At 41.3% G+C, this 144179-nt stretch overlaps 1 protein-coding gene across 4 annotated transcripts; it reads right to left on the reverse strand.

Moving 5' to 3' along the window:
- Positions 1-21397: 21397 nt before the first annotated feature.
- GRAMD2B (GRAM domain containing 2B) lies at positions 21398-105739 on the reverse strand. 4 transcript variants are annotated; one of them, XM_052642760.1, is made up of 16 exons: positions 105565-105739; positions 59436-59555; positions 58369-58461; positions 56410-56521; positions 54102-54168; positions 53079-53182; positions 49148-49243; positions 47220-47291; positions 47027-47107; positions 44193-44304; positions 43398-43520; positions 42717-42807; positions 39741-39845; positions 35783-35876; positions 31444-31521; positions 21398-21502 (listed from the first exon to the last, which is right to left on the reverse strand). In XM_052642760.1, the coding sequence occupies exons 1-15, from the start codon at positions 105645-105647 to the stop codon at positions 31480-31482; spliced, it is 1395 nt and encodes a 464-aa protein (XP_052498720.1). In that variant the 5' UTR covers positions 105648-105739; the 3' UTR covers positions 21398-21502; positions 31444-31479. The 4 variants fall into 4 exon arrangements, with proteins under 4 accessions (XP_052498720.1, XP_052498721.1, XP_052498719.1 ...); XM_052642761.1 differs by lacking the exon at positions 21398-21502 and having other exon boundaries at positions 31287-31521; positions 42717-42804; XM_052642759.1 differs by lacking the exon at positions 21398-21502 and having other exon boundaries at positions 31287-31521.
- Positions 105740-144179: the final 38440 nt, after the last annotated feature.

The following is a 144179-nucleotide window of genomic DNA, read 5'->3' on the forward strand; positions in this document are numbered from 1 at the left end:
GTGTTACCATGTTCTCCTCCAGGGGATCTTCCCGACCCAAGGATCGAACCTGGGTCTCCTGCATTGCAGGCAGATTCTTTACTGACTGAACTATAAGGGAAGCCTCTTTTCTTCATGAATTTATTTCATAAATATGCTTACCAAAGTGGAGCATGTCCCCTCTTACCCTTTGTATTAGAAATGTAAATAACAAATCAGTACATTAAGTATTGATCTATTGATTTGTCCTATGATGCTGAAAGTAGCTACGCATCTCTGACTGGCAGCAAAGCAAAAAGTCTAGTATGCCCACCCTGGTAGTTTTTGCTCTTAAGTATAAGAGAGTGCAACCAATCACTTGCTTGTTCATTTTTTTTTTAAGATTTTTCCCCCCTATTATGTTTATGTCATTGGAAGCAACTTTTGCTTCCTGGTGTCCTTTATAAGATTTGAATTTCTTTATTGCCTAGTCTAATTTAGCTCACATGAGTAAGAACTTCTTGACAATGACACGTTTCCTTATCTTTTAAACTAGTTCTTTCCTACATACACCTAGTTGTCTAAGCTGTGTTTCACTTACCTTAACCGTAAAGGAACAAGGAAATTCTGTCTCTTTTCAAGCAATGGTGACTGTGGTGACGTGCAGACAGTGGGGAGGAGGCAGTCTGGGAGCTATGCCTCTAGATAACAGGTTTGTGAGACATGGCTGTATGAGAAAAGGCTTTCCCTTCAGTTTTCAGTTTATAATATATATATATATATATATTTTTCCCTCTAGGAATTCCCATTAAGCTTAGACAGTCATGAAGTTGGGAATTTCATCAATCTGATTGGAGTCATGGGACATTAAAATAAGCACTTTTAGCTCTGCGTGCCCCATGCCCTGAAAGCAGATTGGGTCATCAGGTTGGCCTGGTGGAAATTTTTGTTCTTAATCTCTCTTTTGTCCATTCAGTCCATAGGCTCCAGAGCCACAGAAGCTGAGAGGATGGAGGAAAAAGTTCTTCTCCAATAGGAAAGAGGTTGGCACATAGGACAGACTTTCTAGAAAGAGGTGGGTAAGACGGGTGTGACCGGCCCGGAGTGAGGCAGGGGGTGTGTGCTGGGAACATGGTGCACACTTTCATGAGACTAGGAAGAGAGCTAGAATTCTGACCCACGGGGATATTAGTTATAGATGTAGTTTTAAAAGCAAAAATGGAAGAAGTCTGTGTCCCTCATCATTTGTAACTTACTCTTAAATTATCGATACCTGCGGTTTGGGTCCAGAGCCTTTTTGCTGCGGCGGGGTCCTTACCTGCCTGTTTCTTGCTCTGTCACTGCCTTTGTAACCTAGGGAATTAGACTAGCTCTTCCTACCAATGTAACAGGAAAACTGCCCCTTACCTGTATATGGAGCTGTGAGGGTTGTTTCCCTGGAACTGAGTAAAAATTCACAAGTGGGCCTTTTCCTGAGGGGAAAAGATCCTTTTTTGCTATTGGCCTGTCTCCTGCCTTCTCTGAAGCCCAAATAGAGGATAAAATTGAATTTGTACACAGTGTTAATACTATTAGTTAAATTGTAACACCCTGTATTGTCTATTGTCTACTTTTATTTTCTTCAGAATTTCACATAACATAACTTGATATTTAGTCAGAGGAATACTCTGATTTCTCTGAGAAATTAATATGCCCCTCTGCCTTTCAGGTGGTAGATCAGTGGGGCATTTGGGGAGATACGGTGTTTGCTTTGCATCACTATCCTCTTTTGGGTCATCATCACTGTTCTCAGTTGAAAATCACCAAAAGGGAGACAGGCACTATGGTGTGTGCCCATCTGACATGAGTTACTTTCAGAGTTTCAATGCTGAGAATCTCAGTATCCAGTCCTGACTAGTCAAACTTCATAGTGAAAGAGACAATGTTTTAAGAGGCATGTATGGCAAAAATGATTGGCATAGTCTGGGTGGTACTTGATGGCAGTCTTACTCAAAACAAAAGCAAACAGAAAGCCAAGGAATTTTTTTTTTTTTTTTTGCAGATGGGCAATTTCTCAGGGTTTAACAGGGTGTTAGAAAAGGGAGATTCTTTCCACGTTTGTCTGTGTGTTGGAAAGCTTAGCTTGGTGGATGGTGAGAAAAGGACACCTCCACATTCTCACACACCCAGTCTGAGGGAAAAACCACCCACAATCCCCACCCAGCTGAAATTTCCCACTTGTCCACTTTTTGGTGAAACCCGAGATCTGAGATGTGCCAGCTGCTTCCAGCTGTAGTCTCAGGAGCCCAGTGCATTCTGGGATTGGTGTGTTCGTGGGGATGGATGGTGGGTGGCCTCATACATTGCAAATTCATACCAGACTCAGATTTAGAGGATTTGGGACCATTATTCTTGGCAGTTATTTTCCATCATAAGGAAAACAAATCAAATTAATACAAATAGGTTTTTGCTTTTAATGGATTTTCTTTATATAAAAGTTAAAGTTCCTGGTTGTCTGTCACATGCAGAGGGAGTAAGACCCTTGAAATGTATTTTATGAAGCAATCTGAGGCCCAGAAAGAAGACAAAAGACCTGCCATTTGTATGATTCTGAGTCCAGGGACACTGTGATTCCCAAATGAGCGCCCTTGGGTGCAAAATTTGAATGGATGGATGGATGGAAGCCAGAGCGTGGATGTTCTCCACTGAATGGCTTCCAGGAGGAGACTTTACTTAGTTTGGGATAACTTTTCACTGGTCCTCAAAATCTTGAACAATTTAATAGGTTTACTCCCAGGTGACTATAAAGAAATGGGAAGTTTGGGCCCCTGGAGCTCCTGGGTGTGAGGCATGAATGAGGAGCGGCTTTGGATCCTTCTGTCTTTATGTCCAGGGCACTGGGTGCTGGCTGCAATCCTGGCCACAGAGGGAATTAGACGAGGGTCCCGGGCTGCTGTGGAGGCCAGGGGTGCCTGCACTGACCTCCAGAGCTGGAGCCAGACAGCAAATGGCCGGTGGACTTGGTTCAGCCTGAGATGTGATGAAAGGCCCTGGGGAGCCCTTGTGCAGCTTTCGTTTCCAGGGCTTTCAGTTCTGTATTCCCCTTTCCGTAAAGAAGAATTTTCTAGAAATGTTTACTTGTAGGAAAGAAACTTAGGATACTGAGACATGTTGCCAAGTCTACTAAGAAAATCTTCACCCAGTGATACAGGACTGTTTACCTGGTTTCTTGTTCAGAATTTGGCCTTGCTAGGTGCTAGAGAATGGAAACATACATCAGGTATTCTAAGATTTGAGGGACCTAAGGAAATAGAGTTGATTGATGTTGTGCTATTAAAAAGAATAGTGACCAGACACAGAGAATGATTTGTGGTTGTCAAGGGCTGGGGGTGGGATGGAAAAAAAACAAGAAATAGTGATCATTTCAGTTATTCCACATCATGGGCTCAGGAGTCATTCTGGATGTATGATTTTTATTTTAGTTTTTTAGACTGCTCTATAGTTATCTAGGCTTGAGAAATGCTGTCCTAATTTTGGCGGTTTATGAATGTAGTAACTGTGCTTTGATGGGCATCTACTGAAACTATTATAGAGTGCCTTTTCTTGAATGCTGTATTCCCAGTGAAGCACATGCAGTTGTTTGTTAAAGACAATGTTGTGAATTTTAAACAGTTTCTGAAGGTATGAAAAATGTAGGCTTAGACAGGAGACAGCCTGTAGCATAGTGCTCAGCAGCATGGCTTCTGAAACCAGAGCATCAGAGCCTTGGTTCCTCTACTAACTAGCTCTGACTTTTCAGAAGTTACTTAACTTCTCTGTGACTCAGTTTCACTACTTATCCAATAGGGTGGGAGACGTGGTGGTCACTCAGATGTGCTTCGCAGACCTCTGGCTTCAGGAAACATGACTGACAAAGGGCACCAGCTGCTCTATTCTGACATCCATCACCAAGGTGCACTGAGGCCAGGCCCCCACGGCTGCTCCTAGCCCACTGCACATGGTAGAATGTGAAGACAGACCCAATCATGGACCGCTTGGAGCTCCTTTCTTTGCCCCTTTGGCCTAAGGACTTCTTGATGGCTTTGCCTAACCCACCTTTCATGATGTTTTCAGCCAACCTTCTCTCTGTCTCCTCCCTGGGCTTAGACTTACAATAAGGTCTGAGGGCTCTCCTGGCCTGGTCTGGCTCCCAGCCTTCCCTGCAAGGTGACAGTGGGAACTGGTTGCCCACAGGCTGTATTCTGGTGTCGGCACTCACAGGGCTGGTAGAAGCCTGAGTGACCCATTTGGAGAGGCAGATCCTCTCAGATGGATGCCTCTGCTCTCTTTTTTACTAAGTGGATGCTGCCTGGCTCCCTAACCCATCCTGTTTTCTCCTTTTCAACAGCCATTTCTTGTTTCCTTTGCTCTTTTTCTCCAATCATCTTTTATTTCCTCACTGTTTTATGACATTTATACAAAGGGCCAGGCCTGGTCATCAGAAAACCAGAATTTTGCCTCTGACAACCTCCAGAAGTTGTGTGTTCAGTTATTCTTTGGGCTGTTTTGCTTTTTAATTGTTTGGTTAACTTTTGCCTTTTTATTACTGTTTATTGCTTTCTTTTATTTGGAACTATCAGAGTATGAGATGCTCTGGTTGCTTGAGAGTTCTGGAGGGTTGAAATCTGGATAAATGAGGTGATGTAAATGAATTCTGTAGGAGTGGAAACTAATGGAGCAAATGAACAATTACATTGAAATCTGGGAGGTGTAGAAACGTTTTTAAGCTCAAAAATGCCCCGGATGCTTGGAATAGAATCTGGGTGTTTAAATCTTAATGTGTTAGGACTAGATTCATATGAGATATTTGATACCAGTAATACATGAATTGATTTACATTACTGTCAAGGCTGTATATCGTCATCCAGCTTGTTTAACTTATATGCAGAGTACTTCATGAGAAAGGCTGGTCTGGATGAAGCACAAGCTGGAATCAAGATTGTGGGGAGAAATATCAATAACCTTAGATATGCAGATGACATCACCCTTATGGCAGAAAGTGAAGAGGAACTAAAAAGCCTCTTGATGAAAGTGAAAGAGGAGAGTGAAAATTTTGGCTTAAAGCTCAACATTCAGAAAACGAAGATCATGGCATCCGGTCCCATCACTTCATGGGAAATAGATGGGGAAACAATGGAAACAATGACAGACTTTATTTTTTTGGCTCCAAAATCACTGCAGATGGTGATTGCAGCCATGAAATGAAAAGGCACTTGCTTCTTGAAAGAAAAGCTATGACCAACCTAGACAGCATATTAAAAAGCATACTTTGCCAATAAAGGTCCGTCTAGTCAAAGTTAAGGTTTTTCCAGTGGTCATGTATGGATGTGAGAGTTGGACTGTAAAGAAAGCTGAGCACTGAAGAATTGATGCTTTTGAACTGTGGTGTTGGAGAAGACTCTTGAGAATCCCTTGGACTGCAAGGAGATCCAACCAGTCCATCCTAAAGGAGATCAATCCTGGGTATTCATTGGAAGGACTGATGTTGAAGCTGAAACTCCAAAACTTTGGCCACCTGATGCAAAGAACTGACTCATTGGGAAAGACTCTGATACTGGGAGGGATTGGGGGCAGGAGAAGAAGGGGATGACAGAGGATGAGATTGTTGGATGGCATCACTGACTTGATGGACGTAAGTTTGGGTGAACTTCGGGAGTTGGTGATGGACAGGGAGGCCCAGGGTGTTGCAGTCTATGGGGTCGCAAAGAGTCAGACATGACTGAGCAACTGAACTGAACTGAACTGAAAGTCCAAAGAATAGTAATTTCACATTATTATGTGGACTTCAATTAGTTCTTATCAAAGATACTTTTGTAATGAATTTGTTCCCCCCTTAATAGCAGCCTTGTATGTGCATTAAACTTCTTTATAATGATAAGTTACTATGGCAACACCATAGTCACAAATACTCGCCATACAATTGAACTTAAACTTCAGGTCTCAGTAAAATCGAAGGATGATTGCACTAAATGAATTTTGAAAGGTTAATGGGCCCAACATTTTGCCCTTAAGCAAAGGAGAGTTGTTCCCACAAGATCAAAATCAAACTTCTTTCAGAATTTCTGGTTAAAGTTTGCGTAACGTGAGGCAAAATGTAAATTCTTAAGCTACTGCTATATTTAACAAAAAATGCAAACAGTTATTTAAAGAATGTCTGTATTAATCTTGTTCATATAATAGCTGGTTTGTGACATGTGACATCACATTTATATCAATGAAATGTGATATAACATGAAGTCTACAATAATTTTAATTTTGAGAGTCTTTGGGATTAGTTTTTTTTTTTTCCACCCTATTGGTTAGGAGAGTTTTCAAAGCACTGCGGTGTGGATTTAGGACAAGCTTATGAGGCAGTGTGTGGTAGGAAGAGGCTGGGATTTTTGAATCAGAGCATCTGGGTTCAAGTGTATTCCCCTGCCATTTAGTCCCTTAGTAAAGTCATTTAGTTTCTCAGAATTTAGCTTCCTCAACTGTAAAATTTTAATATTGATATGGGAATAAATTCTTTTTTGGCCAGATTTTTCTGTGGCTTAAAGGCATATTATATATCAAAAAAGAGCTTTGTAACAAGTTCCTGTTACTATTTGTGTGAGAAAGACAATGTTCATATAATTTGTGACTCATAAGGAGAAACCTCATATGTTCTTAATTGCATTCCATGATGAGATACTCAGTTCCAACACAAGTGATCCTTAATTAAGTAAAAATAATCATGAAGGGGGAATTTTGCATATAATATCCCTGGAAGGTGAGGCTCAGATTCTCTTCCCAGATTCTCTTGCCCATTATTTCATTGAATGCTCCCAATAAACATGCAGAATTGTGAGTCACTATCTCCATTGTAGGCAATGTGATGAATGCCAAAACGACAGGGAACTTTGCCAAACCTTAGTGTTAGTAAGTCACTGGAAAAAAAAAATTGAATGTAGCAATTTGGGTTCCAGAATCTATGGTCTCAACACTTGCTAACTACTTTTGAGCTCATAAGTCACTAGATTTAGAAATTGGTATATCACTTCTTCCAGAACTCCTGGGAATATCAAGAATATCTCTGTCCTTTGGCTGGGCCAAAAATAGAAAATTCTTCTTATTGTTGTTCTACTAGATGAATGTCACAAATTTCCATGGACTTGACTTCACATTGTAGGGGAGGAAATGCTTTTCCTCCACCCTCTTATGTTCAGTCTGTGAGACCTACAAATTAAATTGATAAATGGCGGTTTCACAGGAGAAAATCTGTACAGATTTTACTGATATAAATAATTTTATGTGTATGAAGAACTTCGCAGAAAAGAAGTGAAAACCCCAAAGAAGCAGTTACATAGTTGGGGTCTTATATACATAGATGAATAGGAGAAAGGGAGGGAGAGAAAAGGCACTTAGGGGAAAACAAATGAAGTTTTGGAAAGGTAAATGGTCTCACTTAGGAGACCGAGTGGAAAAATGCTAGTCGTCCAACGATGTCTGTTTGGGTGTGATTGAATTAGAGTTCTTCTCAGGGAGTGGACTTATGACAATTGAGTTCTGTTGGGAGCCTCTGCTTTTTTGGTAGGTAAGAGATTTCATGGACTCAAAAGCCTTCAGCACAAAGTAACACTATGTCCAAATGGGATAGCATATTGTGATCCTTTTTAGTACATTTGACTGAGAATGAAGTTCTTAAGTTACCTAATAAATGTGATATTTAGACTTACTGTCATCTGTTGCAAATGTAAAGGAACTCATGGTTCACAACTAGCATGCATTTGGATTTAACCACTTTACTCTAAGTGAGAAGACTAGATTCTCAAACCCATCAGCAGAAATTTTAATTCAGGAGATCTGACGGGGTTTCAGGATCTGCCTCCCTGGGATGCTGAGGTTAGCATTGACCTTGTAGTTTTGGTGCGAGGGCCGTGCTTTTATTTTTTATTTATTTATTTATTTTTAAGCTATTGGTCTCTGAACTTTATTTTTTTATATGTATATATATTTAACTTTACAATACTGTATTGGTTTTGCCATACATTGACATGAATCCGCCACGGGTGTACATGAGTTCCCAATCCTGAACCCCCCTCCCACCATCCTTCCCATATCATCTCTCTGGGTCATCCCAGTGCACCAGCCCCGAGCATCCTGTATCCTGCATCGAACCTAGACTGGCAATTAGTTTCTTACATGATAGTATACATGTTTCAAATTCCATTGTGAGTTTATCCCAGAGAAATGCAGAGTTGCTAAATAGAATGGCCCAATAATCAAAGAATTCCTCCTCAGACTGGGCCTGTGGTCACAGAATCAGATTGAGAAGAGAGGCAGATAAGAACACTTCTGTTGCAGCAGGCCTGTGCTTTTTCCAGTGCCAGAGTAAGTTAGGAGAGCTTGAAGGTAGATGAAACCTAAGTACCTGGAAAAATGAGCTGCTTGAGCTGAGTGTTTCAAACTCAGGCAGCGTTTGCGTCCTAGCTGTTCAGACTAGTCTCACCAGGGAATTGCAGTGTCTGGTTGTACAGTCTGGTGCCAAGTTTCAGTAAATAAGTAATACTATTAAATGTGAAATATAATGTTCATGGGATCCTAAATGCTTAATGAAAATCAAATTCATGAAAGAAAAAACTAACTTCTATGCTTGCTTACTTCCTGAAACCAAGGTCTAGATAGTATTGCACACTAGCTAAGTCATGTCCAACTCTTTGCGACCCCGTGGATGACAGGCTACTCTGTCCTTCTTTATCCCCTGGAGTTTGCTCAAACTCATGTCCACTGAGTTGTTGACGCCATCCAACCATCTCATCCTCTGTTGCCCCCTTCTCCTCCTGCTCTCAATCTTTCCCAGCATCAGAATCTTTTCCAGTGAGTCGGCTCTTTGTATCAAGTGGCCAAAGTGTTGGAGCTTCAGCTTCTGCGTCAGTCCTTCCAGTGAATATTCAGAGTTGGTTTCCTTTAGGATTGATTGGTTTGATCTCCTTGCTGTCCCAGGGATTCTCAACAGTCTTCTCCAGCACCACAATTGAAAAGCAGCAGTTCTTTGGCACTCAGCCTTCTTTATGGTCCAACTTTCACATCCATACATGACTAAAAACTATTATGCGTGTGTGTGTGTGTGTGCCTAGTTGCTCAACGTGTCCAACTCTTTGCGACCCCCTGGACTATACAGTCCATGGAATTCTCCAGGCCAGAATACAGGAGTGGAAAAAAAGGAATATCCTTTTCCTTCTCCAGGGGATCTTCCCATCCCAGGGATTGAGCCCAGGTCTCCTGCATTGCAGGCGGATTCTTTACCAGCTGAGCCACAAGGGAAGCCCTAGCTTTGACTATATGAACCTTTGTTGGCAAAGTAATGTCTCTGTTTTGTTTTTTTTTTTCAGAAATGATTTTATTTGGGTAACTGACTGAAGGAGTCTTGTTTGTAACCAAGATGAAATTCACAGTATGTTGTTATACTCACACTTAAAAAAATATATCTCTATGTATAGGAATTTGCAAATTGATATAAACATACATTTCTTCGAAGTACAATTCTCCCTTTCTCTCTGGAGGAAAAAGATTAGAGCCATCCAAGCAAGGCAACCCCTTCAAAGTAACTTGAACACAAACGATGTAGGTTATCTCTGCTTTTTAATATGCTGTCTAGGTTTGTCATAGCTTTGCTTTCAAGGAGCAAGTATCTTTTCATTTCATGGCTGCAGTCACGGTCTGCAGTGATTTTGGAGCCCAAGAAAATAAAATCTGCTGTTGTTTTCACTTTTCCCCCATCATATAGGTGTGTATTAATAAAAATGTCCACATGACTAGCTCCCAGATTTGAAAGGAAACTGAATGGTCTAAAGCAAATCTCCTTGGTCAGTTCTAGGTGCTTGGCATCCAGAAAATTATTTAACCTCACTGGCTCATGTAGTCTTTGTGACATTGGAAGCAAAGAATGTGAGTGATTTATTTTGTTCTTTGTAAACATTTATTAACATTTATCCAAAGGCCAGGAAGTCTTTCATATGTAAAAACCTGATGGTACTGGAATGAAAGAAGCTTTAGCACAATGAAGGAAACTATAAGCATGGTGAAAAGACAGCCTTCAGAATGGGAGGAAATAATAGCAAATGAAGCAATTGATAAAGAACTAATCTCAAAAATATGCAAGCAGCTCCTGCAGCTCACTTCCAGAAAAATAAATGACCCAATCAAAAAAAAATGGGCCAAAGAACTAAATAGACATTTCTTCAAAGAAGACATATAGATGGGTAACAAACACATGAAAAGATGCTCAACATCACTCATTATCAGAGAAATGCAAATCAAAACCACAGTGAGGTACCATCTCACATCAGTCAGAATGGCTGCTATCAAAAAGTCTACAAGCAATAAATGCTGGAGAGGGTGTGGAGAAAAGGGAACCCTCTTACACTGTTGGTGGGAATGCAAACTAGTACAGCCACTATGGAGAACAGTGTGGAAATTCCTGAAAAAACTGGAAATAGAACTGCCTTATGACCCAGCAATCCCACTGCTGGGCATACACACCTAGGAAACTAGAATTGAAAGAGACACGTGTACCCCAGTGTTCATCACAGCACTGTTTATAATAGCCAGGACATGGAAGCAACCTAGATGTCCATCAGCAGATGAATGGACAAGAAAGCTGTGGTACATATACACAATGGAATGTTACTCAGCCATTAAAAAGAATGCATTTGAATTAGTTCTGATGATGTGGATGAAACTGGAGCCTATTATACAGAGTGAAATAAGTCAGAAAGAAAAACACCAATACAGTATACTAACACATATATATGGAATTTAGAGAGATGGTAACTATGACCCTGTATGCGAGACAGCAAAAGAGACACAGATGTATAGAACAGTCTTTTGGACTCTATGGGAGAAGGCGAGGGTGGAATGATCTGAGAGAATAGCATTGAAACATGTATATTATATGTGAAACAGATCGCCAGTCCAGGCTTGATGCATGAGGCAGGGTGCTCAGGGCTGGTGGACTGGGATGACCCAGAGGGATGGGATGGGGCGGGAGGTGGGAAGGGAGTTCAAGATAGGGAACACATGTACACCCATGGCTGATTCATGTCAATGTATGGCAAAAACCACTACAATATTGTAAAGTAATTAGCCTCCAATTAAAATTAAGAAAAATAGAAATAGATACAGTCTTCTCTTTTTCCAGGAAGACCACGTTCTTGTTTCTATATGTTGGGGCTTCCCTGGTGGCTCAGATGCTAAAGAATCCACCTGCAATGTGGGAGACTTGTATCAAACCAGGATTTGATCCCTAGGTTGAGAAAATCCCCTGGACGAGGCTATGAAAACCCACTCCAGTATTCTTGCCTGGAGAATCCCCATGGACAGAGGAGCCTGGCGGGCTACAGTCCATGCGGTCGCAAAGAGTTGGACCCAACTGTGTAACTAAGCAAAGCACACCTCACTAGCAGACGTGGTCATAGGGAATATTTGCTTGGAGCAGAACCAGACAGAAAGCTGACAACCTTTCACACAGGTCTATTCAGGCCACTAAGGTTACTCACTGCTGAAAAGGCTGCCCTGTAAGTGCCATCATCTTATTACAGTTTTTATGTCATTTTATAGCTTCAGGGGCTTTTCAGGTGTCCTTATTTCATATTCATCACCACTTCCCCAGATGACATTTAGCAAACTTTAAAAAAAAATTGAAGGATAATTGACCTACAACACTATGTTAGTTCCAGGTGCACAACATAGTGATTCAGTATTTCTATGCGTTATAAAATGATCACCGTCATAAGTCTAGTTACCACCTGTCACCCCACAGAGTTACTACAAAATGACTGTATACCTGTGCTGGGTGTTACATCTCCATGACTCATTTATTTTATAACTGGAAATTTATGCTTCACCTATTTCATTTTTCCCCATCTCCCTCCTCTCTGGAAACCACTCGTTTGTTCTTGTATCTATGTCTGTTACTGTTTTGCTGTGCTGTTCATTTATTTTGTTTTTAGAGTCCACATATAAGTGAAATCATATGGTATTTCGCTTTCTCTGCCTGACTTATTTCACTTAGCTTAATACCCTCTAGGTTCATACATGTTGTTGCAAATGGTAAGGTTTCATTCTTTTTTTTTTTTTTAATGACAATATTCCAGTGTATCTGTGTGTATACCATCTTTTTTATCCATTCGTCTATCAATGGGCACTCAGGTTGCTTCCGTATCTTGGCTAGTAAATAAAGCTGCAGTGGGGCATGTATTTCTTTTTTAGAGTTTTTGTTTTCTCTGGAAAAATACCCAGGAGTGGAATTGCTGGGTTGTGTGGTAGTTCTAATTTTTTCCAGAAACTCCATATTGTTTTCTATAGTGGCTGCCCCAATTTACATTCCCACTAACAGGGTGTGAGTCATTGTGGTGCCCGGGCCTAGTTGCCCCATGGCATGTGGAATCTTCCTGGACCAAGGATCGAACCTGTGTCCTCTGCACTGGCAGGTGGATTTTTCACAGCTAGACCACCAGGGAAGTCCAAGTAACAGTATTCTTAAACTCTATTTGGCTTTTCGTTTTAGTTTCAAACTCTCTGTTAAACTTCTCACTGTATTCATTCATTCTTCTCCCGAGTTTATTGAGTATCTTTATGATCATTACCTTGATCTCTTCATTATAATTGCTTTTCTTTGTTCTTTTTCTGGAGCTTTTTCTTATTCCTTTGTTTGGAATATTCCTTTGTCATCTCATTTTGCCTAATTCTCTGTTTTTATTTTTCTGTGTTAGGTGGATCGGTTATGCTTCCTAACACTAGAGAAGTGGCTTTACATAGAAGATATCCTATGGGACCCAGCAGCACTCCCTTCTGGTTACAAGATTTATGTGCTCTAGTTGCCCCATTCTAAATCCAGCTTGAACATCTGGAAGTTCATGGTTCACATACTATTGAAGCCCGGCTTGCAGAATTTTGAGGATTTCTTTGCTAGCGTGTGAGATGAGTGTAATTGTGTGGTAGTTTGAACATTCTTTGGTGTTGCTTGTCGTTGGGACTGGAATGAGAACTGATCTTTTCAAGTCCTGTGGCCACTGCTGAGTTTTCCAAACTTGCTGGCATGTTGAGTGCAGCACTTTAACAGCATCATCTTTTAGGATTTGAAATAGCTCAGCTGGAGTTCCATCACCTCTACTAGCTTTGTTCGTAGTGATGCTTCCTAAGGCCCACTTGACTTTGCATTCCAGGATGTTTGGCTCTAGGTGAGTGACAACACCATCATGGTTATCTGGGTCAAGAAGATCTTTTTTGTATAGTTCTTCTGTGTTTTCTTGCCGCCTTCTTAATATCTTCACTTCTGTTAGGTCCATACCATTTCTGTCCTTTATTGTGCCCATCTTGGCATGAAATGTTCCCTTGGTATCTCTAATTTTCTTGAAGAGCTCTGTAGTACTTTTTCCCATTCTATTATTTTCCTCTATTTCTTTGCATTGTTTACTTAAGAAGGCTTTCTTATCTCTCCTTGTTATTCTCTGAAACTCTGCATTCAGTTGGGTATATTTTTCCCTTTCTTCTTTGCCTTTCACTTCTCTTCTTTTCTCAGCTATTTGTAGGGCCTCCTCAGACAACCATTTTACCTTTTTGCATTTCCTTTTCTTGGGGATGGTCTTGATTACTGCCTCCTGTACAATGTCATGAACCCCTGTCCATAGTTCTTCATGTACTCTGTCTATCAGATCTAATCCCTTGAATATATTTGTCACTTCCACTGTATAATCAAGGGGTTTGATTTAGGTCATGCCTGCATTTTCTAGTGGTTTTCCCTTCTTTTTTTCAATTTAAGTCTGAATTTTGCAATAAGGAGTATTTTGCAAGCTGGATTTAGAAAGGGCAGAGGAACCAAAGATCAAATTGCCAACATCTGTTGGATCATCGAAAAAGCAAGAGAATTCTAGAAAAACATCTACTTCTGCTTTATTGAGTAGGCCAAAGCCTTTGACTGCGTGGATCACAACAAACTGTGGAAAATTCTTAAAGAGATGGGAATAGCAGACCACCTTACCTGCCTCCTGAGAAATCTGTATGCAGGTCAAATAGGAACAGTTAGAACTGGACGTGGAACAACAGACTGGTTCCAAATCAGGAAAGGAGTTCATTAAGACTGTATATTGTCACCCTGCTTATTTAACTTACATGCAGAGTACATCATGTGAAATGCTGGGCTGGATGAAGCACAAGCTGGAATCAAGATTGCTGGGAGAAATCTCAATAACCTCAGATATGCAGGTGACACCACTCTTAAGGCAGAAAGCGAAGAACTAAAGAACCTCTTGTTGAAAGTGAAAGAGGAGAGTGAAAATGTTGGCTTAAAACTCAACATTCAGAAAACCAAGATCGTGGCTTCCGACCCCATCACTTCATGGCAAATAAATGGGGAAACAATGGAAACGGTGAGAGACTTTATTTTGGGGGGGCTCCAAAATCACTGCAGATGGTGAATGCAGGTATAAAATGAAAAGACGCTTGCTTCTTGGAAGAAAAGTTATGACCAACCTAGACAGCATATTAAAAAGCAGAGACATTACTTTGCCAACCAAGGTCTGTTTAGTCAAAGCTATGGTTTTTCCAGTAGTCATGTATGGATGTGAAAGTTGGACTATTAAGAAGCCTGAGCGCTAAAGAATTGATGCTTTTGAACTACGGTTTTGGAGAAGACTCTTGAGAGTTCCTTGGACTGCAAGGAGATCCAACCAGTCCATCCTAAAGGAAATCAGTCCTGAATATTCATTGAAAGGACCGATGCTGAAGCTGAAACCCCAAAACTTTGACCACCTGATGTGAAGAACTGATTCATTTAAAAAGACCCAGATGCTTGGAAAGATTGAGGGCAGGTGGGAGGAGAAGGGGATGACAGAGGATGAGATGGTTGGATGGCATCACTGACTCAATGGACATGAGTTTGAGTAAGCTCCCACAGTTGGTGATCGACAGGGAAGCCTGGTGTGCTGCAGTCCATGGGGTCACAAAGCGTCAGACACGACTGAGTGACTGAAATGAACTGAACTGAACTGAGTGCTGCCCCTGCGTGGGCTGTATGGGCCCATCTGCTGTGGTGTGGCTGACTACTGTTGACCCACGGGTAGGTAGGGCTGGGCCCTGGTCTGTTGGCTGCCAGGCCCTGCCTCATACATAAGCTGCTGGTCTGCTGTTGGGTAGGGTAAGGTCATGGCTTTGCTGGCTGCACATCCCAGGGAACCCTGGGGCTGGGGCTGGCCTATTGGTGGACAGGGCTGGGTTCAGAGGTAAGGGGGCTATGCAGTCTAGGGTTTTCAGGACTGGTTCTGACCCAGTTGGTGGGCAGGTAAGCCCTGACGGTAACCGGTTGGAGAGAGGACTCCAAAATGGCACTTTGCAGGACCAGTGTCCTTGTGGTAGAACAAGCTTCTCAAATGGCTGCTCTTAGTATTTATGTCCCAAGGGGAATCCCATTTGCCTCCTGCCACTCTGGGAGGCTCAGAAGGGGTCTGATCAGGCTCCTTTCAGATTACTGCCTCTGTGTTAGGTCTCTGAGCATAGGAGATATTCATGTGAGCCCTTAAGAGTGGAGCTCAATTCCTACAACCCTCTGACTCTCCCAAAACATCTGGCCTTCAAAGCCAGATGATCTGGGGACTTATCTTCCTATTGCAGGACTCTGAGCTGGGGGGCCCAAGGTAGGGCTCAAACCCTCTTTTGAGAAAATCTCTGCAATTGGGATTACCCTCCTGTTTGTGGGTTGCCTGGCTAGGGATGTGGACCTTGACTGTACCTCATCTCTACCCTTCCTGCCCGTCTCATTGTGGTTCCCTCCTTATGTCTTTGGTTGCACAGAATCTTTTCTGCTGGTCTTCAGGTTGTTTTCACCAGAAGTTGCTCTGTAAATAGTTGTAATTTTACTGTCCACATGGGAGGAAGTGAACCTAGGGTCTTCCCATTCTGCTATCTTCATCTGAAGCTAGCAAACTTTTAACTTTCATTTAGGCTCCATGCAGAAATGGAAGAGTCTAGTTCTGATTGGAGCCAGGCATGTTCTTTCCTTCCCTGACTAAACCCTTCTTCTAGAGACTACAACTTGACATAGGTGGATTCCCACTCAATTTAATTATCTGTCCCTCAAATGGAGAAATGAATCAATTGCTCAGAAAGGTTTACAGTTGCTTCTTAGGCCAAATTCATCTCATTTTTGGATACTGGTTTTCATATTATTTGTTCTTTGAAACTAATATTGAAAGTACAAGGGAAAAGATCAGGAGTCTTAAGGAAGCTCAGTCCCCTCAAAAAGCCCATAGACTGTGTTATTTTTTTATATATATAAAACTCTATTTTTAAATAAAGTGTTAAATAAATCCATTTGGGCAGTAAGATCATAAGTCGCAAGCCTACAAAACAGACTTGCCTTAAGTTGAATTTCACGTTCACATTAAAGAAAACAGTGTTGGAGGAAAGCATCAATATCATATACTATTCATTGTTCATACGGAAGGATGTAAAAATCCACTCGAAAACCTCTCTTAAGGATTCCTAAGAGTTAAACAACAATGACAACAAAGGATGTGTATGGTGACCCAGAGCTTATTTGCTTCTTTTATTAAGATTGCTAGTCAGATTCTGCTCATGGGGAGGAATTTGAGCCCAGATGGAGACTGAGACTGTGTTTATTCCCCCTGTTTTTTATCAACAAAATTAATCACTTTTATTTAAAAGAAACATTACAAATAAATATGCAAAATTAAATTTCATGATTAAATACACAAAAAGTAACATGAAATCCACATGCAAACTTAGTTGGTTACATGACAGTAAAAGAACTGGCAAAACTGAGAACTTACTGCTGCAGGTTTTAAATGTTTGCAACCTAAAATCAAAACCATAGAATTAAGTTTTTTAAGGGAATTTAAGAAAATTAAATATACCTTAAGTAGTACTAAGAAAATAGAGCTCACGCCTATTTTAGTTACCAAAGGTAACTAAATTTTGGGGGAGATGCAAGTGGAAATCACCCAGTATTTCATTTCTAGTATCTCTTTCTCCTTGTTATTTAGTTTTCTTTACTCCAGGATGGCTTCAGGATTTACACAGCATTGTATTCTGTTCAGCAGCCACTCGGCTTTGATTGTGCAATCAGTACTCTGCCTTCATTTTCCTTCTGACAGTAAACTCTACCTCTCTGGAGTAACTGTGTGGCAAACAAATTGGGTCACATATGCTTGTCTGCAAAGCCAACAGCGTATCACAATCCTCCATGCAACGTTATACAGATCAAGCGTGTCAGAGCCCCAGCATTATCATGTAGCTGTTGTCCTTATTTCTTTGTTGAGCAAGAAATGGTTTAATTTCCCCATGGGCAGCTTTAACCCTTGAATGGAAATTTGCCACAGTCTTGAAAATGAGGAAGTGTGCCGTGGAAGAGGTGCAGCTGGCTCATTCACCGCTCTTCTCTCCTGAGGTAGCCAGCAGAGCCATGCAAAGCCAAGCAATCTGGAAAATTTTTTCATACTTCCCTGACAGCTGACCATCTCGGCTTGACTGCCCAACTAGGCATCCACTTAATAAGCAGCGTTTTAACAAGTCCAGTGTTGGTGGCGAGGCAGACCGGAAACTGATTATCTCTGTTGTTTGAAAGGGCGACCCTAAGGGCTAGAGTCCTTGTTTAATCTATTGTAAAACAGCACATTCAGATGTTAATCTTTAAATAGGGAATGAATATTGATTGTCATGAAGTTTTGTTCTAGATTCAACCACACAAAGTTCCCTTCACCAGGGGTGTTCCATCTGAGTGCCTAACCCGGCAACAACCTTTGATATAACGTTATTCCTCTGTGGACCAGCCATCAACTTGGTGGCAAGACTGTTGCTTGGGACCTCTTCCAGGGTGGAGGGGAAAGATTTCTCTTTGGAACAGATACGTGTTCTCGATATGGATCTGCCTTCCTTGTCCGTGTTTCTGCCTTACTCACCATCATGGTGACTTCACTGCATGCCACATTGCTTCTGATCAAGAACTCATTTCACGATACAGAATTTCAGCAGAGGGCTAGTGCCCACAGAATCCACTGGTTTTTTCTTTTTCTTTTTTTTTGCCACACACTCCATCACTCAGAAGCTGCTGGCTTAATAAGATAGAGCATGGCCTCGTAAAGGGCCTGTTAGGCTACTGGTGAGAAGAGACACCCTGAAAGCATAGGGTTCTATCTTCCAGGATGAAGAAAGAAACCAACATATGCGTGCCTCTCCTATAGGCACAGGCCCGAGAGTCAAGGTTGGAGTTAAGTGTATCTCCTTTCAATATTTTTCAAAACGAGTTAATTTTTTAAATTTTTTTTGCTGCACTGAGGCTCCATTGCTGTGTGTGGACACTCTAGCTGCAGTGAGCTGTGGCTACTCCTTGGTGTAGTGCTCAGGCTCCTCACTGCAGTGGCCTCTGTTCTTGAGGAGCACAGGCTCCAGGGCACATGGGCTCAGTGGTTGCCTGGCTTAGTTGCCATGCAGCATGTGGTTCCCGGACTAGGGGCTGAACCCATGTCCCCTGCACTCGCAGGCAGATTCCTAATCACTGGACCCCCAGGGGAGTCTTCCTTTCACTATTACTATTTAATAATAATCTACTTGTGGGGATTCTTGCCCCCCAACCCTGCAATTTTGAACTCTCCTGGTTTGGAGCAGACAAATGTTTGTCCTAATGGACAAATGTTTTTTATTGAATTGGAAGCTAAGACTGCCAAATATCTATTTTGGTTTGTTCATGCCATTGAGCCAATACACAACCACCACCACTACCAACAAAAGGTGGTGGGGAGAAGAAGAGAGAGAGAGAAAGGCTCTGGGAATTCAGACCCTTCAGGAATAAAGATTTGAGTCACCTTGCCAGGTAAAGAATTCTGATCAGCTGAGGTTCTTTCTGAGGTCAAAGAAAAGATGTAAAGGGTAGTGGAAGATGGAAGAAGATTATAAATTTGTTTTTTGTGATTAGTTACAAAAATGAAGGCTATTGCAGCTATGTGTATTATCTTGTTTCCTGTATGTGTGTGTTTGTATGGTTTGTATTAATATTTGTTTATAATAACAGTTTTTTCTTTTTCCTACCCCTTAATATTCTACACTGTTTTGTTGGAAGCTAACTTTACAATTTAGTCACTAGAGAGCAGAATATTCAGATGGCACTTGGACCAAATTTGAGGGATAATGAAAAATACTTTTATTTATTTTAAATTAAAACTCTTTGGGGAGATTTGAATTCTTTATTTTTCTCATCCTTGGTCCAGTAACATACAGAAATGTCTCCTGGGGTTACGAGACTTGGGGATAGGGGCAGATACCAGGGAGAGAGAAGGAGGTGGCTGGCGGTGCTAGAGCCCTGGGGAAGGAGCCACTCCTTCCTGGGGGCGGGGGTGGGGGGGTGGGGGGTGGAGTTGGGACAGGTGCAGGTGTGGGATTGCCTCCGCTGCTTCAGGAAGCTGGCTGCCTTCTTCACACCCTGCCTGAGACCAGAGGATGGGGCACTGGGATCTCCCTGAATCAGCGTGTGCATGCCATGCTGGTAACCCGGCAGAGCTGCAGGCTTGCCTTCTCCTTCTGCAGCCCTGGGTGAGAAGCTCTGAAGCTTAGCTCAGATCAGCAGGGGTGGGCCTTTCCTTCTTTTCCTCTCCCTGACCTCCTGTTTCCCAAGACCCCGATTTAGCCTGTATGACTCTGTCCACATTGATGCCAACTCACTGATGCGGGCAGGCGTGAGGCCTGCATCTTCTTCCTTGGAAAAGCGGTCCAAGAGGGCAAGTTCAGCCTCACTGAGGGGGCCTCGGCAGGGGCAGCGGATGCCTCCTCGATGCTCCCACAGTTAAAGGTGGGCAGAGCTGGATAGTGAGGGTGTGGGGTGGAACTTTCAACACCTCAAGGCCCCTCCTCTTCTGCAGCCCTCTTTGAGAGTTGCTGGTGCAACCAGGACTCAACAAGGACCAGAGCCCAGGCTCATCAAGGGGATGGTGTGGGGATCAGAGAAGGTGGCAGGATGCACAGGTCCCTGGACACTTCAGAGGACTGTCACCTCCCCACCCCAGAAGAACTCATTGAGTTGGGAGCTGTCACTGAGCACAGACACGTGCACTGTGGAGCATATCGAGTTCTTAGCCCATTTCTGAGGCACCTCAACCACTCAGGCTTTGAACCACCAAACGCCCGTGCATGGGGCGGGGCAGGGCTGGGAGGGGGAAGTGAGGAACTCATGGAGGACGGGGAGGAGGTTGGGCGGAGGAGGTAGTCTGGTCTCCAAGTAGCTTGTGGAAGGTGCTGGATCACAGAAGTGGATACAACCAGCGTCAGGACTTTGCATCTCATCATTTTCAGGTAAGGATGAGACTGCCTTCCTTTGCATGAAGTAGAGTTGCATCGTGTTAGAGACAAAGTTGTGTTTCTTATGTGAGAGTTCAAGTGTCTATAGAAGGGATGTGTATGGATGCTGCATAGCCCAAGGGGTGCCTCATAGCCATTATTAAGGGATTCTTTCTTAGCTTAAGGCCCTTCCTTCGCACTCTGCTTTGTGCTGCTAAAGTTGCAACTTCTCAAACCATATTTCTGTTTTGCCAGCTGCTCCCTGTTAGATTCTGCTAACATAGGTCTCTAGGGAGAGCCTGTGAGGCTGGACAGGAAGAAGGGATTGTGCCTCGTTCCGGTTTCTTAACTTCTTCCTGTTACAGTGCTGCTGCTGCTGCTAAGTCACTTCAGTCGTGTCCGACTCTGTGCGACCCCATAGACAGCAGCCCACCAGGCTCCCCCGTCCCTGGGATTCTCCAGGCAAGAACACTGGAGTGGGTTGCCATTTCCTTCTCCAATGCATGAAAGTGAAAAGTGAAAGTGAAGTCGCTCAGTCGTGTCCGACTCATGGCAACCCCATGGACTGCAGCCTACCAGGCTCATGTTGTCTTATTCTCGTGGCTTTGGCTTGGCACTGGCAATTTGTTCTGGAGCAGCAGGTGGATCCGGTTTGCAGTTTATCCAGCATTTGCAGAACCAGCCTCATTATGCCCCCTCTGACACATTACTGCCCCCTGATGTGCCCCTTCTGCAGAAGGCTGAATTTCAGCTCCACCGGGCCTGTCCCCAGCTTCTAAGCTCAGATAGTTTCAGCCACCTGACTCTTGTTCCCTCCAAACCTGGGTTTGCTATTTCCACGCTGTCTTTGTGTTCTGATTTTCTTTACTGTCACTGTTACTGAACCAAACTTGGGTCCACTTGCCTGCTGCAGTAAAGTCAGTCTACTGATGAACCAGGTCATGATGAAGGAAAGTGCAGCTTTTATTGCACCAAGCAAGCAGTCCAGGCAACTAATACTTAAAAGGCCCAAATTCCCTAAAGCCTTTCAGGGAAAGGATTTTAAAGACGGTGAAGGAGGCGGTCGTGAGGTGTGTGATCAGCTCACGGACATTCTTTTGATTGGCTGGTGGTGAGGTAATTGAGAGTCAACAGCATCAACCTTCTGGTTCCAACGGGTTGGGATTCTACTGTGCTTGTGGGCAGCATACAGTTAACTTCTTCCACTTGGTGCTGGTTTCAGGATCTGCAAAACAGCTCAGAGGACATGACTCAGAATTTTATCTGTAGCCCTTGAGGAGGAACAAAAGGTCCTTGACTTTGTTTAATGGCTTAACTTTTATTTCATCTTGCTTGACTGTTTTCCCTTTCTTCTGCATTTTCTCAGTTCTCCAATTAAATTTACTCTTTGGAACTCAGGGAATGCCTACGAGGTTAAGGTTTTTCTACAGACAAGAGACAGGCAGAGGACATGGGGAGGTTGGAGTTTGTTCTGAGAAGGCTTCATAGGACCCTGCTCGGTTACATCATCAAGTTAACAATTCTTTTGAAGTATAATGGATTTACAATGTGTTAATTTCTGTTGTACAGCAAAGTGGTTGTTATACATGTATATAATTCTTTTTTTAAAATATTCTCTTCCATTATGGTTTATCATAGAACACTGAATATAACTCTCTGTGCTATACAGTAGCATGTTGGTTTTTATCCATTCCATACATAATAGCTTGCATCCACTAACCCCAACCTCCCACTCCATCCCTCCCCCTACCTCCTCCCTCTTGGCAACCGCTAGGCTCTTCTCTATATCTGTAATTCTGTTTTTGTTTCACAGATAGGTTCATTGTGTATCATATTTTGTGATATTGTGATATCGTGTGGTATTTGTCTTTCTTTTTCTGACTTCACTTAGTATGATACTCTTTTTTTTTTCTAAGTATGATACTCTTTAGTTGCATCCTTGTTGCTGCAAGTGGCATTATCTCATTCTTTTTTATGGCTCAGTAGTAGTCCATTGTGTATATGCACCCCATCTTCTTTATCCATTCATCTGTTGATGGCCACCTCATGCGAAGAGCTGACTCATTGGAAAAGACTCTGATGCTGGGAGGGATTGGGGGCAGGAGGAGAAGGGGATGACCGAGGATGAGATGGCTGGATGGCATCACCGACTCGATGGACGTGAGTCTGAATGGACTCTGGGAGATGGTAATGGACAGGGAGGCCTGGCGTGCTGCGATTCATGGGGTCGCAAAGAGTCGGACACGACTGAGTGACTGAACTGAACTGAACTGTTGATGGACGTTTAGGTTGTTTCCATGTTTTGACTATGAACATAGGAGTGCATGTATCATTTTGAATTACAGTTTTGTCTGGATATATGCCTAGGAGTGGGACTGCTGGATTATATGGTAACTCTATTTTACAGGCACCTCCATGCTGTTTTCCATAGCTGTTGTACCAACTTACATTCCCAGCAACAGTGTTGAAGAGTTCCCTTTGCTCCACATCCTCTCTAGCATTTATTTGTAGAATTCTTAACGACGGCCATCCTGACTGGTGTGAGCTGGTACCTCACTGTAGCATTCATTTGCATTTCTCTAATACTCAGCAATACTGAACATCTTTTCATGTGCCTTCTGACCATTTTTATTTCTTTTTGGAGAAATGCCTATTTAGATCTTCTGCTCATTTTTGAATTGGGATGTTTGTTGTTGTTGTTGAGTTGTATAAGCTGTTTGTATATTTTGGAAATTAAGCCCTTGTCAGTCACATCATTTGCAAATATTTCCTCCTGTTCTGTGTTTTCATTTTGTTTATAGTTTCCCTTGCTGTGCAAAAGCTGGTAAGTTTGATTAGGTCCCATTTGCTTATTTTTTGTTTTTATTTCTATTGCCTTGGGAGACAACCTAAGAAAACATTGCCACAATTTACATCAGGACTGTTTTGCTTATGATCTCTTCTAGGAGTTTTATGGTATCGTGCTTATGTTCAAATCTTTAAGCCATTTTGAGTTTATTTTTGTATATGGTGTGGGGGTGTGTTCAAGTTAACAGTTCTTTCTACCTATTTCACAGTACTTGAGATCAAATTTCTCTGGTTTGGGAATTCTATTTCCACTCAAGACGGAGTAACATAGCTAGATTTGCTGTCTGTGTGTCCAAAGTTCAGCAACAACTGAAGTAAAATCAGTGACCCACTGAAGTGGTAATTAGTAGAAGTTGATTGTGCACACACCAAAAAGACAGCCCATGAACTGGGAGCACTCAAACCAAACATGGGATGAGGCTCATGCTACGAGGCTCAGGGGTATATTGTTATGGAGCAGCTTACATAGTGGAAAGACAGTAACTGTTTAATTTTCAGTTATTGGTTATCATATTAGGCTTTTCCTAACCGATAGGGAAAATTGGTCAGGATATATACCTCATATGAACCTTGGGAAACACTTCAAGTTTTGGTTATGATTTCCAGAAGCATGAAGAAGAAATGACCCAGGTCAACTGAGTCTTATAAAATAAACTACATTGAATTTCTCTTTTATGTCCAAACTGGTTTTGTCTGCTCAGGGAATTTTCAAAGAATCTCCATTTGATTTTGATTTTACCATCCCAATGAATGAAGAAAATCCAGAAAAAATGTATAAACAATGGTTTTCAAGATGCTGGAGATTGGGTACTGAAGGACAGTTAATTCTGAGAGAAGAGAAACAATGGAGGTGAGATTGCTCCAGCTGACTTCCTGGAGAGAATGTTCAGGCTGCAGGAAGGGAACCTAGGCAGAATGAGGGTTGCAGAAATGGAGGTAGGAGAAAAACCCAGGTGGCTAGAGTTGGCAGAGCAGAGCATTGGAAAGGAGAGAAGCTTTCTTTGAGAGACATAAAGAGAATGAAAAGACAAGCCAGTCTGGGAGAAAATATTTGCAAATCACATGGGTGATGAAGAACTTTTATCTAGAATATATAATGAACCCTCAAAACTTAAGTAAACATCCCAATTAAAAAAATGGATAGAAGACTTCTTATCAAAGAAGGTATACAAATAATGTCAAATGGCACATGAAAAAATACTCAGCATCAGTAATCACTAAGGAAGTGCAAATTAGAGCAACAGTGAAATACCATAACACAGTAGAAAGTCTAAAACTGCTATAGTAGAAAGTCTACGATTTCAAAGACTGATCATGCCAAATGCTGGTGAAGATGCACAGGGGCTGGCACTCACGCCTTGCTGATGCTGATGTTCAGCGGCACATTTGGGAGAAAGTTTGACACTTTCTTAACAAGTTAATCATATACCTGCCATATGACCCAGCCATTCCCTCCTAGGTGTTTCCCCAAAAGAAGTGAATGGGTATATCTACACAGAGGCTTTATAGAAATGTTCTTAGCAGCTTTATTTGTAATAAATAAAAGTTAGAAACAACCTGCATGTTTATCCACAGGCTGATGAGCAAACAATTTGTGTTATATATATATTTCATTATATGTATATTATATACATATATCTCAAAAATATATGTATTACCTACATATCTCAAAGAGAGGTGTATATATATGTATTTCATTATATGTATACATATACATATTCACACATGCAGTGAAATAGTATTAAGTAATAAGATATATATGCTATTTCACTTATACATACAGTGAAATACTATTAAATAATACAAGGAAATGAGTTACTGAAACATGCAAAAAGTAGATAAATCTTACAAGGATTACTTTGAATAAAAGAATCCAGACAAAAAAGTACAGACTCTAGGGTTCCACTTATATAAAATTCTAGAAAAGACAGTAATATATAGAGACAGAAAGCAGATCTGTGGTTGCCTGGGGAGGAGGCTGTGGAGAGGGGCATAGAGAGTGCTCCCAGAGAAGTTACTTGTGGGGGTGATAGATATGTTTCTTGATTCTGTGATGGTTTCACAGGTATATACTTAAAACATGTACTTTAAACATGTATAGTTTACTATATACATACATTATATCTCAATAAAGATGTTAAAAACTGGAAACACTATTTACAATAGCTAGGACATGGAAGCAACCTAGATGTCTATCGACAGATGAATGGATAAAGAAGCTGTGGTACATACACGCAATGGAATGCTATTCAGCCATAAAATGGAACACATTTGAGTCAGTTCTAAGGAGGTGGATGGACCTAGAGCCTTTTATACGAGTGAAGTAAGTCATAGGAAAACAAATATTGTATATTAGTACATACATGTGGAGTCTAGAAGGATGGTACTGATGAACCTGTTCGCAACGCAGCAGTAGAGATGCAGACAGAGAGAACAGACTTTCAGACAAGGGTGGAGAAGTGGGAGAGAGTGAGATGAACGGAGTAGCGTGGAGGCATCCACGCTAACATATGTAATCAACAGCCAATGAGGATTTGCTGTATGACTCAGGGAACTCAAACTGGGGCTCTGTAAGAACCTGGAGTGGTGGGAATGGGCGGGAGGTGGGAGGAAGGTTCAAGAGGGAGGGGACATATGTACACCTATGGTTAATTCATGTTGATGTATGACAGAAATCAAACCAATATTATAAAGCAATCATCAATCAATTAAAAATAAATATTAAAAAATTGAAGTACTGTTAGGATGCTGCTGGTTAGACAGAACTGCACAAACATTCCTTTGGCAGCCAGCAAAACTGTTATTCTCCTGCTTCTACTGCCTTGAAGGCATCTGGCTAAGGTCACTTTCATCCAGGGGCAAGCAATCCCTAGTGCTAGGTCCTGGGGAAGATTTCTGTGAGTCCCTACTGTGGCCCATGGATGTGCAGACAAAAAGGAAGAGTTCACAGTCATAATCTTTGTATGGAGAAAGGCTGAAGGGGCAATGGGATCATTGCCTGGCCAGGACCAAGAATGAGGGAGGGCAAGAGCCTATACTGCTTGGGTCCAGAGATTACTGGCTATTCACAATTCCACCACTGGAATAAAACAAGTATTCTCATTACTCTGTATTTCCTTCCAGGGATTTGTCCACAAAGCTGAATGTTTTTATGTAGAAGTTGCCATATAATTTTGCACTCAGCTGTTTTCACTGAACATTATAACAGCGAATATATCTTGGTGGCTTTTAAAAAAATTCTTTGAGGAAGAATTCTTCTCTGTTTTCTACAGGAGACAGAATTAAGACCTAGAACAGCCATATAGGAGATTAAAAACAGACACTGAAAAAGAATTTTGCCTTAGCAAGAGAAACTAAAACCAAAATTTTTTCTTTTTTAAAAATTGAGGTACAATTGACATATCCCATATATTAGTTTCAGGTATACGACACAGTGATTCGATACTTGTATATATTGCTAGATGATCACCACAATAAGTCTAGTTAACATCAGTCACCATACAGAGTTGATTTTTTTCTTGTGATGAGAATTTAAGATCTACTCTAGCAACTTATAATTATGCCATACAGTATTATTAACTATAGTCACCGTGCTGTATGTATATTACATCCCTATGACTTATATCGTAACTGAAAGTTTGTACCTTTTGATCCCCTTCACCCATTTCAACCACCACTTCCACCCCACCGACTCTGGCAACCAGAAAACTGTTCTCTGCATCTATGAGCTTGGTTTTATTTTCAGTATTTTTTAGATTCTGCATATATATGAGATCATAGATATTTTTCTTTGATTTACATAACTTAGCATAAGGCCCTCAAGATCCATCCATAATGTCATAAAGGGCAAGATTTCATTCTTTTTATGGGTGTGTGTGTGTACACACACCACATATACTACATTTTATCCATTTACCTTATATAGACACTTAGGTTGTTTCCATATTTTGGCTACTGTAAATTATTCTGCAGTGAACATGGGGGTGAACATGTCTTTTTGAATTTGTGTTTTCATCTTCTTAATATAAATACCAAGAAGCGGTATTGTTGGATTCTATGGTAGTCCTATTTTTAAGTTTTTGAGGAACCTCCATACTGGTTGCATCAACTTACACTCCCAGCATCAGTACACAAGGGTTGGTTCTCTTTCCTCCAAACTCACCAGCATTTATTATTTCTCATCTTTTTGATAACAGACATTCTAACAGATATGAAGTGATATCTTATTATAGTTTTGATTTGCATTTTCTTGTTTAGTGACATTCAGCATCTTTTTATGTGCCTATTGGCCATCTGTATGTCTTCCTTAGAAAAATGTCAATTTAGACAATAACTGTTTTCAATCCATTTTTGAGTGAACTTTTGTGTATAAGATAGAGGTGTAATTTCACTCTCTTGCATATAGTTGTCTTGTTTTCCGCTCACAATTTATTGAAGATACTGTCCTTTTCCCATTGAATCTTCTTGACTCCTTTGTCATAATTGGCCATATATGTGTGAATTTACTTCTGGGCTCTCTATTCTGTTCCATTGATCTATGTTTTTATGCCAGTATCATACTGTTTTGATTATTGTAGCTTTGTAATTTAATCTGAAACCAGGGGGTGTGGTGCCTCAATTTTTGTTCCTCTCTTGGTTGCTTTGTTTGGCTATTTGGAGTCTTTTGTAGTTCCATACAAATTTTAGGATTGTTATTTTTGTGAAAAATGCTATTGGAATTTTGATAGGGATTGCATTGAATCTGTACATTGTTTAGAGCAAGGCTTAGCATCTGGAAAAAACAAAAGTGCTGGAAATACTAGTGGTCAAAGACGCTCCATTTAATGTCTTTGATTTTGTTTTGTAAAGTCAAGAACTGGTAATATCATTATTAGCAAGGACAGGCTTAAAAGAAGTGCATGAGAAGTATTATATCACTGAGCTCCTTTGTAAGACGATCAGGTTATGGATCCCAAATGTCAGTATTAACTGTTACAGATGAATAGAATTCTGACTTTAAAACAATGCTTGAGAGCAGAATTCACTGGGCTGTCTACAACATGTTAGTGTCCATGTTATAGGTATCCATCCATCCTTTAGATCACCAGAAACAGATAAACAAGGAAAGTATCATCCGAATTGAAATTTTAGGATACATAAATCAAAACAGCACACAATACAATTAACATATAGGTTGGAAAAATTTCAGTCTGACTCTATGAATTTATAAATTAGGGTGAGTTGTGGAATGGAAGGAAAAACCATTAAATAATGTGTCTGGTAGGGAATTCTCTGGCAATCCAGTGATTAGGACTCTGTGCTTCCACTGCAGGGGGCCTGGGTTCAATCCCTGGTCAGGGAACAAAGATCCCTTAAGCTTCATAGCACAGCACCACCCCCTCAAAAAAACGTGTCTGGTAGAAAACAAATTTATGGTTACAAGGGAAAAGGGATTGGTGAGGAATAAATTAGCAGTTTGGGATTAGCATATATAAACTACTGTATATGAAACAGACAAACAACAGGGTCCTACTATATAGTACAGGGAACTATACTCAGTATCTTGTAATAGCCTAGAGTGGAAAAGAATATGGAAAAGGGTGTGTGTGTGTGTGTGTATATATATATATATATATATATATATATCTGAATCACTTTGCTGTACACCAGAAATAAACACATGATAAATCAGTTATACTTCAATTAAAAAGGAGAGACAGGAATGCATTTATTGTTTGAAAAGATTGCTCTTTCTGCATCTGTATGTATGTGTACAAATAATTTTTATTTTCTAAATAAATTAGGCTTAATACATAAAAAAGTGTGTCAGGGATGGTTTTAAAGAATTACATATGTGAGTAGCTGGGAAATGCCTTGGAGTATTGGGTATATTTAGGAAAATATCTTCAATATTCACAGAGCTTGAGAGATCCAATAATCATGTCTACTTTCCATATGTAAGACTGGCAATTTCTATTCACCTAAATAGTGTTTTTAATCACAGATTCTCTATGTAAGTCTGTTTGAAGATAGGTTCATTTGCGTCATATTTTAGATTCCACATGTAAATGATATCATATGGTATTTTTCTTCTTCTGAGTTACTTCATTTAGTATGATAATCTCCAGTTGCATCCATGTTGTACAAACAGCATCATTTTTCATGGCTGAGTAGCAGTCTTTATCTGTTCATCTGTAGATGGATGTTTAGGTTGTTTCCATGTCTTGGCTATTGTGAGTGGTGCTGCTAAGAACACAGGGGTGCATGTACCTTTTTGGATTAGAGTTTTGTCTGGATATATGCCCAGGAGAGATTTCTGGATCATATGGTAGCTCTAGTGTTTTGAGGACTCTCCATATTGTTTTCCATAGTGACTGCACCAATCTTCATTCCCACCAACAGTGTAGGAGAGTTCTCTTATCTCTACATTATCTCCATAATGCTTACCTTTTAAAATGCTATTTTCTATGCCAATTTTTGACAGTGCCACTCTAAACAGTGATATAATTTAAGCGCTACTATTCAGTAGATACCACTAATGTTCTGCCCTTGAGGCTTCAAAGAATATTCTTGTATGTACATTTTTGAGGAAATCTCTTATTGCTTTGGGATAAATTCCTGGATAGCCTTACTAATTTAGTGAAATAACTTTTAAAGGCTCCTCACACAGTTGCAAAATTTCTATCCAGAGGTGGCTGACACTCTTGAATCTTTAATGGTTTTAACTATAAAACACTGACGTAGAACTTTGATAACGCCGGACTGTCAGATATGCAAACATTTTAAGAAAAAATGAATACGGTTCCTACTAAAAGAGTATACTTCTTGCCCTACAAGGCCATCAGCTTTAGAAAGATCATCACATTTAATTCTCACAATGACACTTTCCCTTGGTACTTTTATCCTCATCAAAACGGGGGAAAATAACCAAATATCTTGCTTATAGTCACATAATTCAAAAATGAGGACCCAGGAATCATGCATTGATGTTCTGATAACAAAGTTCATTTTCTTTCCCCATATTGTTGTAACACAAGAACTTAAATCAATTTTTTTGCAAGTGAATACTAGGGAGGAAAGGAGTATGGGTGAGTTGGAAGTAGTAGAGAGAGATGAGAAGCAGTTAAAAGCAGTTAAAAAGTCTTAGCTACAAGAATTCAGACTGACAAAAGACAGTGTTAGCAAGGTATTTAAACCAATGAGTATTTATTAAAAGCCAGGGGTGCACCAGGCACAATTCCTGTCCAGTAGGCTAACAAACACAAATGATGTAACCAATTCACTTATTAGCTTATCTGATTAAACAAAATACATTTCATAGAAATGATTATAAAATGCATTATAGACAGACAGAATATCTTTTATATTAACAAATCTTAGGGTGCCTAAATAATTATTAATAAAAACCAGCCAACCCATATGGTAAATAGAAGTTAGCAAACCACCAGTTATATATTTTAGTCAGCAAAAGAGAAAAGCATGCTATCATCATGCTGATGGGTTTCGCCATTAATTATAGACATCCTGTTTCGAAACAAACACAGTCCACCTACAATCTTAAAAATGCAGTATCTTCCATCCAGTATCAAATCACTATTATATTTTTTGGTTTAAAGATTAGTTTTGGTTTCAAAGTCTTAGTTTAAACTTAGTACTTTAGTCTTAAGTCTCACAGATTCTTGACATGGGGTGGGTGAGAATCAATCCTGTTAAGTATTAATGAGAGGAACAAAACAAAACATTAAATGGGATAGTTTAATCAGCTTTGCCTGATTTTCTTGCCAATAGGTGGCTGAGAAGTTAAGATACACACGTAACTTAAACCAGAACATAACATCAGAAAGGGAAAAAACCCCAAAACTCAAATGTTACTTGTTTGAAGCAAGTTTGTCCATCAGAGTTTTTTTTTTGCCCTTTTGGAAAGTCATGGCAAATTCTTTAAGGGACCATATCGAGTTGGTTGGCACATGATATATCCCTTCTGTTGAAGGCTGGTTAAGGCAGGGGTGGATACATGAGAGAAAAGGCTGATGGGCAGGGCTGAAAAGGCTGGAGTGGAATATATTTGCTGACAGTCACAATAATCTGCTGAACCACAATCATCCAAGTGTCCGCCGGGCCCTTCTGGAGACCTCCAGAGACGGGTCTGTTTTCTTCAGGCAGCAGCACTGAAAACTTCCTCAGAGAGTCGAGGTCAACTTTTATTGCACAGGAACCAGAATTATTCCCCATTCCCCCCTTTCCTGAGCCTGAGACCTCCAAGGGCAAGAGAGGCTGCCCGCCTGCTAGCTCCTCTGGCCAGCAGGGAGCACTCCACCAGAACACCCCGGGAGCACCTACTTGAAGGGAAGTGCGAGGTATGGCGTGGCTCGAGCTTCAGTCACCATTCTCAAGCAGCTTTTGTAAGTTGTTTTGTATCTTGAAATAATAGAGAGAAAAGCTCCTGTTATTCCATAGAGTGGAGTATACAGTAATGGCGTATTTGCTATGGTTCATATAATGCTTGAGATTAATCTCTTCTACCTTGAATTAAAAGCTACACATGGGTTAAATTTAGATCAGGCAAATAAATGCATTATCATGGCACAAAACTGTTTGACAGTCCACTTCAAAATGAAAAAAGGGCAAAAAATGAAAGAATGGCACAAAGATAACAATGTCAGTAGAGACTAAGGGAAATAGAACAAAAACCTTGGCAACACCAGGTGTGACCCAAATGCATTCAGAGGCAATGGGAAACTGTCCTTGACAAAGCCCATGTGATGGTCTGAATCGGACAAACACCACAATATAACATTTCCCAGAAGACAGAATTTCACAGGACATTGACGATCTGTGGATCTCAAGCCCACAGGATAGTGTTGGGCATTGAAAATGGGTTTGGTAAATGTTTGGGTAAATGAATTTGAAAGAATCCAGAGCAGGGTGTTTTTAAGGATCAATACTGTGAAGGGAATAGGGAACTCTCTGTAGAACAAGAGAAAGAGAACATAGTCTTCATTTGCAAGAATATTCTGTGATGTCCTACTGGTATCCACAGAGTAAATGGAGAGGAAGAGGTCGAAAAAGTATGTGCCAGGAACTTCATGTATGCTCACCTTAACCACACACATGTTCACACACAGAGGCAGGTTTTCTACGGGAAGGTAAGGGCCTGAGGCACTATATAACAAGACTAGTCACACAGTAGGTGGCACAGTAGGGAAAAGAACAGATATCTGACTCCATAAAAAAGTTTATGCTTTTTCTTCTGCACTGCTGCTGCTTCTAAGTCACTTCAGTCATGTCTGACTCTGTGCGACCCCATAGATGGCAGCCCACCAGGCTCTTCCATCCCTGGGATTCTCCAGGCAAGAACACTGGACTGGGTTGCCTTTTCCTTCTCCAATGCATGCATGCATGCTAACTCGGTTCAGTCGTGTCCGACTTTGTGCGACCCTACAGACAGCAGCCCACAAGGCTCCTCTGTCCACAGGACTCTCCAGGCAAGAATACTGGAGTGGGTACTGCTCTGACATTAATGTCACTTCCAGTGCTAAGAAAATAGGTATTTACTTCTTTACCTGTAGAGGGCACTGCCTTCATTCCCCATATTATTACTTCACATCTTCCCTACCTATCCCATCGGATCAAAGATAAATGGACAAGCAGGAGTGGGAAGGGAGAAAAAGAAATGATAAAAAAAACAAAAAACTGATATACAAAATATTTAAAATGCCTACAAAGACAAAAACCCCAAAAGTAAAACAAAGGAGATAAATGGGCAGTTTACAAAAGGAAATCCATAAGAAGAATATATATGAAATGATGTTCAACCACAGTATTAATCAGGAAAATGTAAATATAAACCATGAGATCTGACTTCACACTCAGTCTAGGAGGTGGGAGGGGGCCAGAATGGCCTAAGATGGTCTACATTAGAGAATCTGAGGAGACATTTGAAGATAGACTAATTAGTGAACAAAGTCTTGTGCAAGCAAAAAAAGAGGAAGGAGTTAAAATATCCTTCAATTTCCCATAAGAAATGACTGAAAGGGCAGTGATGCCATGAACAGAAATGGGTAAGATATAAGCGGGCAGATCAGGAGGCAGAGACATGACCAGTCCCTATAGGAGAATAAAAGAGAGCTGCTGGTGTTGAGTAGAAACAGCTGAGACGTGGCTTCTACCTCCCCATAGCTGCTCCACCTCCGCCATGCACTGCTGTGTCATCACCAGCCTGCCTCTGGGGAGGGCGGGGCTGGAGGGTACAGCCTGAGTAACAAGCACACAGGTGTGCCCTGGTGACTGTTTTTATGCCAAGACTCCTATGAGCAATGTGTGCAACTAAGTCAACACATGCATTTTGACCCTAAATCCCCTCTTTCCCGCTTCTGCTTTGGGACACAGGTTTATGTTGGCACCCTAGCTGAGAGGCTGGGTTCTGTGCAAGACGTGACCAGCTGTCTCTCCTGCTTTCCTGTCCCTCATTACAGAAAGTGTTGTCCCTGCCAGGATCCACAGGAGAATGGGAAGAAATGCACAAGAGGGTGGCTGGGTTCTGCATGCTTCCCAGTCCAAAGAACATCACCATGTGCCAGCATGAACAAAAGAGAAAATTACCTCTCCATTCTCCAGGTCAGCATGGAAGTCAAACATGTCTAAAGTGAAAGTCACTCAGTCATGTCCAACTCTTTGCGATATAGTCCATGGAATTCTCCAGGCCAGAATTTTGGAGTGGGTAGCTTTTCCCTTGTCCAAGGGATCTTCCCAACCCAGGGATCAAACCCAGGTCTTCTGCATTGCAGGCAGATTCTTAACCAGCTGAACCACAGGGGAAGCCCAAGAATACTGGAGTGGGTAGCCTATTGCTTCTCCAGCAGATCTTCCCAACCCAGGAATTGAACTGGGGTCTCCTGCATTGCAGGCAGATTCTTTACCAACTGAGCTACCAGGGAAGCTCTAAACATGTCTAAGCATTTCATCAAAGAAATTTTATCTTCAATTCTAGCAACTAATGTTTTAGAAAGGAAAACAGTTCTGGTTGCTACTCCATACCTTCTCTAGCTTGATTATGCATCGCAAAGAGAAAATGTCTGAGTCTGCCCACTGATACAGTGGTTCAGTGGGAATTATCTGTCATGCCTTGGTTTAGAATAGAAACCTGTGGTCTCCTTTGCTCTCCATACTTAAGTGGTTAAGTGCTAGATACCATTTGGTATCACAGGCCAAACTTAATTTGACTTGTCTGTGTTTTATGTTTCTTCCCAAGTAAGCATAACTGTACTATTATGGAAATCCACCAAATACCAAGCATTTGTGGCAGCAATTAGAACTGTATAATTCACTAAACCTTTCCTGAGATAAGGATCAAAACAAAGCATCAGATGGGAAGGGACAGACATGGTGAAAGGAGAGATAAGAAATGTTAACAAGGTTTAACTTCAGGGTATTTCTGGCTCCCTACCATCTTCTCCTGGTTGCCTCACTCTTCAGTGACCTTATCCCCAAGCAGAAGGTTGACTTTTGGGGAGCAGTAAAGCAGAGGGCTTCTCAGGACAAATGTGGGAGTCAGACCTGGCTCAAATTCTAGCTCTGTCAACTTTCTGGCTCTGCCTCCTTGAGTAAGTTAACTTGAAACTTTGATCATTTTGTCAGATGGAAATAATGACATCTACAGAGACTGAATGCAAACATTTTATGAATGGTGACAACCAGCCTGGGTGGAGCTGGGGCTCCACCTCTCTGGTCAGGACACTCCCCCTACAGTGTCCCTCCCTGGAGCTCCATGTCAGATATCACTTATCCTTGGGGCCTAGGACAAGAGAATAATTTCTAACCAAGGAGGAAAACCACAAAATCTACTATTAATAATAAGGAAAATGAACTGAAACCTATTTCTTTGTGGAAAATCCTTTGGTGAGATTTAGCCATTTCAATGGCCTGTTGCACACCCATGTGTGTGTAACCCCTGCCCTACGGTGGTAGGGGGCCTATAGTACCAACATAAACCTGTGTCCCAAAGCAGAGGCAGGAAAGAGAGGATTCAGGGTCAAAATGCATGTGTTGACGTTATAGTCATAAGCTGCACACATTGTTCATAGGAATCTTAGCATAAAAACTGTCACCAGGCAATAAGACCAACCTAGACAGCATATTAAAAAGCAGAGACATTACTTTGCCAACAAAGGTCTGTCTAGTCAAGGTTATGGTTTTTCCAGTAGTCATGTATGGATGTGAGAGTTGGACTGTGAAGAAAGCTGAACATCGAAGAATTGATGCTTTTGAACTGTGGTGTTGGAGAAGACTCTTGAGAATCCCTTGGACTGCAAGGAGATCCAACCAGTCCATTCTGAAGGAAATCAGTCCTGAATATTCATTGGAAGGACTGATTCTGAAGCTGAAACTCCAATACTTTAGCCACCTGATGCGAAGAGCTGACTCATTTGAAAAGACTCTGATGCTGGGAAAGATTGAGGGTGAGAGGAGAAGGGGACGACAGAGGATAAGATGGTTGGATGGCATCACTGACTCAATGGACATGAGTTTGAGTAAGCTCTGGGAGTTGATTATGCACACAGTGGCCTGGCGTGCTGCCGTCCATGGGGTCGCAAAGTGTTGGATATGACTGAGTGACTGAACAGACTGACTGAGGCAGTAAGTACAGTGACTGCCCCAACACAGGAAAGAAAGCACTCACCTTTTCTAATCGCATTATGTTAGCTGTAAGCTCTTGACACAGGGCCTCCACATTTAACTGTACTTGTGACCCCAGGCCAGATGGTGCTGTCTGTCTGTAAGAACCAAGAGAAAAATTACTGTGGGCAGGAATGGCAAAGAAACAAGTGGAATGAACACATTTTAAATTTATTTGAACAGAAAACTAGGTTATAATAGAAGACAGTGTGCATTTAACCTGCAAACATCAGAAAGGCCTTGAAGTACTGCACAACTCCAGACTAGATGTTTAGGAGACTAATTCTACAAAGATCAGCTGGAAATCTCTTAAGCTATTTTTGTCTAAGTGGCTGTGTTGTACCTTGGCTTCCAAACAAGAATCAATTATTCTCAAGCATGTGGTTTCTTAGACTCCTTTTATTAACTGCTGATACCTTCTCTCTGTCCATGATGGCATGCATTTTTAAGGAGTATTGCTTTTCTCAGTCATATTCGTACTGTTTATGGGAGAAGCAATCATTTACACTAGAACTTTCATAATGTTTGGGCTTCCCTGGTGGTTCAAACAGTAAAGAATCTGCCTGCAATGCAACAGATCCAGGTTCAATCCCTGGGTCGGGAAGATCCCCTGGAGAAGGGCATGGCAACCCACTCCAGTGTTCTTGCCTGAAGAATTCCATGGACAGAGGAGCCTGTCTTTAATCAAATTTGTGTTGATGTATGTGACTTCTGTATTTCCTTCCTTGAGACCTGCCATATAAATGTAATTGCCCTTGTCAGTAATATAACTGATGTATTCACTATTAACCACTCGAGTATTAAAGAAATGGGCTCTTACTCTGGGGTCCACTGGGGTCCTATACCAGCTAACACTGTAGGACATTTAGAGATATGTATACATTTTCCTGGAGAACTGCTCAAAAACCACCGATCAGATTTTCATGTTAAGGTCAAGCACCATGGTTTGTTCTCCTCTGTTTCTTGGTTGTAATTTAATTTAAGCTGTGAAGTTTTTTTTTTTTTTTTTAAGTATAGTTCAAACCTCAACATGAATCAGCCATAGGCATACATATATCCCCCTCCCTCCCATCTCCCTCCCCACCCCACCCCTCTAGGCTGATACAGAGCCCCTGTTTGAGTTTCCTGAGCCATAAAGCAAATTCCCGTTGGCTACCTATTTACATATGGTAATATGTTTCCATGTGACTCTTTCCATACATCTCACCCTCTCCTCCCCTCTCCCCATGTCCATCAGTCTATCCTCTGTGTCTGTTTCTCTATTGCTGCCCTGTAAATAAATTTTTCAGTACCATTTTTCTAGATTCTGTATATATGTATAGAATATGATATTTATCTTTATCTTTCTGACTTCTCTGTATAATGGGCTCTAGGTTCATCCACCTCATTAGAACTGACTCAAATGCATTCCTTTTTATGGCTGAGTAATATTCCATTGTGTATGTGTACCACAATTCTTTACCTATTCATCTGTTGATGGACATCTATGTTGCTTTCATGTTCTAGCTATTGTAAATAGTGCTGCAATGAACAATGGGATACATGTGTCTTTTTCAATTTTGGTTTGCTCAGGGTATATGCCTAGGAGTGGGGATGCTGGGTCACATAGTGGTTTTATTCCTAGTGTTTTAAGGAATCGCCATACCGTCTTCCATAATGGCTGTATCAACTTACATTCCCACCAACAATGAAAGAATGTTCCCTCTTCTCCACACCCTCACCACCATTTATTATTTGTAGACTTTTTGATGATGGCCATTCTGACTGGTGTGAAGTGATAGCTCATTGTAGTTTTGATTTACATTTCTCTAATAATGTGTGATGTTGAGGATCTTTTCATATGCTTGTTATAAGCTGTGAAGTTTTTAGATGGCATTAACTGGTCTAGTTTATTTTACACAGGATCCATTTTTGAGCCATAGATACTTGGTAACTTATTGATGATTATCTAAATGTTAAGAAAGCAAACATGTTTTTCATTGAGCAGAGGTGAAATAGTTTTTTCTTTAACCTTGATCCATAGTGTCAAAGTCTTATATCCCAGGAAGGAAACTGAGTTTAAATCTTTAAAAAAAATTTATTTGGCTGCACTGGGTCTTAGTTGCAGCATGTGGGATCTAGTTTCTTGACTAGGGACTGAATCTGGTCCCCTGCATTGGGAGTGTGGAGTGTTAGCCACTGGACCAGCAGGGAAGTACCTGGCGAAATCTTTTGGTCTCTAAACGAGGGATCTGAGACTCAAGGTACTGACTTATCCACATGAAATTCTGACAGTCCACAGGCTGTGAACCCACTAACAAAGCTAGTACAATGTATATATTAAAAAAAATGGTTCTCTACCAATGAAAGCAGATTACAAGTGTGGATTTAGCTACCTGGGCAGCATGGATGGATGACCTTGGATGAAGAAAGATACAGAGGAAATTCAGGTTCTGTTCAATTACTCTATTAACAGACTTTCCCATTATAGATGTTCCCTGACCTTATGTCATATGTGACCTCTGTGATTTTCCTTTTAAATGATTGTTTTTCAGATTGTTACCTCCTCTTGGGTTGACTAAATAGTAGAATAAATATTCCATTTGACGTTCATTAATAGAATTTCCCCCTCATTGTCACCAAGTTAATTAAATGATAACAGGACAGGAGGTACATTTCCCTAATAAAATCACTTATATCACTTATATGACAGTGAACTAATACTAATAGTTTACAGTAATGTAGAGTCACCTCCTAGCTCTAGGTGTATTATTAACATTCTGAACAACATGGGAGAGAGTAAGGGCAGGGTATAAATCTATCCCAAACCATTCATTAGACTTCTTATTATTGGTTCAAATGTATGTTTATGATACAAAAATAATCTGTGTAACAGCATACACATAAGCCATAGAACAAAACTTTTAGGTCACTGTTAAGAGTGTCAAGAAAGGCCCCAGAATGGTATAGCATAATAGTTCTTGAAGTGTAGACCCCAGACCAGCAGCAGAAGCTTGGAGAATGGGCCTTACAGTCTATTTTAATAAGCTGTCCAGATGATTCTGATACACAATGAAAATATACTGACTCAGCTATTCCTTACATGCAAGGAACCACTGGTAGACTAAGTTTCTATGGTCATATAGACCTGAATCCTGATTCTGTTGTTTTTTTTTCTTTTTTTACAAACTATTTCTCTGAGTCTCAATTTTCTCATCTGTAAAGGAGGGAATAACATCTATCTTTTAGGGTTATGGTGAAGATATAATGAGAGAACGTTGTTGGTGTGTGAAAGTGTCTATTGCAACAGTGTCTCTAGCACATGGTACATACTCTACAAAGAAATATCTCTACTTTTAAAACTTCAGCTAGCAGTATGCTTTTATTTTGGTTTTTAGGGAATGTGTCAAAATCCTCCTGTAAATGGGTTTATAGGAAAGACCGCTATGTCAATAGATTTAATTAGTTGGGGCCTATTAAAAATACTGTGGTAGAAAATCTTTACAGACACATTCAGCTAATTACTGGTCACATGGATCTTCATGGTGGTCAAGAGCTTTATAAATAAGTGAGTTCCTATAAAGAGCTATAAATGATGAAATGTGCTAAGTTACTTGAATTGTTTCTTTTTTATGAATGACTTGACTCACTGCCATTTTACAAAGATAAACTTGAATATTTTAATAAATGGGCCAAGGTCACAATGGAGCTTAGGAGAAGAGAACAAGATAATGTAAAATTAGGCTTGTTTCTTGCCTTCTTGCTGGCAACACTATAGCAACTCAAAAACATGCAGAGTCAGGTCATTCATTTTTTTCTCCAGGGCCCACCTACCTCTTTATTTTCTACATGTACACTTAGCAAAACGTCTCATACATAATGTACCCTCAATTAATGCTTGCCAGAAGGATGCCATGCTCAGGTCAAACATTATACCAATGTGAAAGGCAAGCAGAAGACAGCACTGGAGGGAACTGACTTACTCAGTCTGATGGGTGTCCACAATGGAGGTTAGTGACCCCAGCTGCTCCTCCAGAGTATTAATTCTGTATCTCATGTAGAAGGTCGAGATGATCAGTGCACAGACACTGGAAAGGGATAAAAGAGAAATCATCAATAGGTTAATGACCAGGGCCTGATTGATGTTCCTAAAGCAATAAATATGAACTCTGTACCTTTGAGGCAAGGTATTTACCAAAATAACTTGGCTACAGAGACTTTAAAAAGGTCTTTTTTTTTTTAACAGACTGATGCTTGCACCAAACTTTATAACTAAGATATTAAATTCTCTGCTGCTGCTGCTAAGTCACTTCAGTCATGTCCAATCTGTGTGACCCCATAGACAGCAGCCCACCAGGCTCCCCTGTCCCTGGGATTCTCCAGGCAAGAACACTGGAGTGGGTTGCCATTTCCTTCTCCAATGTATGAAAGTGAAAAGTGAAAGTGAAGTCACTCAGTCATGTCCGACCTTCAGTGACCCCATGGACTGTAGCCTTCCAGGCTCCTCTGTCCATGGGATTTTCCAGGCAAGAGTACTGGAGTGGGGTGCCATTGCCTTCTCTGATTAAATTCTCTAGACCCTCAATTTACAAATAATGGCCATTTAGGAGTCTTACTCAAAGCCAGCCAATGTAGATTGTCAAGCTGGGGCTCCTCCTCTCACCAGATACTGTCGGAAGTCCTGGCCAGTGAGTATCTGGTTTTGTGACTCACAAATTCCCTGCTTTATCTGAAAACCAAACCGAGCACATCCTCCTCGGTTGTGAGGAACAGCCTAGAACTGGGTCAGGCTATTTTCAGAAGAACTGGTTACACAGAGTGGAAGCTGAGGGGGCAGTTAAAACAAGTCAATGCCTAAGTTTTATTGAAGGGGATTACTTTTCTAAAAATTGAAGTACAGTTGATTTACAGTGTTGTTAATTACTGCTGTACAGCAAGCTGATTGTTATACATATATTTATATTTTTAGAAACAGCCTTTAATACTATTTTTTAATATTCTTTAAAAATATTTTTGATTTTTTAAACACTCTTTTCTATTATCCTGTGGTTTATCATAGGATATTGAATATAGTTCTGTCCCATACAGTAGGACTTTGTTGTTTCTCCTATACAATTATATTTTATAACTGTATATAATTTGCATCTGCTAACCCCAACCTCCCACTTCATCCCCCCACCCTCTCTCTCTTGGAAGCTACCAGTCTGTTCTCTGTGTCCATGGTGCTGCTGCTGCTGCTAAGTCGCCTCGGTCGTGTCCGACTCTGTGCGACCCCATAGATGGCAGCCCACCAGGCTCTCCCGTCCCTGGGATTCCCCAGGCAAGAAGACTGGAGTGGGTTGCCATTTCTTTCTCCAATGCAGGAAAGTGAAAAGTGAAAGTGAAGTTGCTCAGTCGTGTCTGGCTCTGTGCGACCCCATAGACTGCAACCCACCAGGCTCCTCCATCCATGGGGTTTTCCAGGCAAGAGTACTGGAGTGGGGTGCCATTGCCTTCTCCCTGTGTCCATGAGTCTGTTTCTATTTCACAGATAGGTTCGTTCGTGTCGTATTTTAGATTCTGCATTTAAATGATAGCAGAATGATATTTGTCTTTCTGGCTTACTTAGTATGATCATCTCTAGTTCCATCCATGTTGCTGCAAATGGCATTATTTCATTCTTTTTTATGGCTGAGAATCATTCCATTGCATATATATATATATATATACCCACACCATATCTTTATACATTCACCTGTTGATGGACATTTAGGTTGCTTCCATGTCCTGGCTATGTGAATAGTGCTACTATGAACATGGGAGTGCATGTGTCTTTTTGAATTATAGTTTCGTCTGGAGATATGCCCACGAATGGGACTGCTGGATCACATGGTAGTTCTCTTTTTAGTTTTCTGAGGAAACTCCATACTGTTTTCCACAGTGGTTACACCAGTTTACATTCCCACCAACAGTGTAGCAGGGCTCCCTTTCTTCACACTCTCCAGCATTTCTGGGCTTTTTAACAATGGCCATCCTGACTGCTGTGAGGTGGCACCTCACTGTAGTTTTGCATTGCAATTTTCTAATAATTAGCAGTGCTGAACACCTTTTCATGTGCCTCTTGGCCATATGTAGCTGTTCTTTCGAGAACTATCTATTTAGGTCTTCTGCCTCTTTACCAACTGGTTGTGTTTTTGTTGTTGTTGGGTTGGATGAACTGTTTGCATATTTTGGAAATTAAGCCCTTGTTGGTCACATCATTTGTAAATACTTTTGCCCAATCTGTGGGTTTTAATTTTGTTTACAGTTTCCTTTGCTGTGCAAAAGCTTGTAAAACTTTTGACTAGGTCCTATTTGTTTATTTTTGTTATTATTTCTATTGCCTTGGGAGACTGACCTAAGTAAACATTGCTAAGGATGTTTTGCCCATGTTTTATTCTAGGAGTTTTATGGTGTCATGTTTTATGTTTAAGTCTTTAAGCTATTTTGAGTTTTGTTTTGTGTATGGTGAGATGGTGTGTTCTAACTTCATTGATTTACTTGTAGCTGTCCAATTTTAAGGGGATGACATTTTAAAGTTGTTTTCATTTCTAACCAGAGGACATTAGATAGACAAGAAAATAAACAAGAACAAAGATGCGTCATATTTCAGGCAACAATTTCTCTACTAAGAGTATCTACTCAGAACTTAGTCCTGTTGGATCTGGCATATTTTGCTCTTCTTTCTTCCCTTCTCCACTATTTATTTAAATAAAAAAGGGTGAATATGAAAATGTGACCTAAGTTTAAGGAAAAAATGTTGAAGTAGGAGATGAAAATTGCCCCTGGAAAGATCTGGGTCACATTAGAGGCATTAGAGATTCATGGCTCTTGACAACGTGAAGAGATTTTTCCTTTAGTGAAATGAATCATTTTCTTAAGTCATTCATTAACAGTAAAATATAAGTCTTAAGTCATTCACAGTAAATACATTTACTTACACAACTGCATAGAATATAAGAATATGGTGGAGAGTTGGACATTTCTCAGACTTTACTCTGGGTATGAGTCCAGTGGTTTCTGACTGACCTGCTGAATGGAAAACAAAATATATGTTTTAAAGTGATAACATATCTCCTTCATGCAGCAATATCCCTATAGGGAACAAGTACTTGAGAGACAGAATTATTTCCAGGCAGTAGGAATCAGACAAAATACTATCTGAAGCCTTCCAGTTTTCATTTCAATCAGTGGTTACAATTCCTTCCCACATGTTTCATTCAATACATATTTGTTGAGAGCCTTCTCTGTGCCAAGGCTTGGGATACAGTGAGTGACTGGTGAACAATACAGACCCCAGCCCTGATCTCCTACCGGGACAACCGGTGACCAGTTATGATAAGAATCAGTAAATAATAATTAAATAATTTAGTTTTATGGGTAATTTTTGAATCACAGTCTCAATGTATTCAGAAAGAAGCTATTCATCTTTGCATCCCTTACAGTACAGCACAGAACTGGGTACTGTCTGTTGAGTGAATACATGAACTAATATGCAAAGACCCACAGCAGGAAGGGAGGAGAGGCAACAGGAAAGGCAGTCATAAAGTGAAACATGAGGACTTTTAAAGTTACAAGCAGATGCCCCTACTACCCGCCTGCCATCATAATCCACTCCTTACCATGCCCAGGGAGACTCTTGGCTTTTCCCTCAGGTACCCTGTTCACAAGGGGATCTGCCCGAGTTGGTTTTGCTTCTCCCTTGGAGACATTCAGAACTGTCTGGGATTCTGTCACATGGAAATCTACCAAGATGAAACAGGGCTGGGTAAGTTTTCCCTCCAGTACATTTACACACATAGGATCAACCACAAAGCAAATCAATCCCTGAATACATACATAATGGTCGGGAATATAAATGGATCTTCTCACAAGCTGGTTGAGTGGTTTGGGGATGAAATCCAATGTTTAAGCAAATAAGAAATAAAACGATACAAAGGCTGTTTGTCCTTATCCCACTGACTCATGGGGATCATTCGGCCATAATAATTAACAATATTATAAAGAAGAGGTAAGAAAGTATTGCATTTTTCTGTCTTTCGACCACTCCAATATTATGTCTACTTAAGAGATGATTTTCCCCCCCGCCCCACACCACACAGCTTGTAGGATTTTGGTTCCCCAACCAGGGATTGAACCTGGGCCCTCTGCAGTGAAACTGTGAAGCCTTAACCACTGGACCCTCAGGGCATTCTCAGAGACATTTGTTACATGCATATAAAGGGAAATGGGTTTTTACCACATAGGCAATTCCTTTCCCTTGAACTTTCAAACTACCCTTTGTTTAGAGTCCTGTTTTAACTGTAAGCGCAGAAGATGTGTTGTTTATTGGTTGGTTTTGTTTTTTTGTTTTTGGTTGAGGTAAGGATGTTCTGTGGAGAATTAAGTTTCAATAAAGATACAAAAATCTCCCAGACCTCGAGAGTTCTCAGATTCAGGGGTCTGAGAGCCAGAACTGCTGTATCCTTCCATGTCTTGCCTTCTTTCCCGCACCACTCCATCCAGATCTGAGAATTCATCATTGAAATCCTGAAGGGAGATAATGAAATGCAAAGAGGCCCATTATCCTTTACTCAACATGTAGGCCTTTCACTTAGACCTGACCTATAAAATACAAATAAGGAAGGATTACCCCATAACAGATCAGAGTATCTGGTTACTGATTTTCTGGGCAGTCAGAATTCTGTTAACACACAGTGGACAACTTGTTTGAAACAACAAATGTCTAGGGAAAAAACTGGAATGCTGATGACAGAATAGCTTCCAGGTAAAGCTGGAGAAGTCTCATTTGCATTTTGTAATGAGAAAAAGTGACTGAAATACATATATATAGCAAAAAAGTAGCTAGAAGGTTCTAAATGTATGTTCTAAATGCAGAGTCCTTTGGAAGGCAAGGAGATCAAACCAGTCAATCCCTTAAGGAAATCAACCCTGAATACTGACTGGAAGGACTGATGCTGATGCTTCAATATTCTGGTCACCTGATATGAAGTGCTGACTCAACAGGAAAGACCCTGATGCTGGGAAAGATTGAGGGCAGGAGGAGAAGGAGATGACAGAGGATGAGATGGTTGGATGCCATCATCAACACAATGGACATGAGTTTGAGCAAATTCCTGGAGATGGTGAAGGACAGGGAAGCCTGGTGTGCTGCAGTCCGTGGGGTCACAAAAGAGTCAAATGTGACTTACTGAACAACAGCAAATGCAGAGAAAGGTTTTTTCAAATTACAGTTTTAACAGAGGTATTGGAAACAGAAAAGGGAAAATGGCTTAAGCAAACTGGACACTGAGGGAAAGTTTTAGCTTTTTTCTTCCCTCAAACAAATCAAAACAGGGTCAGTAACATACTTCTAAATGACAGAAGGGTTATACAGAAGTGTGGAGTTGGGAAACAGTGGGATGTTTTTGCTGTGTACCCTACTTGTTCCCCAAAGTGCTTAAGAAATGAAGAGATAAGAGGCATCACTAAAATGTGCCAGTGAAAGTACAATTAAGCGATTAGGCAAAGGTACAGTTAGGTGAGCTTTTCACAATTTATTTAGTGACCAAGTGAAGAAAAGGAAACATGGCCTGCAAGCATATTACCAACATTTCACCTTCAATTAGCTGTCTCTTGATCATTTCAATAGCCATTGGAACTTCATGCAAGAATTTATAGGGGAAAGAAAATTAAACAATTCAAATCTTCTCAATTTAATAAGTATTAATGGAATGCCTACCATAGATTAGGCAGTATGCAAAGCTCCCATACATATGATTTCATGACTGCATTTAATCTTCACAGCCATGTAAGGAGCTTGGCATTTTACCAGATGAAGAAGCTGAGTCAGAGTAATTAAAAGAGCTTGCCTGATGGCATAGCTCAGCTGGCTGGAACCGAGATCTGAAACCAGGTTTGATGGATTCCAAATCGTAAGTGTGTTATCCTATTTCTCACTGTTTTTTTAAGGTAGATTTTTTTTTTTAATTGAGATAAAATTCACTGGTTTAAGTATACAATGTAGTGGTTTTCAGAATAATTACATTATTGTACAACCATCACCCCTGCCTTATTTCATGATATGCCCATCTCCCAACCAAAAGAAACTCTTTATCCATTATCAGTCATTCCAATTTCTCCCTCCTTTCATCCTCTGGTGACCACTAGTGCATTTTCTGTCCCCATGAATTCGTCTATTCTGAACATTTCATATAGATGAATCATACAATATGTGGCCTTTTGTGTCTGCCTTCTTCCCCTTAGCAAAATGTGTTCAAGATTTATCCATGTTGAATTATGTATTGATAGTTCTTCCTTTTATGGTCAAATGATATTTCACTATATAGATATATTACATTTTATTTATCCATTTATCAGCTGATGGGTATTGGGGTTGCTTCTACTTTTGGGCTGTGATGTATAATGCAGCTATGAACATTCTGGTTTTTGTGTGAACATGTTTTCAATCCCAGTACTTTTTAACAGCTCTGAAAAAAAGATAAAGATGTGTAGATGTTGAAACTCTGGGCTCATCCCACTTCACCAAATGTATTAAAACATTTAACAATCATCAATTTGGGAATAACCATTTGAACAATATGGCTGGGACTTCTTGGGCTTATATTATACCATCTCAGGTATAAATCTTATACAAATGGGGGGAGCTATTTCCCATTAGAGATTTACTCTATATTAAAAAAGTCTAAGGGAATCCAAGAATCTCTCTGCCTTTCACCTGGGCATTACAGCTTTCTTCTTCCGCAATTATTTCTAGTTATTCCTCTTCCACAGTTATTTCTGGGTATCCCTCAACATCTACTAAGCTGTAAAATCTTTGAAGGTAAGAACTAGTTTTGATTTTTCCTGGTGTCTTTATGGGTATACTATGCTAACATGGTGCCTTCAACGCAGAAAACGTTCAGTGACTTGTGGGACTGAATCATGCCCTCCCCAAATAAATTGGTGAATCCCTCTAAACAACACTGATAAATCCATCCAGATTTGAGGAATACCTTTGTGGACCTGTGACTGGCCAAGTCAGCCAACTAACATGTTTCTTTTCTTTTGCAGGATGGCTCTTCAATTACCTGAATAAGTTTATGACCTCCTATGGTCCTCTCTCCTTCAGGACATAAATGCCCTCCTCAACTCTGCCTCAGACGCCATGGTCCTAAGTTCCTCCCACACCCTGGTCATGGTGTAAGGAGAAGTGCCATTGTGGGACAGTCTCACTTTCTTCTGCATTTTGATCATTTTGTAGGCAACTCACCAGAGGCAGAGATGAAGGACGGTCTGCCCGGAAACTGTTTTCAAGAGAAGATGGACTGGGACTATTGCCAATACCTGTATTCTGAAATTATTGAAACAAAATTATTTTTACAAAGTGGAAAAACCAGATCAACTCCCAAACTAAGAAATACAGAAGAGAGACAGCAATTGAGGCTCAGAGATGTCATACTCACTTCTAAGTGTCCACACACCGATTTCAGTAGTTTGTAAGTTGAATCTCTGGAGAGTAAGGAGACAAATATGTACTGAAAAACAAAATCATAATTATTAACAGATACTGCTTGACTAGGAGTAAGAGTTAAAAATTTTATCTATCTATATTTTTTCAAACAATGTAGCCTATATTCTATGCAGAGTCTATACTCTCATTCCGCTCACCCACACATTGAGTTTTTATTCCATTCCTAGAATAAAGTGAGTATGTTCTCCCACAATAGCAACAAAACTCTCAAACCCAACTTAAATAATAGAGAAACGTATAGCAAAAGGAAAGCTCTGATACCCTAACCTTGGTGCCCCAGACAAGCTTGGTCAGAAAGAGGCCTGAACAGCACAGAAAGGCCCGTGGTGTTTTTGCCAAGTCCTCTTTTAAGTCCCTCTCCCTCCCCTCCCCACCTCCTTTTGAGAAGGTATTTAACCGTTCCCAAGGGTCTGCTGTCTCTGCTCTGACCTAGATTGCCATTGAAAATTTCCCAGCCGCTCTAACAGGCTCATTTTTTTTCAAGCCACTTCCAGATTCTTTCTTGTACAAATACGGAGATTTCTCCTAGTGGACGCTTATAAGCAAGTTATGAGAAAGAAGTAAAGTCAGAGCTAGGCAAGTCATTTGAGAGACAAATAACATAAGGAAAAGTGATTTTACCATCAACCATATGTTCACAATAAAAAGGCTCACTCTTTTTCCATCTGTTCGAATCACACAATCTTTTTACACTCACTTTCCAAAGTTTGTGACTACCCTCTCTTGCTCACCCATGAGAGAACTTGATATACTTTCCAAGCAAATACTGTATTCCAAAGTAGTTAACATTATGGGTTCTGGCAGCAGATGGACCGAGTTGCAAATTCTGGCTCCTTTACTTACCAAGTGGGTGACACTGAGCAAATTGATTACTTAATGCCTCTTAGTTTCTGTTTTCTTAACAGTCCCTACCCCTCATAGTATGGCAGTGTGGAATAAATGTGTACATACAAGGAAAGTATCTTGTGTACATCTGGCAAGAAGTACCTGATGCTTGCTAGCCATTAGTATTAAAAACAAACCAAAAACTCACAATAGGTATCAGCATATTTCCTAGCTCATCTGAATAGCTTCTTTTACTCTTCCCTTCTCTTTCCTTCCCTCTTTAAGTTATTCAGTCGGGTTAGAAATTAGCTTTTATGCTTTCATAAAAACAGTAGGGAAAAGATAAAAAAAAAGTTTCAAGTGAAAAATGAGTAACCAAACCATTCTACTATCTCTCTCTTGCCAAGATGAAAGAAACACTGCAAACATTTCAGGTTGTCCATGCCTGGGGTAGCCCAAGGCCAATGACAACTCCAGAACTTCTATATCCAAGAGGGGTAGTTAAGGCAACCTGGAAGCAGAGAGGGCCTAGATTGGGCCTGAAGCTGCACCTGAATAGCAGACCCCACTTTCATGTTTTCATGTTGGCTCTGGAGAGGCACCAATGGAGGTTACAGGGAGACTGGCCACCCCCACCTCAGGGACTCCTCCTATCACCCTGCCTCACCCTGTAAGCAAGGCAGTGGTAGTGTTTTAAATAAAAATAAAGAAATGAAATATATCCCTTTAGCCTGACCTGACCTGATAGATGTTAGGCAAAGGGAAGTTGGGAAAGAATTTTAATTTTTTGGACCTTGGTCAAGTAAGTATAATGAAGTCAGCCGGAAATTCAAAATAGGCAATGATTAGAATAAATCACCTTGTCAGGGGAAACCACACTAAACAAATGTCTGAAGGCTGTGATTTTAAAAATTAGTCTTCTAGAGTAACTCCCAATTCACGGTATTTATGGTTCAGGGTCTTGGTACTTGGCAAGAGGCCCCTAAGGCAATAAGACCCAGAGCAGGACAAAGCAGGGTGCCCATGCGTACTCACCCTGTCTGTGACTGTCGCTATAATCAGGGCGTTTGGCACCAGGAGGGCAGTTTTGGTTTTCTTTATCAAGGTTACTGAGAAAGCTGGAATCGAGATCTGAAACAGAATCACTGAGTTAACATGGGTTCAGGCTTCACAGAGCAGCATTGCAAATCTTCCCGTTAAAGGAAAAAGAAAAGATAAAGCCAACAGCCGGCTCTTCAGTCTCCATGAAGAAAAGGGAATCTTAAAGAGTGGCATGGGTGTGTCACCGAGGTCTCAACCTGGTGTTTGCAAAGCAGGAGGATAAGTGTGGATCATTGAGTCTGTTGAGGGGTTTGGTGGGAAACCTTTATCTTTAGACATGGGAACAGAATGCAAAATGTACAGTCATTTTAAAGGTGATCCTAAGACCCTAAAGAAGTTACGTGCTTGTGGTTACCCACTCTGAGCTCATCTCCAACCACCCTGCTCTCCTCTGTCCTTGGGGGAAAAGGCTGAAAGCACTGGTGTAGCAGACCCATTTGGGGACAGGAATCCTGGGACCTGAATTCTCAGTTCTGTTACTATCTACATGACCTATCCAATCTCATAAGCTGTCCTTTCTTGGCCTCAGTTCCCTGACTTACAGAGACAGTCTTACCTACTTCCCAGGATTTTCTGTGAATTAAATGAGATAATAGACGGAAAATACCTAGCACTCAATAAAAATGTCATTCATCTGTCTCTTAAAAAAGAGGATGGGTGAAATAAAAGAACTCTTAAGTTCTTTTCTGATTCAAACAATAAGAAATAACGACAATTACAGCAGCTACCATTACAATACCTATTCACTAGATGACAGTTTCATTTAATTACGACATTCCTATAATATAGATATTCTAAGAGATGAGGATGTTTGTTTAGAGAGGTATGTGACTTTCACCAGGGCTTTCCTGGTGGCTCAGATGGTAAAGAATCTGCCTGCAATGCAGGAGACCTGGGTTCAATCCCTGGGTCAGGAATCTCCTGGAGAAGGGAATGTCTACCCACTCTAGCATTCTTGTCTGGAGATTTCCATGGGCAGAGGAGTCTGGTGGGCTACAGTCCATGCGGTCTCAAAGAGTAGGACATGACTGAATGACTAACACACATGACTTTCTCAGGGTCATAAATAAGTTACAAAGATAGAATCTGAACCAATCTGATCCAAAATAGGGGTTCTTTTTTATACAATGTACTCCAAGAATGCCACAAATACCACAAATAATAGATGTTCCTCATATTTTAATCAAACCTGGTTGATTTTTATGAGATCAACCAGGTTTGATCTCAAAGGAAAATGGATCATATCACTTTGATCCCCGAAAACAGAGGCACCCACAAGGGCCTGAATTCGCCCACGGGTGCACACACTTATGTGAACATACATTTTGTAAAAATGCTTTATAGATTCTGAAAGAAATCAACAAGGTCAGTTATGGGGGAGGAGGGCCTTATGCTAGTACTTCCAGCTTGAATGACCAAAACTGAACTTGTAGTTTCCTTAAGCTTAAATTTAGGATATTTCTGTTCATACTGAGGCTTACAAGATGGAGTTGTTCTACTGCCCCTGATGGGAAGATTATGAAGAAAGAGGGGCTGATCTAAATTAGACACTAGAGGAAAGAAAGCTATTTCATCAAAGAACTCTACCCACAAAACTTTTGAAGTTGGGGAAATAATTCAGAAGTGATAAACTGGGATTACTTTGGAAAAAAGAACTTAGTATCTTCCAAGAAAGATGATAATATAACAATGAGTCTAATTTCAATTCTCAGCAGCAACACAAATACACAGTGAAAAGAGCTATAAATTTAGATTTTTGCAGAATCTGAGGCATGGAACACGCTTAAGATGGAGTTTTCAATCAGTTGCTTCATTAGTATAAAATGACAACTAGATAACACTGGAGAAATAAAGCATGAATCATTTCTCTGTTTGAGCTTAGATGGAATGCAATACGTGCCTTTAATTTTACTAGCATCTGAAAATACACACCGGCTGAAAAGGTCTTGATTAAATTAAGGTTACACTTTATTATTACATTCCTCCAGGGTAGGGCGCTTAGAAAATTCCCCTTCCTGGTGCAGACTGTTTGACTCCTAGTTCATGCTAGATTGCATTGGGCCAAGGTCTGTTGGCAGGGAGCAAGTTCTGCCAGAGGACTGAAGCCCAGGTTTCCATGATACCATCCTCAGTGGGGAAGGAATGTGCAAGTCACGATTGTGGTTCTTATCTTCCCACCCCTCTTAGATTAGATACAGCACAGGCAAATGCAATCCCATGTGTCCTTGTCTTGAAAAAACCACGTCAATCCTTTTTTTTTGGTCAGTACTTTCTTAGCTAGAGGAGGGATTTTGAAACCATTACTAGAATAATATGAGCTTGAAACCACTTACTGGCTTTGTGAATTTCTCATCCCTTAACAAAGGCTAATTCTCTGTTCTCTAAAGTTTTCAAGCCCTGCTGCTTTGGTCAGAGGTGTTGGCTTTCGCTATTCCTGAGAATTATCTTTATCTCACAGAACCGGAAATCAGTCCCCTTATCCACTCTATGCACAAGAGCAGAAATCGAGAAACATGGTGTGATATTACTCAATATTGTTTTCCATTATACTGATTCAAATAATACTGTGAATCTAAACTATGTTTATCTCAACACAACTCTATACAATAAAAATTACACGTTTGATGCTAGTCTGCTGACTCAACACCAACATAAAGAATTTCCACCATATTTGTTAAATGGCTTTTATTTATAAGACTGCCAGTAGCTTTAGGGAGAGTATTTAAATAAAACATATCTACCAGTCAAAACAAAAGGAGTTTTTAATCAGCTACTTCATGAATATAAAAGTTGCTTATTCATAATCATGAATCAGAATGATTAAAAACTCACCAAGGTCACGCAAACCCCAGGTGTTTCTCTGCCTCCTTGTTCTGGTGGCCTGGCTGAACTGTGTGATGTTATGTCATAGCTCAAAGGGAAAGAATGTCAGTGGGAAGGAATGAGCTTTTTCCTTGCTTACACCAAACTCCCAAGGGCCTTGTTTAAAAGGCGGTACCCTGGGAAAACTACCAACGCCTTCAGGCTCTTCTCCTTAATGGCTCAGGTATCATGGGACTCTGCTCCCCCAAATCTGTATTTAGTGAGAAGGAAAAGATGTCAGTCCGCATCTATTGGAGATTGTATGTGACTCCCAGACCAGGACCAAAATGCTCCAAAGCCTGCTCATTTTGTACTAGTGACAAATGGAGCTCTAATAAGTAGCTTATTTATATGCCTGTTTGCCTAGATTTCTCATGGTAACTGTGTGAATATGGTGTAAAATTTTTTTTTTAAAGAACTGTTTTGGGTTTAATGTATGTCTTTGGAACAAATTACAGCATACCCTCCATATGAAGAACTTTGAGTGTGCTGGTAACATCTTGGTAAAAAGGATTTAAGGCAGGATTTTAGGAGGGATATATGTATGTAAGGAAAAGAATGGAAAGAGTGCAGGTTAGGGAAAAAGAGAAGTTTGTGTCATCTAGAGGCATTTAGGGGGCTTCCCAGGTGGCGCTAGTGGTAAAGAACCTGCCTGCCAGTGCAGGAGACAGAAGAGACACTGGTTCTATCCCTGGGTTGGGAAGACCCCTTCGAGAAGGGCATGGCAACCTATTCCATTATTCTTGCCTGGAGAATCCAATGGACAGAAGAGCCTGGCAGGCTACAGTCCATGGGGTCACAAGGAGTCAGACACGACTGAAGAGACTTAGTACTCATGCAGAGGCATTTAGAACCTGCAGTATTTGGGACTACAGTAAAGGAAACTTGGTATAAAGGTATCATAATGACACAAATATTTATAAACATTGTTACATTTAACAATTAATATTAACAATATGTAAGAAAATGCAGGGATAGTTTTCTTTAAAAAAAAAATACTAACCTTAGTGTCTTTTCCAAAGACCTTGGAATGAAAACAAATCCAGTTTTCCGATACAAAGAGCTTCCCTTGGTATAATATTTCTTTCTGTAGAGCACACGTAAAACCTGGGAAGATATACACAGGTATAACATCATTTACAACTTCCATTTAAGATGAAAATGGTGTATATCTGTTGTTGACTCAGGGATGGGCAGAGATAACACACTCATATGCTCAAAAGATCTCTCCCCTGTTTTTCAGTTATCTTTAGTGGAATAAAGCTATGGAGATGAGAGTTTGTTTTTTAATTCCAAGTCTTACAAACTTCAGTATAAACATCAAAATAGAAAGGCAAGTGTGTCATTGCAGATGAGTGTTCAGAATGATGTTTCAAAAATCTCTGTTTGGGAAGGCGTGTCACCCTTGTGCTAATGTTGACACTGCTGCCTGCCCCTCCTTCCCTGGGATGGTCATAATGACTCTTTTGAAATAGATGGTCTCACTGTGGGAAGAGCACATGACCCACACCTTCCTGTGTGGAGATAATGGCAGGAACCCAGCACGTTGCCTTAGCATCTGTGTACTGAGGGAGGCTGGAATGGAACCCTGGGTTCCTCTGCTCCCAGGTGGAGCCAAGCAGGTGCTGAATGGCATGCTGGGTTGGGTGTTTAGGCATGACCGCTGAGCCCTGAACAATGCAGCGGTCAACATGTCTGTCGACCTAGGTCTGTGTTGCCTTCTTCCGGTCTGGTCTTGCTTGGTCTTGTTAGCCTAAAACAGCACAGTCCAATCACAATGCATGTTAGCATGAATATGGAAGGCGAGGACATTCTGGAAACCTCTGGGATAACTCTGTATCATATGGAGGGAGTCAGTTGCCCATTCTACTCTCTTATCTCTCAAGGTGCTGGGTGAGAGCTGAGTGAGGTCAGCATTACGGTCACATCATGACTTTCAGAAACCTATGCCCCTTGGTGATTCAGTCCCCAGACTCTTTCACCCCCCAAACCAATTAGCGTCTTTTCAAAGCAGGTCAGAACTTACTTTGTCTCAGGGGTTCCTCCGTGGGGACATCTAGAAACAGTTTGTGGAAGTGCATGTTTGCTTTGTCCTGCAAGGAAGACAAAACACAGACAAAAGTCCCTTTCAGCGTTCTTGTCAAACATAAGCAAATTTTAACTTCAGTTGAAATCATATAACAAGTCTCCCCACTCTTAAATAAAGAATCTTTAGGAATTCCTTCTCCCTGATCTTATAGTCTCCAACACAGTCCTTCAGGGAAAAACAGTGGAGGTCACAAAGGTTTCATTTTCCAATGAGATTAGTGATTAAGTAGCTGGTGGGCAGCCTTCCGCAGAAGCGGCTGGACGAGGGTGGTAAGAAATGAGGTAGAACGGACAGAAATCTCACCAGGCAGTGAATCCCAGGGCGCTCAAGATCCCAGTGAGTACTCTCAGAAGAGGGTAGTGGTTAAAAGCTCTGTATCAGATGACCCTGAGTTTAAGTCTTGGCTGCACCTCTTCTGAGGTATGTGATCCTGCCCTAGTAACTTAACCTCTCTGGGCCTCAGTTTTCTGTACCTGCGTCAGAAGGATGTCCTAGGGCTTAAATGGGGGTGATGTATCTCCAGGACCTGCTACTGGGTTTGTCCCTATCACTATTACTGTGGTGAAGGTATTTCCTTAACCAGTGTTGGGGTAGATGACAAATAGGATTTCACAAGAAAGATTTAGCTCTCCAGGGCAGTAGAAGGCCCAAGAGTCTGAAATGCTACAAATCACTTCATCTTCAAGGAACCTGTTTCCAGTTATGATAACAACAATTTACAGCCTGTAAAGGGCATTCACAAAACACCACTCCCAGCTCCACAATAACCTGGGAACTGATGTTCGTACTACACAGTTCAGGGACCTATGCCTCAGGGATACCTGGGGACTTAACTGGCTCCACGCATCTACTAAGAGGTAGAGCTGGGCCCTCTGTCCACAGGATCACTCTTCTTCAAAAGCATCCAGCAGGCAGAATCTTATGAGCAGAAAAGAGATACCACAAATTGGCCCTTGATGATTTATTATCTAAACTAGAAGTGGTCTCAACGGCATAAATGGTCCTAGTCTTGCCATAAAGGTGATTCATATGACAGACAGTCCCCTCGAGACAACTAATTCATGGATGAACACTTCACATAAAGTAGGTTAGCTCATGCTGCTTCTTGGAGTACGTCTGGCATCCAGAAAGTTCCCTCTGATTAAAGCTAGATGTTGTTCTAAAACTTACGGTTACCAGTGGGGAAAGTGGGGGTGGGAGGGAGGCATAAATTGGGAGATTAGGATTGATATATACATACTATTATTAAGAAACAGGTAACAATAAGTATAGCATAGGAAACGCCAATACTCTGTAATGGCCTATCTGGGAATAGCATCTAACAAAGTGGATATATGTATAACTGATTCACATTGCTGTTCAGCAGAAACTAACACAACACTGTAAATCAACTATACTCCAGTAAAAATTTAAACAGCTAGGTGTTCTCTCGGAACTTTGCTGAGATTTTCTTGTTAATGGCTATAGTGAGTCTTGGCTGCATGCTTGATTTAAAAATATCCTCCTGGGCCATGAAATCTTCAAAAATGTGGATAAAAATCAAATTTTAAAAAGGTAGGGACTGATCTAAATTAAACATGACATGAAGAACAAATGCAATGCATGGCTCAACTGGATTCTAGAGAGCGGGGGAAAAACCTCTGAAAGACATTGATTGCTAGGACAACTGTGGAAATTGAAAATGGATTTTACATTAGTAATATTTTCATAAATTTACTATTTAGTTAAATTTCTCAGGTGAGTCAACAGTTTCTTGTTCTAGTTGTTAGGAGACACATATTCAAGTATTTTAGGAGTAAAGTGTCAAAAATCCCCAAACTGTTGACCCCAGTATGTCATACTCTGTGACACAGATCTGTCTGGGTATATTCTTCTGGAGAAGAATCATAACCTTGTTCCAGATTTTCCTCCTCTGTGTGCACTTGGGAGGACTTCTATTCACACAGATGCCTTATCAGACTATAACTGCAGGGTAAGGATGTCACAGTTCTGCTGGACTTGGCTAATTATTAGACAGGCACATGAATCTGGGTTGGCCCCTGCTCTCTGGGCGCTTGTCAGAGTACAGGGCCACAGTGCAGGACTCACTACCATTCAGCACATGCTGGAAGGTCAGCTGCGAAATCCAATGTTCTCTAAATCTGTACCTGCATTAGGCCTGGCCCTTGCGTTCCTTCCTCCAGCTGGCTTCAAATCAATGCCCCTTTCACCCTCTGAGATGATCCACATCTCATTCCTAAATTACCTGGCTTGAAGATGAGGACTTTTTCCTTTCAATCTTAGAGTCATTCTTGCTTTCAGTTTTACAGTCGCTTTTCTCATTTGCTAAAGGGGCACCATCGAAACCGGATTTTGACCTGAGGAAAGAAAATCCAGGGAGTCTATAAAATGAAATTTTTTATGCTACCCACTAATTTTATTACTACATCTTAATTATCACGCCAGCTCACAACAAAGCCTTTCATTGGTTTTTCTCTTCTAGATATCAATGATCACTCAGTACTCTAAGGGCATTTACCCAGCATGTGATGTGGGTGACGGGGTGATTTCAGCAGCTGGTCATCCCAAACTGCAGAAATCATATCTTATGGAAGAAAGAAGTATTGATCGAGCTGTGAAAGTAATTATATCATCTCAAAAGTACTTCAAGCAGTATACAGAGTAGTACTGGAGGCCAATAATAGAAGCTGCAGCTCTAGTTCAATCCAGGAATATTTGGTTTCAAAATTCTGTCAATGCTTCACAAGTGTTAACTGAGTGAGGTGCTGCGTTAAATGCGTCAGAACAGACAAGACAGTCTTTATCCTTAAGGAGCCTGTGCACACATCAAGCATCTCTTTAAAAAGGCAGTATGTGATACAGCATCAAAACAATGCCTATCACAGGCGTTAGGAGGAAATACAGAGATGATAAGTCCAACAGCAGGTGAGAGAAGAGACCAACAGGACAACATGGGTTTAATATACTGGGCCTAACAGGATGAGCAGGAGCCGGGCATGAGGAAAAGAGAGACAGATCATCACAGAGTGGGAATAAAGAAGAGAAATCATGATAAAAAAGACAATATTTGGAAGTCCTTCCTCTGTTCCCATAAGGGCAGAGGTCAGAGCTCCCCGACTTCTTTCCAAAATAATTCCAGTCCTGCTTCTCCATTTGGGGAGCATTTGCATCTTCAACCATACAGCGAAACACAGCCATGTCAGTGTGGATTGAGTGCATGGCTTTCAGAGGTATATGCATGAACAAGTTTCGTGATACAGTTATATAGACTTTTTCAGTTTCTTGGGGGGAATATGGCACATGAAATTTATGATTCCACAACAGGATTCTTTAGATCAAGGTGCAGTTAAAAACAAGGTTTGGTTCAAAGTGAATTTAAGAAGACTCTTAAGCAATTGGGGTGGCATATGGGTGTGACACAGAAACAGAAATGAAGTTAGAGAGACTTTAGGCTCTGGTTTTCTCAGCTATGAGGCTATGGACCATGCAATGTTCCAGACCTCTGCCAGCCCCAACAGTTTGTGTCTAAGATACCTATCATTCAATTCAAGGCACAGAGATTTGGATTCAACTACTGGCCATTGAACCAATTTATGGATACAAATGCCTTTAGAATTCTAGGAATTACTTAAAAAGAAAAACAACTATGAGTAAACATTTGCACTCTACTTGAAAATAAAACTGTTTTTACAAATGTCAAATTACCTATTATTTATATTAGTGACTAATTGAATTTATCACCTCTATTGATTCAAATTAATAAATGTTAATGGTACTGTCAAGGCAACGATCAGACCTTTCAAAGAACTATGGGCTGTAAGCAAATGCGACAGAAGGGCAGCTGTGCCCTTGGTTTCAAGTGGCACAAGCAGAAGGGTTTGTCTGCACAGCACTGGCCTGAAGTAAGGGTGGGAGGGATGTTCATTTACACACATGATTTCTTTGTGCCTTTTCGACTTCTCACTTCTTACAAATGACTATGAGCAGGACCTGAAGCCCAGTGCAAAAATTTTTATTCAAAAATTCAGAACTTCCAGACAGTGAGAACAGAGCCTTCAACCAAGTGCAGAGCTCTCTGCACTACACAGATCACATGTTGGAGAAGTTTCACAAGCCCCGGTGCTCGGTGTAAGACGATGAGTGTACTAGTCTCATGTAAAGCCTGGGGAAGGTGGAGTTACATGTGTAGTGCATTTCGGAGCACCTGTGGCAGCCAGTCAACGGTGCTGAAAGTTTCAAGAAACCACAGGCTTGATGTCTTTGCTGAATAAGGCAGGATGCTCTGACAGGAAAACAGCTGTAGAAAGAACGGTTGAAAGTGAGATGCATCAAAACAGACTTGCAGAAAAGATGGAGAGAGACTTGGGAGTGACAGAAAAGAAAAAGCAGGGGGCAGAGTGAAGACTTATACTTGGTCCTGAGTGAGGAATAGATTGGCAAGAAGACGTGTGCTGGGGTAGCCAGGAAGGAAGGGAAAAGTAGGAGTTATTGAATCATCCTTTAGCAGAGGCCCAAAGTCGTAGAAGGCAGCAGTTCTGACAGTTCTAATAAGGGGAAGAGAGCTATCATCACTCCACTCGGTGTAGATGAACGGCCAGAGTTACTTGTGATTGATCGTTGGCTTAACCATTCTCCTTTAAGGACAGAAAAGCAACTTGAAATTCCTACTTCTTCCTTCCATGTGAAAAAAAGCACATAATTGGTACCCCTGAGAGTAATGGGAGCAGAGGTCCACGTCTCAAACCTCCTCTCTCCTTATAGCCCCATGATCAAACTGAGCCTGGTTTCCAGCACTGGCCCCAAACAGGCAGTGCACACCCTGCCCAGGGATCCCAGGCAAGGTTTTTTCCCCTCCTCTCATTTCTGCAGCTGTCAGGGAAGTGAGACAGCAGCTGTGCACACCCATAGGCTGAGCACACAATTCAGCCGGGGTGGCCTCATCACTAACCCTGCCAGTCTTTCCAGGTGCTTTCTAACTCTGTGCCAGAGAGGGGGCTTTATCACCTAGCAAAATCAGTGCTTAAGAAAGGGGCAGAAAGTTTGCAGAAGCCTGGTGTAGGAAGGAGAAGAGCTAGGAAGAGCTCAGAGAGAAAGCAGATGCCAGTGCCTGGATGTGAAGGAAAAACACCTCGCTTCTTTCTCAGGGGTGTTCCCTGCCTGTAGGAGAGCTTCCGTCTTAGCCACCACCATAAAACTAGAAATACCAGCTCTTTCCAGCAACCCCTCCCTCTGAAAAGCCAAAAAAACGGAGGGGGTCATGTGAGGACTCACCGCAGGGAAATGGTTCTCTTCTGGTCCTGGGACTCGGCCTCGCTGGACGGGGTGGGAGACAGCGCTGCTGGTGCCCTGCATACCTTCTTCTTCTCCTCCACACCATTCTCAGCCTCTGAGCTGGGGAAGAGAAAACGCTTCACCTTAGACATCCAGGGTGGGGAGGATGCAAAGACGATGACGTGACCTCACTTTTCTGAGAGTGGAATGATCTTCAATCCTGCGACAGGCTGAAGTCAACAAGGACACCTGTGCCCTTCCCATCCTTCCATTCTGGCCTCTCCGCTGGTGCCAGAGGAGGAGGAGCTCTGGGTCATGCTGGCTTCAGATACACCTGCAGGTTTATGTGTGGGTAAATGTCCGGCTTTGCAGGGACTCGCAGGCTCCCAGGTCTGTGGCCCATGAGCCCTGTACTGCCCGGCTCGGCCCTGCCCAGCACGGAGGTGGCAGATCACCTGGAGGCTGGGAGGGCCTCCTGAACCTGCTCACGTGTGGCCTCCTGCCAGGTGTGAGTTGTCCCCCGGGAGTCCCCACCTGTTTTGTTTGCACTTACGTCACTTATCACCTTTTGTTGTAGTCCTATACGACTTGGCTTGGGTGGTTGCTAATTTCACCAAGTGCCTCTCTCAGCAATTACTATCTCTAATACACACCACCACCTAGGCTAGGTGGGAATTACTACCCCCATTTCACAGAGGAAGAACCTGAGGCTCTTACTTGGTGAATTACTGGCTCCAGTTCATAGAACTGGCAGCTGTCTGAGTTGGGATTCAAACTCAGGTCTGTCCATCTGAGAGGTCTTTGTGTAGAAGGCCATTCTCAAATTTTTTTTCTTTGCATTCAGCCACCCTCCCAGTTCAGTTCAGTTCAGTTCAGTCGCTCAGTCATGTCCGACTCTTTGCGACCCCATGAATTGCAGCACACCAGGCCTCCCTGTCCATCACCAACTCCCGGAGTTCACTCAGACTCACCTCCATCGAGTCGGTGATGCCATCCAGCCATCTCATCCATCCCCCCAACCACCTATCTATCCTCTGAGCCCTCTTACTAGTTCTGTGATGCGGCAGCCCCAGGCTGGGGTGAAAATCTCACTGATCTTTATATTGACCTCAGGGTCTAGGACAGTGCTGGTATGTAATCACGCTTAATCGGCTTTTGGAAAACTAGGTCTGACCTTGGTGAAAGAGGGAGAAGAGGGGACAGTAAGTCAGAGGGCCGCACACTGAACCATTAATGGATGGAGGAGGGCCAGTGTGGTGAACACAGGAAAAAAGTTCCCACAACCTAGTCAAGGAAATGGAATAAACCAAAAAAAGAACAAGAAATCCACCGGAGAGTCCCTCTTGAAGTAGGGAGACAAAGTGTGTGTGGAACTTCAATAATCCACTTCAGCATTCCTTCAAATATTTACCAAGTTCTCTGAAGGGTCAGATTCAGGCCCATCCTGCACAGCACCTTTGTGGACTCAGAAAGAGCCATGCCCAGTCAAAGGTACCCAGGAAAAGGTGCTGTCTGTCTGACTGTAGCCCTGTGGACACATGGCCTGCCAGAGAAACAGTGCCCCTTGCTCTGGGCAGAAAGAGCCCAGTGCCAAGATGGAGAGGAAGCATTTTGCTTACTGTGGTCACTTGCCAGTGTTGATCAATATGGGATTGACAATTATTGATTCTCTAATGTCTAAAGCGGAAGTGCAATTCATCTATGGGCCAATTCAATTTGGGGTTTTTGTTTACTCAAGGATGCTAAGGAAACTCAAGCAAGCTAATTCCTAACACTGGTGAGATGATTCTTGGAGGCACCCCTTATCCCAGAGGTCGTCTTGTCAGCAGCAGACTCTAACAGCTAGAATCTGAAAAGCAGAGACTTGCCTGTGCTTGAGTGAGGAGGGTGTAGGGGAAGAAAGAAACCACTTCCTCAGCGCCTCTCAGGCGCTATAAAGTTACCGTCAGTGAAGCTAAACTCTCACTGACAAGGCAGATGAAATAACAGGTCTCACTTAAGTCATGAAAACAAGGAAATCAGTTTGAAAAACAAAACAAACAAACAAAGCAGAAACAAGAAGATAAGGTTCTTTCAACAACACTGACTATAAGAATTAACTAAAAAAAAAAAGCCAAGTCAACGATCCTTTTCTCTCAACAAATGCTTGTTTATGGGTCCCTACTGGCCCTGCTGGTGAGACGGATAAATGAGTTTTAGTTTTAAGGAAGCAGAGAAGCAGGAGAAGATGCTGGGAACAGGGGATCCATCTTCACCTGGTATTAGCAGGTTATTTCTTCTCCAGTCTCGAACCCAATTTAAGCCTCAGTTATGGGCCCTGAAAGCTTCTCAGTAGGGAGTTTCTGAGCAATTGCCATCTGATAGACAAGGGTGGCAATGCTTGGGAGATAAGACAGACATACTTATACTAACCAAGCCTGACTTTACCTGCTAGGCAATAGCATATGTATTACCAGCTACCACACTGAAACCAGTGATGGTTTCAATAATACACTGCCACACACTGTTACACAATCTATAAATTAAAAAAACAGGTTGACAATCCCTATCAACAGTCTGATATTCCTTACTTCCTAGACCTCATTAGTTTGATGATGAGTTGATTCAGACTTCACAATGTTTCAGAATTAGAATTTTTATGTGGAGTCCACTATTATTCCACCTGGAAAGTCTCTCTCTGAGTTTAGAGTAAACTCAACACCTCTCTCCTGTCGTATCTATCTCCCAGGCTCTTTGCCTCTCCTGCTGAGGCTGTGTTGTACTCAGGCACCATCACATCTCAGTGATGATTAGGTTCTGTCTCAGGTGAATGATTATACTGTATCTCAGATACATGCAAACAAGTGCCTCACTTTGGTTCAGTCCAGGAAGCTGTGTTCCTTCCTAACTACAGTGATAAACCTGTGTTAGTCTCCCTTCAAGTTAAATTAGTCTAAGCTTGGTCATAAAAAAGGTCACTAAATTCCTTTATGGTAGTACCAGTGAGATAGTTTTACATCCACTATCATTTAAAAAACTCCATGATTATCATTTCTCGAAACCAGTCTTGCCCAACAAAGGTTAAGAAGTGACTTGAAGATAGCATATGTTTCACCAGAAAATAAAGTCCTAGAAATCGGACGGTTATGATTAAGGTCAGGTCTGTGAAAGCACAGTGACACTGAAACTCTGTGCTGAAAACCAGGCTGCCCCTGGACTTGCCAAGATCTGTAGTCTCAGACTTGTTCCTAGTATGCTGCCTGCTTGGTGACCCCGTGGCCGGTGGGCAAGAGTGGCACTACTTGGGAAGCAGAGCGATGGGCTGTAGGGACAGAGGAGGACTCTGGGGACCCCTGGGCAGCAGCCATACGGCAAACAGAGCATCACAGTAACCGCAGCAGAAAGCACCATGGGGTGCACAAGGCGCAGGAGCTGGTGATGGAAATCAGTACCTCTCCAAGACCTCTTAGCCTCTCCCAAGCGCAAAGCAAACTCAGTCTAGTCTGGGAGCAAACTAGATTTTTGTAAGTCAGGAAGAATGGTCTGTCATTTACAGTTCTGATGTAAGTATATCTTTATCTGGAAACTTTACATTGCATTTATCTATTGACGTATTTATTCCTGAAGAGGTACCAGAAGCACAACAATACAATTCAAAGTTACAAATGGAAAAACAAACCTTTCTTGTGCCCACCCCTGTTTCGTGGTCACCCCGTTTCTCTCCAGAGGCACCTACTGTTCCCAGCTCCTGTGTATCCTTCCAGGGAATCTGAGTGCATACGAGTGTGCGTGTGTTTTAAGCACAAGTGATAGCATGCTACGCTATACCCCTGACCCCTTTTTTCTCCAACTTACGATTCTCTGATACTCTTTTCCTATCAGTGCCCATATAGCTTCCTCATTCTTTTTAATGACAGCATCGAGTTCCACTGCAATGTGTAACAATAATTTAACCAGTTCCTTATTTATGGGCATTTGGGTGATTTCAGTCTTATCATACATACAGACATTACTAAGAATGTCCTCGTATGTTATGGGTGAATACATCCATGGGATAATTTCCTGGAAATGAAACTGCTGTGTTAAAATGTACACAAAAAAATTTTTACAGTTTACTGCCAAACTGCCTTTAGTAAAGGTTTTGTGACTCACACCCATAATATGTATCAGAGTTTACACATTTCTACCAAAGTGTTAAACTTAAAAGAATAATCCAGAGTGCCTAGCAGGTATTTAGCACAGAGAATAACAACTTTACCAATGACTAGTGTTAAAAGTTTTTTTTTAAACTGTTAAAATTTTTGATCTCTACAAATGTGAGATTAAAAAAAAAATCCCATTATACTTTTGATTTGATTTACATTTCTCTTCTGATGAGTAAGGTTGAGTGTATTTTCATATGTGTGTTCTTTATTTCCTGTTTTGCAAATTAGCTGTTTGTATGTACATTTTGCCAATTTTTCTGATGGGCTGCTGATAAAAACAATTCTGATCATAGCTGCATCAGCAAATTCTTGGCAATATCCTAGAATTGACTTTTTAAATAAATAAACATTTAGAAAAGTTAAATGGATATTAGAGGTCAGCATAATGTTAAAATAAAACATTAATGACAAATTAACTTTTCCTTTTTTCTTGATAGGCCTACTGGCAGATTTCAAAAAGAAAAGCCAAAAATATAGTATTCTTTGGTTTCAGCAAAACCTGTGATGAAACCTGACAGGCTTCCAGTTCAGGATGGAGAACAGGAGCACAGATGTTTGCCTCTTCTTTCTGAGGCCTGTTAAATGAGAAATAATAATCCTGCTTACAATGATGGTGGGAGACTATCCACAGAAGAGTGATTTCCCCACATGTCTGGAAAATGAAAGCGAAGTACAACATGAACTCATGCGGCAAAGCAGAGGCAGTTGCATTTTAGAATTTGGGCATCCATGGAGGACAAGAGAATAGTAACCTGTTTCTCAGAGTCCAATAAGGTGCTATAAGAGGAGGATGTAAGAAGTGTGGAAAACATTAAACAAAATTAAAGGTGTGTGTGGGGGTGCTCAAAATCTCTGCCTATCCTCCACCTCGCTACCACCCTCTGCCCGACCTCAACACCAAAATGTCAGATAAGTCAGCTGCTCAGCCTGTGAGAAAAAAAAAATTTAGAAAGGTTGTCAATTTATTTTTTTAATATAAAATTTATTTATTTTAATTGGAGGCTAATTACTTTACAATATTGTATTGGTTTTGCCATACATTGATGTGAATCCGCCACAGGTGTACATGTGTTCCCCATCCTGAACCCCCCTTCCACCTCCCTCCCCATCCCATCCCTCTGAGTCATCCCAGTGCACCAGCCCCAAGCACCCTGTCTCATGCATCGAACCTGGACTGGCGCTTCGTTTCACATATGATAATATACATGTTTCAATGCCATTCTTCCAAATCATCCCACCCTTCCCTCGAAAGGTTGTCAATTTTAAAAAATGAATAACTTAGCAGCAGAAAATCAGGGTACCTAGTTTGGCGGCTGAAACCCCAGAATAAATCCCTTCTCTTCTTTTCATTTTGAACAAAGTGGTCCCAAGCTAAGTACCAATTCCCTATCCATGTTCTACTGAACTACGCTAATTCCTCATCTGACCCCCCACCACCCACCAGTCCCTCATTCTTACATATGAAATGACAGTGCAGGATTGCTAGACCCTTGAAGAAAATCTGAAGTCTCAAAGAAAAGGCCAGGATAAACTAACAAGAAGGTAAAACCCCAGGAAAACTGACTTCAGAGAACAAAAGAAAATAAATAAGCAAATAAGAAAAACAGAAACCCAAAACCTTCTAATTAAATATCTTCTGAGAGAAGGCAGAACTCATAAAACAGACCACAGTATTATGCAAAAGGACTGAGTTCAAATCCTTAATAGCCTACAAAGCACTTGCTGATCTGCCCTCTCCGCCCCTCCGGATTCCTTTAACCCCCTTTTCTCAGTTTATGCTCCCACAAGAACATCTGTGCCCTGGCTGTTCCCTCTGCCTGGAGTGCTGTTGTCCCCATAAAGGGCAACACATGATTTTCTCGCTCCTTTCCTTCAGGCCATTACTCAAATATTACGTTCTCAAGAAACAACTGGAGTAACAGGTAAACTTGGCCATGGAGTACAGAATGAAACAGGTCAAACGGTAATAGTTTTGCCAAGAGAACGCACTGTTCATAGCAAACACACTCTTCTAAGAACACAGAGAAGACTCCACACATGGACATCACCAGATGGTCAACACCAAAATCAGACTGATTATATTCTTTGCAGCCAAAGATGGAGAAGCTCTATACAGTCAGCAAAAACAGGACCAGGAGCTGACTGTGGCTCAGATCATGAACTCATTATTACCAAATTCAGACTTAAATGGAAGAAAGTAGGGAAAACCACTAGATCATTCAGGTATGACCTAAATCAAATCCCTTAAGATTATACAGTGGAAGTGAGAAATAGATTTAAGGGACTAGATCTGATAGATAGAGTGCCTGATGAACTATAGACGGAGGTTCATGACATTGTACAGGAGACAGGGATCAAGATCATCCCCATGGAAAAGAAATGCAAAAAAGCAAAATGGCTGCCTGGGGAGACCTTACAAATAGCTGTGAAAAGAGAAGCGAAAAGCAAAGGAGAAAAGGAAAGATATACCCATTTGAATGCAGAGTTCCAAAGAATAGCAAGGAGAGATAAGAAAGCCTTCCTCAGCGATCAATGCAAAGAAATGGAGGAAAACAATAGAATGGGAAAGACTAGAGACCTCTTCAAGAAAATCAGAGATACCAAGGGAACATTTCATGCAAAGATGGGCTTGATAAAGGACAGAAATGGTATGGACCTAACAGAAGCAGAAGGTATTAAGAGGTGGCAAGAATACACAGAACTGTACAAAAAAGATCTTCACGACCAAGATAATCATGATGGTGTGATCATTCATCTAGAGCCAGACATCCTGGAATGTGAAGTCAAGTGGGCCTTAGGAAGCATCACTATGAACAAAGCTAGTGGAGGTGATGGAATTCCAGTTGACCTATTTCAAATCCTGAATGATGATGCTGTGAAAGTGCTGCACTCAATATGTCAGCAAATTTGGAAAACTCAGCAGTGGCCACAGGACTGGAAAAGGTCAGTTTTCATTCCAATCCCAAAGAAAGGCAATGCCAAAGAATGCTCAAAGTACAGCACAATTGCACTCATCTCATAAGCTAGTAAAGTGATGCTCAAAATTCTCCAAGCCAGGTTTCAACAATATGTGAACTGTGAACTTCCAGATGTTCAAGCTGGTTTTAGAAAAGGCAGAGGAACCAGAGATCAAATTGCCAACATCCATTGGATCATCGAAAAAGCAAGAGAGTTCCAAAAAACATCTATTTCTGCTTTATTGACTATGCCAAAGCCTTTGACTGTGTGGATCACAATCAACTGTGGAAAATTCTGAAAGAGATGGGAATACCAGACCACCTGACCTGCCTCTTGACAAACCTGTATGCAGGTCAGGAAGCAACAGTTAGAACTAGACATGGAACAACAGACTGGTTCCAAATAGGAAACGGAGTACGTCAAGGCTGTATATTGTCACCCTGCTTATTTAACTTATATGCAAAGTATATCATGAGAAATGCTGGGTTGGATGAACCACAAGCTGGAACCAAGATTGCCAGGAGAAATCTCAATAACCTCGGATACGCAGATGACACTACCCTTATGGCAGAAAGTGAAGAAGAACTAAAGAGGCTCTTGATGAAAATGAAAAAGAAGAGTGAAAATGTTGGCTTAAAGCTCAATATTCAGAAAACAAAGATCATGGCATCCCGTCCCATCACTTCATGGCAAACAGATGGAGAAACAGCGGAAACAGTGGCAAACTTCACTTTTGGGGGCTCCAAAATCACTGCAGATGGTGAATTCAGCCATGAAATTAAAAGATGGTTACTCAATGGAAGGAAAGTTATGACCAACCTAGACAGCTTGTTAAAAAGCAGAGACATTACTTTGCCAACAAAGGTCCACTGAGTCAAGGCTATGGTTTTTCCAGTGGTCACGTATGGATTGAGAGGTGGACTATAAAGAAAGCTGAGCACCAAAGAATTGATGCTTTTGAACTGTGGTGTTGGAGAAGACTCGAGAGTCACCTGGACTGCGAAGATATCCAACCATCCTAAAGGAAATCAGTTCTGAATATTCAATGGAAGGACTGATGTTGAAGCTGAAACTCCAATACTTTGGCCACCTGATGTGAAGACGACCCTGAACAAGAACAAGACCCTGATGCTTGGAAAGACTGAAGCTGGGAGGAGAAGGGATGACAGAGGATGAGATGGTTGAATGGCATCACTGACTCATGGGCATGAGTAAACTCCGGGAGTTGGTGATGGACAGGGAGGCCCGGTGTGCTGCAGTCCATGGGGTTGCAAAGAGTCAGACATAACTGAGCGACTAAACTGAGCTGAACTGAATGAGACCTATTTATGTAATCAAAGGGTTGGAAAATAGCATCAGGATACAGAAATTTGAAAAGAGAAAATATAAGAGGGAAAAACAAGACATGTTTAAGCAGGTACTTCTATATCAAATGAACAGGAATTCTAAACAGAAAAAAAAAAGGAAAACGTATTATTAAACAAAAAATATGAGTGATAAAGAGGTCAAAGAAGAGGTCAAAGAACTTATTCTAAAAAGTTGGGAGTAAAATTAACTTCACAAGATATTTTGGTCAGGGTGTTTTTTTTCAGAGGCAAATGCATGAAAATAGGAAGGAGAAAGTGATATGCAGAAGAGAGGCAAGCAGGGAAGTAAGTATAAATGAGTTGACACTTATGTTCCATCAAAACAGGAAGCTGAGAGAGAAAGCAGAGAATTAGTAAGCAAGAAAGAACAGGATGCATACATTTTTATAGATAATGAAGCAACACTACCACTAAAATCAAACACAGTTAAAAGTTATTGGGGAGGCAGATGAAAAACTTAGCAGTTTTTTTTTTTTTTTTTTCTGGAGTAAGGCAGCAGAAAGAAGCAAATTAAACTGCTGTTAAGTTTGGTTCTTAGTGAGAGAGGGCTGTGTTTAGACTTTATTTAGTTGGCAGTGGGGATTAATCAAAGATTTCTAGACAGAAGGGATGAAACGACGAAGATGAGATGTTACTCAGTGCTTACTCTTCTGGCACATACAAGGGGCCTGATGATACACATGCTCATGGAGGGTTACACTTGCATCAATGTACAAGAACAGGGAATGGGCGCAGGTGGGGGCTGGAGACAGTGAGAACACAGAGAGGCAGATGGGGGAGGAGCGTGACGTCCAGAGAGGCAGACACTAGAGAGATAATTGAGAGAGAACACCGGGTCGAGTGGGGGAACAAGCAACGGAGAGGAACATCCAAGATAACCCAAAGCTTATCTGGGGAGTGGAGAGGATCAGCACCACCAGGGCTAGTTACAGGGAACACAAGAAGAACTGTAGTTTTGTGGGAGTGATTTTGCAAATCTAGTTTGCCATATAATAGACATATATTGGTAGCAGGTAAAAAACTATATATGAAAACCAGCAGAGCCCAGAGAACAACAACAAAAAGATACTGTCCTCACAGAGGAAGGTTTCTGTCAGTTGGAAATGATTTCTGTTGAGTCCCAAGCACACCGCGATAGGAGTGAAAGTGAAAGATGCTCAGTCGTGTCCCACTCTTTGTGGACCCCATGGACTATACAGTCCATGGAATTCTCCAGGCAAGAATACTGGAGTGCGTAGCCTTTCCCTTCTCCAGGGGATCTTCCCAACCCAGGGATCAAACCTAGGTATCCTGCATTGCAGGCAGATTCACCAGCTGAGCCACAAGAGATGTTCAAGAATACTGGAGTAGGTAGCCTATACGTTCTCCAGTGGATCTTCCCGACCCAGAAATTGAACCAGGGTCTCCTGCATTGCAGGCAGATTCTTTACCAACTCAGCTATCAGGGAAGCTCTAAATCTTAGCTGCAATATCAGGGCTGGAGGAATGGCTGAGCACAGACCACCAACTGGCCCCAACATGGCCCTTTCAGCTGGTTCCATGAACAATCATATGATTCATTCCTACCTTTATACCTACTTCCAATTATATTTTCAGCATTACTCGTTGGGGCATAGACTTGGATTACTGTGATACTGAATGGTTTGCCTTGGAAACGAACAGAGATCATTCTGTCGTTTTTGAGATTGCATCCAAGTACTGCATTTCAGACTCTTGTTGACTATGAAGGCTACTCCATTTCTTCTAAGGGATTCCTGCCCACAGCAGTAGATATAATGGTCATCTGAGTTAAATTCACCCATTCCAGTCCATTTTAGTTCACTGATTCCTAAAATGTCGACGTTCACTCTTGCCATCTCCTGTTTGACCACTTCCAATTTGCCTTGATTCATGGATCTAACATTCCAAGTTTCTATGCAATATTGTTCTTTACAGCATTGGACTTTATTTCCATCAGCAGTCACATCCACAACTGGGTGTTGTTTTTGCTTTGGCTCCATCTCTTCATTCTTTCTGGAGTTATTTCCCCACTGTTCTCCAGGAGCATATTGGGCACCTACCAACCTGGGGATTTCATCTTTCAGTTTCCTATCTTTTTGCCTTTTCATACTGTTCATGGGGTTCTCAAGGCAAGAATACTGAAGTGGTGTGCCATTCCCTTTTCCAGTGGACCACGTTTTGACAGAACTCTCCACCATGACCAATCTGTCTTGGGTGACCCTACATGGCATGGCTCATAGTTACACCAAGTTAGATAAGGCTGCAGTCATGTGATCAGTTTGATTAGTTTTCTGTGATTGTGGCTTCCTGATGGGAGCCAGCACGGGAGATCCCACCCATGCAGGACTCGAGGGACTCCCTGGGCCATCCCACCCATGACAAGGTCATGGGGAAGAGTCCTGATAAGCAAGGCCTCAGGACTCGATGGACCCTCTGGAGCTGCTCGAGCATCTACCGCAAAACCAGAATCTGTCTGTCTTACTATTTTATGTCTTTCACCAACTCTTCTGACATTAACAGAGGGCTGTTCCCGACCACCTTTCCCTGGAAAGAGTTAACTTAGGGCTTTAGTTAATAAGTCTGGACAAGATAAGAGTGTTTCAATTCAAACCCCCTGTTAGCATTCTAGCTTACTTGGCAGGTTTATCCAGACTCTTGCAACACTGTTAAGCCAATATTTGCTGCCAAGTTCTCACATCCTTTATCCATTGTGTTCCGGGGAGTGCATATAGTCAGGATGTAGAAAAAACAAGGAGCAGCCTTAGCATTAGCAACATTAGGCTTTGAGTTACTAAGTTCTTTCTTTGCTGTAACCTGGTGAATCTTTGCTCCATAAAAATGTAACTGTACTTTAAGGGTGACGCAGGCTAGGAATTTAAGAAGAAACACTTCAAGGGAAAATTATTGTTCTGGCTGACCAACCTTTATCAAAAAGAGGTCATAAAATATCAACAGGCCTCCAGGCCAGAAGATAATGTACAAAAAATAAGACCCTTGCAGGAAGGAACCTGGTATCGATAAAAGTTAATACTGCTGGAATGTTGAGTTGACTCTGCATTTTTCACCTTGCTGTATGTACAACTCAGGGTATAAAAGCCCTCTCTGAAAATAAAGTGACGGGCCTCGCTCACTGAAGCTTGGTCACCCTGCGTCATTCTTTCCTTATCTCTTTCTCTATCTTTCTTCATTTGCCGACATCGTCCATCCTGAGGATATCCCTGGACTCTGCTGAGGCTGGACCTCGGGAGCTTCCCAGGTGGCTCAGATTGTAAAGTGTCTGCCAGCAATGCGGGAGACCCAGGTTTGATCCCTGGGTTGGGAAGATCCCCTGGAGAAGGAAATGGAAACCCATTTCAGTACTCCTGCCTGGAAAATTCCATGCATGGATGAGCCTGGTAGGCTACAGTCCATGGGGTGGCAAAGACATGACTGAGGGACTTCACTTTCACTTTCTTTCTTTTTGTGATTATGGTTTTCATTCTGTCTGCCCTCTGATGAATAAGGATAAGAGGCTTATGGAAGCTTCCTGATTGAGGGGGACTGAGGGGGAAACTGGGTCTTGTACTGATGGGCGGCGCCACACTCAGTAAATCTAATCCAATTTTCTGTTGATGGGCGGGGCTGTGTTCCCTCCCTGTTGTTTGACCCGAGGGTAAACTATGGTGGAGGCAAAGAAGATAATGGCTGGTACAGGCACCGCTGCACTCAGTGCCCCCGATCCTACTCAGGGGGGCCATCACTGACCCATGCCTCCACTGGCGACTCTTGGACACTCATGGGGAAGTCTAGGTCAGTCTCTTGTGGGGTCACAGCACCTTTCTCCTGGGTCCTGGTGTGCACAAGGTTTTGTTTGTGCTGTTCAAGACGCACAAGATTTAGAAAAGGCAGAGGAACCAGAGATCAAATTGACCCTTTGGATCATTGAAAAAACAAGAGAGTTCCAAAAAACATCTACTTCTGCTTTATCGACTATGCCAAAGCCTTTGACTGTGTGGATCACAACAAACTGGAAAGTTCTGAAAGAGATGAGAATATCAGACCACCTGACCTGCCTCCTGAGAAATGTGTATGCAGGTCGGGAAGCAACAGTTAGAACTGGACATGGAACAACAGACTAGTTTCAAATAGGAAAAGGACTACTTCAAGGCTGTGTATTGTCACCCTGCTTGTTTAACTTATATGCAGAGTACATCATGAGAAATGCTGGGCTGGAGGAAGCACAAGCTGGAATCAAGATTGCTGGGAGAAATATCAATAACCTCAGATATGCAGATCATACCACTCTTTTGGCAGAAAGTGAAGAGGAACTAAAGAGCCTCTTGATGAAAGTGAAAGAGGACAGTGAAAAAGCTGGCTTAAAACTCAACATTCAGAAAACAAAGATCATGGCATCTGGTACTATCACTTCATGGCAAATAGATGGGGAAACAGTGGAAACAGTGACAGACTATTTTTTGGGGCTTCAAAATCACTGCAGATGGTGACTGCAGCTATGAAATTAAAAGATGCTCGCTCCCTGGAAGAGAAGCTATGACCAACCCAGGCAGCATATTGAAAAGTAAAGACATTACTTTGCCAACAAAGGTCCATCTAGTCAAAGCTATGGTTTTTCCAGTAGTCATGTATGGATGTGATTGTTGGACTATAATGAAAGCTGAGCGCTGAAGAATTGATGCTTTTGAATTGTGGTGTTGGAGAAGACACTTGAGAATCCCTTCGACTGCAAGAAGATCCAACCAGTCAATCCTAAAGGAAATCAGTACTGAATGGTCATTGAAGGACTGATGTTGAAGCTGAAACTCCAATACTTTGGCCACTTGATGTGAAGAACTGACTCATTTGAAAAGACCCTTTTGCTGGGAAAGATTGAAGGTGGGAGGAGAAGGGGATGACAGAGGATGAGATCGTTGGACAGCATCACTTATTTGATGGACATGAGTTTGAGCAAGCTGTGGGAACTGGTAATGGACAAGGAAGCCTGGCGTGCTGCAGTCCATGGGGTCGCAAAGACTCGGACATGACTGAGTGACTGAACTGCACTGAACTCTGTTTTCCTTTTCTTTCAAAGCCTAAGGCAACTCACATAACTTCAAAATGTGTTCAAATATTAAGATTTTGATTTTTAAGGAACAGAAGCCCAACTCAAACTGGCGTATGTTTTTATTTTTTAAAAAGCCACCCACAGGGGCTTCTGTCACTGCTTTAAGATGAAGTTAACAGTAGAGAAGAGCTGCAGCTGCAGACACGTCCCCTCAACCTTGGAGACCCCTCAACCCTCAATCTCCAGGGTCTCCCTCTCCAAGTCTTCTGGGTCATCAATGCCCCATTCATCCCCCTGAGACACTGCCTCCATTATGTCATGCCCCTATTCCAGAACTAACAACAGCTTCCTATTGAGATCAGAATGAGGCATCTGGATGTGAGTCAAGACTCTCTAGAGTTTTGCAGCCTCTCTCAGCTTTCTAAAATGATTCCTCCATTCCAGCCGTGTTGGTCCTCTCACCATGGTGGTTTAGTTTCTAAGTCATGTCTGACTCTTGCAACCCCGTGGACTGTAGCCTGCCAGGTTCCTCTGTCCACAGGATCCTCCAGGCAAGAATACTGAAGAGGGTCGCCATTCATTTCTCCAGGGGATCTTCCCAACCCACAGATAGAACCAGGGTCTCTGCATTGCAGGCGGATTCTTTACTGATTAAGTCACCAGGGAAGCTCATAGCCTTGCTTATGTGTTTCATCCTTTTTCTGGGTATGGCTCTTGGCTCGTCTAGCCTAGACTGTCCTTTCTGCTCCTTCCTAACAAGCCACAACTATTCATTGCTCCATGCCCAGGACATGTCCTTCTTGATAGTAGCCCCTATCTCTTTACCTCTAATGTCTGGACATTAAAAAAATTATGTAATTAATATTCATTGATTGGACAGTTTTGAGTATGTATAGAGTTCAGAACAATAATCAGCACTGGAAAAGGGGCTTGCGCTTAAATTTAATCTCAAGAACTATGTACAAAACTCATTTCCAAGTGTGATTTTAAATCCTGTTGGAAGAGGACCAGGCTGAAGGTGGAAGAGGGGAGAAAGAAAGTCATCTTTTCCTTTCATTGATTCAGCATTGTGTGCAAACTTATCTTTCAAACTGATCATTAGTTAGGTGAGTAATAATTTGAAATATATGAAAACTGACTGTCTTCATTGTTGGAAGAAACAATTGTAAGCAAAATCATAATCAAACTAAATAACTTCTTGACAGTGGTATTCTGAGGCCAAGCACAACTGGAAAACAACAAAAGAAAGTGACAAGAAAATGCATCAAGGAGACAGCAATTGACTTTTCCAATTTCCAGGAAAGGTAGATTGATGCTGCTGATAGCTCTGTTCTGTTATTTATACCCTCAGCATGTAAACAGGATTTTGTATAGTACATTGCTCATGCTAACAAAGTTTCTAAAATATATATATCTCCTTCAAACTAATAATCTTCCCAGGGGCAAAGACTTTAAATATTTTTTTGTATTTATATCTCTACTCTTGTTTTGAAAGTGTTCTTCCACCAACTGACACTTTTAATATACCTAAGATACGTTAAAGGAGATCTATTTAATTAAGGCTTTGGCCAGAAGGAAGTGTTTGGGAACAACCTAGATTTTTAAAAGTGTAATGAGAAACTTACCAAAACAGAAAGATAAGAATGAAAATTTCAGGTAGGGCATGAAATTCAGGAAACTGCAGCCCACTCCAGTGTTCTTGTCTGGAGAAGTCCATGGACAGAGGAGCCTGGCGGCCTACAGTCAGTGGGGTCACAAAGAGTCACACACGACTCAGCAACTAAACAACAACACAGGATTAACAAATTTTCAGCTATTACGGCAAATATTCAAAAAATCATAAATATCAAATAAGATTGGAAATTACTCAGGTACTGTAGATTCAGTCAGTTCAGTCACTCAGTTGTGTCTGACTCTGTGACCCCATGAACTGCAGCACGCTAGGCCTCCCTGTCCATCACCAACTTCCAGAGTCCACCCAAACCCATGTCCATCGAGTCGGTGATGCCATCCAACCATCTCATCCTCTGTTGTCCCCTTTTCCTCCTGCCTTCAATCTTTCCCAGTGTCAGGGTCTTTTCAAATGAGTCAGCTCTTTGCATCAGGTGGCCAAAGTATTGGAGTTTCAGCTTCAACATCAGTCCTTAAAATGAACACCCAGGACTGATCTCCTTTAGGATGGACTGGTTGGATCTCCTTGCAGTCCAAGGGATTCTCAAGAGTCTTCTCCAACACCCCAGTTCAAAAGCATCAATTTTTCGGTGCTTAGCTTTCTTTATAGTCCAACTCTCACATCCATACATGACCACTGGAAAAACCATAGCCTTGACTAGACGGACCTTTGTTGACAATGTAATGTCTCTGCTTTTTAATACGCTGTCCAGGTTGGTCATAACTTTCCTTTCAAGGAGTAAGAGTTTTAATTTCATGGCTGTAATCACCATCTGCAGTGATTTTGGAGCCCAGAAAAATAAAGGCAGCCATCGATTTGCCATGAAGTGATGGGACTGGATGCCATGATCTTAGTTTTCTGAATGGCAAACCACTTCAGTATTCTTGCCTTGAGAACTGTAGATTAAGCACACACAGAAGAAAACTAAACCCACTGTCAAAAGAACCCCGTTAAAATCCAGAATATAAAAATAAGTTAAGATCCCTATTTTGGGTTTTTCAGAAGTAAGTGTAATCCTTCTCACAGCAGATCAGTTTGGAACCCCATTTGAAAGGAACAGGGGATCAAGAACTGGGAGGATGAGGATTGCAGGCAAAGTCATAAAAACTTTACAGTATGCAAAGGAGGAGAAAAAAACAAAAGAACAAGTGCTTTGTATATCAGGAATGCCAGTGAGAAGGTATCCATAGTGTTAGAATCTGGGAGGTGAGTAGGACTACAAAGAACTGAGTGTCTGAGGTGCTGTCCTTAAGCCTGGAGGGATGCGGGTGCAGCTGAGCAGGGGAGTTCTGAGTCTGCAAGAGATTAACAGAGCCCTGCCATGGTCTCCTGAAATGAGGCTCAGCTTTATGAAAATGCTACTCCTAAGAAGACTGATGTGTATTTTCTGATACATGGGTGCTGGAAGAGGATCATGTTAGGGAGTTCCATTTTAGAGGCACTCTTCTGGGAAAGAGAAGGAATGAGGACCAGGTGGTAAATGGGAAAAGGAAGAGGAGGGAGAGACACCCCACAGGGATGGAGTCTTAGTAAACTGCATGGGTAGAACAGTGTTTTATGTTCACGGAAATTCCTTTTGAGCTAGACTTCCTTTCTCTTGTTACCATACCTACAGTAATAACTTTTATCTGGAGAGCAACAGAGAGACAGAATGTACCATGCCAGAAATGCATGTATTTAGCCAGAAGGGAATATTTTACCAATGAATAGCCTAGTAACTTTTAAGGTTAAAGAAAACTGTAAAACTACAAGGCCACTTAGAAGCCGACTTGGGAAGAGAGAAACATTTGCTTTGTTTTCAGGAATCCTGGTCCCTGTGGAGACCAGCTGTGCTCCTCTGGCCCTTAGCTATTGCAGGAGGTGTTTGGACTGGAAGCATGAGAGACATGAGCTGTCTTCTACTACCCTGGCGCCCATCTGTGATGACTTAAGTGTGTTCTTTCCTCTTACACCCTTCATTTCCTAGAACTCTCTATCTTTCTGTTTCACTTAGGGGAGGAGGAGAAAAGATGAAACGCGAGAGAGCGGAAAGACCAAGGTACGTAGGCATTGCAGCAGAGTTAAAAGTTGCCACAAGAGTCCAAAATAGTACCAGACAGCCATCTAGAAACTTATTTCTCCTTTGATCCCCTCACTTAAAACTGGCAGAAGCACTGTCTCACTGTCCTGTACTCTGATCTCAAGGTGCAGAACTACATGTGTACGAGGACAGCTCGGGATGGAGCACACAGGAATTTCCCAGAGGTCACTGGGAAATGCCACATCATCCCCAGTGAAGAAAATGGACATGGGACTTTATGGATGTCATTACCACAGATGAAAATTCTCTCTGCTTGAATGCTAGATAGTATTACTGAAACTCAGGATTTCTTCCTAATGAAAAAGTAATGGGACTCCATTTCTAAAGAAGAGAAAGACTATCGCATTTTAAAAAATGGGAAAACTCTATGATAAACAGTTTTCTGTAAAAGGCTTTAGTTTAACCAAAACACGTCCAAACTAGATATACTTAGGGGAAGGATAGTTCTTGCTACCCTATGGCGAAAATAAAAGAGTACATTTTTAGTTATTTCAATATGGAATTCCATAATTATATAGTATATATAAGTAGTATATATCAGAATATTATCGTAAAATATAAAAATACATATTATATGCTGTATAATATCATGTATAATATATAATTGATATATATATCAAAATATGGAAGAATTGTAGAACTAGCAACTCTGTTGAAAAGAAATGCTTATAATTATAATTAATGTGATTTATACATAATAATAAGTACCTCTTTCAAGGAAATAAACAGTAAAAGTCTAATAAATCTTATATCTGATATCCTTATTTCCTATCCTTTATCTCTCCCACTACATATATGCATTTTCTCTACCTGTGCTTAAACATATATTGCTTTGGAAAACATCTATTCTTGGCCCCTCCCCTCTTCCTGGCCACACCCTCCTAGTGGATTTTCCAGATGACTTTACACTTGCATTGTTCTTAAAGAGGATCCACGCCCACACCACCATGCCATACTAGTCCTCATGCCAACCTTATGAGGCAGGTATGTAAGACAGGTGTTATCCATATTTCACAAACAAGGAAACTAAGACGAAAGCCTTGAGTGACCAAAGAGCAATCTGAGTGACTGGAACCTCCATAGTTCTAATACTTTGACTATCCGTCTCCTACCAAAGCTAGTCAGACACCAAAACCTGTGGATTTTATGTCCTTAACATATTCCAGTTATGACCCCTCCTGCTCTTTCCCAGTTCTACTGGGTTAGCTAGGGTCCTCAGTGTTTCCTGTCCAGACCCTTAAACTTCCCCACCTCATCTGAATGATATCCAACACTTCCTCCTTCCATCTGTGCGGAAGATCACATTGTCCTGTGATCTTTGAAAAGCCCAAATATGCTATAATATTCACATCATCTCCCCAACCTCACCTCATTTAAAAGCCTTTTTGTTCTCCACTGCCTACAGCATAAAACTGAAGTTGAGTACAGGAGGCATTCTGCAATCTGGAGCCTCCTCACTGGCATTCACCCTCTTGCCATGTTCTGTCCAGCTCTGTGCTAGGGCTGCCCAAGCCTTCTTTCATGGTTCCGGCAAGCACTGGTCATCTTCCGGGATTTAGCTCTGGCTGGGGTCTCCTCCTACAGGAAGCCTTCCCCAGTCCTCTCTGTGCCCTGAGGACCAACCCTCTTTTACTTAATGATTCTCCCCAGTACCCTAAAAGGTATGACTGCCATGGAAGCTGTATGCTTTAATACAGGGTTCAATAATTATGAACGGGTTATTATTTGTTCACCTTTACTCTTAGACCGTAACCCCTGGAGGGGAGGGCCTGGGTGTTATCTCTGTGAGGGGGGACTCTATTCACTTCATGCTCCTTATATCACAACTGAGGCCAGGTATCTTATTTCTAGCCCAGAACCCTTTTTAACCATACAGACCTTATAAACAGCAATAAGAAGCGATATACTCCACTGTGAATTCCTGGACTCAGGAAAACTGGCATGGGAAAGATCACGGAACTTTTCTGCTGGAGGCTAGGTCATATTTGGCAAACTCAGACTAAAATTAATCAAGAGCAGTTTCAGTGAGGCCATGGCCTGCCTTTCCAAGCCTGCCAGACAAAGATCTGACAAACTGAACCTGCAAATGTTGGGGGCAGAGAAGAAACATTTCCATTGAGGAAGCTTCACCATTCCTTCCTCCCAAACTGGGTGAAAGGTAATGGAGTCAGCCTTACGAAGGGCAAATGAGCTGTCATACAGCTGGGAGGGGCTGTTACACCTTAAGTGCCTTTACTTTAAGAGTTTAAAGGGCAATGCTTGGTTATTGCAGATTCTAAGAAACAGAAAGAGAACAGGATTGCTTTTCTTCATTTTATACCTCTGAACTGGATTAAGGCTCAAGGAGAGGAATCAATGCTGTGACTTTCTAAGAGTAACCCAATGCATGGTTTCTGGGAGTGGCATCTTCATAAGGGGTATTTATCATATTTCAGTGTCTTAATAAAAGTCTGACTTTCTCATCTCCACACCAGATCCTCCCTTCCACAGCATGTGTTATAAGCAGCACTGTACAGAGCTGCTCTCTGTCACATCAAACTTGATTTTAGAAAACACATTCTGTTTTCATTTAAAAAAAAGGGGGGGGGGGTGGAAATAAAGGAGTTTACATGAAACTAGGTGGCACCGACAAGAGGAATAGTGGCAATTTTTGAAGATCAGGCATAGATTTCATCAGAAAAACTTGGACTCTCTACTTTTTGGTGTTAATAATTTACATCATGTGTTGTGCTGTGCTTAGTCGCTCAGGCAAGTTCGACTCTTTGCGACCCCATGGACTGCAGCCCACCAGGCTCCTCTATCCATGGGGATTCTCCAGGCAAAAAAACTGGAGTGGGTTGCCATGCCCTGCTCCAGGGGATCTTCCTAACCCAGGGATCGAACCCAGGTCTCCCGCATTGCAGGTAAATTCTTCACCGAGCCACCAGTGAAGCCCAAGAATACTTAAGTGGGTAGCCTATCCCTTCTCAGGGGATCTTCCTAACCCAGGAATCAAATCAGGGTCTCCTCCATTGCAGGCAGATTCTTTACCAGCTGAGCTACCAGGAAAGCCCAATTTACATCATAGCTGAGTAATTAAAGCTACCCTTTCACTTACTTTCATAAATGATTGCAAAATTTTCCAACCACCTACTATGAAAATTTTATGAAATATAGTAGGCAGAAGAATGATTATCTACTCATAGCTCAGGTGAGTGTCTTGTTTCACCTGTTTCTCTGTCCATTCCTCCCACTTCATATTTTTGTGCAACAAATGACCACATTATCTTCACATCTGTAATTAATACATAGCTGTAAAAGATAAGCACTTTTTTTCAAAAAAGATCAACACAATACCAGTAATACTCAAAAAAGGATTAATTTAGTTAACTAATCGAAATTAACAAAAAACATGTGAAACCTAGCTGTTCTTCAGGGAAGGTTTTGGCATTACAAATTATTATTTTTTAGAATAAGCACATTATTATTTCAGGGTGGAAGACAATTTCTTTCTTTCTTTTCTTTTTTCGCCACGCTGCTCAGCATGTAGGATCTTAGTTCCCTCCCTGACTAGGGATTGAACCTGTACCCCCTACAGTGGAAGCACAGAGTCTTAACCACTGGACCGCCAGGGAAGTCTCTAGCATTTTGAATTATTATTGAAGAGTAGCAGAGCATGCTACCCTAAGAGATGTCAATTTAGTTATTCTATAATGATTTTGAGCTACTTTTAGGTACCTGAAGAACAGCAAATGCCAGGAGGGGCTTTCTCTGAATGTCTCCTGTCTGCCTAAAGACAGATTCTCCCAGAGGAACTCAATTGTCATAAATCCCCTCCCCAAGTCTCATCAACCAGGGAGGACCGACTTCATCAGAGAGGCGACTAGGAGCTTACACCACACCCAGACAAATTCTGTCACAACTATAATACCTCCCCTTTATTCTATGGGCCCTTGATCTTTCCTAAAAATCATTTACTCTCTCCTCTTTCTTTAATAAGATGGTATTTAATCCCAAATTCTACAACCACCTGGAGTTGCTCCTTTTCCCCTGGGGAATCTCCCAGGTATACATGAATTCTACCTGTTAATAAACTTATCTTTGCTTTTCTCTTGTTAACCTGTCTTGTATTTTAGGTGTCTCAGAACCTATATATATAGCTAAGAACTCAGAAGGGTAGAGAGAAAATTATTTTTCCTGCTCTCCAGTATTTAGGACTGTAGGAACTGAATCCTCTCCAAACAGAAATGGATATCTTATGGGATCTGAGAGAGTTCACATTTCCTGTATGAGTCCATGTGGCTGTCACCAGCTTGGCAGTAGAAGGTACCCACCTTGGTATCTTTACTTGCTAGGGGTACCTTTTCTCTTGGGAGCCTAGCTGCCCTGGCTACTCTGGGGAGAGTAAGAAACAGACATGAAATTCCCTAATCTCAATATGTGGGCCAGATTAGGTTTTATTGGAGTGAAGGAAAAAAGATTCAAAATTACATGGGTTAACATGAAGCAAGCTGTAATTATGAGCAAAGAGCATCCAACTGAACAAGCTACCGTAACTCTAGGTGGGACCACGGAGTGACGCCTGTAGCCTGCCTGCGCCTCATGCAGCAGCTGCTCCTCTCCAACCTCCCCGCCGCTCACATCCAAAGGACAGCCTAGACAGAAACCTGAGCAGAGCAGACACAGGTGGTGATGTGATAGCGCAGCTGCCATTTCCTCTGGCCCATCAACAGTAGGTGTCAGCGAAGCCTTGGGTTATCCTGGCACCGAGACTGTCTGGCCTTTCCCTCACATCTGGTCCTCTGCCTTTGAGCATTTACAGGGTTAAGTCACACCTCCTGAGCACAGAACAGTGTCAATTCTGCACCATATAAAAAGCAAGCAGGATGTAGGTTTGAAACACAATCTGGAGTTCTAGGTGCAAAGAGCAGCACTCTCAAAGCATTAGATTCTACTCACATAGGTCAGAATGGCCATCATCAAAAAAGCTACAAACAATAAATGTTGGAGAGAGCGTGGAGAAAAAGGAACCCTTTTGCACTGTTGGTGGGAATGCAGACTGATACAGCCCCTGTGGAGAACAGTGTGTAGGGTCCATAAAAAACTGGGACTAACACTACTCTATGACGCAGCAATCTCCCTACTTGGCACACACCCTGAGAAAACCATAACTGAGAAAGACACACGCACCCCAATGTTCACTGCAGCATTATCTGCAACAGCCAGGACACGGAAGCAACCCAGATGTCTATTGATAGATGAACAGATAAAGAAGTTGTGGTACATATATACAATGCAAAAGACTCAGCCATCAAAAGGAGCAAACTTGAGCTGAACTGAGGTGGATGAGCCTAGAGCTTGTTATACAGAGTGAAGTCAGTCAGAAAGAGAAAAACAAATATCATATATTAATATATATATGGAATCTAATCTATTTATTAATCTATATACAGAATTCCACATATATGTGAAATATACACATATATGTGGAATATACACATTTATGTGGAATCTAGAAAAATGGTACTGATGAACCTACTGATATGTGAAGTAACTGAGGGCGTCTCTCCACCATAGCAAGGCTAAAGTCATCGCTGTGTTAACGTCTCCGCGGGGACAGCAGTCCGTGACTGGGTAGAAGGTGTCTTTGGAAACACAAGAGAAGAGAGATGTGAAAGAGGATGTGGGAGGACTCTGTGTCCTCAGGGTTTTGCCTGGATCCTATTTTCTTTTAACTAACTAATGGAACCCTGGGCTCAGGACACAAATATACAGACTACAACAACACGTAGCAAAACCAAGACAGAGAAGACAAATTAGGCTAAAAAATGCTTCTCTCCTCCAGGGTGTGTACTTTAGGTGTTCTTGAGCCATACAGCTTCTGGTAAGATCAGTCTGTGAATTCTACAATTTAGTGGTTCTCAAAGCGGGACCTAAGGATCTTCTATCTCAGACCCATCTGTGGTTAGGGGAGGGTCTTGTAAAATTGCACGTTCTTAGCCCACCTTCAGACCCCTTTAAGTCTTATAATCATTAAAATCTTGAAACTACTGAGCTGAGGGTCAACCAAGCCAAGATTACTGAGCTGAGTGGAAAACAACTGACTTTTTTTTTTTTTAAACCAGCAATTTTATGATGAGGTCTGGAAGAGAAGTGTTCATTTATCAGCACAAACAAGTACCTCTGGAAAAATAATCCCCCTTACTGATGAATGTGTAATGATACTTTAGAAATGAAGTTTCTATGTTAGTTAAATGCACTATCTAAAATTCTTTGGTAGACACAATTACTGGTTGTTTTTCTTTTCTTTTCTTGTGCTTTGATTTATGGTTTTTTTTTTTAAAAAAAGCAAAAATAAGATGGAGAAGCTCCATACAGTCAATAAAAACAAGACCAGGAGCTCACTGTGGCTCAGATCATAAACTCCTTATTGCAAAATTCAGAATTAAACTGAAGAAAAAAGGGAAAACCATTAGATCATTCAGGTATGACCTAAATCAAATCCCTTAGGATTATACAGTGGTAGTGACAAACAGACTAAAAGGATTAGATCTTACAGACAGAGTGCCTTAAGATCTATGAGTAGAGGTTTGTAACACTGTACAGGAAGTGGTGATCGAAACCATCCTCCCACAAAAATGCAAAAAGGCAAATGGTTGTCTGAGGAGGTTTTACAAATAGCTGAGAAAAGATGAGATGTGAAAAGCAAAGGAGAAAAGGAAAGATAAACCCGTCTGAATGCAGAGTTCCAAAGAATAGCAACGAGAGATAAGAAAGCCTTCCTAATTAAACAATGCAAAGAAATAGAGTAATACAACAGAATGGGAAAGACTAGAGATCTCTTCAAGGAAGTTAGAGATATAAAGGGAACGTTTCATGAGAAGATAGGTATAATAAAGGACAGAAACAGATCTAACAGTAGCAGAAGAGATTAAGAAAAGGTGGCAAGAATACACAGAAGAACTATACAAAAAAGATCTTCATTACCCAGATAACCATGATGGTGTGATCACTCACCTAGAGCCAGACATTTTAGAGTGTGAAGTCAAGTGGGCCTTTGGAAGCATCACTACGAACAAAGCTAGGGTGATGGAATTCCAGTGGAGCTATTTCAAATCCTAAAAAGATGCTGCACTCAATATGCCAGCAAATTTGGAAAACTCAGCAGTGGCCACGGGACTGGAAAAGGTCAGTTTTCATTCCAATCCCAAAGAAAGGCAATGCCAACGAATGTTCAAATTACTGCACAATTGCACTCATCTCACATGTTAGCAAAGTGAAGTGAAGTCGCTCAGTCGTGTCCGACTCTGCGACCCCATGGACTGTAGCCTACCAGGCTCCTCTGTCCACGGGATTTTCCAGGCAATAGTACTGGAGTGGATTGCCATTTCCTTCTCCAGGGGATCTTCCCGACCCAGGGATCAAACCCAGGTTTCCCGCATTGTAGACAGATGCTTTACCGTGTGAGCCACCATCTGCTAGCAAAGTAGTGCTCAAAATTCTCCAAGCTAGGCTTCAACAGTATGTGAACCGAGAACTTCCAGATGCTCAAGGTGGATTTAGAAAAGGCAGAGGAACCAGAGATCAAATTGCCAACATGTGTTGGATGATAAAAAAAGCAAGAGAATTCCAGAAAAACATCTACTTCAGCTTCATTGACTATGCTAAAGCCTTTGACTGTGTGGATTGCAACAAACTGCGGAAAATTCTTAAAAGAGATGGGAATAGCAGGCCACCTAACCTGCCTCCTGAGAAATCTGTAGGCAGGTCAAGAAGCAACAGTTAGAATCAGACATGGAATAATGGACTGGTTCCAAACTGGGAAAGGAGTATGTCAAACCTGTATATTGTCACCCTGCTTATTTAACTTATATGCAGAGTACATCTTGTGAAATGCCAGCTGGAAGAAGCACAAGCTGGAATCAAGATTGCCAGGAGAAATATCAATAACCTCAGAAATGCAGATGACACCACTCTTATGGCAGAAAATGAATAGGAACTTATTATAATCATAAATGTTGTTTGGGCTTCCCTTGTGGCTCAGCTGGTAAAGAATCCACCTGTGATGAGGGAGACCTGGGTTCAATCCCTGGGTTGGGAAGATCCCCTGGACAACAGAAAGGCTACTCATTCCAGTATTCTGGCCTGGAGAAGTTCATGGACTGTTAGGGTCCATGGGGTTGCAGAGTCAGACACAACTAAGTGACTTTCACTAAGATATTGTTTAAAAGTTCTTTACATCTTAAATAGGGTTTTGAAGGAGCTTATTTCAAAATGATGACTGATGTAAATAGTGAGGTAAAGAAGGCAGCTGAATATGAGATTAGGAGTTAATGGGTTAATATGGTAAATTTAAATCCAATAGCTTGACAATACATCAGGGAGACAAGTTATGAGCCTTTCTTCTGTCATGCAGATTTAGGCTGGATATTCTTACAGGCTTATCCTTTCAGAAGAATTTCAGAATCATTCTGTAATTTAAAAAAAAAACACATTTATTTGGCTGCACTGGGTCTTAGTTGCGGCACAGGGGATCTTTCCGTTATAGCATGAAAATTCTTAGTTGCTGCGTGTGGGATCTAGTTCCCTGATCAGATATGGAATCCTTCTCCCCGTATTGTTTAGCTATTGGACCACCCTTAATGTTTCTTAAGAGAGTCACTGAGATTCTGTTTGGTTGTACTGAACTTATAAATTTAAGGAATGAAGCTATCTTTATAATGTGAAGGTTTCCTTTCAAAAGGAGGTAAACTTCTCCATTTAAGTTGTCTCACTTAGTAGGTATAATTCTGGGGTTGCAAACAGTCAGACATGACTAAGCGACTTTCACTTTCACTTTAGTAGGTATATAGTTTTACTTTAAGTCCTAATATCTATTTCTGGGAGTTTTCAGCTCTCAGGGTCTTTTCTTCCTCCAGTTTACTTTTCAAATTAGCATTGTTAGAAAGTAATTGATTCTTTAAAAACATTTTATTGGCTTATAGTTGACTTAAAGGGCTTCCCTGACAGCTCAGCTGGTAAAGAATCCACCTGCAATGCAGGAGACGGTGGTTCAATTCCTGGGTCAGGAAGATCCGCTGGAGAAGGGATAGGCTACCCACTCCAGCATGACTGGGCTTCCCTGGTGGTTCAGTTGGTGATTTGCCTACAATGTGGAAGACCTGCGTTCAATCCCTGGGTTGGGAAGATCCCCTGGACGAGGGAAAGACTATACCCGCTCCAGTATTCTTGCCTGGAGAATTCCACGGACTGTAGAGTCCTTGAGGTCACAAAGAGTCAGACACAACTTAGCAACTTTCACTTTCACTAGAGTTGACTTAAATGGTGTGTTAGTTTCTGCTGTTAATTATTAAAATATTTCAGATAATTAACTTATTGAATACTCTTGTTTCTAAATTTGTTAGCTTACTTGATTTTAAAAACTGAAATTTTTACCTGTGCTCAGCATATAGATGGTCCAACCTTCTGTGAGTTACACTGACCTAGTTCCTTATTGCTTTCATCCTCTAACATACTGGTCATGTTCTGTTTGTCAAGAACGTTGACACCTTGATCCTTCAAAGTCCAATGTTCGAGAGGGATGGCATCCAACAACTTGGCATTAAGTCCAGTGACCTTTATTTTCACTTCACAATTTCCCAGTGGCTCTGTAGTAAGGAATCTGCCTGCAAAGCAGGAGACGTGGGCTAGATCCCTGGGTCAGGAAGATCCCCTGGAGGAGGACACAGCAACCCACTCTAGTATTCTGGCCTGAAAAAATCCCATGAACAGAGGAGCCTGGGGGGCTACAGTCTAAAAGGTTACAAAGAGATGGACATGGCTGAGCAGCCACACACAGAATAGAACAGAATAAACCACCACCAGTGTCTTGCTTTCATCATTATTCAGATTGGTCCATCCAGAAATTAGGACATCTCTAACTTTCCACTCAGCCTGTAATCTCTCCAGTTCTCACCTCATGTACTTTTTGGCCTCACACAGACTACAGTCCTTGATATTTCCATGTTCTCCTAGTTGAATCAATCCCCTCTGGATTTATTTCTTGCAGCAGCTCAGACCACATATATATATATACACACACATGATGATCATCTTTAGTTTCCAGTTATGCCCATTCTTTTGCAAAGCCATTCAGCACAACTACCCCACGACCAGCTCTGCACACTGTTAAAGGGGGAGAAATTAGCCCTTATGGGGGACTGGTACATTTGTTGTCAGCTGGGCCCTTGGCAGTTCTCTCCTATAACCACAACTTGTGTGCCAAACATTCTCCAGGCTCTCAAGTCCCTAACCAAACACAGTTCATACCTTTGGATGAAACGGTTACCTTAGCACTGTGCTGAGTCAATTGAAAACTGAAGTATTCAGACAAGGGCATGACTTCCCCCGACTACAATCACCTAAACTTGCACCTAGTGCATCACACATTCCTCCAGTTTCAGAAGAAAGTTTCTCTCTTCTTGATGTTCAAGCCCACTTTCTGATACCTCTGGGCCTGTTCTATCAGTTATTCTATCTTTGGGCCACATCTTCATTTTTTCCTCTTTGCTGGTTCTTTCTCCTAATTTATATACAGGCTCACAAAGCTCTCCATCAAAAAAGCCAAAATCTTATTTAGTTCTCACTTCCTAAGGTTACCTTCCTGTCTTTCCTTCAGTTCTCAGCCAAGGCTGTCAAAGCCAGTCTACCCATGTTGGGTCTGTTTCCACATTTCCCATTAACCCACCCTACTCCAGTCTGGCCTCCATTCCCAATGTTTCTCTGGCAAAGTTCACCAGCAATCTCTACACTGCTAAATGCCGACGGCATATAAGGAGTTCTCTCAGTGCTGCTATTGGTGGCACCTCTCACTGTTGACTGTATCTTGAGGTTTCTCTTCTCTTGTTGTTTTTTTTCCCCCTCCTGCTTCTATACCATTCTGTTTGTTTGCTTTTGCTTTAGTTTCTGCTATACCATTTATTCTCTGTCACCTTTGCAGCCCTTCTTTGACCTTTATCTCAACGTAGCATGATTCCTAGGTTCTCTCTTTGGTCCTCTTGGCTCCACTGAGAAATTCCATTCACTGGGAAATTCCATCCACTGGATTTTAACTATCACTTCTATGCTGGCATTTCCCAGCTCTGTGTCCCAGCTCTGACCTTCTGGGGCATTTTCTGACACCAACAACCAACTCTCTGATTCTCCAGATACCAACTGGATATCCAACAGTCCAGTTCAATTCTGGCACTAACGACCCACATTTGGATCCAGTCTCATGGGTTAAGGGCTTGACTGCCTCTGCTTCAGATGCCAGCTGCAAGTTGCAGGCCAAGCGGCTATAAATCAGAGGTTTCCAAGACACCTCTCTCCTCCCCCATTAGGTTTGATACTTTGCTAGAATGGCTCATAGAACCCAGGGGAATGCTTAACTTATATTTACTACTTTATTATACAAGACGACTCAAGGATAGCCAGATGGAAGAGTTGCATAGGGCAGGGTATGGCAGTGTGTGGAGTTTCCATGTCCTCTCTGGGTGCACTGCCCTCCTAGTATCTTGATGTGTTCGTTCACCAATCAAGTGCATCAAGTCTTATTATACTGCTTAATCTCTTGGTGCCCTCCTCTCCCAGGAGGCCAGGGATGGGGCCAAAAGCTCCCAACCTCTAATCACCTGGCCTTGCTGGTGGCCAGCCCCATCCTGAGGCTATCTAGGCATACTGCCCTAAACCATCTCAGTAGCATAAACGCAGGTGTGATCAAAAGGCGTCATTATGAATAACAAGGGACACTCCTTCCTATCAGGAAATTCCAATTCTGGGACTCTGTGCCAGAAACTGGGGATGAAGACCAAATATATTTATTACAGCACAGAATTCCATCCCAATCTCTCTTTTCCTACGTTCCATGGCTTAAAACAGCATCACAATCCACGCAGCCTTTCTGGAGACAGAAACTAACAGTCTCTCTACCTTCCTTCTTCTGTCAATCCAATCTATCACCTGGTTCTTCTGATTTTATCCCCTTGACATTTCTCAAACCTGTTCTCCCATTTTCCTACTAAATCAATCTCATTTGGATTGTTTCACAGACAGCTAATCCTTGCTTCCTATTTTGTTCTCCATTAAGCCTACCTTAAACCTTGCTACTGGACCTGAAAAACTGAAATTTGACTTTATCACATACCTGTGTAAACCTTTCAGTGACTCCCATGTCTTATAGGTAAGTCCAAACTCCTCATGGTATACAAGCTCATCCTCTGTGACCTTCCTTCAGTCCATTGCGCCTGCCCAGGTACTGCCACTGAATATGTATTTTGTGTTCCAGTAATATTAGTTCCCCACAATCACCAGACTGTTTCACATTACTCTGCATTCATCTAGGCTATTCTGTTTGGATTAAATGACCTCTCTAATTTTTTTTTTTTTTTTAGCTAACTCCTATTCCTCTTTCAAAATTTGGCTATCATCGTTTCTTCTAAGAAGGCTTTTACACAATCCCTGCACTGGGATGGTTGGTTCTCCACTATCCTCTTAAAATGCCCATACAATATTCTTATTATCGCAATAGGCTGAAGTTGGTATTTAGTGTCATGGTAAGATACTGCTCAAGTTATAGTGAAATCTGCTGTGATGTTCTTGAGGGCAAGGTCCACATCTACTATATCCTAATATTCCTATAACACACTATGATGCTGCTAAGTCGCTTCAGTCGTGTCCGACTCTGTGCGACCCCATAGACGGCAGCCCACCAGGCTCCCCCGTCCCTGGGATTCTCCAGGCAAGAACACTGGAGTGGGTTGCCATTTCCTTCTCCAATGCATGAAAGTGAAAAGTGAAAGGGAAGTTGCTCAGTCGTGTCCGACTCTTCGTGACACCATGGACTGCGGCCTACCAGGCTCCTCTGTCCATGTGATTTTCCAGGCAAGAGTACTGGAGTGGGGTGCCATCGCCAACACACTATAGTGCTTGACAATAGTGTCAAGTGCTTAACACAAAAACTGTGCTAAATTCCAACTACTGCTACAAACAAAAGTACTTTAAAGGATACAAAGTGTGTTAAAATGCTGTGTGTGTGTATGTGTGTGTGTTAAGTCAGTTGTCTCCGACTTTGCGGCCCCATGGACTGTAGCCAGCCAAGCTCCTCTGTCCATAGAATTCTCAGGCAAGAATACAGGAGTGGGTTGTCATTCCCTTCTCCAAGGGATCTTCCTGACTCAGATACCAAGTCAAGGACACCAGCTTACCCTTTCCAATTAAAATGCTGTAATACTTATTAATTGGAAAGGATAAGCTTGTATTCTTGACTTCGTATCCAAGGAAAGGGCTTTTTAACTTTAAATTGTCTTTTGTATTAAAGTGCAATATACAATTATTTTTAGATTTGAAGTATACCAGAGAAACCTGCAGTTCCGTTGATAATGAATTTGCTCCCCATTTGTGTTATAGGTTTTACATTGTTACTTGCTTAGACCTTTCTACTACAAGTTGTTCAGAAGGCAGTGTGGTCCTGTCACCAGGAGCCAAAGGGCAAGCCAGGGTTGTCCAAAAGGGACATGGATGCTGATGTGTATCTATAAATATGTAAGAGGGGACTTGAGGTATGTTCCAGAGGCAGTCTGCGTTAACCAAGTATAAGTTAACCAAAAAGAAGGGGGGAAAAAAAGAGAGGCCAGACCAAGTAAGAAAGCAAGGATTCTATTCTTATTCAAAACACTTTCCTCAGTGTGTTCAGTCTGATAGAATTCTTCACACAAAGGCTACAGAAGAGCACAGAGAAGTAGGGCAGTTTCTTCAAAGAACTCATACTCTTCAGGTTGGAAGGGACTGAACAAATCAGGTCACTCAGCCCTCTCTCTTTATAGAGGAGTTAATTGAAGACCAAAGAAAACAGCTTCCCCAAAGTTCCAAAGAATCAACAGGATTGCCAAAGCCAGAAGCGAAGCACAGAGAGCCAAGCAGGGGAATTCTATTGGTAAATGGGGCTCCAGGTCCTCCCCAGTTCTGCTTTCCTGCCCCGACCAGTCAACAGTCCAGCCACAGCAGACCTCTAAGGATTCATCAAAAACACACATTTGAACCTCCAAGCCTGTCCTTGTTCATCCCTCGTCTGGAATAATTTTTCCCTTAGCTGAGGACAAATTCTTTCTTGCCCATCAGCTGCACTTTAGACAACAGCACTTAGCTCCGCTCACCTCAAAAACAAACAAACAAGCAGACAAAAACCCACAAACAAAACCCACAAACTTTTCAAAAGCCAGGCATGGAAGTGAGCTGCAAGTCTCCTTACTGTGGTGCCCCCAATTCAGCGACGAATCGTCTCTAAGGGAGCTGTTTGGAGGTAATGAGCTATACCATTGCCATCAGCATTTGAGAATCATCGTGGAATTCTTATCACAGTATTGCTTGTGTGTGGGGCGTGTGTGTATGTGCGTATGTATGCGTGTTCCACCCTCCTCTCCCCAGACTGAGAGCTCCTAGAACTCTCACTCAGAGGCACTGTCTGCATCTCACTCAGTCGTGCATTCCCAGCACAGAGCACATGATTAAGAACGAGGTCCCATCTCACGCTGGTCAGAATGGCTGCTATCAAAAAGTCTACAAACAAGAAGTGCTGGAAAGGGTGTGGAGAAAAAGGAACCTTCTTACACTGTTGGTGGGAATGCAAACTAGTACAGCCACTATGGAGAAGAGTGTGGAGATTCCTTAAAAAACTGGAAATAGAACTGCCATACGACACAGCAATCCCACTGCTGGGCATACACACCAAGGAAACCAGAATTGAAAGAGACACGTGTACCCCAATGTTCATTGCAGCACTGTTTACAATAGCCAGGACATGGAAGCAACCTAGATGTCCATCGGCAGATGAATGGATAAGAAAGCTGTGGTACATAAACACAATGGAATATTACTCAGCTATTAAAAAGCTATTTTAAAAAAGCTGGTTTTAGAAAAGGCAGAGGAACCAGAGATCAAATTGCCAACATCCGCTGGATCATGGAAAAACCAAGAGAGTTCCAGAAAAACATCTACTTCTGCTTTATTGACTATGCCAAAGCCTTTGACTGTGTGGATCACAAGAAACTGTGGAAAATTCTGAAAGAGATGGGAATACCAGACCACCTAATCTGCCTCTTGAGAAATCTGTATGCAGGTCAGGAAGCAACAGTTAGAACTGGCCATGGAACAACAGACTGGTTCCAAATAGGAAAAGGAGTACGTCAAGGCTTTATATTGTCACCCTGCTTATTTAACTTCTATGCAGAGTACATCATGAGAAATGCTGGACTGGAAGAAACACAAGCTGGAATCAAGATTGCCAGGAGAAATATCAATAACCTCAGATATGCAGATGACACCACCCTTAGGGCAGAAAGTGAAGAGGAGCTAAAAAGCCTCTTGATGAAAGTGAAAGAGGAGAGCGAAAAAGTTGGCTTAAAGCTCAACATTCAGAAAACGAAGATCATGGCATCTGGTCCCATCACTTCATGGGAAATAGATGGGCAAACAGTGGAAACAGTGTCAGACTTTATTTTTGGGGGCTCCAAAATCACTGCAGATGGTGACTGCAGCCATGAAATTAAAAGACACTTACTCCTTGGAAGGAAAGTTATGACCAACCTAGATAGTATATTCAAAAGCGGAGACATTACTTTGCCGACTAAGGGCCGTCTAGTCAAGGCTATGGTTTTTCCTGTGCTCATGTATGGATGTGAGAGTTGGTCTGTGAAGAAGGCTGAGTGCCGAAGAATTGATGCTTTTGAACTGTGGTGTTGGAGAAGACTCTTGAGAGTCCCTTGGACTGCAAGGAGATCCAACCAGTCCATTCTGAAGGAGATCAACCCTGGGATTTCTTTGGAGGGAATGATGCTAAAGCTGAAACTCCAGTACTTTGGCCACCTCATGCAAAGAGTTGAGTCATTGGTAAAGACTCTGATGCTGGGAAGGATTGGAGGCAGGAGGAGAAGGGGACAACCGAGGATGAGATGGCTGGATGGCATCATGGACTCGATGGACGTGAGTCTGAGTGAACTCCGGGAGATGGTGATGGACAGGGAGGCCTGGCGTGCTGCGATTCATGGGGTCGCAAAGAGTCGGGCACAACTGAGCACTGAACTGATTAAAAACAACACATGTGAGTCAGTTCTAATAAGGTAGATGAAACTGGAGCCTATTATACAGAATGAAATAAGTCGGAAAGAAAAACACCAATACAGTATATTAACACATATATATGGAATTTAGAAAGAAGTAATGATGACCCTCTATGCAAGACAGCAAAAGAGACACAGATGTAAAGAACAGTCTTTTGGACTCTGTGGGAGAAGGCGAGGGTGGGATGATTTGAGAGAATAGCATTGAAACATGTATACTATCATATGTGAAATAGATCGCCAGTCCAGGTTCAATACGTGAGGCAGGGTGTTCAGGGCTGGTGCACTGGGGTGACCCTGAGGGATGGGATGGGGAGGGATGTGGGAGGGGGGGTTTCAGGATGGGGAACACATGTACACCCATGGCTGATTCATATGAATGTATAGCAAAACCCACCACAATATTGTAAAGTAATTAGCCTCCAATTAAAATTAAAAAAAAAAAGAAATGCTTGCTTAATTACACTGAATTAGAGACGAGTGGAGATATGTTACATAGAAGTTACCAAACAACATGAGATTCAAATCAGATCTGAGATATGCCATGATAAGGGATCCATTCCAACTGAAAAGCCAGAAAAGGGATTAAGAAAATATGCTTGTTTTTAAGTAGGCTCCAGGACTGGTAGGTAGCAGACCAGTCAGCTCACAGATATTAACTGCTGCTGCTAAGTCCCTTCAGTCGTGTCCGACTCTGTGCGACCCCATAGACGGCAGCTCGCCAGGCTCCTCCGTCCCTGGGACTCTCCAGGCAAGAACACTGGAGTGGGTTGCCACTTCCTTTGCTAATGCATGAAAGGAAAAGTGAAAGTGAAGTCACTCAGTCATGTCTGACTCCCAGCGACCCCATGGACTGCAGCCCACCAGGCTCCTCCGTCCATGGGATTTTCCAGGCAAGAGTACTGGAGTGGGGTGCCATTGCCTTCTCCGCAAATATTAACTAGCAGGTGCTGTGATTCATGGGTCGCAAAGAGTCAGACACGACTGAGCGACTGAACTGAACTGAACTGGACAATTAGAATGGAAAAAAAAAAAAGAACAGAAAAATGGAAAGCCTCACAAGCTTCATAGCTAATTGATTGCTATCATATGGGAAAGGCATGAGTCATGCCTTGAATACACCAGTGGAAAAGTCCACTTGGTATAAACTGAGGATATGGGGAGTGGACCTGAGAAAATATAATGTGTATACAAATTCCCATAGTGTGTAATGAAGCAGAAGGGAGAACAAGATGATTGTGATAGCTGAGCCTTTCACTTACGTCACTGTCTAAACTCATGGAAATGTTTTTCAAAAGCTGTTTCTGTTTTCCATTATTCGTATGTAGGGCATACTCATCAAGAAAAAAGTCATCGCCTGTTACATTTGTATCCTGAAAGTATTTTTAAATGCCTATCACAGGCCCAACACCTACATGAAACATGATTCTAGAACAGAACAATAAGTAGAACATTTTACTGTTTTCATAATGAGGTTACAAAGTAATAAACCTAAATTGGGTGTACAAATTGGTTTGTAAGTCTCATCAGAAATTCTGACTTATTATTTTATAGTCACATCTTTTTGGATCAAAAATGATCTTATCCATAGACTGGTTTAAAGGTGTTTAAACTATTCTTATTCACCAAATTTGGTTTCAGGCTGTTCCCCAAAATTGAATTCATTCTCAAACAAAGAGGATTTGCCAACCTCATGACTATTCAAAGAATGAGCTCCAGGCTCTGAAAGTAACTTCACAAGAATTTAAAAAAGATTCTGTGCAATTGCAGAATTTTTACAAAAGTTCTTGGTCCCTTTGGCAATTACTTAAAAAAAATTCACATGGTTTTAAAAACAAAATCGGTCACATTACAGAAACACTATGTACTTCTGCAAATAAGAACCTAACCGTGGTTTTTAAAAATCGGAATCTGAATGACTGCTATGCAAGTCACCATGTGAAGCTGGAACTGAAACAATGAAGTTTCAGGTCTATATAGTCAGGTCTGAGCTCAGATGGAGACAAAAGAATCCAGAAAGGCACCTGTCTCTGACAGTACACAGACCACTAGCTCCCAACTGGCAGCTACAGGTGCTCTCTCTACTCTGGCCTCTATAAGACCGTTAGAAATCCTTTCAGTGTTAGAACTGCAGCAAGAAAGAAAGTGAGTCTTGGTTTTATAGTTGAGAAAGCAGACCTATAAAAGTTAAGAAATCCAAACGGGGCTGCACAGATACCTAATGGGAGCCACTTTGCCTTCTGCATTTTTTTGGTCTTCCCAACTCTACTGAGCCTGTAGAATTAATGATTTTAGGAGCCTGGCTCAGATTAGACTGCCTATATTTGAATTCTGGCTCCAACATTTCAACAGCTATTATAAACTTGGGCAAGTCACTGTGTCTCTGTTATGCATAAAAATGTGATGGTAACTGTCCCTTCCTTTGTACATGTATATATATATATACAAGTACTTTGAAAAGGGTCTAGCATATAACAATGATATTATCTCATCTCATCTAAATATATCAGCTGCTATATTTGATATACATTTTCTGGAGCTACTTAGTTTCTTCTTTGAAAGAAATCTCAAAAAACATATTCCTTTCCTTTACTCTTTTTTGTATGGGCAAAGGCCCCATCTTCATCTTGGTGGCTGCCATGACACTCAGCACAGTGCCCAATACACGGAACTCCTTAATCAACGTCAGCTGACAACATGAGCAAATCTCTCTGGTCCTTAACCAACTGTTAAAATATTGCTTTTCTCCTAGCTCATATACCATTTATTACTCTTTCATCTCAGGTTCTGCTGAAAAGTATGACATTTGGTGATTTCAGAATTTGAATGTAGAAAATGTGTTGTGATTCTTTGTATATAAAAATTTCAGAAAAGATTCTGATCAAATCAGGAAAAAATATAAGCTATCTACCAGCTTCATGTCAAAACTAGTTCAACTTCAGAGGAGCGGAAGGGAAAGAGGGAGGGAAAAAACATTCTTGACAGTTTATATCGGCTCTCAGAGGACCACCTTACATGTTATACAAACATTTAAGTTGTTAAGATCAAATGAGGAACAATTTTCCTGTGAATTACAGAAACAGTACGGTGATAATAAGAGTTGTCATGATGAATAGTTTTCCTTCACTGTTGACATATGGCAACTCAACTCACAATGCAGCTTTTATAGCTCTACACATTAGATGTTTCAAAATAATCTGTAGGATCATAAGATAACTGTTTTCAGATAATAATCCTTAACAGTAAAAGACACAAAAATTAGAGTATTCTGAGTTCTTCCCATTTTTTTAACTCATTGAGCAGGATGCAAGACACAATTTGAAAAATCTAGAAGGTAATAAACATGGATATAATAATAAACCTGACATATACAGACTTTAAGAAAACACCAACACTTGTACAGAGATTAGCATCTCCATTAGGGAAGGAGAGGCATGTCAGCCACCCAGCTCAGCGCCTGGGATTTCAGGGATAAGACACAGAATAGCACAGGGAAAGACAAGCATCTTCCAGGAGAGAAGGGGGAGATTAGACAGGTCAGTGAAGTACCATTCATTTTTTCATCCTTTCAGTGTGACTCAATCTTCCTCTCATCTTTCTAAAACTCTCCTGTTCTCCCCATCTGCTTACTCATTGCCTCCTTACACATTTCCATTTCTCCATTCTGGTCTCTGCTCTGCTCAGGTCTCATCACTACTGTGACTTCTATCTAGTTGTTCACAAGGTGGTCCAGATTTCTTGCTGCTTTATTTGACTAGAACTCTTTCTAGGCTCATCCAGGTAGGACAGAGGCACAGAAAAGATTAGAAGATGAACTGGTAACTTGAGGATGGATCAGTAGGACATCAACTCTTCCATCTAACACTCCAAGTCTACCTGCCTAAGGCAAACCTCTGTTCTAATGGATTTATTTATTCATCAATATTTAAACCCTGTACGTCCTCTTGCTCGTGCTCAGCTGCTAAGCTGTGTCTGACTCTTTTCGACCTCATGGATTGTAGCCTGTCAGGTTCCTCTGTCCATGGGATTTCCCAGGCAAGGATACTGCAGTGGGGTGCCACTTCCTTCTTCAGGGGATCTTCCCAACCCATGGATGGAACCTGTGTCTCCTGCATTGGCAGGCGGGTTCTTTACCTCTGAGCCACCAGAGAAGCCCAGGTCACCTAGATAATTAATTATTCTGCAAAGAAGTTTGGGAAAAGTTGTTCATGAGAATAATGACTGCTGTTTATTGAGCTCTCTTACAGTGTACAGTCCAGATACTGTAGGATCACACTTAATCCTCCTGACAACCTCACGAGGTGCTTCATTGTGCCAAGTACAGCACACTTAGAGTCATACTGGGAGGTGGATATTCTAAAGAAAAAGAAAAATCAACAAAAAAACTTGACTCTGGCTTTAAATGACAATAGCATAAGAACAAAATCCAAAGGGACTTCTCTGGTGGTCCAGAGGCTAAGACTCCGTGTTTCCAGTGCAAGGGGAACAGGTTCGATCCCTGGTCAAGGAATTAGATCCCATATGCTGAAACTAAAGATTCTGACGCCCCAACTAAGAAAGAGAGCCTGCACGTTGCAACTAAAAGATCTTGCATGCCAGAACGATCGGTGATCTCAAGTGCCCCAACTAAGAGCCAGCAGCACAGCCAAATAAATAAATAAAATACATTATATATATAAACAAGGAACAAAACCTGAACCCTTGGCAAGTGGTTACCTTTGAGACAAGGAACTGTCAGGCAGAAGAGAGGAGGAATACCTTCACTTTTCATTTTATCCCTATCTATACTGTTTTAATTTTTTAGCTTTTAAATATGTTAGCACATATGGGGGAACATTATAGTCTCGTTTAAAAATGTCTTCTTTGTAAATTTCATCATTAAAAATAATCCAGTTAAATGTTACATGCAAAATTTTAAGAGATTGCAAAAACAGGTCCCAAGTATGACAGCCTGAGTTATCTTTTTAACACTGCAGTTTAAGGGAGTTTTCAAAATCGTAAGTATTAATGTCACTCAGTTAACAACGCAACAGATACCTGTTATGTTATTAAGTGTAAGGTATTGACATATCTTTAAGGTGCTTACAGTCTCGTTTCCCTGCTATGTGAAAACACTTTCTGTTAAGTCTAACCACGGGCCCTCATACACTGCTAGTGGGCATGTAAAATGGTGTAGCTGCTTTGGAAAATAGTTTGCCAGTTCCTCAAAAAGTTAAAACATAGAGTTATAATGTGATCCAGTAATCACATTTCTAGGTACATGCTTGAGAGAAATGAAAACATATATCTACAAAAAGACTTTCACACAAGTATTCAAGACAGCATTATACATTATGTTCATGAACAGGTGGACATACAGACAAACGGTCTAGCCACATAGTGGAATACTATTCGGCAATGAAAAGGAATGGGCCACCGACACATGCTACTTTATGGATGAACCTCAAAAACATGATAGTAAGCGAAAGAAGACAGATACAAGAGATCACATATTATATGTGACTCTATTTGTATGAAAAGCTCAGAAACAGGAAATTTAGGGAGACAGAAAATAGTGGGGCCGGGATGAATTCTGACTATTTTTAAAATTACAATTTATGTCATGCTAATGGGAATTAGTATAAATGGGCCCAATAGATCTTAAAGGGGAAGTGTGTGAAAATGTTCTAAAACCTGGTATAGTGATGGCGCTCCACTCAGTAAAGTTACTAAAAGTCACTGAATTGTCTACTTGAAACAGGTAAATTTTATGATGTGTAAGATACACCTCAATAAAGCTGTTAAAAATCACCAGCCTCTTCGGTCATCATGCCCCATCGTGAATGTAGGAACCTCAGGTACGTGTGGAGTGACCAATGAGAACACATTAATTACTTTGTTAATAAATTAGGGACTGGAGTTTAAGTTGGTTCTGCTTCTCTTCTAAAGGTGAAAGTGAAAGTGAAGTCGCTCAGTTGTGTCCGACTCTTTGCAACCCCGTGGACTGTAGCCAGCCAGGCTCCTCCGTCCATGGGATTCTCCAGGCAAGAATACTGAAGTGGGTTGCCATTTCCTTCTCCAGAGGATCTTCCCGAACCAGGGATCGAACCCAGGTCTCCCGCATTGCAGGCAGATGGTTTATCCTCTGAGCCACCAGGGAAGCCCCAATAATCAAATTTTGGCATAGATAAAAATACCCTCTTTTCTTTAAGGAGTAGGAATTCACTTTAAGTCATTCAAATGGCAGTGGAGGAGTTTCTCTCGAGGACCTGTGCTTTATGACACTTGAAAATGTGTAAAATGCCTAACGCTGGGCACTTAAAGAATTAGGAAGATGCTGAAGGACAAGTCTACTGAAGTTTAGCAAATGGAAACAACTCAGCAGTTTAAAGATGAGGAGCCACGAGGCAAAGCTTCCCCACCTGCATCTCTTACAAGCGTCCTATATTAATCAATCTATCAATATTGCCTGCCTATCAAAGGAAAAAAGATGAGGAGCCATGAAAGAAAAGCTCAGAACCAGGACGCAGGATGTGTAAGTCAGAGGGCCAGAGAGAAATGCACTGGCAATAGACGTGTGCGTGTGTGCGCGCGCTCAGTCTGGTCCGATTCTGTGGCACCATGGCAAGAATATCGGCGTGGGTTTCCATTTCCTTCTCCAGGCAATCTTCTTAACCCAGGGATCAAACCTGCGTCTCTTGTGCGCCCTTCATTGGCAGGCGGATTTTTTACCCCTGAGCCACCTGAAGCCCTGATAGAAGATGGGAGAACACCAGATCAGTAAGCAACATGGAAATGAGCTGGCAGGCCACTGAAGAGTTAGGGCGTGGGATCCTTTCAGCATAAAGTAAAAGCCAAGCTGCCAAGTTGGATTCATGGAAATGTTTAGTGGCTATCATGAGTGCCAGATAAGTCTAGTTGCTGGAACAGAGGCTTACTTAACAGGACACTGGTACCTGCTAGGCCTTTTGAATTTTGACTATTTTGTTTAAGTACATTTTATGTCACCCTTCCTCCCCACCCCACAGCATGTCCCAGACCTTCAACAGCAAGCACAACCACATGGTTTCTGGAACACTAACCATTTCAGGAGAATCCCATGGACGGAGGAGCCTGGTGGGCTACCATCCATAGGGTTGCAAACAGTTGGACACGACTTCACTCACGAGTTCAGGAACTAGGTGAAATGAGTTTCTGACATTTCCCAGTTAAACCTCAAAGTAAACCTATATGAAACAGCTGACTTTATTTATTTTTTGCCATGCCATGGGGTTTGTTGGATGTCTCCCGACCAGGGACTGAACCTGTGCTCTGGGGCAGTGGAAGCTTGGAGTTCCAACCACGGGACTGCCAGGAAATTCCCACAGCTGACTTCATTATTCTTTATATAACAAAGCTTGGAGGGGCTAAGTAACACTGCCAGGGTCACATTCCTAGAAGACAAGAAAGTCATATTTCAAACCTTCGTTTTCTAGAGCCTGCGTTCTTAATCTTTTTTTGTACTGCCTTGACAAACTAGCAATTTCTATTAACCATGGAGCTGATTTGGGTCATTAAATTTCTTTTCAAAACAGTTCAAACTAGAACACTATTTTTCTCCATTTTTTCAAACTCCTCAATTAAGCACTGTACCTTAATATAAATATTTTCTAATATGTTGTAATTTTTCCCTCTTATCCAGAAGTTTATATTAAAAAGTAGCATGGATAACCTGTCAGAGTTACCTGAAAATTAGAATTAAAAAAGAAAAAAAGTATACACACCTATGGGAAGACATATAATATACAGATAATTATAGAGATTTTCTTACTAAATAGGCACTTTCAAAGTCTGGAGTTAAGAAAGCACTAAGAAATCAAGCTATACTCAATACGTATTCATCTTTACTCCTCTTGCTTCCAATGCAAGATCAAGCCCCGACTGTAACCCTTATTCTGTTTGTCAAGTACCCACAAGGACAGTGTAATTGGAAGACAAATGCCTTCACTACAGGTAATTTATTTTAACTTGAAGTCTCTAAAGTTAAAGTATATCTCGCAAATAATTATTATTTCTTGATAATCCCAGAGAACTTCCTTTTAAGGTAAAAATGCTTATATTGCATACATCCCTGGTGGCTCAGAGGTTAGAGTCTGCCTGCAATGTGGGAGATTCAGGCTCGATCCCTGGGTCGGGAAGATCCCCTGGAGAAAGAAGGAAATGGCAATCCACTCCAGTATTCTCGCCTGGAGAATCCCATGGATGGAGGAGGCTGGTAGGCTACAGTCCATAGGGTCACAAAGAGTCGGACACGACTGAGTGAATTCACTTTCACTTTTTCTTTCATTTACCTTCTCTTTCTCCACATATAAGAAACTGAATAAATTTCTAGAATTGTTATGTCCTAAGGTATTAAAGCTTAAATGCTTAAAATTCAAACTGCAGGGACTTCCCCGGTGGTCCAGTATTTAAGAATTCCCTGTCAATGCAGGGCACACAGGTTAGATCCCTGCTCACATGGGCATGCCAAGGAGCAGCTAAGCCCACTGCTTTAGAGTCTGTGCTCTGCAACAAGAGAAACCACTACTGCAAAGAGAAGCCTGCACATTGCAGCTAGGGAGTAGCCCCTGCACGCCATAACTAGAGAAAGCCTGCATGCATCAACAAAGACCCAGGGCAGCCAAAAATAAATCAACAGCTGTGTACTAAAAAAATTAGTATCAAAAAAAAAATTGTATTACAAGTATATGTTATATGTGATGTAATTCATTATTTGAAATCTGAATCAACTGCCCAGAATTATGTATTAGTTTTAAACACTTTTTGAAATTCACTAAAAGTAACTAGGCCATTACTAAATTAGATCCATCAGAGACTTTAAGAAATAAAAGTATATCTAAAAAAGTTAGTGTATGTTAGAAATATCTATGTATTGTGAACATGAAAGAAATCAAGAATGAAAAAGATAAAGCAGAGAAAAACTAGGCTCTCAAAAAGAAATATGCAGCGAAAACTACCAATTCTTGGTTAAAAAAAGGGGGAGAGGTGTTATTTTTTAAGTCAAATATGTACTTTGGTGGTAAGTAAATGTGCAGTCTCACTTCTAGCACAAAGATGAATAAATAAGCCACAGCTCTCAGGCAAGTAAAGGTATCTAAAAATTTTCCTGCTACTGACAGAAATTTGATTAAAAGTATAATTTCCCCTGAGATAGTCAAACTGAAAGTCAGCTATAAGCATATTACATACCTTAAGTAGGTGGGATGGGTCTTCGCCTTCATAGCTCATCAACAGATAGTTACTGAAAGTGATTATTTGCCAAGTTCTTTGAGAAATTCAATACAAAAAAAATGTGACTGGAGCTTGCAATTTATTTGGGGACAGTTAACTAAGGTACACTGGACTAGTGTCTGAATTAATATATGTTAACAAAGCAGTACTCTGTACATACTAAATGTTACATAAACATTAACTATTAATAAAAATTAATAACAATAGCAGCTCACATTTCTGGGCTGACCACATACATACAAAGTGAGCACTGGTAAGAAAGAGGAGACTGTGGCCAGTGATAGGAGAGGCTTTAAATGAAGGAAAGCTCGAGCTGATTTACAGAAGTATCTTGAGAAAGAAGAGAGCACACTGTTTGAGCAAAGTAACAGACCTGAGGAGGAGGGAAGGATGAGGAAGCTTGATTCAGTACTACGACTAAATACTATTTATTCTTCTGCATTATCACCTCTGAATTACAGCGTTGCTGCTGTGATCGTTGGCTGCAGAATCGGTGCAAGCTTTCCGTGCAAGCTGACTAGTACTAGGAAATGTGTATTAGGAAATGGTCTATGTGTGTCCGGATCATCAAGGATCTAAAATTCTTGGCAGAGGAGCCTGTTTCTTAGAGTAGGTCATAGAGGGCCATCAAAGTTTCCGCAGTATAGGAATGTACTATACTATTCAAGTTCAGGCTCTAGACTTAGAGGAGTCCTCGACTTGAGTATGAGCTGCTCTCTTATTAACTGTGTGTCTGCCTGCCTAGTTACTTCTCAGAGTTTTAATGTTACTATTTGAAAATGGCCATAATCATAGTGTTGATCTGAATTTGTATGAAAATGATTGTGAAGTTTTGAGCACATGGCCTGTAACATAGCACCCATTCTCCATAATTGGCCATCTATTATTAATTAAGAGGCTAAGGTCTTAGGTGATGAGGCTCATGTGGGTGAAGCTACAGATGTAGAGACTGGGGAGGGAGCAAGCCATTCTAACACTCTTGAAGAAAATGTCCCTTAGGACACCCAGGTTTCAACAACTTGGAGTTTAGTGATAATTAATCTAAAATAGGAAATTCAAAATAGAGAAGTTAGACTGAGTTTCCAAGCATAAAAATGTCACTATGATTTCAAATATGGAATTATCACACCAATATCACTGTGATAATATAACTACCTATGTCTTTAAATGATATTTATCCTGTTACCAAAGAAAGAGGTTAAGAGCTCAGAATAAAATGGTGTCTAAAATCTTAGACTGAATCAGAAGTGACTTCAATGGATCTAGGAATTACCACTTTGTTGGGAAAAGCAAACCAAAAACCCAATAAACCAAGGACTGCCAAATGGATAAACATCCGAACTGTGGAGAAGATTCAGTTGTAGGCCAAACTTTTTATAGATTCTTTTGTGTTTAATGGTAATATACACATGTGCCTCCCCTCAATGCTACTCTTGGAGGTACAGAAGGATGGATACCAATTCACATTCATTCTTGTATTCCCCACTATTACTGAAGAAATAGTAAGTATTCCAATATTTATAGAACTGAAATGAATTTGTGCAATGGAATGTTCCAAAGGAAGGGGCTGGCCGTTTGGGGCCTTGAGTTTCAGTGCTGTTGTGCCTATATTCTACATAATTATTTTCTCAATATCTAAAGAGTTTTAGTTTAACTAAATTAGTCTAAATAGCAGATATTTAGTCTATAATAGATGTTTTCAATCAATCAGAATGAACTCCTTGACTGAGTACCTAAAGGACTGGGAATGTGACAACTTAAAACTTAAGATCTGTGGGGTAGACTTGACTCATTCTGCCTTGTGTAGCTGGACATAAATACTGCCTTTGGATGAGTTCTGAACTAAGAGTTTAGAGTTCCAGTCTTCCCTGTGCCAATTACCACCTCAGACATCTATGAAATGGTGACACCTCTTATTCAGGGAAGTAAAGTTTATAAAAGAATGATTAAATACAAGGGAAATCTACATCACTTGCTAGTTCATCTTTTTCTTGGGTTTGAATTATTAGTATAAAATAAGGATTTTATTTTGGGGTGAGGAAACAAGAATATGTTGTGAGAGTTACACCTATAGGAAATTTTCCCTCAATCATCTTTTTTCAATCAGTAGAGAGGAAAGAACATCAGCTTAAGTTGACAAAGATGAGGGGAAAATGTAAGAGAAGCCAAAGAAAGCAGACACTGGAAGAGAATGTGACCAGTGTTTGAAACCACAAATCAAAGCAGTGAATAAAAGCTATTCTTTTTTCTAAAAGGTCAGCTCAAAGTTCAATAAATAGATGGAATATGCTTTTGCAAATGCACATCTTTTTGTTGAACCAGGCTGTGTTTTTAAAAAACCAGTAAGTCCTGAAATAATGAATGATGCGGATTGGATTTTTAAAATCTTTTCTTTGTTTTTGGATTGAATCTTTACTATTAAAAAGTGTGTCACCTTTTTATATTAGTATCAATAAAGCATTTTAGATACCCAACAGCTTGGTACCATAAAAAGTAAAACTGGGCTTATTTAGATATTTACTTTACTCCTACTTAATGTTATAGTGATGTAGAAAATAAGCAAATAAAGATTCTTCTCCTTTTTAAAAGAAGAGTTTGGGAATAACAAGCATACAACAACCATACTTCTGGATTTTTTTTTTTTTAAGTACACGAGATAAATGTTACACGAAGCCAATCCTTGTGACCAAATATCTGAGTTTTCAGTTTCTTAAACCAGAAGAGTTTACAGGTCAAACCATGTGCAAATCCTATTACCCACAAGAGTCCTTTCAGAGGGCAGTTACCGTCCAATATTTGTTGTGTTTTATTTTGTTATACTTTCATTGTGCTTCCCGACCCCACCCCCGCATCCTCCCTTTTTATACAATTTTTAAAAGTGTGTAACAAGTTTGTGTTAAGTATCCAACAAAGGCAGGCAGTCTTTGACGGGGGAAAATAAAACGTGTTTCATGTTTTCCACTATTTCTGCGGTCTCTAGAGGATAAACAGGGAAGGGGATGAGGGAAAAACACCCTCACGTCCTAATCACAATCACATAATACGCATCGTTGTGAAGCTACTGATGAAATGCCATCTACGGGACACCGCATCTCCACACGCGTCATTAAGAGTAAGACAATTAGAATAAATGTGAAGCGCTGTTTCTCGACTTGGCTTGGAAATCTGAAAGTTCGCCCCAGACCTCCCTCGGGATTTATAAAACACCAACGGTGCTTTCGGCTCAAATAATTCCCAGCCCCGCGGGAATGCATGCTGCAGTGCATTCCAGAAAACTCTGCCTTGCCTTTTCTCTACTATAGAATCGGGGGCAAAAAAAGAAACCGGGCGCCACAGAAAGAGTTCAAGCACAAGTCTGTCCACGTTTAAAGCTCCAGAAAGCCGTGTCCGCTTCCAACTCGCCCCTGGCGAAGTTTGGGCTGCGCGCGTCCTCCCGCCCCGGCTGGGTCCAGCAGAGGATACTTACTGGGCTGAGCCAACTTTGCTCTCCCTCTTCCCGAGCACTTTGGCAGACTTTGTGTCGTCCACATCCTGCTGTAGTTCGGTCATCAGCGCCACGTCTGGACGGCACCTTCACGCCGTCTCCTCCCCGCTTCCCCGGCTCCCACCGTCCGGGTTGCAGGCCCCGCGAGCCCGCCGCGCCCTCCCCTGCGCCCTGGGCCGCTCGGTGCATCCGGGCCGCCCGCGCCGGGGGCCGCCAACCTGGACACGCTCGGGCCGGCGCGATTGGTCCGGGCGAGAGGGGCCGAGCCGGGAGGGAGGGAAGGGGAGGGGCGAAGCGAAGTGACAGCCTCTTCTCCCAACCCAGGAGGCAGAGGAAGAGAAAAAGGAAACCTGTAGAACTCGTCTTTCTGGGAGAGGAAGCTAATTGGCCAAGCAGGTGAAACATTTGCCTAACCCGGCGCCCTATAAGCAGCCTCCTAGGAAACTGGGCCTTTTTTTTTTCTTATCTAGACTAACTACGGAGGTTGAACAGTGGGCAACCAGCTGTAGATACAGGAAACCATGGGGATTTTCGCGCACGGATGCGCTGGGTGGGCTGGCCTGTTTCCCAGCCCAAATTATTCAAGCAGGGTGTAGCCTTCTTGAGGACTGCCTGACAGTCGGTAGTGCAGCAGAGGTGATATGAGCTGGTTACCTGGTTAACCCTTCCTAGTTGATGAGGGCAGAGAGGAGGATGGAGAAGCAGCCAACACAATCTCACCAGCAACTTGCCTACTATGCGCCCAGCCAATGAAATGAATGCCTCTTCTTCCCCATCTTGCTGATTCTGTCTGAAGTTTTGTGTTTGGAGCATTTGCTTACTCATTTAAGGAACTTTGAGAGCTACCGTGTTCCAGGTATTTTTCTAAACATCCACTTAGTAGAGAGAGGAAAGAAAAAACTTTCCTCTGCCCTTCTAGGTTCTTCTGGCTAGTTGAAGAAGTACACTGAACTGAGATAGATTAACAGGATAAGATGAAATTAAATTACCTGTGTTCAGGGAACTGCCCAAACATATGTCACCCAAGGACATGTTAAGCAATTGAGGCTTATGAGCCACCTGAGAAAAGAGAATGGGGCAGGCAGGGATTTGGGACTTCAAAGTGTCAACTGAAAAAAAAACCAAAACCTGCACAACCTAAAAGTTGAGAATTATGTTTTATTTGGCAGATTTAAGCCCAACAGACAGCCTTTCAGATAGTACTATAAGACTGACCTGAAGTAAGGGAAGAGCCGGGATATATAGGAGTTTTGGCAACAAAAACCTTAAAAGATGACTAGTAATCAAAGAATAATTGAGCTTCCCAGGTGGTGCTAGTGGTAAAGAACCCGCCTGCCAATGCAGGAAACATAAGAGAGGTAGCTTCCATCCCTGGGTGGGATGGAAGATCCCCTGGAGGAGGGCATGGCAATGCTCTTCAGTATTCTTGCCTGGAGAATGCCATGGACAGAGGAGCCTGTCGGGCTACAGTTGATAGAGTGGCAAAGAGTTGGACACAGCTGAAGTGCCTTAGCATGCAAAGAAAAAACAGACATCTCAGTTAATGAATTTAGCACTTTCCTATGTATGGGGGGAGGCAAGACTCTGTGTTTATTGAAATTGTTCCTTAATATCCACCTTAACTGTCTAGGGCCAGTGTCCTTTTTTCCATCCTAACTCCCATCAGGATGCACAGTTGTGGGTGCCATGTGGTTGATGACTTGATGGGGCTGTAATATCTGTTGTCTACTGATACGGCAGGCAACATTCTTATCCACAAAAGGGAAGGAAGGCCATTCACAAAAAGATGAAAATGAGCAAATGTTTGATAAAATGTTTGCTGGGCCAAACAGAAACAATGGAACACAGAGAGGAATTTAAACAAACAGACTCTGCTTAGGTTCCTCCCTGTGTACATACCTAGTTTGCATTATACTGTAGTAATCTTCAGTGACAAGTCCCTTCCTGGATCAGGTCTTCTAGATAAATTTTTTTTGGCAGTTAGATGAGAGGTCAAAGATTCTTCTCCAATCTTTTGAGCCTTGATTATTTTTAGCTTGAAATAATCTGCATGCCAAATGGATACGTTTCAGAATGGCAAATTATAGTACTATCTGAAAGGCTGTCTGTTGGGCTTAAGTCTGCCAAATAAAACATAATTCTCAACTTTTAGGTTGTGCAGCAGAGGTGATATGAGCTGGTTGCCTGGTTAACCCTTCCTAGTTGATGAGGGCAGAGAGGAGGATGGAGAAGCAGCCATCACAATCTCACCAGCAACTTGCCTACTATGCGCCCAGCCAATGAAACGATAGCAAATAAGGTATGTGCTGGTAGATTTCTGATTTACTACAGAGTAGTTAGGATTAAGAAAAACTAATATAAAACCTTATTGTTGGAGGTTTAACTTTATGGCTGCGGAAAAAAAATGACTGACTCTATGCTTTGGGGCTGCTTTCAATTTTTCTTTTAAAAATGATTTTAGATTTAAGAATAATTACAAAGAATAGGCAACCATAGCATTTATTTGTGTAGGAAAAATGTCACCTGCCAACAAGCCACTGGAGCTACCCACCACTGTGCACCCTGAAGGGATTCACAATAGAGAAAAACAGGATACTGGCTGTAGACAGTTAACGTGCGCATCAAAGGTATTATTTCAATAAACCCAGATTCTTGCATCTTCCCTTACATAGAAAAATGCTAAATTTATTAATTTGAAGTTTCTGGCTTTCTTTAACAGTAATCTTTTGGTTAGACTACCTGTGTTATTAGGGCTTTGTTTTTGTTTTTTGCAAAAACTATAACCTGGCTCCCCCCTTACCTCTTTGGAACAGTCCCTCAGAGCAATCTGAGAAACTGTCTCCCATTCCGTGGAATACAATATAATTCTCAACTTTTAGGTTGTGCACTTCTTTCAGTCAACAATGTGTGTACAAAAAAAAAACCCAAAACCTACCCTTCTAAATAACCTCAAACATTTTGAAAGTGAAAGTCCTTTTCGAAGTTTTCCTATTCCCTCTATGTTTAGTAGCTGAGAGGACAAAACCATCTTTTTGTGACCTTCTTGCTCCGAAAATGACTCTCACAGCACTTGAAAAGTAAGTAAAAGAAAAAAGTTTACAGAAATTCCATTTGAGTTGGCTTGGTCAGATCTCTCTCTCTCCCTGTTTTTTTTCTCTGCATGAGCCTCACTGGGCAGGGTGGGGAAGGCTCTGGGTGACCCAGAGGCTTGGGGATATTACTCATGCCTTCAGGCTTCCGGTTCCTTCTCTAGTTCACCATCCTACTTGGGATGGGAGTGGATTTAGAATATAGAGGAGGTTGTCACCATCCCAAACTCTGGGTAGTGACTCTCTCATTAAAACTCAGGTGTACTTCAAGCCACTCTCACTGCAGGATTCAGATCAGAAATGACTTTTCGGCCCCCTCAGTATTTTTTTTTATTGCTGTTAAAGCTATGTAACAACATTTTAAGCATTGGTAAGTGTACAATTTAGGGACATTACATTCATGATGTATGTAACCATCACCACCATCTAGACCCAAAACTTAAAAAAATCACCCCAACATAACTATATCTATTCAACAATAATTCCTGCATCCCACCTTCTCCCAGGCCTTAGTAACATCTATTCTATTTTCTGTCACTATGAATTTCTCTATTCTGGGGCCTTCATGAAAGTGGAATCAGACAATAGTTTTCCTTCTGTGTCTGCTTTATTTCATGAAGCATAATGCTTCCAGGTCCATCCAAATTGTAGCATTTATTGGTATTTTATTCTCTTCTTTGTTGTTGTTAAATAATATTTGATTGTATACGCATATTCCACACTTGTTTATTCATTCATCCCTGGAACACGTGGATTGTTTCTACCTTTTGGCTATTGTGAATAATTCTGAAATGAACACTGATGTACAAATATTTGTTTGAGTCCCTACTTTCAATTCTTTGGGGCATATACCTAGGAGTGAAATGCTGGGTCTTTTGGTAGTTCTAGGTTCAACCTTTCCCAAAACCATGGTCAGATCTCTTCTGATGCATGAGTAAAGGCAAGTGTTTATAGCTTCCCCACACAGGCTTACAGTTGAACTACGGAGCACTCAGTTGCCCTGAAATGCGTTCCTCAGTGCCTGAGATGAGGAATTCCAGAAGTGTGATCTTAAGTGAGAAAGGGAGAGAAAGGTAGGGGTAAGGGAGGGATTTGAGGAGGAGCAGATGGGGGAAAATAGTTGATAGAGTGGGGAGGAATTAGAAAGGAGCTGGGGGACTTCCCTCGTGGTCCAGTGGCTACGACTCCCTGCTCTCAGTGCAAGGGCCCTGGGCTTGATCTCTGATCAAGCAACTAGATCCTGGATCCTACAACAAAGATCCTGTGTGCTGCAACTAAGACCTGGTGAAGCCAAATGAATTTTAAGAAAAGAAAGGAGCTAGTAAATGACATTATTTACTTAGTGGCATTTGATTAAGTGTAAATGATGCTGTCACAGCTTCATAATTTGTTTATTCTGGGAGCTGTTCTACAATAGGGCTTCCCTGGTGGCTCAGTGGTAAAGAATCCTCCTGCCAATGCAGGAGACCCAGGTTTGATTCCTGGATCAGGAAGACACCCTGGAGAAGGAAATGGCAACTCATTCCAGTATTCTTGCCTGGGAAATTCCATGGACAAAGGAACCTGGTGGGCTATAGTCCAGGGGGTCGCAAAGAGTCGGACACAACTGAGCGGCTGAGCATGCACAGCAGTGAAACAATAGGGGAAACTTAACTATAGCGTGATAAAATAGACATAAGATTATGTCTAAAATACGTTTTGGGATACTCTGGTTTCACACCAGTGGAAAAAAAGCTCTACCCTCTATTTTCCTTCCTATAAGCCTCTGGGAACAAAATTTCTTCTTTCTGATATCAAAGAAAAATTCTAGCTGATACTTTTTCCAGGTGTTGAAGCAGTTCAAGCAGAAAATGTCTAACCCATCACCTTTCAGGATATAGGGGTTTCCATTCAATAGCTTAGAATATTGTGAACAGAGAACATTGCCTGACATTTCCTAAACAAGTATGTTGCCCATCATCTCTTTTCTACAAGGATCAAGCCTTTCGCCACTCCAGGTACCCATCGATGGTGCACCCTGAGGGGAATTCAGGATAGAGAAAATTAGGAAGATTTTTTGTACTTTGGATGCTGGTCCTAGATACTAGATAGTTAATATGCATACATATCTAAGGAATAATTTTAATGAACTGAGTCTTATATCTTCCCACACATAGAAGAACATTAAAACATTCAGATATCTATTATTTGTGATTAGCAGTGATTTTTTGACATTTGACTGCATATTTTTTTTTCCTCCAGCAAAAAGTTGTATATATCTTGGCTCCTTTGTCGCCTCCTCTATCTCCCTTTGCTATGAGAGACTGTCTTCTGGGACATAGTCCTCAATAAGATCCTCAAATAAAACTCAACTCGAAACTTTCAAGTTGTACAGTTTTTCTTCAGTCAAATATTGATCAGATTGTGGTCTGCTTTTAACATGATCAGATACACTGGACATCTGTCCATAGTCTTGGGGCAGAGTTCAAATATGAATTTGGAAATTTGAGTGGCTATTTGGTTGCAATGTATGGTCAAGTAGTTATCTAATTTACAACACAGGGCAGGGTATGTAATTATTAGCCAATATCTTTGGAAGGACTTATGTGAAAGCTGAAACTCCAATACTTTGGCCACCTCATGTGAAGAATTGACTCATTGGAAAAGTCTGATGCTGGGAGGGATTGAGGGCAGGAGGAGAAGGGGATGACAGAGGATGAGATGGCTGGATGGCATCACTGACTCGATGGACATGAGTTTGGGTGAACTCTGGGAGTTGGTGATGGACAGGGAGGCCTGGCGTGCTGCGATTCATGGGGTCGCAAAGAGTCGGACACGACTGAGCGCCTGAACTGAACTGATAAGCACATGTAAAGTGTCATCACATGCCTGTAATTTTATTTATATTGTCTGAAGATGTTTGTCTTAGAAACATCTGTTGATGCTCTTATCAATATGCAGCTTGGAAGTGCTGTAATAATTTAACTATGCATAGTGTTTAATATACATCACAAGTCAAATAATTTTAGGAACTCTCTTCAGACCATTCCTGTTTTCAATTTAAGGTCACTATGCAGAGGAAAAAATGGGAAAAGATTGAGAGAGTTCAGAGGAGCGCTAGTATAGTGACACTGAGAAACTTAATTATATGACTTAAAAAAAAGCTTATATGAAAGTTGAGAAGTGTTATGTGAAGGGGACCTTTACTGAGTGATTTTTGTCAAAAATGACAGAAAATTTCCTGATGAATACACTCATTAAATGTTGGAGTGGGAATGTATATAATAGGCTATGAAATCCCCTCCTGTAGAGACCTTTGAAAATATTTAAAAAATAAAATAGAATGGGACTTCCCTGGTGGTACAGTGAATAGAAATCCACCTGCCAATGCAGGGAACATACATTTGATCCCTGGCCTGGGAAGAACCCACATGCCAAAGAGCAACAAAGGCCTTGGTGCCACAGCTACTGAGCCTGAGCTCTACAGTCTGAGAGCTGCAACTACTGGGCCTGAATGCCAGAACTACTGAAGCCTGTGTGCCTAGAGCCTGTGCTCCATGCTAGAAGCCACAGCAATGAGAAGTCTGTGAACCACAACAAGGAACAGCCCCCTTTCTCACTGCAGCTAGAGAAAGCATGCACACAGCAATGAAGACCCAGTGGAACCCAAAATGAATGAATGAATTAATTAAAAAATAAAATAGAATGATTTTAAGCCAGTATTTCCCAAGTCAAGTTATACTGCAGATGGGGAAATCTGAAATACTCAATTTCTTTCTCTAAGGACGAGGCAAGAACTAAGTTTAGCACTTGTATTGAAATGAACAGGCAAGATTATAAGGGCTTACTGCTCTAGGGGCAGATAGTGATTGGGAAAAACTAGTATAAATCTGTTTCTATAAGAAAGCAGAAGCAATAACACAACTCTTCTAGCTCAGTACTCTGTTTTTAAATTGAAAAAAAAAAGGAAGGGTCTTCCCCAGTGGTCTAGTGACTGACTGCACTCTTATGCAGGAGGTCAAGGTCTGATACTGGTCAGGGAACTAGATCCCACATGCCACAACAAAACATTCCGAATGCTGCAACTGAAAGATTCCATGTGCTGCGACTAAGACCCGGTGCAGCCACATAAACGAGTAGTGATAAATAAATACTTATATAAATGAAAATAAAGTAACACCATATAAACAATGAATTAGAATCTACCCTGAAGTTATGTGTCTATTTTCTGTGTGATAAATGTTAAAAACCACAACATGTAAAGTGGGGAGGCCTCTGAGACCACCCTGTATAGTGCTTTTCACACTGGGTTCTGGCAGACTGGGGAGGGGAAGAGCTGGCATTTGAGCTTAGGTCTTCTGACTCCAGTCTCTACTTCTGACCACTACACCAATATATAGCCTGTCCTGCTTCCAACAGAACTGTTTCTTCCACTTGTAACTCTTTCTTCCACTTGTATCTCTTTCATTGATTTCTGTTTTGTGTTAGTTCAAGTTGGAGGAAGGGGGGAAAGGGTTGTCTATCACACACTACCCAGAGTTAAAAAATCAAACCCATACTATGATTTTTCATATAAGGGGAGAGTGATAAAGTTGGCTTAAAACTGAACATTCAGAAAACTAAGATCGTAGCATCTGGTCTCATCACTTCATGGCAAAAAGATGGGGAAACAATAGAAACAGTGACAGAGTTTATTTTCATGGGCTCCAAAATCACTGCAGATGGTGATGGTCACCATGAAATTAAAAGATGCTTGCTCCTTGGAAGAAAAGCTATGACCAACCTAGGCAGCATATTAAAAAGCAGAGACATTACTTTGCCAACAAAGGCCCGTCTAGTCAAGGCTATAGTTTTTCCAGTAGTCATGTATGGATGTGAGAGTTGGACCATAAAGAAAGCTGAGCACTGAAGAATCGATGCTTTTGAACTGTGGTGTTGGAGAAGACTCTTGAGAGTCCCTTGAACAGCAAAGAGATCCAACCAGTCCATCCTAAAGGAAATCAGTCCTGAATATTCATTGGAAGGACTGATGCTGAAGCGGAAGCTCCAATACTTTGGCCACCTGATGTGAAGAACTGACTCTTTTGAAAAGACCCTGATGCTGGGAAAGATTGAAGGTGGGAGGAGAAGGGGATGACAGAGGATGAGATGGTCGGATGGTATCACCGTCTCAATGGACATGAGTTTGAGTAAGCTCTGGAAGTTGGTGATGGACAGGGAGGCCTGGCATGCTGCAGTCCACGGGGTTGCAAAGAGTCAGACATGACTGAGTGATTGAACTGAACTGAGCTAGAGTTTAGTGACTTACCCAGAATTACAGTGGTCCCATGAGGATGAAGAACCAGCTTTTCTGACTTCCAGTGGGTGCTTATAAAGGAGAATAAGAGAGTGAACAGTGCAAACAAAGCTTGTTAATGGCAGAGACACCTGCCTTATTAAAGAGTGGGGGGTGGGCAAAGCCCAAGGACCCTTAGACATGTGTTATGCTTACAGGGAACATAATATATGAATCCAGAGCTACCGTTTTTTATAGAATTCAAAATTTTTCTCTATTAATTTTGGCTGGGCTGGGTCTTCGCTGCTGCACAAGGTTTTCTCTAGCTGTGGTGAGTCGGGGCTGCTCGCTAGTTACTGTACACAGGCTTCTCACTGTGGTGGCTACTGTTGTGGAGCACAGGCTCTAGGGCGCACGGGCTTCAGTAGTTGTGGCGCACAGGCTCAATAGTTGTGGCACATGGGCTTAGCTGCTCCGCGGCTTGTGGGGTTGTCCCAGATCAGGGATTGAAGCCTTGTCTCCTGCACTGACAGGTGGATTCTTTACCACTGAGCCACCAGGAGCTGGCTTTGGTGGCTGCATTTCACAGTTATCTGCAGTTATTGCTGCATGACTAACCACCTCAAAGCTTGGTGGCTTAAAACAATATGTATTATTTTCTCTTATGGTTCAATGTACTGATGGAGCTCAGCTGGCTAGTTCCCATTTGGAGCCTCTCATGCAGCTGCAGTCGGATGGCCCCAGGGTTGGAGCCATTTGAAGGTTCAGCTGATGGATGTGAGCTCTCATATCCATGCTTCAACTGAGATGGGTGAAATGGCTGGGGACTAGCTGAACGTCTGAGTCTCTCTGCATGGCCCTCCATGTGGTTAGATTGGGCTTTCTTACACATGGAAGTCCCAATATAGTTGGACTTTTTAACTTGGGAGTTGGCTTCCTTCAGAATATGTGTTCCATGATATCAAGATGGAATCTGCAAGGCTTCCTATGCAATAGCCTGGGACATCAGGTGTCACTTCTGCTGCATTCTGTTGGTCACAGATGAGGCACAGTGCCAGCTCAGGTTCAAGGCAAAAGAACTACCCAAGGTGTGAATACCAGGAGTGCAGTTCACTGTGGGCCAACCTAGGAGACCAGCTACTACAGTGCAGATAAGAGATTAGGTCCTCTGAGGCTAGATACATTGTCATTGGGCATGTTGGTAAATGGGCATTTCTAACAGCACTGTTCTAAACTTGAGAGATATGGACATGGACAAAACAAGAAAAACCCATACTGCTGGGACTCTTACATTCTAGTGGGAGAGAGCAAAGACTGGTTTACATAGGAAGATCAAGGAAGCCTCTGTAACAGGTGACATCTCTGCTGAGACTTGAAGGAGGGGAAGACAGAAGGGATATGATATCTGGGGGCAAAGCTTACCAGCCGGAGGGAAGGGCATGGGGAAAGCCTCCAGGTGGGACTAAGCTTGGCATATTTGAGGAAGGGCAAGAAGGTCATTGTTCTACACCTCACCTGGAGTAAAAGGAGGGAAAAGAAGGGTAGAGGGAGATGGTCTCATAGAGATATTATCTTCTTTGCCCATTTGTTTATTATCTGTCCTCTCCTACCTGAATGGAATCTTCTCAAAAATAAAGGACTTGTCTGTTGTGTTAGCCACTGTATTCACAGTGCCTGGTTCACATTAGATGCTCAATAAATACGTGCTGGATGAATGAATGAATCATTGAATGATTGTTTCCAGTCAGCGGTTCTCAACCACACTCCAGCTCACCGGAGATGTTGATGTTGAATAATATCAGTCTTTTTTTTTTTTTTTCAATTTGCAGGGGGTAAAAAAAGAGTGCATGAAAAGAAATATAACTTAAATCCTTTCTAAATCCTTCCTCCCAATTTAGGAAGGAAAACCTTAGGCCTGTGCCACTTCTCACTTGTCTGCTAGCTGAGTACAAGTGCTTCAAACAGGTCAGAGAGGTCACATGACTCCCAGATGGTCTAGCTCTGGAGGAAGTCCAAGAATTACTGTTTATAACCCACAGGCAACAATTTAAAGGGATGGAATCACTCCTGTTTTCTTAGAGAAACATTCATGCAGCTACTTCCTTTCCTTGTTTTGGGAACTAAGGACCATGCCACCAGTGTGCAGACTGGCCTTTCTCTTTCCTTGCACCCTGGTTTGGCACGTTCTGTTTCCCTCCCTGTGAAATGTTTGACAAGGCAGTCTATGTAGCACAATCAGCACATTGTTTCAAAGCCAGGTAACATTTAATTGTTATTAAAGTAGTTTCTTCAAGTTGCATTTTTTCTTAATGTCACCAATATCATAGACTTTTAATGGCTTTTAATTCTTTTTTTACATATCTTCATTTTTGGGGGACAATTCCTGTTAGCATTTTGTTATCTCTCCTTCCAATCTGTTCTCCATGTAGCACTATTTATTTTAAAAAATTTATCTAACTAATAACCTGACAAAGAAGGAACATGGGAGAGGGAAACAAAAAACACCTCAGGCAAATAAAGTTTATCTCTCAAGTTTACTTTGCTTTTACTTTTTGGTTGACTCATAAATAGAACCTACATTGGAGGCAAATTGTGCAGTCTGTCTGTCCTTCCTTTTTCCCTTCCTTCCTTCCTCCTTTCCTTTTTCCTTCCCTCCAATCAACACTTTTTTGATGCCTTTTATGTGCAAGGCTATATTCTAGGTGTGGTTTCCCTGATGGCTTAGCATTAAAGAATCCTCCTGCCAATGCAGGAGACGAAAGAGATGTGGGTTTGATCCCTGGGTCAGGAAGTTCCCCCGGAGAAGGAAATGGCAACCCACTCTGGTATTCTTGCCTGGAGAATCCCATGGACAGAGGAGCCTGGTAGACTGCAGTCCATGAGGTTCCAAAGAGTCGGACATGACTGAGCACGCACATAGTCACACAGTCAGCTTGCTGTGAGTTTGCAGTGCAGTGGGAAAGTTCATTATACAGATATTTACAAAACATACACATACAAAACCTTAGTCCAAAGCTCACCTTCATATATCACAACAAGGCACTTGGATCAAGTAACATCATGATGTAAAGTCATGGGAGGGGCAGGAGATGGACATTTGATTCTTCAGGTTCTTGCTTCTTGGGTCACTCACCAGCCACCCCTTCCTCCACCCGCAGACATCTGCACAACTTGTTGAAAAGGCTCTAGGCTGGAAGTCAGGAGGACTGGGCTCTAGTCCAAGCACTGTGCTTGGAGCTGGAATGTGGATCTATTCATGGAACATGGCATTGAAGTAACAACGCTGGCCTCAAGGGAAGGACCCTAAATCTCACAGTTATAGCTTCATCACTTTCTGCTTTACACAGATTGACTGTAAGAATGAGGGAAAAAAACACCTTTTACACAGAAATGTTGCTTTTACCCATTGCAAAATGCCAATTTTAAATAAATTAATTTTTTACTCTCTCAGGAGGAGAGAGTAATTATGGAAACCTATTTCCTGTGGGAAGCTAGGGCCTTGACTTCCTTCCGGTAGGACTTTGTGCTTCTTTGCATTCGCTTCTAGTTTTAAAAGCAAACCAGATGAAAAGAAAATGTTTTCCTATGTGTTAAGATCACAGACTAATTAAAATCAGAATTTAATTTTTAGTTTGAGTAGTAGTCAACAAAATGTAAAGATCACCCTTCCTCCGTATCAAAAAATGTGTGTGTGTGTTTTTTAAATAACATATAGTAGAGGGAGTTTAGACATTGGAAATACATGGTGGTGTAGAATCCCAAGTCCCCAGGTTTCAAAAATATATTGTAAAAAATTGCAGTAGACACTGCAGAGAAATAGGAGATGAGAGCTGTTGGGAATGGTTTTGGTTCCTAGCTTCTCAGTTGCCTGCCCCCAATGGTTGGTCCTACAGTATTTGCTTTTCTGCCCTTGATATCTAAAGGTTTTCCCATGCTATCCTGTCAGTAAACATATCCCTTGTTTGAGCTAGTTGAATGAGTTTATCCCCAATTAAAGAGCCCTAGGAGGGGTGGAGATGGAGAAGGCAATGGTAACTCACTCCAGTACTCTTGCCTGGAAAATCCCATGGATGGAGGAGCCTGGTGGGCTGCAGTCCATGGGGTCGCAAAGAGTCAGACACGACTGAGCGAATTCCCTTTCACTTTTCACTTTCATGCATTGGAGAAGGAAATGGCAACCCACTCCAGTGTTCTTGCCTGGAGAATCCCAGGCACGGGTGAGCCTGGTGGGCTGCCATCTATGGGGTCGCACAGAGTCGGACACGACTGAAGTGACGCAGCAGCAGCAGCAGCAGCAGCAGCAGGAGGGGTGGAGAAGGGAATGGCTACCCACACAAGTATTCTTGCCTGAAGAATTCCAAGGACAGAGGAGCCTGATGGGCTACAGTCTATGGGGTTGCAAATAGTTGGACATGACTCAATGACTATCATTTTCCGTTTCAGGAGGGGTGGATGTAGTGTTAAATCAGGGACCGGCTAAGAGTCAGACGGATCTTAGAGTCCTAGTATGCACCGTACATCCTGGACCAATGCCTTAACCTCCTCTAAGCCTCAATTTCCTTATCTGTGGGGAAAGAATGGGAACAGAAGTTAAATTATCTTGAAGAATCATTGAGGAATTTAAAGAGCAAATATATATAAAGGAATCAGCACACATTGCCAGGTACATAGTAAGCACTCAAGTTATATAAATTACTGATGATCCTTATTACATTATTACTGAGCAAGATAATATCTTAACAAATGAGAGTATTGCCCTCCCTTAGTTCATCAGCTCTCAGTATTTAAAGACAGTGTGTGGAGAATTATGTCACATGCTAGACAGATTTACAAAAGCTATCGATGTTTCTCTTCCTCTGAGTTCTCAATCCTCTTCAGGTTGTTTTCCTCATGTCAGAAGCTAAGGCTGCATCCTTGTATCAGTGGCTTTGATATGTTTAACTTGCTGGAACTCAGCTATAATCTCTAGGTCATCCTTTTTTTTCCCCTCTCTCTCTCAGATGTCTTTGCCACTGTAAAAGCCTTAGCTTAGCTAGTGAACGAATCGTTAGAATCGAGAGTTAATCAGCATGAACTTTTATGGATTGGAGGCTTGTGATAGCTAAGGTGACTGTACATCCTGGTTTGCTTGGGTTGCTGCTGCTGCTGCTAAGTTGCTTCAGTTGTGTCCGACTCTGTGCGACCCCACAGGCGGCAGCCCACCAGGCTCCCCTGTCCCTGGGATTCTCCAGGCAAGAACACTGGAGTGGGTTGCCATTTCCTTCTCCAGTGCATGAAAGTGAAGTGTGACAGTGAAGTCGCTCAGTCGTGTCTGACCCTCAGCGACCCCATGGACTGTACCCCACCAGGCTCCTCCGTCCATGGGATTTGCTTGGGTTAGTCCTGATTTAGTTCTACTGTTCTGGCATAGTTATGGTAGTGGCCCCTTTTACTCTCAAAAGCTGTGCCTATTTGGATAATTTATTGATAGCCAACAGATAGTACTGGCCAAAGTGAAATATCATGTCAGTTCAGTTGTTACGCTAGGCATCGGATGGACCAGAATCTTGGGTCTTACTGTCTTGCTGCTCAGTAGGGTACCCTCTGTCACTCACTGTACCCCAAAATTTATTTAATAACCTGAAAGTATGGCATGCTGGGGTGAAAATCGGTGTAGGCAAGAATATCAAATTACCACAGTTACTTGAAAAACAACTCAAAGTTCATGCTCCATTAGTGTCAAACTGTTCACAGAGTTGATAGTTTCATGATCAAACCAAGAGTTTGGGTCTAAGTGTCTCATTGTTATTACTTATCTTGACTTTGCTAAACACAATGCAGACTTTTTGCTTAGACCTAATTGAGTTGTGCTTATGTTGATACTGGAGTTGTAGACAATCCAATTTAATTCTCCAGATGCTTTCTTTTATCATGTGTCTTTAGAAGAAAGAACTGGGCCACCTGACTCTTCTACAGAAAGAATTTGAAGTCTGCTGCCTCTGTTAACCAGGCTATGGTTTTTAGTTTACCACCTAGTGAGCTAATTCCTTAGAGCCTTGCGTATCTAATGGTTACTAAACCACCAATGTAAGTTTTGTAAAGAAAAACTCTTAGAACAGAAAAAAAATATCAGGTTTAGGATTCCTTTACTTTTTCATTTATCATTTTCTATTTTTGTTACCTGCTTTGTTTAAAATGTGAATAGTAGTTACCTTGTGGGTATGGACTAAGAAGGGGGTAGAGGACTTTCAAGGGCACTAGAAATGTTCTATATATATATTTGAGTGTGGTTACATGGGCATATGCTTATGTAAAAGATTTTGAGTATACCGCCAAAATTTGTGCATTTTAATGTGTATAATGAAATGAGGAAAATCACTCAGGTCGTGTCTAACTCTTTGTGACCCCAGGTAGCCTGCCAGACTCCTCTGACCATGGAATTTCTCCAGGAAAGAATATTGGAGTTGGTAGCCGTTCCCTTCTCCAGGGAATCTTCCTGACCCAGGGATCGAACGTGGGTCACCTGCATTGCAGGCAGATTCTTTACCATCTGAGTCATCTGGAAAGCACAAATGTATATATAAGGTAAACCTTAATTAAAAGAAGTAAAATGAAAAGCCTCAGATCTCTTTAGTCAGAGCTAGTTTAAAAAATGTATTCTGGTTAAGAAAGTAACAGAGAGAAGAAACAAAACACCTACTTAAATAAAGTTCTTTATATCTATTTTTTTCTCTTGAGTATCAATATGATCCTTGTTTCTTACTCTTTTCTCTGGATGTATATCTTGTTATCTCCATCTCTGATAATAAAAGTTCAAATTATGACACAAGAGTTTTTGGATAGGACTTTTTCTTCTTACTTCCATTCACATGTTTACTTCAGTATGTGACATTACAAAATTTAAAACTCTTAACTATGAACCTTTTGCACAACCCATGCAGTATCTACTGAAAGCTTCCTGAGCCATATCAGTCACAGCTTATAAATATTATGTAGCTTCACCTCTTGATTTCCAGTTTATCATGTGATGGTTTAATAAGTCAGTTGAGCTATAGAAACAAAAACAGCAAAAGAAGCAAACAGCATTTGAAAAAAGTGAAAGTGAAAGTCTCTCAGTCGACTCTGAGTTTTTGAAATCTCATGGACAATAGCTCACCAGGATCCTCTGTCCATAAAATTCTCTAGGCAAGAATACTGGAGTGGGTAGCCATTCCCTTCCCCAAACAAATGCACTGCAAATTAGATCTAACGTATATTTTAGAAAATATTCGATGCCCTCAAATATCCTCTTTTACTTTACTATCTGCCTCCAAATGGTACCGTACTATTGTGTAGCCACACAGTGATCTAAGATTTAGGTCAGTTCAAGAACTTAAATTATATACAGTTAAAGAAAAATAAGGGGGATGGGGTTTCTCAAGTGGCGCAGTAGTAAAGAATCTGCCTGCCAATGAAGGAGACCCAAAAATGAGGGTTTGATCCTTGCGTAGAAAAGATCCCCTGGAGGAGGGCATGGCAACCCACTTCAGTTTCTTGCCCGGAAAATTCTATTGACAGAGGAGCCTGGCAGGCTACAGTCCATGGGGTTGCAAAGAGTCAGACATGACTGAGTGACTGAGAATAGTACACACAGCTAAGGGAAAAGAGAGACAAAAATTACTTGAGTGCCTTCTACGTGCCCGGCACTGTGGGTAGATAGCTAATCTTCACAACAACCCTATGAGGATTTTCTTATTGCATCAATGAAAAAACACTAAGGTTCAGAAAAATAAACAACTCTCTAGAGTTCACACAGCTAATAATTCAGTTGTGTTGATTGTAGCTTACTTCTTTTGTGTCATCTCCAGTAGTATCACAAGAGGTGGATTCTGAAGTGATTAAAAGATTCAGAGGGATTTTAGAGATAATCTCATCAGTCCCACTTGTTTGGAGGTAAGGAACTGGGTCTAAGGAGGTTATATTTTATCTATCTGGACAGCACACAGCTCAACTGTTATTTCTTTTTGGAAGCTCCCTCCACCTCTCTCCTCATCTCCCTACCTCATCCTGCCTCACTAACCTACCCTAATCAGAATTAAAATCATTTGCATATATTTTATGGTATGAAAGAATGACTTTTGGAGCCCGAGTTTAAATCCCCTATCTACCATGTATGAGCTGTGTGACCATGATTAGGTTACTTAACCTCTCTGAGCTTCAGGGTCTTCATTGTGAAAAAGAAGAAAACAATAGTATCTGTCTCATAGAGTGGTTTTGACAATTAAGTGTATTAATAAAACATGGATTAAATTTAATGCATTAGAACATGGATAGCCTTTCCCCCAGTAAACCTATGTTGGACATGTGCAGTGAGCAAGAGACTTTGTTAGAGACATTGAAATTTTGTTCTTATTCATTGCCACATTATAAGCTCACTTCTTATGTTTCAGGGTATTTCTGGTCAGTCTCTATATACAGGCCCTTTCTAGACCATTCACTAACAGTGGAAAAACACAAGTAGATTGAAAGAGGAGAGTGAAAAAGTTGGCTTAAAGCTCAACCTTCAGAAAACGAAGATCATGGCATCTGGTCCCATCACTTCATGGGAAATAGATGGGGAAACAGTAGAGACAGTGTCAGACTTTATTTTTTTGGGCTCTAAAATCACTGCAGATGGTGACTGCAGCCATGAAATTAAAAGATGCTTACTCCTTGGAAGAAAAGTTATGACCAACCTAGATAGCATATTCAAAAGCAGAGACATTACTTTGCCGACTAAGATCCGTCTAGTCAAGGCTATAGTTTTTCCTGTGGTCATGTATGGATGTGAGAGTTGGACTGTGAAGAAGGCTGAGCACTGAAGAATTGATGCGTTTGAACTGTGGTGTTGGAGAAGACTCTTGAGAGTCCCTTGGACTGCAAGGAGATCCAACCAGTCCATTCTAAAGGAGATCAACCCTGGGATTTCTTTGGAGGGAATGATGCTAAAGCTGAAGCTCCAGTACTTTGGCCACCTCATGCGAAGAGTTAACTCATTGGAAAAGACTCTGATGCTGGGAGAGATTGGGGGCAGGAGGAGAAGGGGACGACCCAGGATGAGATGGCTGGATGGCATCACCGACTCGATGGATGTGAGTCTGAGTGAACTCTGGGAGATGGTGATTGACAGGGAGGCCTGGCATGCTGCGATTCATGGGGTCGCAAAGAGTCGGACACGACTGAGCAACTGAACTGAACTGAACTGAACTGACATTCGTGATATGCCTCATGGGCTTTATTTACAAGTGGGACAATGTATTGTCATGTGATTAAAATGTTCATTGCATCAGATCATACTTTCCCTTTCTCTTTCCCTTTGGAAGCCTACTAGCAGCAGACACTATAGCAATTTAAGGGCCCTGGGGACACATAACCTGCCTCTATAAGAAAAATAAACAAACAAAAAAACACGGATAGCCCTTTAAAATGGGATATGACATGTAATAAGTATCTCATGAATATCAGTGATTCATTTTTGTTGTTATGTAGCATAATATTTCTCTCTTGATTTATGGTTACATGTGTGTAGGCTTGCCTTTCCGGTGGGATTGAGATGGGTCTGGCACATCTTGGTAATTCTCCGTTCAGTGCTAAGATTAATGTTTAACAATTCTAGACACGGGAGTTCCTCAGCAGTCTGGTGGTTAAGACTTTGCCTTCCAATACAAGGGGTGCAGCTTTGATCCCTGGTCAAAGAACTAAGGTCCCACATGTCAGAAGTGGAGGAGTGCCACAAAAAATTTAAAAAAGAAACAAAAACCCAATTCTAGACACAGAACAAAGATCTATAGAATTGATTTCATTTACCTAACTAACGAGTTTTCAAATCTTCCAAATATCACTAGTTAACAACTCCATCAAGTGCAGAATGCAAACATTATCCTGCTATTTTTGACAACCCTGATTATAAGATTTCCCAGTTAGCATTTATCCCAAGAATTCCTCATTGCTCTTAGAAATCTAAAAGTACAGGGGTAGTTGCATTTGCTCATGATTCAATTCAGGAATTAGTTATTTCCCTGTTGTTCCTTTAGGGGATTAACATCAACCATGTGTTGCCTTTCTATTCTTGGTGTTATGTGGTTGATGCAAACTGGGCTAGTGTAACAAGCAAGGAGTCCCAGCATGTGCTGTCTGCCCATAGCTCCCATTTCCACCAGCACTGTTTCTTTAACCCCACCGTCAAGCTGCCAGGAGAAAAAGTAAGGTCTTTATCTCTTTTTGCCTCCCTTCACGCTGCACTCTCTATCAAGTATTCCCATCATAGAAAAGTCCAAGGCTTCATTTCCTTGGGTTGTGTCGAGTGGAATCCTGAGATTTCCTGATTTCAGGGAGATTGCTATTGTTTTTTTATTTCCATTCAGAAAATTTAACCTCTGCATTTCTGTAGCACGACACTGCTGTTTTCCGAAGTATGATATATGGAATGTTTCTAAAAATGTGGACTACCACAATCAAACATGAACATTCCATCCTTTTTTGGCAAAGTGGTGTGTGTGCGTTTTTAATGACAAATTCAGCGCTATTGTCTTAAGATTCAAATATTGTTCAATGTCTCTGCATTTTGGAAAAATGACGCTATTATTCTACTGTGTAAGTTGTTCCTTCCAGATAACCTCTTCCTTAACAGCAGAACCCAGAGGATGAATACATGTATTTAGAAAGCTTCCCTGGCCTTTGTGAAGGTTTGGAGCCGCTACTGCAGCTGCTAAGTCACTTCAGTCGTGTCCGACTCTGTGCGACCCCATAGACGGCAGCCCATCAGGCTCCCCCGTCCCTGGGATTCTCCAGACAAGAACATTGGCTGCTGCTGCTGCTGCTAAGTCACTTTAGTCGTGTCCGACTCTGTGCGACCCCACAGATGGCAGCCCGCCAGGCTCCCCCGTTCCTGGGATTCTCCAAGCAAGAATACTGGAGTGGGTTGCCATTTCCTTCTCACATGCATGAAAGTGAAAAGTGAAAGTGAAGTTGCTCAGTCGTGTCTGACTCCTAGCAACCCCATGGACTGCAGCCCACCAGGCTCCTGTGTCCATGGGATTTTCCAGGCAAGAGTACTGGAGTGGGGTGCCATTGCCTTCTCTGCAAGGTTTGGAGACTTTTGGGTGTGAATCTTTGAATATGTCAAACTCAGTATCAGGAAATCTGAAGTTGCTTTTAAATAAGATAAAACTCATCATGCAAGTGTTTTGTTGTACAGGAGAAACGTAACTTTATGAATACTTGATTTTACATTAAGATGAGTTTACTTCAAGAAGAGAGCATAAGCAAAACATTCTCTGACATAAATTGTACTGAGATTTTCTTAAGTCAGTCTCCCAAGGCAATAGAAATAAAAACAAAAATAAACTAGTAGGAACTAATCAAACTTATAAGATTTTGCACAGCAAGGAAACAGTTACAGAAAAAAGAAAACCTGTAGAATGAGGAAAAATGTTTGCAAGTGATGTGACTGACAGGGGCTTCATCTCCAAAATATACAAACTGTACCACTCAGTAACAAGAAACAAACAGCTCAATTGAAAAATGGACAGAAGGACTTAATAGACATTTCTCCAAAGAAGAAATACAAATGGCCAGTAAGCACTTGAAATGATGTTCAACATTGCTGATAATTAGAGAAATGCAAATCAAAATTACACTGAGTTACTACCTCTCACCAGTCAGAATAGCCATCATTAAAAAGCCTAAATAACAAATGCTGGAGAAGATGTGGAGAAAAAGAACGCCCCTACAATGCTGAAGGGAATGTAAGTTGGTATAGCCACTATGGAAAACAGTATGGGAGGTTGCTCAGAAAACTAAAAATAGAGTTACCATATGACCCAGCAATCCCACTCCTGGGTATAAATATGGACAAAACTAATTCAAAAAGATACATACACCCCTCTGTTCATCGCAGCACTATTCACAATAGCTAAAACATGTAAACAACCTCAATGTCCACCAACAGACTAATGGGTAAAGCAAATGTGGTACATATATACAATGGAATAGTGCTGCTGCTAAGTCGCTTCAGTCGTGTCCGACTCTGTGCGACCCCATAGACGGCAGCCCACCAGGCTCCCCCGTCCCTGGGATTCTCCAGGCAAGAACACTGGAGTGGGTGGCCATTTCCTTCTCCAGTGCATGAAAGTGAAAAGTGAAAGTGAAGTTGCTCAGTCGTGTCCGACTCTTAGCGACCCCATGGACTACAGCCCACCAGGCTCCTCCATCCATGGGATTTTCCAGGCAAGAGTACTGGAGTGGGGTGCCATTGCCTTCTCCAACAATGGAATACTCAGTTCAGTTCAGTTCAGTTCAGTCGCTCAGTTGTGTCCGACTCTTTGCGATCCCATGAATTGCAGCACGCCAGACCTCCCTGTCCATCACCAACTCCCGGAGTTCACTCAGACTCACGTCCATCGAGTCAGTGATGCATGCCATCCAGCCATCATCATCCTCTGTCATCCCCTTCTCCTCCTGCCCCCCAGCCATAAAAGGAACAAAATAATGCCATTTGCAGCAACATGGGTGCAACTAGAGATTATCATACTAAGTGAAGTAAATCAGAAAGAGAAAGACAAATACTAAATAATTTCACTTACATGTGGAATCTAAAGTATGGCACAGATGAACCTTTCTATAAAATAGAAACAGACTCATAGACATAGAGATCAGACCTGTGATTGCCAAGAAAGAGAGGGGAGAGCCAGAGGGATGGACTTGGAGTTTGGGGTTGGTAGATGCAAATTATTCCATTAAGAATGAATGAACAGCAAGATCCAATAGAATACTATACAGCATAGGGAACTGTATCCATCTCCTGGGATAACCATAATGGAAAAGAATATATGAAAAAAAGAATGCATGTGTGTGTATAACTGAGTCACTTTGCTGTATAGCAGAGATTGGCACAGCATGGTAAATCAACTTTGCTTCAATCAAAAAAAGGAAAAAAAAAGATGAGCTTACTTTCACATTGTTTCCTACTGTCTCTCCCCCTAGCATCTAAACTGTGTGAGGGCTGGTTCATTGTCTCTTGTTGAACTCTATTTCCATTACCTATGAATAGTGCCTAGTAAATGTTTCTTGAACAATGAATGATCACAATTAGAAAAACACTGCATATTACAGGCAACATCCAATATAGAAATGCATTGTGTTCTAAATGACATTTTGCATATTATTTGGGATGCAGAATATACTTTTTATTAAAATACATTAATTATTTCAATATAATACATTAATATATTATTAATATATTATATAATATATTAACAACATATAACATTATATATTATATAAAATATATTATTTTAATATAATACATTAATTATTTTAATATAATACATTAATTATTGGGGATGCAGAATACATTTTTTTCATATAAACAGTAATGTGAAAAGAACTCAGATCCATAGATTCATTCTTAAAAGTGAGCTTATCCCATATTACAAATTCTACTGCTTTTGCTATGCTAGGAGCAAACTTTTGGGGGGTTAGCTCAGGAATCAAATCATTATTTTAAAATTTGTATAGTGATGAGATATTTTATCCCACAGGGAATTCTGCACTGAATTCAAGAACAGGTTTCTCTCCATGTAGTTTCCTGCCTGGGTGAATGTTTGTCAAAGGAATCTAGAGAGATAGGGCTTCCCTGGTGGCTCAGAGGTGAATCTGCCGGCAACACAGGAACTGCAGGAGATGCAGATTCAGTCCCTGGGCCAGGAAGATCCCTTGGAGGAGGGCTGGGCAACCCACTCCAGTATCCTTGCCTAGAAAACCCTGTGGACAGAGGAGCCTGGTGGGCTACAGTTCATAGGGTTGCAGAGTCAGACATGACTGAAGCGACTGAGCATGCACACAGGCGTCCAGAAAGACAAGGAACTGGCTGTTAAGGGGCAAACACTGCCTTCTCCAGGGCTTTGCGAGACACTCTACCCTAATTCCTGGCTCTATAGAGGTACTCGCTTTCCATTAAATTATGAGCACTTTCCACTCAGTTATGAGAACTTCTAATTTTCTATACATGGCCTCTCCCTATTAGCCACAGTCCTGTATAAAATATTGAAAAAAACCTCTGGAACTAGTTGTGACTCTATTTCCGATCTAACAAACCTATATCCAAAATTTCTGGGGGCAGGTGTGTTTTGGAATTCAGAGAGATTTTTGGATTTTAGGAAGGTAATATGACATATGTTGCACGTTACATAATATCACCAGCTTGTAATTCAACACAATAATATTTCTTTAGCTAAATGTGTGAATATTCCCATGAAGTGAGATAAATAGACATTGTTCATAGCCTTAAATCTCTTCAATTTAGTTCTGCAATGTGTGCGTGTGTGCTGAGTCATGTCCAACTCTTTGAGACCCCATGGATTGTAGCCCGCCAGGCTCCTCTGTCCATGAGGATTCTCCAGGCAAGAATACTGGAGTGGGTTGCCATTTCCTTCTCCAGGGGATCTTCCTGACCCAGGCATTGAGCCTGTGTCTCTTGCATCTCCTGTGTTGGCAGACAGATTCTTTACCACCAAGCCACCAGGGAAGCCTGTTCTCCTGTTTAAGTAGAAATAAAGTAGATCTAAATCCAGAAGTTTCCATAAAACACTCCCTCTCATTCTAGAAACTGAGTAGCAGGCTCTCTCCTGCTGCTTTTGACTTCTCAGTCCCTGACGTTGTTTTGTTTTTCTTCTTCTCTTCTGCATTCTAGCTTTGATTAATACATAGCTTGCTTTTAGAAGTTTTGGGGATTAGTCTTAGCAATAAAAATAAAGTGAGCTGAGCTTTTGTTAGTGTCAGAATATTTTCCATGAAGGCACATTTGTGAGTTCTCTGTTGCCTGGAGCCATGCTGGGAGGTTCAGTGAGTCTAACCCCCTGGAATTTCCCTAGAGTTTCTGTCCTCTGCCTCCTGACAATCTATGCAAACTCGAAGGTGCCTTTTAGCTACAACAGGTCATTTTCCCAAGTTATCATGTGATCCAAGTCTAAGATCATAGTTGTTAAATTCAGGTTAAGGTAAACTAATCATGTCCTGGAATGTGCTGATTAGGTAAATAATTAGAAATGAACTTCAATAATAAACATTAATAGGCAAGGATAGATTATAAATACTTAACCAGCTTTGTTCATTAAGGGATTTAATTCTGAGACTAATGTTTTTAATGTTAACCATTAAAAACAAAACCTTGTTCAATATATACCAGCCTTGTGTTTCTTTCTAATTATGAAATACTGTTATTCCATTTTTCCAAAGGAAAACTTTTGGGTTGGCTAAAAAGTTATTCAGAAAATCTGAACAAATTTTTTGGCCAGCTCAATATCTTCTAACCATGAAACCTGTTGCAAAAGCAACAGGATGATCCTAAATAACTCACTTTAGGAACATAGACTTGAGGTTCCTTTATTAACGCAATTTGAAGACCAACAGTTATAACTTCAATGGCTTGATCCCAATAGTATCCCAAATATTCTTTGTGCTAGCCTTCAGCTGTTTCATAACTAAGGGTTATCAATCTGGTTGGCTCACTCTTGGTAAGAATAAAAACATATCTGGGGCTCTTCAAATGTAGGAAAAAAAATATGGATTTTACTTCATAGTTTCTTGAGGTTAGGAAAAATTTCCCAGTCTCCTCTGTTGGATGAGAGTAGGAACCATGGTTATTTCATTTACCTGTGTGTAGCCTATGTTGAGCCTTCAGAGTAATTATTTGATAAAAGGAATGTAGAATATTGAATGAAACTATCAAAGACAGGAACTCATCACCATTAGAAACAGCCCAGTTCACGCTTGGGCATCTCTAGTTGTTCAGAGTTCCCCTTTATAACGATTCGGTTGTCATCTCTTCCCACACAATTGCTCCATTTTACCCCATCAGGCTGCACAGACTTACTCTACAATGTGACAAACCTTTAAATATCTGAACTCACCCCCATGCCCCACTCTCCCCACCTGGCCTCTGGGCTTTGCTTCTGCAGACTAATAACCCTGGTTCATCCACAAGTGGTGTAGATATTAGTGTCTCTGCATGCTTTCAGATACCCCTCTGAGCATGGCCCAAATTATCACCTGTAAGTAGGCAGGATGGTCAGAGAAGGCCTGACTTGCATGGGATGGTTACCTTCTGCATTCTAGTCTATTGGTGCTTTTAAATATCAAATTCACTTTCTAATTTTTTTGATAAATCAATTTTTTCAGCTTTTCAGAGAGAACTTCTAATTTAGTCTGGGCAGCTCCTGCCTAAAAGGAAGGCAAATTAAATGGGAGATAATTATTATCTTGGAGGTAGGTTTAATCTGCTCATGGTTCATCTGTTGTGTCTTTCTTGTTTCCAAGAGGACTTATCTGGATTCAAGATAATTTGAATCTTTGTGAAGATTAAATATAGGGAGTTAGATGGAGCATTTCTCCCTGTGTGATCTCTCTAAGGAATGTTTCTTTCACGGTATCCAAGCCAATCATTAGGACTGCCAAGTCTGATTCTGGGAAGCTAAGTTCTCCCCATGTGGATGCCTGACAGTTATGATAGAATTCTGAAGATTTTGAAAGGCAGTTGCTGAAGAAGAATTGACTATATTTTTCCCCCATAGGGCTAAAAAGACACAATTTAGCAAAAAGAATTTATTGATCTTTCATGAACTTTAATATTGTCTAAAGATAATTTTTAAATCAAACTATTAATTGAGGGCAGGAGAAGAAGGGGGCAACAGAGGATGAGATGGTTGATGGCATCACTGTCTCAGTGAACATGAGTTTGAGCAAACTCTGGAACATAGTGAAGGACAGGGAAGCTTGGCGTGCTGCAGTCCATGGGGTTGCAAAGCATCTGATAAGACTTAACAACTGAACAGTAACAATGACATTAATGTAGAAGATGCCGGTACATGTAAATATGTAGGTATTTTCCTAGAAATAATCTATGAGTGAGATAAAATGTTCACATTTGGGTAGAGAAATAAAATTGTAAAAAAAACACAAAATTCTTTGCAGCTATTTGCATCCTCTGAAATTAGAGTCAGTTTATAGTTGTTTGGGGAGGTGGGATGATGGAAAACAGGAGAAGCAAGAAGAGGAAGCTGATGGGTGAACGTAGGGAGTGGAAAGGAGGAGAAGGGGGGGAGGAGTGAAATGGGACAGTGACGGTAGAATGTCTGTTTCCAAGTGTCCAGAGAGTCCTTCCCTGCTTTCTTGCATGCACTTTGAGTTCTGCGTTATGATATATTTAGTAACTCAATGGTCAAAGTTAAACAATTCTTATGTAATAGAAATTCATTGCCCTGGGAAAAAAGACTTCCTTTCACTTCCCTTTCACTTCCTTTTTTGGATGTATTCTAGTTGGTTTATGGTGTTAGTTGGTTCCAAAAAGAGCGGGAACAGCCAATAGATTCTTCTACACTTCCATGAGATAGAGGATTATTCTTATTCAGTATTTGCAGGAAAGAAAAGGACTAAATTGGAGCCTTCCTGCATAGGGCTTATTCATCAAGGTTACATCTTTGATGATCACATCTGGGCTAATAAGAACTGCCGGGCTGATAAGTATTACGAGGGTGTGTTGTGAACTTTGCTCTTACTGATAACCATTTCAGCATCTGCTCATCTGTGAGGATTCTTTCTGGAATGCCAGGGCATTCCATTCTTACCTTTTGGTAAGAATCAAAGAGTGTTCGTAATTCAGACATTCTTCTTTCCATTGCAACATGTAGATGCCCAGAAAGGAACAGGGGTTTACTTTCACCTGGAAGGCTGGAGAGTGGAAGGCCATGATGGTGGTAATAGACAGGACTTTAAGCTAGAAACTCCTGGGATGACTTCAAAGTGATTTGGCCTAAGTGGTCCTAAGACTAGTGAATCAATCTTCTTGCCAAGGTTGTGGGGTCAGTAGACTTCTGACTTGAAAACCAAACCTTACAGTGTGCCCCTGGCCCTGAAATCCTGCTGACTCTATTTCAAAACTCTTAATCCTCTTCCTCTTTCCCTCAAGAATCTATTTTCATTGGATGCTGGTTTTGAGATCTTCATTTTCCACTTCTGTGCAGAGAAGAGGTAACAGAGCATGTCTGAGACTTGTAAGAAAGACCTATTTGCAAGGTTCAGTTGGCATTTGGGAATTTGGATTTTGGGGTATTTCCACTGTTCTCCACCTCACTGAGCCTAGAATATGCAGATAATATAATTTATGCCTATCATCTGCTTTTTTTTTTTTTTTTGCTGCATCACACAGCTTGTGGAATCCTAGATCCCCAACAAGGGATTGAATCAAAGCCCTCAGCTGTGAAAGTGTTGAGTCCTAACCACTGGACCACTATAGAATTCCCTGATCATCTGCTTTTTTTTTTTCTGAAAGTTTGTGTTTGGAGTATGAACTAGGCGGAGGATGTCTAAGTGACTAGCTGCCAATAAAAACCTCGGGTCCTGAATCTCTAATGGGCTTCTCTGGGCAGAAATATAATAAGCATGTTGCTACATTTTTGTTGCTGGGGGAGGAATGCATTCCCTGTAACCCAGGGAGGGAGAGAGCATTAGGAATCCTGTAAACAGACTCCTGATTCCACCAGTATATTTTCCCCTTATGGCCCAACTTACTATGTCACTGTAATAAATCCTAGCCACGTGTACAACCATATTCTGAGTTCTGTGAGTCTTTCTGGGGCTTCCCTGGTGGCTCAGATGGTAAAGAATCTCCCTGCAATATGAATCTCTGAGTGTGGGCTGTTCTGGGGGACCTCTGACACAACCCCTTTCTTATAGTACTCTAGTATTCCTATCCTAATGCTACACAATTCTGGTGAAACGGTAAAAGGGAAGCATTTTTAAAAAGTTAAGTGGCAAATAAAGGAAATATCGATCTAGAAGTTCTGGTTCAGTAAAAACGTGTCATTCCTTTTAAAAGTCAGGAAGGCAATTTATCGAGCTCGCCAGGTGGTTCAGTGTTAAAGAATCCACCTACCAATGCAGGAGATGCAGGTTTGATCCCTGTGTTGGGGAGATTCCTTGGAGTAGCAAATGGCAACCCACTCCAGTTTTCTTGCTTGGGAAATTCCATGGGCAGAGGAGCCTGGCAGGCTATAGTCCATGGGGTCACGAAGAGTCAGATATGAGCACACATGCACAAGCCAATTCATCAGTCATGGAAAACTTATTTACATACTTTATATTTACAGAATATGAACTTTCAAAAAAAGTAAATGATTTCTTATAATCTTTCACTAGCATTTAAAAAAATAACAGCTTCATTGAGATATATGTCATATACCATCAAGTTCTCTCTTCTGAAGGCTATATAATTCAGGGGTCTTAGTATCACTAAATAGAGTCGTGCAGCTGTCACCACTAATTCCAGAACATTTTCATCATCACAAAACGAAACCCTGTCACCAGCAGTAGTAAATCCCCATTGTCCCTTTTCCTTAGCCCTTGGTGACCACTGATCTACTTTCTATCTCCATAGATTTGCCTCTTCCGGACATTTCATATAAATAGAATGATGAAGTCTTTTGTGACTAGCGTCTTTCTTCCATGTTGTGACGTATAACAGTACTTCATTCCTTTTTTATACCAAATAATATTCCATCTTGTGGATATACCACATTTTATCGATCAATAGATAAACATTTGGGTTATTTCCACTTTTTAGCTATTATGAATATTCATGTTCAAGTTTTGGCCTAGACAGATGCTCCCAATTATCTTGGGTATCTACTTGGGAGTGGAATTGATGGGTCACACAGCTACTTTAAGTTTAGATTTTAGAGGAACTGCCAAATTTTTTCCAAAGTGGTTATACCATTTCACACTCCCAACAATGTATGAGGGTTCCAGTTTCTCAAACATGCTCACTAACACTTGTTTTTTTCTCTTTTTTGAGTATAGTCATTCTACTAGATGGGAAGTGGTATCTCATTGTGGCTTTAATTTGTATTTTCCTAGGGAATGATAATGTTGATCACCCTATTACTTCTTATTGGACATCTATACATCTTCTCTGAAGAAAAAGCTATTCAAATCTTTTAGCCATTTAAAAATGAGTTGTCTTTTCATTATTGAGTTGTAAGAAATTCTTTATATATTCCAGATGCTATACTTTTATCAGATACACAGTTTATAAATATTTTCTTTCATTCTGTGGGTTGTTTTTGTTTTCTTGATGGCCTTTGATATTTATCGTTGATGAGGTCCAATTTATTATTTCTTTTGTAACTTAGGCTTTTGGCATCACATTTAATCCTCCAGTTTTGGTGGGGATTTAAATCACCCCACTTACTTTAGAATGTCCACACCCATTAGCCAGTACTGTTACTCCATGATGGAAGGAGATTAAAAGTGGAAGGGGTTGGAGTATAGTGAGATAGAAAGAGCATGTGCCTAAAATCTAAAGATTGAGTCCAACTCATCTATCATGGAATATAAGTACTTAATTTTCCAAACTTCAGCTTTCTATTTGCAAAATTGGGTAGTTGCTATTTCATAAGGCTATTGTGAAATTTGAATTAGCTAAATTGCAAAAAGAGTTTACCGTGGTACCTGGCACATAGGAGGTATCTAATATACACTAGGTTATTGTCATTTTTATTAAGAGAAGATTGAACTGAGCCTGGACCTAATCAAGAATTACTCAGTAGAAGTAGAGCTATCACTCTGTTTCTAACTGTGTATTTGGATAGGCTGCTAAAATTATATAGAACGGCAGATTTGCTTATTATTATTTAGTTTACCAGCACTATGGAAAAATCTGATAGGCACACAGTAGGATAATTTTATTTCTTTTGAATTCAGGAATAAACAAAACTATTTCTCTTTGGGATCCAAAGAAGAGACCTAGACCCAAAAAACTGTGGCATCAGCATCACCATGTGTTTCTTATTATCATTAATTTAGGGCCATTTATACAACTATAATGGAGAAGGAAATGGCAACCCACTCCACTATTCTTGCCTGGAGAATCCCATGGATGGAGGAGCATGGTGGGTTACAGTCCACGGGTCGCAAAGAGTCGGACACGACTGAGCGACTTCACTTTCACTTTCACTATACAGCTATAAAATGAACAAAGCTCCCTACCTGTCACTTAGGCAAGGGACTTTAAGAATGGTCACTCAATATTTCCATTAAATGTTTACTATACTTTACAACATTACTTTAGAACTAACCCAGTCATTTAGTATTCACATAAACAGAGTGGTTTAGGACATAAAAACATACTCTGTTTTATTATGATAAACCCAGGTATTGGGGACAGTTCAAAGTAAAATCATCTTGATAGGTTTCTCCTGTGTGGCAGGTAGACTAATAAATGAGGCAGCTTCCAGTAGAAATATCTTATTGATACTTAAGAGAAAGAAGTTTTTTAATATCTTCTGTTTAACCAACTCAACCTAAAATTTTGTTATTTTATTCATCATTAAAAGTTCAACTCTTGCTCAGTAATTGGCATAAGTATACCTTTAAATGTGGAAAATTTGGTAAATATTAAAAACCCTTTTGAAAAAGCCCATAATAATCCTATGCTGTGAAACTTTTAAGCTATGCCACACGATTTTCTGTTTCACTTGTGCTTAAGTTGCAATTCAGAAATATTTAGTGATTACTTCTATCCTTAATAAGGCCAGAAGACTAGCCAATAAACTTAAGGGGATACAAAGATGAATAACACATTCTTTCTGACTAAACATTTGGCAGTTCAGTAGGTGATCTAGAGGCAACATGCTATAATTAATGGGAAAACGACAGTAGGATAAGATGAAAATTTTCATAAAGTTGATAAAGCAATTTGTGAGGTGATAGCCGAAGTTAGAAATCAGCCAAAGGTGTGTTAAGTAACATTTATTGCTTGGAAAATTCCATGGGCAGCTGAGCCTGGTGGTCTACAGTCCATGGGGTCACGAAGAGTTGGACATGACTGAGCATACAAGTTCACATGTAGCACTTATATATGGCAGGCAGATTTCTAAGCACCTAAATCCAGTTACTCATTCAATCCTTACAACAGCTTTTTGAGGTAGGAGCTACCCTTCCCCCACTTTAATAGGCGAGGTAAATGAAGTACAGACATGACAAGCTACTCAAATGAGGTGGGCTCCCAGGCAATCTGGCTGAGGAATTGGTCTTCTTAACTACTCTCTTATGCTACTTCTTAACTCAAAGAGGAATTATTGTTAGTAGAGTAGCTTTTGGATTTCTGGAACCTCTACTTCTTCAAAACTCCCCAGACATGGGATATAATAATGCATATAAATAAAAGATCTGATAACTCCTCTCTCTCTTTTAAAGGTGTTACCGCCTTTATGTTTTGCTCTAAAATTCTACATTAAGCATATGTCACATACTCTAGTATATATGGATTAGATAATGTGGTCATCCTGTATGACAGTATGAATGGTCTCCTTCAAAGTATGTCTAGTAGGGAATAAGCTTTATTTCCATATTTTCCAATTTTGGAAATACCCTTTCATACCATCACAATAGCTTCTTGCATAGATTTGTTAAACTGTTAGATTATTTCCCATTTTACTTTTATGAAATATTGATGATAATATCTATTTGTCTTGATTGAAAAATGCAGCTACTAGAGCAGGCTCAGTTTTGTAGGGTCTAAAGCCTACTATTGTTTACAATATGGAGGACTTCTTTCAGAAGCACTACAAAATTAGGTGCAAGGAATGAATATTGAATTAGAAGTGCTTCATTCTGTTAGGCCCTAAAAGTTTCAGCTTAATTAGCCTGAATGATAAACCACCGCTTCAGATAGTAACTAAAATAAAATTTGAAAAAATTCCACAAGAATCAAATACCCAAAAAGAATGCTTCATTTTTTTTCCTCAGAAGGATCTTGTAATTTTAAACTTTATATATATCATCTCATCTGATTTTTTTTTCTCCTTTTAATTTCTCAGTTGTCTGCAAAAACTTTATTCACAACAGATCTCTCCATTTTGTGAGATGAGGAAGAAGAAAGGGTCAGTGATTTGCTCTAGGTCACAGAAGCCTATTAGAGGTCTTTCCACTATTCTTTTCAGCAGATGAATTTGAAGAAAGAATATTTTGTATCAGAAACAAAGAAGCTTCTTTTCTTAGGGTCTTTAGTGTTATTTTACTGGAGAAGAAGCTAAGCTTGGGCAAATTTACAACAAAGTTCAAAGCCCAAAGTGTGGAATTCCTGAGTGCAGAACATTGTTTCACCTTGTAACTGGTAGCACTGTTGGGAAAACCTTTCATTTTGATGTGACACAGACATTTTGAACCTTTTTTTTTTTTTCCTAGAGATAATCACATCCCTTTCTGCCCCCTGCCTCTCCACAAAGTAGTGTAATTTTGAGGGAACTACTCAGCCCAGCATTGGTTGTTATTTTTTTTTTAAACCCTTATTTTCGTATTTTTCTAAGACCATCATAACATGGACTTCAGTCACAATGAAGAAATGAAATACTTTGACAGCTGCTTGGCTCTTCAAGTTTGAATCTTAAAGTTCTCAAGTGTTTCCATGTTTCAAATAAATAAAAAAGTATTTTTTTTTAGCTTCATCTACTTTACCCCCCTGTTTTTAGATCTCATTGAGTTGTTTTATTGTTTAGATGACTTTGGGAAGATCTCCTGGAGAAGGAAATGGCAACTCACTCCAGTATTCCTGCCTGGGAAATCCCATGGACAGAGGAGCCGGGTGGCCTGCAATCCATGGGGTCACAAGCAGTCGGACACGACTGAGCAGCAAACATCCACACCCGTGCATCACCCGTGCGACAGCCTCTACCCTGTTACCAGGCAACGGTTGTGAAAGCCAAAGTGAGAGGGATCTAACGGGGTCTCCTGCACTGCAGGCAGAGTCTTGAACGCTGAGCCAGCGGACCGTTAGTGGTCCTACTTAGTCATTGGTCAGCGCTGCGCTGGACCCGCCCACAAGCAACCTTCAAAGAGCCGCCAGTTAGCGAGTGCATTGAGTCAACGGTGGGCCTGCGCAAAGTGGCGGTCTTCATACAGAGAGCAAGGTAAGAGGCCGTTCCTGACCTGCTACCTCAGACCCTCCAGTTCACATGCTCTGGGCCAGCAGGTGAGCGGTAGGTGGGGGATTGGGGGCTGCGGACCCAGGGAACAGGCTAGGGGCTATGTTTTGCAGGGATCTAGAGCCCTCAGCAAGGCTGGTCGGGCCACGGTGGAGCCTCTCCCCGATCCCTGCCCCTGCGACCTAATGGCAGGAGCCGTTTGCTTAAGATGCAGGCTTCGGGACCCGGCTCCCATCACTTGGGTGGCCTGAGGAACCTGAGGGCCGGTGGGCTCCGGGGTGCCTGGCTCCCTCAGGGATGACAGCTGGACAGGGTCTGGGAACCTGGCCCTGAGGGAGCTGCCAACTGATATCTGCCTCCTTAGCCAGGACTGGGACCTTGGAGGGTGAAAACGATGCTTTGGGATCTTGCCCTTTCTTGTCAGAACAGAGAGAAACATTCATTTGGTAGAGATTTATGGGAACATCCTTAACCTGACCATGACCCAAACTCAAGAACAAAGGATGTGACACCAAGAAGTTCGCGAAACTTATTAGAAAAGGGCTTCGCTGAAAGCTTTCAGGGAGCTTGGGGGTTTTTAAGTCATGAGTGACCTGTCTCTTTGCATGGTCCTGCAGTAAACCTTTCTCTGTTCCAAACTCTGATGTTTTGCTGTTGTTTGTTCTCTGTGTATTGGGCACATGGACTTTTGGTATCATTTATTGTTGTTGTTTAAGTTGTCATATCTGACTCTTTTTGGGACCCTGTCGACTGGTAGCCTGCCAGGCTGCCCTGTCCATAGGATTTCCCAGGCAAGAATACTGGAGTGAGTTCCTTCTCCAGGGGGTCTTCCTAACCCAGAAATTGAACTCTGGTCTCCTGCATTGCAGGTGGATTCTTTACCATTGAGTTATCTGGGAGGTCCCACTGGGATAATAAAACAAATGAGGAGGGGGAACTCTTAAGATTTGACACAGTGTCTGGATTATGACTTCCTGTTATTTTTTGGGCTCCAAAATCACTGCAGATGGTGACTGCAGCCATGAAATTAAAAGACGCTTACTCCTTGGAAGGAAAGTTACGACCAACCTAGATAGCATATTCAAAAGCAGAGACATTACTTTGCCAACAAAGGTCCGTCTAGTCAAGGCTATGGTTTTTCCTGTGCTCATGTATGGATGTGGGAGTTGGACTGTGGAGAAGGCTGAGCACCAAAGAACTGATGCTTTTGAACTGTGGTGTTGGAGAAGACTCTTGAGAGTCCCTTGGACTGCAAGGAGATCCAAGCAGTCCATTCTGAGGGAGATCAACCCTGGGATTTCTTTGGAGGGAATGATGCTAAAGCTGAAACTCCAGTACTTTGGCCACCTCATGCGAAGAGTTGACTCATTGGAAAAGACTCTGATGCTGGGAGGGATTGGGGGCAGGAGGAGAAGGAGACAACAGAGGATGAGATGGCTGGATGGCATCACGGACTCGATGGACATGAGTCTGAGTGAACTCCAGGAGTTGGTGATGGACAGGGAGGCCTGGCGTGCTGCGATTCATGGGGTCGCAAAGAGTCAGACACGACTGAGCGCCTGAACTGAAATGATTGTATTACTATAGTAACACTTCACTGACTTTGTCACTATAACAGCAGTTCTTGAGTGCCCTACTTGCCACATACTGCACATGCCTAAATCCTCAAAACAGTCCTAAGAGGTGCTACGTGCCCCATTTACAGATGGGAAAACTGAGGTTTGGAAAAATTGGGTAACTAGACTAAGGTAATGCAGTAAATGCTGGAATTGTGATTCAAATACAAGTCTGAGTAACTCCAAGGCTCCTGCCCTTCCCTCATATATTACTGTTCAGATTAGAAATATGTAGTAGTTTTGGTGTCATCTACAAACTGCTGAGGTGCTCCGCCTCCACGATGGTCTCATGTGATCCCCTCCTTTCTTGGGTTTCTCCCCCTTGATGCTCCCCATCCCCACTGAATATGCTGGGCCAACCTGTGTAACCAACAGGATATTGCAAAAATGCAAAATACTTGTTGATTAAGTATTGCTTGAGGGAACTACTGTCCTAAGCAGAAAGAAAACAGGCACAGAAGTATGAAGCTATGAAAATGTGAGGCATCTCTGAGGGATTATTTATTAAACTAAAAACCAATGTTTATTAAATTATTTATATTTATTAATTTAGTTTTAGAGTAATTAAGCTTATTAAGCTTAAATTAATTCAGTGTAGAATTAAGTTAAAATTAAGCTTATATTTATGGAGACAGGACTTTTAGCCTATGTTGCTCCTTGTGGCCTTTCAATTGTGTACTTTCCTCCTCTCTTCCCAATGGCAAGGGTAAAGCACTTGGGACCATAGTGAAGCAAAGAGCTGTTGAGATCTAATAATGAATTAGAAGAACAGTGAAATTAGTGGGAGAGTGAAAAGATTCTAGACTTGGAGTCAGAAGATCTGAGAGATCATCTGACTTTGCCATTAGCTGCTCTCCCTGCACTGAGCATATTACCAACTTGTCTGCTCCTCCTCAGCCTTCCTGGGGTGTGGTCAGCAGCACCCCAGCAACAGTCAGCTATTCTGGTCAACTCAGGGGAGCTGCTTATGTATCATCATCCACCACCATTCATTCATCCAACATTTATCATTGTTTAGCTTAGGTCAGGAACTGTGCCGAGTGATTGGTTAGGAATAAAAGGCAGAGTGTAAGGAAGAGAGATATTAACAACAAGAAAGATTGAGTGTGTGATAAATGCAGTAATGGAAGTAAACAAAAGGTACATTGTAAGTCCAGAGAAAGGCGGATAAGGCCAGGGTAGACTTTCTGAAAGCAGTGGTACCTGGTCCAGCTTTGAAAGACAGCTCAGACTTTTTTCTGCCCGTGTGTTATATGCAGTGTGTGTGTGTTGATCAGTCAGTTGTGTTGACTCTTGTAGGCAGAGAAGAAGGTTCAAAGGCCCAGAACTAGCATGTGCGGCTGGAGTGTAATCTCTCTGGGGTACAAACAGGGCAAGAGATGTGACAGAGAAGCCGACCAGGTCACAGAGTGCCCTCCTCACAGTCCAAAGGACAATGTTCAGAGGTAAATCAACACTCTTGTATGATATGACCATTCCTGCTTCCAAGTTTCTTTTTCCTTTTGCAGGAGCATGGTTGGAGTGAGAAAGGCTTCCCAGGTGGTGCAGTGTTAAAGAACCCACCTGCCAAAGCAGGAGATTCAATAGACGTGGGTTCGATCCCTGAGTTGGAAAGATCCTTTGGAGTAGGTAATGGCAATCTGCTCCATTACTCTTGCCTGGAAAATTCCATGGACAGAGGAGCCTGACAGGCTACCTAGGGTTGCAAAGAGTCTGACATGACTGAACACGTACACTTGGAGTGAGGCTTGTTCATGGCATCCTGTTCTGCCCCTTTGGGTTTGTTGGAGGGAATAAAGTAGAAGTTTCTTTTCCTTCAGGATCATCCTGGCAGCTGTGAGACTTCCACATTAGGAAAAGTTTATTTTGTCCCACTAACACATTTTGAAATGTGTAGTTTATTTCTAGATCTAAGTATTGCAACATTGGGATTAACAGGAAATATGCTGTGGGAAATTATAGCTTGGAGAGTTCAGTCAATAATTTAATCTTCAAGGTACATGCACCTTCCCTACCCTTTATGGTTGTCTGAGTGTGTGTCTGTCTCCAGCAGAAACTGAAGTCCCTTGGAAATAGGAGTTGACTCTTTAGCCATTTCTTTTTTTTTTATTTTAAATTTTTAAATTTTAATTGGAGGCTAATTATTTTACAATATTGTAGTTGTTTTTGCCATACATTGACATGAATCAGCCATGGGTGTACATGTGTTCCCCATCCTGAACCCCTCTCCCACCTCTCTCCCCATCTCATCCCTTCTTTAGCTATTTCTTTACTCCACAGGAGTCTCTCCTTGTCATAGAGTTTCTTCTTTGTGCTAGGGATACAAAGACAAGGATGTATTCCTAGCCTCTAAGAGCTCTAGGTGACAAGTGAATATTACCATTACTACTCTCCCATTGCCTTATAATAATCACAGCTAGTATCAGAACATTTGCTGTGTGCCAAGCACCTTCTGTATTATCTCGCTTAATATTGTCCACAATCCTATGATTATCTCCGTCTTACAGTTGAGGAAAGTGAGGCACAGAGGAGTTACACCGTTTAAAAATGTATACTATTATGTAAGAAACGAATCGCCAGTCTATGTTTGATGCAGGATGCAGGATGCTTGGGGCTGGTGCACAGGGATGATCCGGAGGCATGATGTGGGATGGGAGGTGGGAGGGGGGTTCATGTTTGGGAGCTCATGTACACCTGTGGCGGATTCATGTCAATGTATGCCAAAACCAATACAGAATTGTAAAGTAAAATAAAGTAAAAAAAAAAAAAGTGATGAAACCAGATGTACACCAGGCAGTACTCCCTAGACAGAGCATCCCTACACAGAGATCTTAGAAAGTATTCTATAACTTTCTAATAAATGAAATTACCCACCATACTTGTTCTTTTGTTATTGCTCAAAAGTACATAGAGCAGATAGCATTGTCTTTTAACATAAATTTAACTGAAACTCACATGATCATAAAAGGACTAAATGTAAAAATTAGAATCCCAGAAAAGTCTTCTTAACCTCATTTTTTCAAACAGAGAATTATGCCTGTCTCTGAAACCAGTGTCCCCTCTGGGGTTGTGAAAATCACCATGAAGAAACTGAATGAAATGACCCTTGAAGTTTGGATTTGATTTTTGGAAGTAGCCCAAATAATTGGAGCCAAGCCAGGTGAATAAATTGGTTAATGAAGTTGGATAACTGTTTTGGTTTTGTAACTGGCTGCCTATTCACTGCATGAACTCATTTCATTGGTCCAGTTTTGCCATATGGCAACAACCGAAAACTTCTCTTCCTTTTCTGTTACTTGCTTTCCTCACCTAAGCAACAGAGAGAGTAACCATAATCCATCTATCACAGGGAAAAGCCACCAAAGTTTATAAGGTCATATCTCTAAAAAGTTCCCATGAATATGCCACAGTGCAAATATAGGAGACTATTATTGTTACTGCTGGCTTATGTAGAAACAGTTACTCATCAGTTATGTACTTCTTGGCAGGGCTTTCAATCTCCCTCATCCAGCCCCACATAGATACACATGGAGGAAACTCCTAGAATTTCCGCATCAGTTACCCTTGGCTGGTTTTATTTTGTTAAACATGAGGAGAGGTAGGAGGGAGGGAGAGAGGGAAAGAGATAGAGAGGGAAGGAAAGAGATGAAGGCATGGAAATGAGTCTGACCTTTAAAAATCTGTTACAACAAAAAAACTGTTAATGAAAGTGGGACTTTAAGCTAAACTTATCCATGTCCGTAGATTTCCATGAGGTTTTAAGACCGAAAGGCTCAGATCTCCTGGAGAACACAGACACAGAAGCAGTTAGAATCAGGAGTATATCAAGAGTTTGTGGATCGAAGGCTTATACCACTTTAGGGTCTTCTTTAAGAGAAATTAGGAACAAAAAATTAGGCATGAAAGGGAATATATATTTAGAGAGAGAAAAGAAGTCAAGTTATTAGTTTACAAATAGCTGACAAACTCCATCAATATCTCCAAATCCAAAAAACTTATGTAACACTCTTATAAATTAACTGCCTGACATATTCTATGCTGTTTTATTTTTAACTGATACATGTTGATCCTTTCATATGACACAAGTTTTGTAATTTTCAACGAGAGATAATACAGTCTTTTCTCTAGAAAAAGTTTGAAATTGAAAGTGTTAGTCACGCAGTCATGTCCAACTCTTTGCAACCCCATGGAGCCTGCCAGGCTCCTCCATCTGTAGGATTTTTTCAAGCAAGAATTCTGGAGTGGGTTGCCATTTCCTCCTCCAGGGGATCTTCCTGACCCAGGGATTGAACCCGAGATTCCTGCATTGCCAGCAGACTCTTTACCATCTGAGCCACCGGGGAAACCACGAGTTTTATCAATAGGTTAGACATTTTCAGACAGTTTTGAACCTGTTCTTGATAATGTCATGCTAAGATGTACTGTGTGACACACAGACACAATGGCTGCTTTTAGTATTACCTTGGGTTTGTGCTCCATAAAGAATTCTGATAAATTGTGTAATAAGCATAAGTAAAATGTGGTATACTTATATCTGCTGCATTATGAAGTATCAAGTCTTAACAGGAGAGAGAATTTCTGGTTTGACTTGGTGTTAGTGAGAACACAACCCAGAAGTTACAATTACACGTATGATGATGGGAAGACCTTGCCAGAGATAACC

Source organism: Budorcas taxicolor, chromosome 7 (genome assembly GCF_023091745.1).
Source record: "Budorcas taxicolor isolate Tak-1 chromosome 7, Takin1.1, whole genome shotgun sequence".
In the NCBI taxonomy this organism is placed as follows: domain Eukaryota; kingdom Metazoa; phylum Chordata; class Mammalia; order Artiodactyla; family Bovidae; genus Budorcas; species Budorcas taxicolor.

Excerpts from the sequence above, each read along its gene's own strand:
- GRAMD2B (XM_052642760.1), bottom strand. The coding sequence starts at position 105,647 with ATGACCGAACTACAGCAGGATGTGGACGACACAAAGTCTGCCAAAGTG. Across the intron at positions 47,292-49,147 it reads TAGCGACAGTCACAGACAGG|TACATATTTGTCTCCTTACT; the intron begins GTGAGTACGCAT and ends TTTGTTTTTCAG. Across the intron at positions 35,877-39,740 it reads GTGGACACCCATCAGACTGA|ACAGACAGCACCATCTGGCC; the intron begins GTAAGTCAGTTC and ends TGGTTCTTACAG.